Source organism: Lipophrys pholis (genome assembly GCF_963383615.2).
Source record: "Lipophrys pholis genome assembly, chromosome: 17".
NCBI classification, from domain to species: Eukaryota; Metazoa; Chordata; class Actinopteri; order Blenniiformes; family Blenniidae; genus Lipophrys; species Lipophrys pholis.
The window spans coordinates 9157073-9296256 of NC_137643.1; the positions used below are offsets into that span (position 1 = coordinate 9157073).

General features: G+C 42.6%; 16 protein-coding genes across 23 annotated transcripts in view; 4 read left to right on the forward strand and 12 right to left on the reverse strand.

Annotated features, from left to right (window-relative positions):
- The window catches only part of spire1a (spire-type actin nucleation factor 1a), a 25005-nt gene extending 20299 nt beyond the window's left edge, over positions 1–4706 (reverse strand). For 3 of the 4 annotated variants that reach the window (XM_080484934.1, XM_080484935.1, XM_080484932.1), the window contains exons 1-2: positions 4198–4693; positions 113–144 (exon numbers count right to left, since the gene is read on the reverse strand). In XM_080484934.1, the coding sequence (XP_080341060.1) occupies positions 113–144; positions 4198–4552 (387 nt within the window). In that variant the 5' untranslated portion in view covers positions 4553–4693. Of the gene's footprint in view, positions 1–112; positions 145–4197 lie in introns of all 4 variants that reach the window. The other variant, XM_080484933.1, reaches the window with a different exon arrangement.
- A 2515-nt stretch (positions 4707–7221) lies between these two features.
- Positions 7222–9641, reverse strand: LOC308123191 (uncharacterized protein; the record flags this gene model as incomplete). Its single annotated transcript, XM_080485535.1, is given in 4 exon segments — positions 7222–7347; positions 9214–9270; positions 9272–9339; positions 9503–9641. Coding segments are annotated over 4 exon segments (390 nt in total).
- A 1023-nt stretch (positions 9642–10664) lies between these two features.
- On the reverse strand, positions 10665–17253 carry atp6v1c1b (ATPase H+ transporting V1 subunit C1b). The gene is made up of 13 exons (XM_080484175.1): positions 17095–17253; positions 15631–15811; positions 15461–15528; positions 15227–15312; positions 15038–15132; positions 14813–14904; positions 14361–14459; positions 14123–14191; positions 12633–12725; positions 12160–12253; positions 11976–12073; positions 11708–11831; positions 10665–11591 (listed from the first exon to the last, which is right to left on the reverse strand). Exons 2-13 carry the CDS (start codon positions 15775–15777, stop codon positions 11493–11495), a joined length of 1164 nt encoding a protein of 387 aa, XP_080340301.1. The 5' UTR covers positions 15778–15811; positions 17095–17253; the 3' UTR covers positions 10665–11492.
- A 4071-nt stretch (positions 17254–21324) lies between these two features.
- azin1b (antizyme inhibitor 1b) lies at positions 21325–27534 on the forward strand. The gene is made up of 11 exons (XM_080484251.1): positions 21325–21512; positions 22738–22881; positions 23099–23296; positions 23430–23603; positions 23853–24025; positions 24134–24347; positions 24453–24527; positions 24636–24801; positions 24948–25057; positions 26164–26381; positions 26464–27534. Exons 3-11 carry the CDS (start codon positions 23195–23197, stop codon positions 26537–26539), a joined length of 1308 nt encoding a protein of 435 aa, XP_080340377.1. The 5' UTR covers positions 21325–21512; positions 22738–22881; positions 23099–23194; the 3' UTR covers positions 26540–27534.
- Positions 27535–31472: 3938 nt separating this feature from the next.
- On the forward strand, positions 31473–38162 carry adnp2b (ADNP homeobox 2b). The gene is made up of 3 exons (XM_080485443.1): positions 31473–31588; positions 33876–33980; positions 34098–38162. The coding sequence occupies exons 1-3, from the start codon at positions 31481–31483 to the stop codon at positions 36954–36956; spliced, it is 3072 nt and encodes a 1023-aa protein (XP_080341569.1). The 5' UTR covers positions 31473–31480; the 3' UTR covers positions 36957–38162.
- ggcta (gamma-glutamylcyclotransferase a) lies at positions 37965–41624 on the reverse strand. Of its 2 annotated transcripts, XM_080485445.1 has the most exons (5): positions 41372–41624; positions 40948–41171; positions 39512–39657; positions 39286–39418; positions 37970–39171 (listed from the first exon to the last, which is right to left on the reverse strand). In XM_080485445.1, exons 2-5 carry the CDS (start codon positions 41059–41061, stop codon positions 39046–39048), a joined length of 519 nt encoding a protein of 172 aa, XP_080341571.1. In that variant the 5' UTR covers positions 41062–41171; positions 41372–41624; the 3' UTR covers positions 37970–39045. The 2 variants fall into 2 exon arrangements, with proteins under 2 accessions (XP_080341570.1, XP_080341571.1); XM_080485444.1 differs by lacking the exon at positions 41372–41624 and having other exon boundaries at positions 37965–39171; positions 40948–41353.
- Positions 41625–43513: 1889 nt separating this feature from the next.
- Positions 43514–45342, reverse strand: snrpd1 (small nuclear ribonucleoprotein D1 polypeptide). The gene is made up of 4 exons (XM_080484205.1): positions 45228–45342; positions 44599–44675; positions 44275–44466; positions 43514–43760 (listed from the first exon to the last, which is right to left on the reverse strand). Exons 1-4 carry the CDS (start codon positions 45239–45241, stop codon positions 43684–43686), a joined length of 360 nt encoding a protein of 119 aa, XP_080340331.1. The 5' UTR covers positions 45242–45342; the 3' UTR covers positions 43514–43683.
- Positions 45343–46138: 796 nt separating this feature from the next.
- Positions 46139–64155, reverse strand: LOC308122555 (ankyrin repeat and IBR domain-containing protein 1-like). The gene is made up of 21 exons (XM_080484416.1): positions 63972–64155; positions 60674–61035; positions 57466–57637; positions 57211–57342; positions 56751–56942; positions 54563–54680; positions 54212–54432; positions 54001–54089; positions 53756–53900; positions 53371–53531; positions 52941–53029; positions 52576–52706; positions 52350–52484; positions 52107–52193; positions 51940–52006; positions 51452–51597; positions 51111–51289; positions 50853–50904; positions 50621–50677; positions 50340–50463; positions 46139–50047 (listed from the first exon to the last, which is right to left on the reverse strand). Exons 2-21 carry the CDS (start codon positions 60859–60861, stop codon positions 48591–48593), a joined length of 3942 nt encoding a protein of 1313 aa, XP_080340542.1. The 5' UTR covers positions 60862–61035; positions 63972–64155; the 3' UTR covers positions 46139–48590.
- Positions 64156–66351: 2196 nt separating this feature from the next.
- On the reverse strand, positions 66352–68943 carry LOC308122556 (receptor-transporting protein 3-like). The gene is made up of 3 exons (XM_080484417.1): positions 68723–68943; positions 67428–67599; positions 66352–67075 (listed from the first exon to the last, which is right to left on the reverse strand). The coding sequence occupies exons 1-3, from the start codon at positions 68736–68738 to the stop codon at positions 66736–66738; spliced, it is 528 nt and encodes a 175-aa protein (XP_080340543.1). The 5' UTR covers positions 68739–68943; the 3' UTR covers positions 66352–66735.
- Positions 68944–75490: 6547 nt separating this feature from the next.
- Positions 75491–87843, forward strand: fam83hb (family with sequence similarity 83 member Hb). The gene is made up of 8 exons (XM_080484225.1): positions 75491–75888; positions 80794–80977; positions 81083–81415; positions 82241–82405; positions 82557–82681; positions 82768–83304; positions 83420–85775; positions 86297–87843. Exons 2-8 carry the CDS (start codon positions 80855–80857, stop codon positions 86315–86317), a joined length of 3660 nt encoding a protein of 1219 aa, XP_080340351.1. The 5' UTR covers positions 75491–75888; positions 80794–80854; the 3' UTR covers positions 86318–87843.
- A 2-nt stretch (positions 87844–87845) lies between these two features.
- On the reverse strand, positions 87846–91004 carry LOC308122432 (synaptonemal complex central element protein 1-like). The gene is made up of 8 exons (XM_080484226.1): positions 90987–91004; positions 90096–90170; positions 89834–89881; positions 89639–89693; positions 88794–88883; positions 88645–88708; positions 88465–88531; positions 87846–88348 (listed from the first exon to the last, which is right to left on the reverse strand). Exons 2-8 carry the CDS (start codon positions 90109–90111, stop codon positions 88245–88247), a joined length of 444 nt encoding a protein of 147 aa, XP_080340352.1. The 5' UTR covers positions 90112–90170; positions 90987–91004; the 3' UTR covers positions 87846–88244.
- Positions 91005–93736: 2732 nt separating this feature from the next.
- Positions 93737–103885, reverse strand: grinaa (glutamate receptor, ionotropic, N-methyl D-aspartate-associated protein 1a (glutamate binding)). 2 transcript variants are annotated; one of them, XM_080484532.1, is made up of 7 exons: positions 103781–103885; positions 97223–97559; positions 96965–97083; positions 96677–96877; positions 96355–96483; positions 95975–96118; positions 93737–95582 (listed from the first exon to the last, which is right to left on the reverse strand). In XM_080484532.1, exons 2-7 carry the CDS (start codon positions 97524–97526, stop codon positions 95433–95435), a joined length of 1047 nt encoding a protein of 348 aa, XP_080340658.1. In that variant the 5' UTR covers positions 97527–97559; positions 103781–103885; the 3' UTR covers positions 93737–95432. The 2 variants fall into 2 exon arrangements, with proteins under 2 accessions (XP_080340658.1, XP_080340659.1); XM_080484533.1 differs by lacking the exon at positions 103781–103885 and adding an exon at positions 101404–101423.
- A 1654-nt stretch (positions 103886–105539) lies between these two features.
- mapk15 (mitogen-activated protein kinase 15) lies at positions 105540–113321 on the reverse strand. The gene is made up of 15 exons (XM_080484655.1): positions 113110–113321; positions 112870–112986; positions 111710–111808; positions 111373–111402; positions 110285–110375; positions 109771–109901; positions 109311–109474; positions 109008–109147; positions 108850–108907; positions 108329–108466; positions 107972–108077; positions 107532–107859; positions 107141–107268; positions 106833–106985; positions 105540–106685 (listed from the first exon to the last, which is right to left on the reverse strand). Exons 2-15 carry the CDS (start codon positions 112957–112959, stop codon positions 106491–106493), a joined length of 1851 nt encoding a protein of 616 aa, XP_080340781.1. The 5' UTR covers positions 112960–112986; positions 113110–113321; the 3' UTR covers positions 105540–106490.
- Positions 113322–113758: 437 nt separating this feature from the next.
- Positions 113759–118011, reverse strand: vps28 (VPS28 subunit of ESCRT-I). Of its 3 annotated transcripts, none has more exons than XM_080484525.1 (10): positions 117973–118011; positions 116832–116895; positions 116704–116732; positions 116478–116515; positions 116277–116366; positions 116071–116176; positions 115875–115976; positions 115474–115527; positions 115297–115388; positions 113759–114930 (listed from the first exon to the last, which is right to left on the reverse strand). In XM_080484525.1, exons 2-10 carry the CDS (start codon positions 116869–116871, stop codon positions 114810–114812), a joined length of 672 nt encoding a protein of 223 aa, XP_080340651.1. In that variant the 5' UTR covers positions 116872–116895; positions 117973–118011; the 3' UTR covers positions 113759–114809. The 3 variants fall into 3 exon arrangements, with proteins under 3 accessions (XP_080340651.1, XP_080340652.1, XP_080340653.1); XM_080484526.1 differs by having other exon boundaries at positions 116832–116912; positions 117973–118006; XM_080484527.1 differs by having other exon boundaries at positions 117570–117978.
- Positions 118012–118257: 246 nt separating this feature from the next.
- aunip (aurora kinase A and ninein interacting protein) lies at positions 118258–120737 on the forward strand. Its single transcript, XM_080484441.1, has 4 exons — positions 118258–118292; positions 118567–118681; positions 119228–119381; positions 119486–120737. The coding sequence occupies exons 2-4, from the start codon at positions 118589–118591 to the stop codon at positions 120433–120435; spliced, it is 1197 nt and encodes a 398-aa protein (XP_080340567.1). The 5' UTR covers positions 118258–118292; positions 118567–118588; the 3' UTR covers positions 120436–120737.
- Positions 120657–139184, reverse strand: part of cap2 (cyclase associated actin cytoskeleton regulatory protein 2) — an 18698-nt gene continuing 170 nt past the window's right edge. The window contains exons 1-13 of the mRNA XM_080484440.1: positions 138989–139184; positions 133708–133835; positions 133433–133533; positions 132034–132111; positions 126939–127082; positions 126371–126456; positions 125471–125576; positions 122797–122992; positions 122548–122711; positions 122258–122381; positions 122101–122183; positions 121799–121942; positions 120657–121590 (exon numbers count right to left, since the gene is read on the reverse strand). The exon at positions 138989–139184 is cut by the window's right edge and continues 170 nt beyond it. Coding sequence (XP_080340566.1) covers positions 121507–121590; positions 121799–121942; positions 122101–122183; positions 122258–122381; positions 122548–122711; positions 122797–122992; positions 125471–125576; positions 126371–126456; positions 126939–127082; positions 132034–132111; positions 133433–133533; positions 133708–133835; positions 138989–139184 — 1634 coding nt within the window. The 3' untranslated portion in view covers positions 120657–121506. The remainder of the gene's footprint in view (positions 121591–121798; positions 121943–122100; positions 122184–122257; positions 122382–122547; positions 122712–122796; positions 122993–125470; positions 125577–126370; positions 126457–126938; positions 127083–132033; positions 132112–133432; positions 133534–133707; positions 133836–138988) is intronic.

A 139184-nucleotide genomic window follows, 5' to 3' on the forward strand; every position in this document is an offset into this window, starting at 1 on the left:
GGAACATGGCTCATTTTAAAATCCTGCTCAACCGGCACTTTCCTGTAAAAAATTAACTAATTTCCCAAAATGGAAAACAGAATGACTAATGAGAAAGTGATGTGAAACTCACCTCTAATGACGTGGCTGCCGGCTGGTATTTATCTGGAATGACAGAGCAAAAAGGAGTTATTCACGCTCATAAACTGCGAGGACAGCCGTTCTGGAAGTGGTTGCTTGTCGCGATCAAGGCGAACACACCTTCAGAGTCATACCACGTGGACGTACAGCACTGATATACAAGACAATTTGTAACGCGAGCGGAGAGATCCCACATTCCAAACATTGACACGGGACATGAAAGATTAAAACAGAAAACGTGTTCGACAACGAGAATGGAGACTGAACGTCGACAAGCGGGGGAAGACACGGTTACTCTGCCGAACGCAGGACTGAATAAATCATTATGTTTTCTCCACAGTCGCTGCACATTGTCGGCACGCTGCCTTGAGGCAAACGGAGGTGTCAAAAGCAGAGACTGGTGGGGGCTTGTCACTGTGATACGTTTCTTAATTCATATTAAAAAGACATAGCTATTACTCTTCTCGAGAGGGAAACAAAAATGAACGAAGGCTGAAGTTGGACCCTGGCTGTGATCTTTGCATAAAAATAATCTGTCTAAAGTTTGGAACACTGCTGGACAAGAAGAAGAAACTCCTTATCTGACTGGTAATAACGTGACGATGCTGATTGGTACAAGAGAACTCACTTTCCCACACTTCAGTTAACCTTAATGAACAATCATGTCATTTCAGCAAGACTGCAGTCAACAATTACTTTATGGTTTCAATCACTGCTGCTGCTTATTGTTGAATAATTATTGGGTGCACTCCTGCCACGGGTGCCGCCTTCCCATGTTTTTGTTTTTCCTCACGAAATTTATCAAATTTGCTCCGACATGTGAAAAACAGCCAATTCTCAAAACCGAGAACGTTTGAAACGCGGTCCCTGATTAGGAATGGATTAACAAAAGCGACATATTTCCTGCCAGCGGACAAAGCCGCCAGTCATTGGAGCTTTAAATTCAACATTTTCACAGCTTGTCACTGGAGATCGCGATATCAACACATGAGGTCAGAGACTGAAGTACAGGCACATTGATAGAGCGGTAGAAGTTAACAAAGGTCCAAAGTGTAAAATAATGCCGCGACACAATAAAGAGGCCCATTTCAAAAAAAATGATGCCCAATCTGCCATCTTTCCAAATACTAAAATTATTTACTTAAAATGTAAAGTTTATAAGCTTATGGAAGGAATCAGTGGATGACCTATTCAAGGCCTCATTCTTGGAAAATACTCGTGTCACTGTGAACAACATTTTTTTTGTTCAGGTCAGTATAAATTGCAGTTAACAGACGGGAGAAAAACATTCATCCAACGGCCGTGTTCAGGGAAACACTGGAAGCTCTGTTTGTCCCTCCAAAGGAAAGGTGGCTTGAGCCAACAACCTCGTCTCTCCCAGAGCAAGTAAACCTCAGCGGACATATTTGGAGCAGCAAACAGCGTCACCCCGACTATCCTATTCAAAGAGACGCCCTCTGAGCTGCAGAGCGGCTTCCAATAGTGGCTGCGCTGCACGATGTGACCTCAGATTGAATTTGGAACGTTTTATTTTGTAATATATAAAGCAAGGTGCAACATCCTTTGCGAGTAGCTCTGGGGCGAATCGCTGAACGTGGTAAACAAGTGTCACGTCTTGACGTAGCGTCACAAGCTTGGTCCTCCTCTCAGTACCCCCCCCCCCCCCCCCCCATGTTTCATATGAACTGAACTGCATCTCCTGTCAATTCAACCAAACATGGCTTAACTCAGACTTCATGCTGCCTATTAGCCTAATTCTGTTTGCCTGAATCGAAAAACTCTAATCACCGGCGAGGTGAGCTCGGCAACAGTCACACATCTTTCAATTATGAGGGAGATTGTAGACCTCAGTGTCCAAGTGACGCCAGCTCGTTGGGGAATCATGTGCATGCGTGTTGCGTAAGCGGAGATTTTTCTGGTTGGGGTGCAAACATCTTCCTCCCACTGCCATGTCGCTGAAAGCTTAATGGTTCTCACATTTCTCTCATCGCCAAGCCTAATAGGAACCAGGACGGATCCATCGCGTCCCAAAATACCTGCACTACGAGCCAGACGCACACTAGAGGTGTCTCCGGTAGTCGTTAAAACTCGTGTGCGCCCACACTTCTAAAGCCTGTGCATTCACAGTAATCGTGACATCTGTTCTATTTTTGGCAGTGCAAAAGACGCCGAGCAACATTGACACAATCTGTTTTGGGTTTTTTTCCTGCAACTGCCAGCCACGCCATTACCGAACAGCTAAAGAGAGTGAGACGAAGCAAAAACCAGGACTGAGGGGTTAACTACATAGAGCTGAAGGGGAATAAATAAACAGGGGATGGGGGGTGGGAAGAAAGGCCACTAATATGTTCCCAAGAGAGTGGTAGGTAACCTCAGTGCCCGAGGCCGTGCAGAGACACGCCTCCTCCTCCACCTCTCACACCGAGCGTTACCTTTCACATATTAATGGAATGCAGTTAAAGAGCCACAAGGCTTAAAGACAGTGCGTACACACTTCTACAAAGCCGGCGAACTAGAAAAAGATTAGTCGAAAACGCTCCAAGAAAGAGAATAAGAAATTGGCAGCAGAGCTCTGTTAGATATTTAATATGGGATTAAATGTGAAGGTCGATTTGTCAGCAAGCATGAAGTGTACGCCAATCCCTCGCTGGGTCAAAAGAAAGAATAGTAGAAATAACTGTTGGATTCAGTGTTTACTATCGTCCATGTGTACAAACATGAAACTGAGCTGTAAAAAAAGAAAACTCTTCTCATGCAACTGATTGTCGTCCTTTAGATGTCAGAAAAACACTAGAGCACTTTTACAATGTCTGTTTCATCAGAGGATCCAAAGGTTCATTTAAAAAAAAAGGAAAAAAAGAATAAATATGAACGGCATAAAAATAATTAATTTCAAGAGACGTTTAATTCTATGTCAATAAAACTTCCTTTCAGTACAAATACTTTTTGTTGTCTGGAGTTTCACTGTTACTCATATTGCAAAGGCTGATGTAATAAATTGGGAAGGCTCACTACAAAGTATTAATTTTAAGCACTTGGCTGAATTTGTCAATGTAAAATTACTCAGACATATCACATTTTATGTCTTGTAAAGAAATCCATTACTTTTTGAATCATCTCGTTGAATCAATATTGAAACTGGTTGATTTGTGTTTTTGCAGCCGACAAGTTTATTATGTTAATCAGCTTCATATCTTAGATCTCATCATTGTTTACCATTTGGAAAATGCATTGAATGTTTCCTTTTTAATCATGCAATTGTGTTTAAATAACAACTAATATGTTGGCTATTTTTTGAATTTGTATTATTTTGAAGAGCAGTACCTTCACTTGTAATGGAGTTAAATGTAAACAATTGAATAGTAGTCGTGCTTGAGTTCAAATAGTCTGAACTCTTTCAAGTTCTGATAATTAGTCCTGTAGCCAAGACCAGGTTTCCATAAAGCTGGGACCAGAAATAACCAAATTCCTTATCAGGGCAGTCAGGTGTAAAATGCAGTTCTTTAATGTTCTAGTGTACTGTGTTGAACGTTTCTCCCTCAGGTGTTGCAACCCCTCACCCTGCACCTGCTCTGAACTGAAATCTGCCTCCTGTTCTCCAGGATTCACCTAAATTCACCCACACAGCTGATGGGGCTTTTAGTATGTGTGAGTCATCTGTTTTGAGGGGGGACTTTTCCCACTTTTCACCTTGACGTTAACGACATCAGGTTGGGCTGGGCCTGAAGGTGCAGACCCAACACACCACACATGGTTGATTGTTTACTGGAACTGCTGCAGGGGCTCAGTTTTATCCACATCTGTATCAAGGAACCAATAAAAACGAGCCTGTCCGTAAATAATTGATGCTACAGTGTTCTTTAGTGTGTGAGGCTGATCTGTGATGTTTCATTAAGAAGCGCCTGTAAACAGATCGACCACATGGCTGGAAGCAGCAGCCACAACAAGAAGGCCTCTTTGTGAGGATGCTCATGGCCTGTGATGGATAGAAACCCAGTTAGGAAAACACCCCTGCGGTGACACTGCGCAGTCAGTCAAACGAGACACAGTAAATGCGTCTGTCTGGGTTTGATTTACCTGTGCAATCGTCAAAGTGCAGCCTGACAGTCCCGTTACTGCCGATCCTCACATCCCCGGGTCCGCCGATCTTCCTCGGGAAGCCTCCGCCTCCCGCGGGGGCACCGCCGGACTTGGAGCTTTTCCTCCGGTGGTTCTGCGCTAAAGTCCGGCAGCACTGGTAGCACACCGCCCACGCCTGCTCCTCGTTGATCGGCTGGCTGTACAGAGTCAAGATCTCCTCCAGGGACACGTCCTCGGCTCCCTCGCAGCAGTCCATGTTCACGTCCCCGACGTTCAGATCCGCTGCGGAGAAACCCCGCAGAATCGTCGGCGAAGTCAACATCTCCTCGTCGTTCCCGTCTCGCCCTGCCATCGTCACACCGTCATAACCGCGTCTGAGGAGAGGAAATAAACCGAAAGCCCGCTGTGGAATGATATTTTGGACGAGGACAAAGCTACATAGTCCGCCGTTAGGTTTCCCGAGCAGTGAGAGTCCGAGGAGCACCAACGGCTCAGGAGTGACTGACAGCTCCGCCCGGTCCCTGGCCCCGCCCCCTGTTGCATAGGCCCGCCCCTCGTTTCAGCCCGGCCCCGCCCACTAGCGTCAGGTAGAACTCACACGTCTTCCGGGATGTCATTCAAAAGTCCAATAAGTTAATAAATGCATGCTGAATAGAAAAATAACGCCATAAATATTGGTGGGCCCATGAGGAAAAAACTAAATCTTCCCATTAGCCAAATGGGAACTTTCCATTGGGAAACTGGGGAGTTTCTAAAACAGCTTATCTCCATGAGAAATAGTATTTATTAATCATGATCTCTGTCAGTAATACATCTGATCCCAGCAAAGTTGGAAAGCTCTCATAATTTTAGCAAAAATAATTATGTGTGTTCTTCAATAACTGGGAAGGAGTAAATTCCCCACATCGCTTTGGGCAAAAATAAGTCTGAATGTTGTCCAAGTGGAAGCTTCCCATTAGGGAAGTGGGGACTTCCTATAAGCTCACAGAAGTTAATATGGCTTCACTCAGCAACGCTACATCTGTGCGTCTATAAGAAATCGTATTCGTTAATGGATGTATTAACAATTCTTGTCACAATTAAGATACAGTGGTGGTTGTGGTGTTGAAAGACTCACTTCCCTGTGAGTAAAATCTGTATGAAAGTAGTTGAACTGGGAACGTCCCACTGAGAATATGATCAACTTCTGAGCGGTCCCATAAAGGAATGGTACATCAATCACCCACATATTTACCCCTAGGGACAATTTTGAATCACAATTGAAGCAATTGAACAATCAATAGGATTGTGAGAAACAGCCAGAATACCTAGATATATATACCTCTCATGCACAGGCTACTGACAGATGAGTCTGACAATATTTTCTGAGACAGCAGTTACCAGTATGAAATATGGTTCCTTTAAACCTCTAGTATATAAATACTTAATGTTGATTAAATGGCCTTGTAGCCAGTAGAGAGGGACCCATCCATCCATAAATACATAAATACGTAAATACATCAACAGGTTCATCAACTAATGGATACTAGTGGATCTAATCAATCTACTGATATGTCCTGTTATCTGATGAGAAATGACAGCACAACTCAGCATTTTTTTTATTATTTTTTTTATAACTTAAGAAGCCAACAGGTTTAAATGTAAAGAAGCAAAAATGTGATAAATCCTGGTTGTTTGTAAATATGTACAGTTTTTTTTGTTTAGTTTTTTGTTTGTTTCACCATCACAAATAAGATTGGCCTTGTAGACAGTTCACACATTATCATCCGGGAGCATCAGTAAAAACTCTTCACAAGCAACAGTTATCACAAACATACAAACTTCAAGTCAGACTCTGAGTTTACTGGTGAGAAAAGACCCATAGATTGTCCTTCATTTACTCTCGTGCAGAGCTGACGTGAACAGCCCTTATTAGCGAGTAGTCCTCTTGGCCTCCCCGTCCACAAACCCTCAGCTGGTTAACAGCGCCACCTGCTGGTCGTGGATCAGATCTCCGTAATGCCACATCCTGAATTACCTCCTGAGTGTATTTCTACTTTTACGTGTGCTCGGTAGGCAAAATATTTCATATCTAATGGCTTAGTTTTGACCTTTTTTTGTTTTGTTTTGGGCAGAAACTCCTCCCACCAATGCAAAATCAATATGACATTGATTCACACATGCAGATCAGTGTAAGCCAGAATATGGCATGTAGGTCAAATACATGGTGGTAGTTAATGAAGTGTATCCACTACTCAACATAACTGAACGTATATAAAAGAGAACTGCAGAAAAGACGACACAGTAACAACAAAGTAATCCCAACGTCAACACAACAGCAGTTCAAATCCAGATGAATTGTAGGCACATGCGGGTGTGTTTGTTTCTTTATCTTGCGAAGGCTGGAAAAGTCAGTCGTTGCCTTTAAGCTTCAAACCTTCACATCTCAGCTCTGAAACAGCACTTCAGGTTCTTTTAAATGAAAATAACTTACAGCATTTACTGAGATTATACAGCATCATAACTGGGTCCCATACTATTATGTTTCATTCTCAAAAAAAAAAAAAAAAGAGGAAAAAAAAGGAGTATACTTGCACAAAGAACTGAAGCAAATCATTTAGGAAGGCCCCACACAGAACACGCTGAATGTGCAGATTGTGATTATCATGTGCATATGGGACAATTTCTTCTTTTTTTTTTTTTTTTTTTCTTTTCTTTTAAAAAACCAGCTTAACACAGTGGCACATTCCCTGACTGGCACCATAAGCATGGGAGAAAATCCCCCCCCCCCCCCCACCCTCCCCACTCCCTCTCTTCTTCACACATGCAATGGCACAACAAAGATGCAGCATCCAGAAATCTTTGGATGTAGACGTACGCGAGTGCTCATGTTGGAAGCCAGGATCGTGCTCAGTCACTCGCAGTAATCTTCCGCGCTCTCCTGCAAATCACCGTCCCATCTTTTTTTTTGGGGGGGGGGGGGGGGGGGGGGGGGGACTGACATACGGTGACCTTAGCTTTCACAGAGTCCCGGCTTTTTTTTCATCTTTCGTCACACACGTTTCCAGGTTCAGGATCTCCATCACTGTTGATATTGACGGGCTGCCCATCCTTAGACAGAGCACTGGCCTCCGTTGATGCCCTCCTCTTGGAGTCGCGGGTGGTTTGCTGTGGGAAAAAAAAACAAACCAAGAAATAATTGGGATTGTGAATGTCGTGGTGTTGAAGAGTCAACACAGCAGACAGAAAGAGAGTGGGCAAAGACAGCCAATAGAGACCTGAGTCACTGAAGCCCTGCTGGATGGGGAATGAGAAGTGAGCACTGAACAACAGCCAAAGTTTCTGAGAACGTGTAAGATCAGTTGGACACAGTTTCATTTATTAATTTTTTTATTATAAAAATACATGCAGCTCATAATAATAATAAAAAAAAAAAAACACAAATAAGTTTAAAACATGCAGTCCAAATGTCCATTTTTACTCTTCTATTTTAGTGCGTCCATTCAATTCTTACAGGTAAACATTGTACCTTGGACAAGACAATAGTCTTTGCAGAATTTTTAAAGACAATAGTCTTTGCAGAATTTTTATATCCAGTTAAATAGGTGTTGCATCTGATGCTAGATTATGCGAAACATTTGTGTAGAGTGTACTGCTCCAGACAAAATCTGTCTTTGATTGACAGGAGGTTAGATATTGAATATTCCTATTAGTATTGTATTCACAAAGCCTTTAGTTCTGATCAGAAAATAGTACATATAGTAGGGTATTGTTCTTAAAAAGGTCCAAAATCTAGAATTGTCATTTTTCCATAACGTGTTGAAAAGAATCATATTTTCACAAGAAATTCCATTTTTGCTACATCTGGTTAAAAAGTAAATGTCTTAATGTCTTCATATGGTGTGCTGTTGTGACTAAAATGTGGGTTCATGAGAACAGTTTCTCTTCATTTGTTGTCCCAATATTATTTGTCTGATTATATTAGTTTCCTCCTCGGTGGTTTTGCTCATTACTTGCAGATGTTTTCTGAATTTTTTTAGGGATTATCTCATGAAAATTACATTTTAATTACATGGTTATACAATGAATAAAATTGGGGGGGGGGGGGGGGGGGGGTTACTACAACTACAAGTCAAGGCATCCGTTTTTATTTTCTGTTTTTTTTTTTTTAACCAACATTTTTGAAATCCGGGTTGTATCTGCTTCCTGATTTCATTCCACGTTACACCTTAACTCTTTAGGCTCCTGGGTTGGTCATGCTGCTTTCTTGTTGAGGTTCGCAACAACATGGGGATTATGTGATGAATACAATTCAGCCATCTGCTGCTCTTTATATTATTCTACCTGTGGACTGACTGACAACTGTAAATTCAGTCTGCAGAGCACTGTTGGCGGAAAAGTCTGACATTGTCATAGAAATACTTCATCTCAATTGTAATCAATTTACCAGTAACAGCACAACTTGTTTGCGTCATCAAAAACGAGCTTTTGTTTCTACTTTGAGGTTCGATCAGATAATCAGTGAAGTATATACAATTACACTATAATGAACAACATTAGAGATGAAGATGGATTTTGCTCTGTTGAACAAAATAAACTTGTTGGCTGCAAAAATGCAAACGAGAAAGTTTGAATATTGATGACTTAGGACTCTGAAAACACAAAAAATACACAGAGCAAGACATTGATCACTTCCATCAGAAACTATATTATATAAATATTATATGTATTGGTGATCATGTGTGGAATAGTTGATGCATGTTGTGATATAATGTTTTTCATCTTGATTGAGTCACTTAAACATAGCAGTTATATGGTAGACATGGTAGTGTATTTGAGGAGGGGGTGGGGGTCCTTAAAGTATACATTTCCCCAGTAACAGAGTATTTGTACTGTGTTACTTCCACCTGTGGATTCACCAAATGGACAGCAGGCAGTGTGTCATGCAGCTGGACATGTGTGCACGGACAGAGGCTGAGGACGGTGCATGTGGAGGAGCCGGACTGGTCAGTACCTGCTACCAGGGACACCTACATCACTCAAGGAGCGTCTGGCTCTCCTCTGGTGGTTGGAGCCCGACGTGCTGAGGGGGCTGCTTCCCACACTGGGTGCCTGTGTTCACCATCCTCTTCTCCCTCAGACTGGCCTCCAGAGCTTTGTCTGAGGGCAACAGTTCATGATTACATGAAACACTGCAGATACTGTCAGATCATGGAGATGCTACAGGACTGCAGTGTGGAGATGGTTGACGGTGTTTTTGTTTTGGGGTTTTTTTTTTTTTTTTTTCATTTGGAGACAAACGAGGATGATGGATGATTCTTACTGTTTGCCACTGGCAGAGGAGTCTCTACGTCCGTGTTGGTGAGCCACGTCGATTCTGTTTCTCTGGTCCAGCTCTCATGGTACCTGGGCTCGATGATCGCGTCCGCCCGACTCCCTCCACAACCCATCGAGAAACGCATCCACGGAAGCTGCGTCTGGAGCTGTCGCCGGGCTAGACGCGGCTCGGTTTGACGCACGAAGCGCGCAGCACCATCCTTCCACCCGGATCTCTACTGCGGCTCCATCCGCCTTTCCAAAAGCCCCCGTCGGGTCGAGGGAGCTGCTGGTTGGTGGTGGACGCTGCTCTCCACAGCCAGACAAGCGGCGGAGCGGCGGCAGCACGCCGGAGAGACCTGCGTCATCCCGGGGAGGAGGAGGGAGCTGGAGCCGCACGCAGGCTGGGAGCTGATTGGCTGTGAGGATCATCAACTCCAGCTCTGACCATCATCATCATCTCTTCTTCTTCTTCGAACTACTGTTGCTGGCAAAAGACTGTAACATCATTACTTTTGCTGGTAAGGAAAGATATATTGTTACAGTGGATAGAAGCAACTAATGGTTGTTGTAAGTTCATATAAGAGTTGCTTTCTCCGGACAATCTTATGAACATTCTCCCAGCAGATCAGACCTTTTCTACCAAGTTTGGCAGATTTTCCTGGACTGTCTTGCACCCGAGCCTTCTTCCATTGCAGTTCAAGAAATCCCCTGAATATGAAATACAATTGAAGTGCAATTCCAAACCTAAAACGTCTGAAATCTTAAATCCTCTATCCCCCAGTTTGTCTCTAAAGCAACAGTCTTCAGTGTTCACAAACTCACCCCATACCTTAACGACAAAAATGTTATTATTGCTCTACCGAAAAGGTAACAGGTTTTCTAATTAACATTGCTGCCATCTGGTGTTCAGTTCTGGTTCTTCATGTTGTGTGTTGCCAGCCACAGAGAACAAATAGAGGCATTTTAATGGAAAACTTGTAGTTTCTCTTGTAAAGTCACTGCACGGGCCAAATTTCTTTGTAAATTTACAAACCTTCTAAAAATCTTGAGAAAATCATATTAGAAATGTTCCTCTCTGTAATAACCTCCCAGCTTTTATGCATATTTCTGTATTTATCTGTTTGAACCAACAGACTCAAATGTATTATGTACACACAAAACCAAGAATATTTCACAGAGTATTTATTTTGACATTTATGTTAAGTATATGGTTCCATTTCCAGTTATACTGACAATACAGTATTTGCACAAATACTTATTCATTTTTCTCAAACTGCATAATATACAGAAATCACAGGCGCATACAAGCAGCAAACGTATTGCTTCTTTGTACCGTAAAATGACCAGTCTCAGTGTTTCACAGGGTTATAGCTGGAGAAAGGGAAACAATGGTCAACATCTACTAGTAAACAGGCATTCCTTACATGGAGCTAAAAACACACCACCTTCAAAAACTGAACAGACAAATTCACCGATTTCAGAGGCGTAAAATAAATATATATTTAACATACATTTTATCTCATTTTGCTCCTCGCTTCCTAACATATGTCTCTGTCATGTTACTTTATATAAAGTAGGAAGAGGAGGAAATTGACAATAAAAACAAAGTATTTTACATGTTGTTTGATGCCATGAGTCAACCAGTCTGATGTGTGAAACCTGGTACAAACAGGGAATGACCAAATAAAAAGAAGAAAAAAAAAAAAGTACATGTTCAAGTATTTTAGAACAAGAGATGGTTGGAAACCATCCAACCACTCGAATCTTTCTAATCTTGCACAGAATCACTAAGCAGCACTCTTGAACTTTGAACAACTTTACAGTGAAGATCCAGGAATGTGTCAAGAACACAAGAATGAGACCAAAAAAAGAAGAAGATGAAAACACAACAAGTAATAAAAACAAGGAACAAACAGGTCCAGGGAGGAAATAAATTAAAGCTCAAGGATGTGAAAATATCACATCATAACACAAACATGATAAGAGTGATGGTTTTACACTTTGAAGTCCAGCAGGTTGCAATCAATCTTGTAGTAAACGTAGGGGTAGTACTCCTGTTGGCTCAGGTTCAACCCTGGGATGTCCATAGAGGCCTGAGGACAGATAAGAGAGTTGCGCTACAGTTAAAGCAGAAACTAGTTCACATGTTGCTCCACGTTTTGCCAATGAGATAGAGAGAAAAGACGTCCAGAGCGGTCTCGAGACTCACATCAATGATAGCAGCACTGCTGTCCAGGTGTTTGTACAAGTCGTACAGCACCTCCCGCAGCTTCTTCATGTTCTTCTTGTTCGGCTGGAGCAGCATGGCCTGGAAGTTGACCGGCAGCCCATATCTGCAAAATGCGAGAGGACCATGAACAGAGGTCAATATTCTAGACGTTGTCGTTTTCTTGCTTCTTCAATTCGTCACAAACGGTCCCAGTCCAGCGAGAAAAGTGCTCTAATGAGTCCGGTTGACGGGAGCTGGCAGGTCTCACCTCAACACCGACTCCACAAACACACGCAGGGCTTTAATGTGGATCCAGGCAATGAAGGCCTCACTGAAGTTCACCTTCAGCCACCGCACCAACGGGCCCTACATGGACAACAGGGGTTTCATCCAGCTCTCATCGCAGCGAACACATAAACTGTCATCTGGCGTAATCGTTAGTGTCGTCTTACAAACTGTTTCTTCTTGTCAGTGGATAAGCGTGTCATCTCCTCCTTGTCTGCCTTCATCTCCTCCTCGTTGTACTGGAAATCGCGCACCGTGAACCTGAGGCAGGATGCACAGCGGAGAGCAGGCAATTCACTTTTAGCAAACATGCAGATGTGCGCGGGCGTCCTGAAGCACCTACTACACACACACACACTTCCTGAAAGTATAGTAATTACAACATACACACAGAGATCCCACTGTTATGCTAATTGGAGGGGCTATCAAGAGCCCACAAAACAGGGTTTATTATAGAAGAGCAGCCTATTTGGATGATGGGATATTATAATATCTATTCATTCATCCGTTTCCCAAATTACACATAAATACCACCCAGTGAAAAAAGAAAAATATATCAAGAGGCTGCAGAGGGAACGATTAATGCCTGAAATTGAACAGAAATATCCCGCTGGAGCCGAGAACGTGGAGGGAGTTTTACTTGTTTTCTCTGGCCTTGTGCTTGAAGTCGTCGACAGCCTTCCTGAAGAGCGTGACACTGAACAGGCCGCTGTCGTTGTCCTCGAACAGCAACCTGAAGACGAGGCGGAGACAAGAGGACTGAGCAGGCCTGCAGCACATTCGGTGTGTGTGCTCACGCAAAGCAGCAGACAAATCCACACAGCATGAGACGGAGACGCCACGTCGCACACCAGCTGTTTTCATTTGTTCACAATCACACAAACAAACAGGAGATGTTGTTTGGCAGCCGTTGTGGTTGACTTCAAATTGCCATACTGGTTTGATCAGGAGCATCAGGAAGTGTCAACACGACTCAAATGATTATTAAATCCACAGCAGCTGCTGTGTTTTTGTGTGATTCTTGTCTACTTTCTATTGTGCCGTGGTCCCCGTCAACATTTTCACCCTCCTTTACTGCACCCCCACAACCCCGTGTGAGCTAAGCAGGCAAGAAGATGGATTGTAAAATCATCTTGTTTAGTTTCCAGCCAACAAATAACACACCTCTTCTTGTTGCAGTCCTGTTATTGTAGTAAATAGGTATTCACACCATGATACCCCTCGGTGGCTTCAAGTTCCATTCACAAACCCAAACCATCTGGACACTGAAGCTCCGTGTACACGATGTTTCACGTGACAACATCCAATCCGTTAAAAACATAAAGGAGTGTGTTTACAATGCAGCAGCAGACACACTGGCTGTCGTGGAAACGGGGCCCGAGAATGTCCAGATTAGTCGTAACACTGTTCAGTAGTCTGGGATTCAACAAGCCAAACCGAGACGCCACAAAAAGTTACAAACACCTAATGGTTCTATATGTCAGAGAATGTTGTTCCACATGAAACTCAATTTGATCAATTAGGTTTTTTTAAATTGGATTTCTCAGAGGCCAGTTTCAGTTGTTGATTATTCACGTTCACATTTATTGTTTGTGTGTCGCAAAAGAAGAGCAGAAGAGATTACGTCGACAGCCTTGTTTTTAAACAACGGCCATTTGGAAAAGGTTTTCCTGCTTTTTAGAATAACAACAATCTCTGAGCACATTTTTAAGAGTATAAAAAGAAAATCCGTTGAAATTGTACTTGCATTTTAAATGTTAAGTAAATTATTAAAAATTTCTTTTCAACTTCCTGTTAATACTGCTCAAGATTTCAGTTCCGGGTCAAAGGATGCTTTCTTATACAAGGGGGGCAGATCATGTTCTCTGTTCTTAACAAAAGTCGACCGCTTTCGAGAGATCAATCAGGAAAAGTTTTACATTTTGAAAGTCGACTAACAGAAGACACAATGTGTGATCAAGACGAAGTACCAACACAGAAATGTAATGCTGTTTTACTCTGAGGAATATAGCTTTTTTGTTGTTGTTCTAATAGATGGATAAATAAATCCTATACACGTGTTACGAATCATGAACACAAATTGTTCCTCCAGCTGATTCTGTCCATTGTTTCCTGGGGGGGGGGTCTTACTTGGTGGAGCGTGGCACAACCATCTCTGCCAGTGTTTCATACGTCTTCTGCCAGTCAGTGTAGCCTGTCCTAGAGAGAGCGGAAGTGTCAGGAATATTAGACCGATACCAAAATACAACATGAGATCTCAAGATTCTGCAAATTCAAAACCAAAGAACCGAAAGAAGTAATTGCAAAGACCAAACATCTATATGCCTGCGAGCTGACAACATGCACATGATGACGCCGCTCTACGTACTTTGGGACGACCACCAGCATGGTGATCAGGTACTCCGAGTCCAGTACGAAGTCCTCCTTCTTCACGATGTCAGCCAGACTTCTGGTCATCAAGCTTCCTCTGAATGGAGGCGACATGCGTACCGTTCAAAAGACAAGAAATAATGCTCCGAGAATATATTTACATTTAACGAATTAGTCACAAATGTCAAACACTGTTACGTGTTTTAGTGAGCAAAAAGACTAAACGGTTTGTTTTTAACATTCAATCTATATTGTGTATAATATTTAGTTTGAGCAATTCAACAACACGGCTGGATTAGAATCAATGATATGACCAGCTTTGGAATATACCGGGTTAAACAAAACGTCTGTATTCAAATCAAGGCAACATATTGGACTTTTGCTTTTCTTTCATCTTGCGAGCAAAAAAACCAAACGAATAAAAGTTTCTGTTTTCCCACAATTACTCACGCGTTCTTCCTCTCTAGATTCTGCAGGTTTCCCTTCAGATTGTTGTAGGCTGAAGCTCTGGCCTTCAGGTCGTTGTCTATCTGAGTCGCTTGCTAGAGGACAAGAAGGACAAAATGCATTTTATCATTACAAAATAGGAAAACCATGGAGATATATATATTTATATATAAATTTAAAAATGATATAATTGCAAATGTTTTGACTAAATCTGCTTTTCAAAGTTACCTTGGAGATGATTTCTGAGATGTTTTTCAGTGACTGTTTAATTGGATACTTCGCCATGTCCCACTGGAATCTGGTGATGTACGTGACCAGGTCAACTGTAACAAATACCCACAAGATAACCGTCATCACCATCAAGCCTCTCCATCGCCAAGGCTTCTGCTTTTCTTCACAGCTTCATAGTGATTTCACCTCCATTAGCCAGCAGATTCTCCTGCACTTTGTCTCGGCTGTCCTCCAGAACGTCGGCCATGTACTGAGCAACCTTCTTCACCACACTGAAGCCCAACAACATAAAAAGAAAACAAGTAAGAGCAAAGGAGGTCAAAGAAACACACAATACAAAACCAGTCGGGGTGGTGTTCTTTGAATATGGCATTAGAAAAAAGAACTCAAGTCTCATTGAGAAATGTTGGGATTGTTTACCTTTCCACAAATGTGTCCAGTTTAGCCAGCTCGTCCGACAAACCCACCAAAACATCTAGTGTACCGACCTGTTCCAGGCATAAAAAGGATCAGCGAGACAGTCGACAACGGCCCCTTTTTTCAACCCGTGAGTTCAGGATAGAAGCTCGATCGCCAGAGGATTTGCTCACCTTGAGGTCAGGGATGTTGAACTTGTTGTTAGCGGAGAGGTTGTTGGTGCGTGTGGTTGCCACCATCAGCTTGTCCCACGTCTGCTGGCACGTCTTCTCCCCCGGTGCCGAGATCAACCAGAATTCTGTCATGGCTGCTGCCTGCATGGTTGCGAACTTGGCCGATGATGTAGAAAATTAACTGGGGGTAAAAAATGAAGATTGTTAGTGAACAAAAAAAAGAGAAATGCCTAAAGGGGGGGGGGGGGGGGGGGGGGGGCATTTTTGTTCTCGTATTTAATATTTGATACTATTGCTATTTATGTAAAAAGCAGGGAAGCTGGATTTTGTTACCAGCTGATGAGTCCTTCAGTCCCTTTCAGGAGGAAGCGACCCTAAAGCAGCCATGAAATAAAAGAAAAAGTGGTGCATGGCAGAGTGTGTCTGGTTTCTATGTTCTCTACAGCACAGCATGGTGAGGTCGCTGAGGATATACTCTTTTTACATTAACTCATCATGAATAATAGACACTACTCAGTTCAAAAAGTAGCTTTTAGGTGAAATGCATGGACAACATAAAAAGTTGATGCTTCTGTGATTTTACATCATGAAAGTAGGACATTTAAGTAGACGATGGTCTCATGATGTCAACAAGTGAACAGCCTGATGAGGAGGACTGTTTGAATACAAATTCTAATTGAACCAGGGAATCTATTGGTCCATTCAAGGATCAAACACCTGTTGTGACTATTGCAGTTAAGCTCCTTGTTAGTGAAAAGCAAGGTGTGCCAAAAATACTGAAACATTGACCAGGTGGACATGTAAAGTTTAGAGAAGGCCACATTAAGTTCACCTGCAAAGGTTATAGTGCATTCTGGGTTCATCCTGAAATGTCAGGATATCCCTAACTTTTTGTGAGGAGTGTACTAAACCTCTGGTTCTGCAAATAGATGCCTTCACACATAGGACTTGTATGCTTCAGGTCTTTTCCACAAACTGACTTAATCAAATTGTCGATGACTTTTACAAGTAAGCGTGATTTTTCTTAATGAAAACAACTTTATGTAAGACAGGCGCACCAGTGTCATTATCCCTGCATGAATAAGAGTCATACCGCAGATGGCTTTGTTCCCTATTTGACTTCTGTTTTCCCTCTGACACACTGCACTTCCTCCCTGGTGAAACCTGGTCAGAGGACAGAGAGCAGCCTCCATGTCTGCTGATTGGCTGTCATATGATCGATCAGTAGGAGACTGCTTGATGGCTCCTCTTTGATTAAACGCTATAAACATCACGTGGCTACAGAAGCGTCGCTCTTTCACCTGTGGATCACCCTCGGGGTGAGGACAGTGGGTGACAGACAGGAAAACGCACACGGTGTGTGATTAGAGTCGGAGCTAGCTTGCAGCTGGCACGAGCTTGTTTATGGTCGCAGCGGCTTCACGCCGTCACGACTTCCGACACTCGAAGCGTTTCCCTACTCACCGACGAGTTTGAGGGCTTCGGTGTTCGTTCCGCGCGGCGTGGTTCAGTGGAGTGGTCGGAGCTCCTCGCACATAGCGCAGATAACAGCAGGTTTGGGGCTCAGAGGTCCTTCAGCAGAGCATCTCACTCACAGTCAGCTGATCAGGAGAGGACGTGTGCGCCTGCGCGCAGGCTGCTGCGCACTGCTGACGTCACGTGATCCAAAAGCTGGGAAGTAAACATTGCGTTTAAAACATGTACCAACGATACTGCAATCGGATCATATTTTACGCATGTTTTGTATTTAACAAATTAAACATTTGGCCGTTTTTTTAATGCTCATGATACTTCAAATATTAATTTGTGTGATTATTTTTTTTTTGTTAAAGTTGAATATAGTTCAAGGATCACTTTAATATTTTCCAGTGAACTAATATAGCTTAACCCAATATAGCCGATCCAGTCCAAGCTTTGCTGATCCAGTGGAATGAAAATGACATTGGGCTTAAATTGGACAAGAAGGGGGGAAAAGAATCTGCAGACAATCTTTGAAAAAATATGTAGAAATTGTGCACAAAGATTAAAAGTATAACAATATTTTTCATATGAGGCCATCTTTAGTGGAGGAGTTTAAATACTTTCATTAGATATAGTTAGTTACACTAATGATGAGATATGTTACTTCAATTATTTATGAATTGATTGATTCATTAATTGATTCATTCATCGGTTAGTGAGTTAGTTGGGCAAACCAGCATGAGATTCAACACCGACATCTTCTGGTAATGAGTCACTACATGTGTTACAGGTACCGCCTTTAGATGGCAGTGAAAGTCTAGAAACTTCCCAAAGGTTTCAGATCTCTCAGCTGTATTTGCACCCTGATAAATCCACACATCTCATCTTTACATCTACAAGGTATGTCTGTGTTATAAATTGAAATAAAATAACTGCATTGAAATTCAGTTTCTCCATCATGTTTAACTGTAATATTGAAGTCATTTTGCTTCCTGCCAGGTTTCACCGAGATTATGTCTGTTTCCAAGCTCATGATATACACTGGTGCTGAGTTCAGAAAAATATACATCTAAGAAATAACAATCCTCCAAGTATTGACTTATCTAATCCAACCCCTTCTCCAATATTCAATATTGAAAACATATGTTTCTGTACTTTATATTCCTAAGTACATACAGTAAGAATATCTAATATAGAAGACATTTTATATATATATGTGTGTGTGTGTGTGTGTGTGTGTGTGTGTGTGTGTGTGTGTGTGTGTGTGTGTGTGTGTGTGTGTGTGTGTGTGTCCTAAACAGGAATCAAACTAAGAATACACAACAATAACTATACGTCTTCTGTACCGCTTTCTAGCTGCAGCCATTTGCAGGCAACTGTGAGTCATGATAAACAGGTTGCCAGCCCATCACAGAGCAAACACAAAGAGCAGATAATCACACATTCACACCAATGGGCAATTTACATTTGCGAAATAGAAAAAAAAAGCCTGGACAAAATAAATAATTCAATGTTGTCCAATTGATTAGTACCTGTTCTTTGACAACAAATATCCTAAAATAATATATCAGACTTGTGGTAAACAAAAAAGAGAGCCAGTTTGCAATCATTTCAGTAATCACTCCTGAACAAAGAATAGAGTTGCTGTATCAGTGAACCTAATTAATCCTCAAATACACACATGACTAGTTATTGCGCCAACACCACTCTCCCATAATATCTTTTAATTCAGCTTTGTGAACTTTTGATGATCTGGAAAGTTTTTATTTTCCGTTTGTGGATGTTCTGGAAGAATGTAAAATTGATTATTCATGGATGTTTTGTTTATCTCTTCTACACTGCTTTGCAAATTGAATTTCCTTCTTGAAAACAGTGAAGCCATTGAACAAAATTCGTCAGTTCTGAAGCATAAAATCAAATTTATTCCTGTCCTCACTGATCCTAATGTGAACCTCAAATGACATATTTAAGTTTATTTTTTACATGACTAATTTGCCCTGAGTGATATAGAAGCTACATATAGACACACAGAAAATATTCCATTTTTCAGTACATGGCCCAATTTAATTAGCTATTTCTGTAAAATTACCTCAAGGCCACTCGCATGACTGTACAGCATGAATCTATACATTTGATTCAGCCTCTAAGTTACAGTCAAGAAAACCAATCAGATGAAAGCCTTTGAAATGTCATGGCTCCTGTAAATCAGGCCTGCCTTGTCATTGAGATTAGGGTATTTCTAGGCCATATTGTGTTCAACAAAGTATCATAAAGCACAGATAAGGGCTGCGTACACACTCAAACACACAGATAAAGTCAAGCAGCATGTTTGTCCAGTACAACACAACACAAGTCATATGACCAAGGTGGCTGCAGGCTGAGTCTTTGTGTTCATCTCACCAGTCATTTAGCACTGAGCTGAACTTCACGCTTGATGAAATAAATTTAGCTGAATTAATTTTTTGTTATCAAGCAGAATTGCAAATGGAATTGAATTGTCACAGCCGAAATAAGGCTGGAATCAAGTGTGACAGGGGCTTAACGACTACTCAACCAAAAATTCAATAAGCTCTTGAATCTTAATCTCCCACATTCCCCGGGACCTGGACAGGAATGCTGTGGATATCGGAATATTGAGAACTTCCACAAGGGTATTTTCTTATGTTTTGTCTTTTCGAATGAAAATTTGTCAGATTCACAACAAAAATATACCTTTAGAGGAAAGTGTACTTTAATTGTCTTACATTTCTGAAACAAAAGCCTGTGGGTGAATGCACTAATACAAAGATTTTGGCCCACTGACTCCCCCAGCCTGTGCTCATGACCTTACAAATGTCTTCAAGGCTCATGAACACAGTCTGCAAAAACATTTACAGAACAATTCTCAGATTTAGGTTAACGATGGGTGCTGGACTGTGCTGTATCGGCGGAAGTGATTTATCACCAGTGACCTTAAACATGAGCTGGTTATTGCAGTTCCAAGGTAATTTGTGTCAAAGCCAAAAGGTGCTAAAAAACAAGTTGAAAAGGTGATGCAAGTGTGCAAATATGTCATGATTTACTTATAGGTTTCATTTAATGTATGGTTCAGTGTATTTTCGTTTTGTTTTGTTTTTCTTTTGCACCTGGCATTTGGAAATACAACTCAGATTTTAGTATTCAAAACAACAATAAGCAATAAACTCAACATGAGAGAAAACCAGGACACAAAGTTGGCGCCACACTTTGATATACTGTTATTGTATTTGAACTTTGGAAATGTGACTAAACGTGTTATGGGTGGGGTGGTAATGTATACACGGGTGATTGTCTGGCTAAAATGTCTTTAACTGGTGTTGACATATCAAACAAAATACCCAATAAAGCACTCCATATAATTTTGGGCCTCTCTCTTTGAGATTTTTTTTTTTAGATAGATCTGACACCTCATGGGAAAGGTTTGTTTTGGGAGATGTTGAGATGAAGCCAACTGAGACGTGAACAATAAGATATTGAGGCTATCCATCCATATATCCATCTCCTCTAACACCTTATCAGGCTTGTGCGGTGCAGGCAGTGTACAGTACATAGACAGGTCACCACCTCATAGGGCAAACATAAAGACACAACTAATTACATCAACACTTATGGGTAATCTAGGGTCGCCAGTCCACCTTACAAGCATGTTTTTGGACTGTGGAACAACATGAAGAAAATCCACACACAGGAAGAACATGCAAACTGGCAGAGAAACTCAAACCCACAATAATGTAAGTATTAAGATTGCTCACCACTAAACATGGTCTTATACAGATTTTTTTTTTTTCAATCAGTCATTTTATTACATTTTGAAATATCCGTAATTTTGCATGAAGAAAAAAGTTACAACAATGTTATCAAAATTGGTCACAAAACTTTTTTTTTTTTTACCACAATAAAAACAGGTCTTGATTTTGAGTGCTTTATTTCAGTTTCAACACGCATTTTAGCAGCTGTACTCTTGCAACAAGTGGTGCAGGTCCCTGCGATCAAAACAGCAGCAGTGGTCTGGACTGATTAACTGAGAGTGGCCTTCTATGGAAAGTTTACGGTTACGTAACGTGAATAAACAGCGGAGCGCCGCCGTGGTCCGTCTAATGTTCGGAAATACATATTTGGTGCGCGCTGGAAGATGCCAAGCGTCCATTGGTGGAACTGAAGGCCTAAGCCCCGCCCCCTGGCCGTTGATTACCTTTTCCACTTCCCTCCCAGCGCGAGCTTCCAGTAGTCCTCCACCCACCCGCATAGAGAGAAGACTCCGTGGAAACCAACGCTCGACCCTCATCCAAACATATGGCCAAAACAGCCTTCTTCCTTTCTTTCATCGTTGTGCCCACTACTCTTTAAAAATTCCGCCGAAAAAGAGAAGACGATTTTCCAAAACCTTCTGGCCGTTATCTCACGTAAGTAAAGCGGAGCGAGTTCCTTGGCTTCAGCGGGCGGACGTAACATGGCGGGCTGCTCTTTCTGCCTTCTTGCCACACATGAAGACCGATTCATTTAATTCTGTCGCTCTCAGGCGGGTTTGTGGCAGATTTGAAGCCACCGTGAGATTGTGAAGCCAAACTACCACCGCGCCGTGGTGCTTATATGTGTCTGCTGTTAGTTTAAAGGGCGGTTTGAGGGGTATTAATGAAATGGAGAGCTAACGTAAGCGTCTTCCTCCGACGTGCCGCTGACAGTGTTAGCGGCTCCGGCTGCCATGCTGTTCTCAGCGGCGCCTTTCGCCCCATATAATGTTTATTTCCACTAATACAACCTCGCCTAACTATATTAAAACTCCCGTGTGATTAAGTTGAGTTTTTTGTGCTTTGGTGAGGCATTGTCATGACATCTCATTTATCAAGTTGACACTGTTTTTACTCTTACAACGCATGCGCGTGTTTTATGAAGCTGCTTATCGCAGTTTCTTGCGATGAAGCTGAAATAACATAAAAAAACAAGGTGTTTGTGAGTTACCGTGAACAAACTGTGTAAACTAATGCCGAGGTTATTTAATGTATCTATTGTGTTTGAAATTTTGGCAGTAAATAATCCGCCGATTATTCAATCTAAACAAAGTTGATGTAAATGACAGACTTGGATTGACTCACTATATTTATTGGGATTGGACGCACACAATGTTATACCACAATGAATGTAATGAAGTGAGCTGTTTATGTTCAATGTTGTGTTATATACATTATATACACTTGATGTATAAACATCTAAAGGGATCTGATTTGTAGAGTCTTCCCATAAATTTGACTACTACTACATGGTAGTAGGCTGATCATAGGTTTGTCCAGAGGCTTCAGTAAGAAGGAAAGTAAAAGTACAATCAGATCTTTTCAGAGCACTGTGGTAGTTTCACTGACCCTCAAACAAGCCCATGTTGTGATCTGCATTTTGGACGTTGTTGCCAAGTGTTGTTAATGATGAAAAGTACAAGTGCAGTCTAGAGGATAACAACCCATTCAATGAGGGTTTGTTGTGTTTCATATAAAGACGGCAAACATTTCTCCTTGACTTTTAAATTTCCACCACGTACCTTGGTCACTCGTGTATTGTATTTCGTAACATTTGGGATATCCCTGCTGTGAAACTTATAAAAGAACATCTGATCTGATATGTGTGTTTGTCCCACAGGGCTCCCCTGTCTCTGCACAGGTGTATGAGCGATATCCAGAGGACCTAGGGGCGGCTCTTTACCGGGAGCAGTTTGACTTCAACGCTGAGCCGCCTTGGGATCCTAGCTGATAGTGGGACAGGTCCATCTCCTGACTTGTCCATGTAAGTGCTTCCTTTTATGACACACTAATCAGGGGGGTTGGGGTGTCTAGGTGGTTTATGGTTACCAATTAATAGCGGCACAATTTGTCTAGTGTTAAAGATTTACCAGTTTCACAAATAATTTCAGTCCCTTTCATCCTTATCATTGATTTTCTGTTAAGAAAACTTCTTTTCACTGTGGTGTTAATCATGTTTTTCCTCTCAATTCTTTTTGCAGTTTGTTGCATACCGGCAGGACCCATTGGCTCAGTCGTGACCCCTTGACTCGTTTATCTATTCTTTATGATTGTCGGATTAGCGGAATACGGTTGAGATGAAAGGACTCGCTGACAAACCAAACTACATTATTGAACTCCTGGAGGGAGGAGTGACCCTGGAAGACGTTATTGACGGGCACATCTGTGAACAGACTCTGGTTAGTTTGGCCGTTGAAGTGGTTAATTGTAGCAGATTTCTACAGCACTTAAAAAAGCTGACAGGAATTGTTTGGGTCTTGCATGCGACCTGATCTGTTGAGCTGTTGGGTTTGACTCCTTTTGTGCTTTTAGGTGGAGAAAAATGCATTTGTGGTGGGTGACCTCGGCGCCCTGATGCGACAGCACGTGTGCTGGCAGAGCGTGGCGCCGCGGCTGCAGCCTTACTACCCAGTCAAGTGCAACAGCAGCCCTGCTGTCATCGAGGTGCTGGCTTCCCTGGGCCTGGGCTTTGTTTGTGCCAGCAAGGTGAGCTTTGAAACCAATTCAGGTAGCTCTGAGCCGTCGTATGATTCATTAAGCTGCACAGCGTTTCATCCTCTTATGAAAGCATTCAGTGTCTGGGACAAACATATTACAAGCACTCCGTTGATTACGTGACAGCTGTTTTTATATTCCAGTTATGCAACTCACTTGGTACGTTTTAACTGTTTTGTTGGGAATTTTTAGACTTAATTGCATAAATTCTTCTCAACGCCTGTTTCTTCCTGCCTTCAGGCTGAACTGAGCCTGGTACTGGAGCATGGCGTGCCACCAGAAAACATCATTCTGTTGGGTGTTTTTAAGCAGCTGACGCTCATCAAGCATGCTGCTAAAAACAACGTTCAACATCTGGTGTGTGAAAGTGAAGCCGAATTGTCAAAGATTGCCCGTCTGCACCCGAATGCAAAGTAAATGAGTGTTTTTGTTGTTGTTTTCTGACTTTAATCTTTGTTCCATTGTTTTTGACTGTTGTAACATTGACGTTGTGCTTACTTGTTGATGTTTCTCTGGATCAGGTTGCTGCTGCAGTTGGCCACCGAGGCCCACGCGGCTGAGACCAGCATGGCTTTTGGTTCTTCTCTGAAGAGCTGTCGGCACCTGCTGGAGGCGGCCAAGGAGCTCGGGCTTGATGTGGTGGGAGTCACCTTCCACGTCCCCAGCTCCTGTCAGGACGTGCAACAGGCCTACACACGCTCACTGTCGGATGCCCGCTGTGTGTTTGATATGGGGGTGAATACTTCAACTTTAATTTGATGATAGCCAATTTAAATTTTGGAGATAAATGTCAGTTCATTGTAGATTTTGTTAAATTTGTTCGTTGTTGGTTTCTCTCAGGTGGATCTGGGCTTTAATATGAACATCCTGGACATTGGTGGTGGTTTCACCGGCTCGGAGGGTCAGCTCACGCAGGTAAACAGCTTGGATGTTATTGAACACGCTGCAGTCAGATGTCGGAGTTGGAATTCTGATTTTCGTTGATATGAAAACCATCTGAAATCATTTCTGCTGATTTTGCAGGTTGAGTCTGCTGTCCAGCCGCTGCTTGACGCTTACTTCCCCCAACTGTCTGGTGTGCAAGTATTGGCCCAGCCAGGCAACTTCTATGTAGCTTCAGCTTTCAGCCTGGCCGTCAGTGTCGTCGGCAAGAAGGTGGTGACTCGCCACTTGGACAGCCTAGCCCCAGGTCAGACACTTGATTCTCTTAGATGCTTTCTCTCTGAGCTTTGTTGCATCATAATACTTCCTTGATATGCAAATATAAACCTTTCTGTTTGTAGATATCGCTCTGTTCCACATTCTTGACATTGTTGTATGTGTGTGTCTACGCAGGTGAGAACAATGAGGATACGGAGTTCCTGTACCACATGAATGAAGGTGTTTATGGTCCATTCAGCTGCCGGCTTCTGGGAAACTCCATCACCGCCCCATCAGTGCACAAGGTTAGTAGGCCTCTGCCCAAGAGAGTCATCCCCATTTAGGACTGATTAAAGCCTGCGATAGCAGACGAATGAGTGGGAAAAGGGGGTCATGTATCGTGTGCATTTTAGGAGCAAGAATCAAAATGACTGATTTGATCATGAACTCTACTGTCACTTTAAAAGACATTCTGTGTGAAGCCGTGACATTCAACCCTTGCCTGCACTACCTGCTGTCTTAATTTGCTTTTAACTTTGGTTATCTTACTGATGGACTGGTTTTGTGGAGATGTACAGTCACAATTAATTGCTGAAACTAAAATGGCATAAAGTCCTAATTACACATCAAGAATAACAAATGTCCCAAATACAAAAACGGTGCAAAGCTATAAAGTCCATTTAATGCATACGGTTGTTTGTTTGACTTCTCAGCTATAAATAATGACTTGCATCATCTCAGAGCTGGAATTTAGTTCTCCGGTCATGTGGCCCTTTGAGATTATTTGGGATTACACTCGGATAGTCATAATCAGGTCTGCACCTGGGGACTGTTTTCAACTGTTTCTGCTCTTTGTAACTAACAGAAGTACACAAAACAAGCTTATACAGAATGTTATAGTTAATATTGTTATTGGCAAATGTTGCAAGTCAGTGGGGGGAAAAAAGTGTGCTTCAACCTTAAAAAATGAATTCTTTAATCACTTGATATGATAAGATCATGTATCAGCCAAAATGCGAATTTCAGTTCTGGAGTCTTATTTCAGACTGGGCTTCTATAATGCTGCAGGACACATACTGAGTGCTTACTATAGCTTTAAGACCACGCAAATATGAGCCTCGTCCTCACTAAACATTAACCTAGTTTAGCTTCAGTGATGGGATTATATTGTGCTATCTCAGCTTGGTCAATTTAACAATCTTCTTAATCAGCAGCATTTGTTTTCGGTGATATCTTCTGTTGCAGTCTGATATTGTTATGAATTATTTTGTATTTCTGATCAGCTACTTTTATACTTGTGAAAATTATTGAATTAGAGAAACTCTAATAAATTGGCCATAATGGCTCGTGAAGTACTCCAGCAGTGTTGATAGTTACAGTTGACTGAGGGACCCTGTCCTTCTCTGTCCAGCATGCACTGTGTGGCGAGGAGGCGGTGTATCCCAGCAGCCTGTGGGGCCCGTCTCTGGACCAGCTGGACCAAGTGGTGGAGCGCTGCCTGCTGCCAGAGCTGAGTGTGGGAGACTGGCTGCTCTTCTCCAACATGGGAGTGTGCGGTCTGGACGAGTTCAGCTGCCTGTCCAGCTCCGCCCAGCTGCCCGTCTACTACACCGTCTCCACCCCTGACTGGTGAGTGCGGAGTGACTCAAAGCGAAGAGAAGTGGAGCTAGAAGTCGTTTGGAGAGGCTGATGGTTGTACTGTCGCCCTCAGGTACGAGATGCAGGAGGCCGGTGTGGCGCTGGACAGTGCCGTGAAGAATTTCTCCATGCTGCAGTACAGCGCGTAACCACCCTGGGCCCCTGCCTCGTTCTGTATCGCACGAATCCTCAGCGTGGTATTTGGGACAAGAGGCTAAATGTGGTCAACATTCCAGCCACCTCGAAAAAATGCAGAGTCCTGTTATTTCTTCCGCAATTTGACCTTTTTTTACCTCCAGAAACGGGGAAATAGTTGATTGTTTGATACCTCAAAATGTACCTGGAAGAATATCCCGGGTTCTCTCCTCCCTCTCTGTGAAGGACCTAAAAACCTGTCCGCTAAAAGAACTCTAGCCCAAGCTCTAATGACATTATGCAACAAAATGGACGACTCTCTGGAGATGGCAGCCCCCCGACGTCGGTCGGGAGGCTTGTTTCCTAAATAAAATTCAGTTTACAAATCCTACAATTGATTTAAATCAATGAAATCATGTTCTATCAATTACCTGTCAACAGTTGTGTAAATCCTGTGTCTGTTTAACAAACCACACCACCACAGTTTGTCTGTAGATGATTTTTGACGTGTTTAAAGGTTTGCTCTGTGTGGATTCTAGAATTCAGACCCCCTCACTTTGCATAGTTGAAATTCTGACAGTGATGTAACCTATTTCTTTACCACAGTTCACCTCAATGCATTTCTATTTATTGGATCAGCTATTACTGGGGCACATTCAAAGCTTCATTTTTTAGTGTGTTTCGCACAGATATTTTGCTGTGGCCCTTCCAGTGTTTTCCTCAAAATATATTGATGTTTGTTTTGAGTTTTTTTTTTTTTTTTTTTTTTTAAATCCTACATGGGTTACATGTACTATGTTTGCCATTTGTGACCACAGTGGTTTTTCTCTACTCAAATGGCATGAGGAATTGCTAGTAGAAGTGTCATACCAACTCATTACTCGCCTCTTAACAAGGAGAGGCTAAATCTGGTTAAAAATGCACAAAATCTTTTGTAGTTTCAAAAAAAAAAAAAAAAATCTGTGATACTCAACATTTCGGCCCTGAGTTTTCAGACCTTTACATTAGTGTGCCTCATTTAGAGACTTCTTGTTCCCACAGCCTGAAAATTGAGCTTTTTCTGAAGCAGAAATGATTTGTATTTGGAAGGTCTGTTAGTTGTACACAGACCTCTCTGGGGTCATGCATGGGTTTTTTTTTTATTTTTATTTTTTTTAATTGTAGACCTTTCCTCACATCTCTAATGTTTTGACAGACATAATTCAAGTCTCCTGTGTTGAAGGTGACCTGCCTTAACAGCAGTTTTTAAAGAATCCTGCCCTTGTGTGTTACAAGTGACTAATGTATTAATTACTCACTTGTCTAAGGCAACTATGGACCATAGCCTGTTTTTGACTGTAAATTGTGCTTGTTAAAGTAATGAAAGTGATTAATTTAATACATTTCTGACTGAAATCATTTCCTGTGCATGTGTGGTCTTTGATGGGGGATTGGGATTTCGAGGCGATGGTGTTCTCCACATGCTGTCAACATTCCCCTAGTTTTAAAACAATGTTGTTTCTGATCCTCTCCAGAAATACTATATTAAGTACATGGTAAGGTCGAGATGATTAACGTGTCATGACTCCAGTGCAACACTTGCCCAGTTTAAGTTACGAAGGAAACAAATGTTTAAAATTAAAAAAAAAACAAAAAAACATGGTAAGAATGTTCATATTCATTATGATATCCATAGATTGTGATAACTTTAATTGAACAGAGTAGTACCATACAATGTTAAAAGGTCTGGCAACAGTGATGAATGATGCCCATTATTATGAAAAGTAAACCGTTTTGTCTCCTCTCCAGGAGAGTTTAGGGATGGAGGGCTCGGGCAGTTGATTGCACTGTTTTGCACAATTAGCTGGAAAAGCAGCATTTCATCATGGAGATCAGCTGCTGCTGTGCTTGTGTAAGAAAAGCCAGCATGTGCCTGAATCCACAAAGACTGTGTTAAACACTTCTATTACAGTGTAATTACTTAGGTCCTCAGTCTTCGCTGAATTAACTAGAAGATTATCTCAAGAGTTGTAAGAGAGTTTGAAGAAATACAAATTTAGATGGTGGACTTCCCCCACTTGCTTAATGCAGTTTGGCTGCACAGCCATCAACTTCAAAAAGGTAAAAATTGAGCTCCAGAGGAGGCAAATAGTCTGAGTGATGTCCCATTACGGTGTTGAAAGTACCCAACATGTCGCTGTTGGCAAAGAAGACACGAAGCTGCCCACTGTGCACACACTCTAAGAAGCTCCGAGCATGATCCATCATTGATAGTCATACATTACCAAAGCTAAACAGCTGCTGACACTTCTGGCGTCGGCAAAGGTTCAACATGAGAGTCAAAGCAAGATGGACATTTATTTGTCTAAATGTCGACTTAATAATTTACATGTCGAGTTGACTAAAAGTCGAGCGCGTCAGCAGAGGGTGGACATGTGCCTGTCCATTGTTGTTACACCATGTAGTGAAGAAACTGTCATTGTGTGTGATAGTGGCGGCGCTGATAATCCAAAAACGCTGACTCGGCCTGGGGAAAGCACACACTCCTGCGCGGACAGTGAAGCAATGCAAAGTAGCGAACAACCAAGGCTGCTACTCGATTCCGAGATTTGACTTAGACTTTGATAACAACTCCTCCGAATTTACATCCCTGATTAACAGACTCTTCATTTGTTCCATTAAATAGTTTGTATTGTTCAGAGGAGACGACAGTGAAACACCACCTCAGCGACGATGTCGCTGGCTTGGTTGTCCCTCGTCAGCCTCACCTTTGAGGTCTGGCGGCTCTGCCTCGATAAGAAATGCTGCAGTGCAATCATCATTTGGTGGCTCTGTGGTTCCAGGTGATGTTTGCTCAGAAAATCAAATTGTAGTACTTTGCAGTGCTGGAGGTAAACGTGACCTCATCAGTCCATTGTCAAACCGAGACCTGTGATGACCGCTGAAGAAGGAATTAAGCCACATCTGAGTTGATAGTGTGAGTTAATCGCTGGCATACTGTAGGTTAAAGGTCAACAAGGGTGGAACACTGTGGCATTTTCAAGTTGATTATGATCAAGTTTGTTTCAAGTCACACTGATTATACCGATTCAAATACGAACTAATTTGGCACTTTGAAGTTAGTATGACTAACACGAAAAAACTGTTTGACATTTACAAACATATCTATTGCGTGAAATTCAATATTAATGTTCGCAAAGAGTGCAGGTTTCTCTGCAGTGGTAGCTAGCCATGTTTGTGCTTTGCACTCAAAAAGTGCTAACTCCAGGAACCAATTAACTACCTGACCAATCAGCTTCACTCCCTCCCAAAGAACTATGGGCTCACTATAATTGGTTGAAAAAAGTTGCATGATATGACGTCACAACAAGAGGACCACCCATTTAGCTCATTTTCTCGACAGCTCATTGGCTAGCCATAGCCATGTACCACGTGACAGCCAGTGGGGGGAGAGCATGGCCACGCCCCCTACCTAGCTATTTGCTGTGTATTTCAAAGTATTCACCTGACAGCCCAGGTGTTACATGAAACCCTCAAACTTGACCCTGACAGGTATCAGCTGGACAAGCTGGGGGGGACTTAGGCAGCGTTTTTGAGCGAATAAAAAGTTATTCAGGTTTAAGGAGGAGAAGTCCCCCATTGGTCAGTTTGAGAAGTATGCAAATTAGGCAAGCGACGTCACATCCTGGACTACAGCGCCATTTTTCTCCTCATCGGGGGGAAGAAAGGGACAAAAGCTTACCAAAAATTACTTATCCGCGGATTTGGGGGCTCCTTCACGCGGCGCCTTTCGCGTGTGTTTTGCTGTGTTGTGGCGGCGGTGCGCGAGGACGGAGGATGCTGGTCGGATGAGCGGCGCGGCGGCAGTGGCGGCGGACGCAGCTCACTGACACACACACACACACACACACATACACACATACACACGCACACACACACGGAGCTGCGGGCCGGTGGAAGTGGGAAGCTGTATCGGAGGTGGCACAGCGACAACTAACGTTAATCTGTGCTGAAATTTGGACGAGGTAAATATGAGCGCGGGGAGGAGACTGCGTGAAGATGCGCTGCGGGGCCGGCTCGTGCCCAGTGACCCGTGCTGCTGCTGCTGCTGCTGCTGCTACCTGGGGCTTCTCCATGACTTTAGTGTGTCTGTAGACTGTCTGCGGTGTGTGTGTGTGTGAGGAGGAGACAGATCAAATAAAATCACACACTCTGAACACACATCCAGCAGGAGGACGCGTGTATTCAGATACAAGTCAGCTGTTGCACCGCATTTATCAACACTGTGCTCGTCCACATGTAATATCCATGATCAGTGTATGTGAGGGTCTTTAAATCTCACACATTTCCTGCAAAGTGTTAATAAAGGCGCGTTTTCTGCGTGCTGCAGTTTACCACCCAGCCACACCAGCCACGTGCGTCATGACATGTATTAAAGTTCATATTGTTGATGCATATATTAGATTTTTCTCATTGATTCATTATTCTTGTGATAGCTTTCATTATCTGTGATGTCATGTTGGCATCTGCTAGGATTTGAGAAATGTCTACTTATTTAAATTCAAACACAAGACCAAAATTAGGTGTAATAACCCCTGAATGCCTTAGTACAGGGTTGCATTATGTGTATATTTTGGGTTCATTTGCAGTTCCATCTACAATCTGCTTAATTGTCAGTCAAAATCCGGTTTAATCTGTAATACAGATGTGTTGTCATGAAAAACAAACAGGTTCTGTAATTTATGCTTGTCTCTGACCTACTTCAATGAATTAGGCATCACTTAATCTGTAGTTTTAATCTGTATAAATATACACTTTTTGCTGAGGTTTTACTTTCATTGCCAACATATACATACAGATATTCTCAATATATGGACTCCCATGTTTTTTGTTGTTTTTTTAAGTTGATATAGCTCTGTGTCAAACAATGCCTCACAAATGAAACCTTTCTTCCTTCAAAAGGCCTTCGTGGAAACATGTATCAGCTTCCAGTTGGGAATATCGAGAAGATCCGGAAGGCCCGCAAGGCAGTCAAAAGTATCTTAAGTGAGATCGGCTTGGAAGACTGTCAAAGCCTGCTGAAGGTACATTTCATTCTTCTGAAGTGGTTCACAAGTAGAATAGAAATACTTTATTAAATACCTTTCAAATAGTAGATTGCTTTAACTGTTCATAATTTTGCAGGATATTTTAACATGGTCAATAAGTGATTGATGTCACGCGTCTGTCCTTTAGAGGAATATTAGTCCTAAGCTTGTTAGATAGTCGTTAGTTCAGCTTCTAAATACAATAAAATAGGAAAACCTGTAATCATATAAATGCCATATAAAATGAAGAGCTTTTGGACTCAAAGAGGTTACTTAAAATATTGTATATATTAATTAAATACAGTGAAATTAGGCATTGTTGACCGACTCGGATTGTTAACGTCAGCCATGTTGGGAGGTCTGTGTTTTGTGTTAACATCCATAATGCAGTTAACGGTGTTTCACATGAAAAGCCTGATAGTTTGTGAAAATATGATTCATGTTAATGTCTGATATGATCATTTTTAATCCATGGCCGATTTGTAGATAAAAGCTGTTCAGCGTTTTCTTCTCAGTTGTTATGGCAACAGGTGGGGTTGTTCAACATGTCACCCCACAATTCACTCGCAGTTTGTCATATTGTGCTCGCATGGACGATCAATTTATAAGCAGGGATGCATGGTTTCATTTAATAAAAGTCTTATCGGCCAAAATGTTCTGATTTAAAGAATCTTCCTCTGCGATTGACAAAGTATTTTCTATTTTCTATTCGCAAGTGTTTTGTTATAAGCACGTTAATTATTTAGATAGTCAATCAATCCTTGGCACCCTTACAACATGCTCTGAGCTTCTGATGTAATGTGGTAACTATTCAAGTGACTTGATAATGGAAAATGTATTTATTTATTTATTAATTGTTGCTTTACTGGTCGGTTACACCGAATAGATTTTGGCTTTAAACTTGAATCAAAGGAAAAGAAAGAAAGAAAGGTGTTGTTTTCCTTGTGGATGTGCTGTTCTTCCAGGAACAAGGGCTGTTGGCCTGCATATGAATTCTTAAAAGAAGCATGAGTCAGCAATAAATGTTATAGTCCTTGTTTCATTGTGGGCACTATCTTCCATCATTTATGTTCTACAATGTTGATGTGAAATCAATTATGTCGCAGAAGTAGATTCTTTTTGTGCTGAAAAGTAATTGACAACGTGACAATTCACAAACGGCCATTTCTGTCTCCCAAATGCATTCTGGGTAAAGAACATTTGCATGGTCGGGGGTGGGGCAGAGTGGAGAGGGTTTCAGACGTGGGCTCCGCCCCCGGCCTTGACTCATTCTGCTGCTTCCCTTCCTCTGATCTGTGTGTGGGAGGGCGGGGGGGGGTGGCGGCGAGTTCAGACCAGCGTACTGCCAGAAACACAACGTGGTGGTATTGTTTACTGTCACTTCACCTGCTCGTAGTGACGGGAGACGGTGGGCAGAATTGATCCTCTTCTGCTCTGAAGCTAATGCGAGCTTCGCAGCTACGCATCTGTTAAAAAGTTGTCTACACTTTTTCAAAGATTGGTTTATTGTTCCATTAATTCGCAATTTCGGTGAACTCCGCTCACTGATCCCTTGACTAACACTTTTGAAAGCGAATAGTTTCTACACTTATTTATCAGTATTTCTGAATGGGAACATTTTTATGTTTATTCTTTAAACAAAACTGAACTTCTGGTTGTGGGCTGATGTTCAGGCCCAAAAAAGATATTCGAGGAATTTTTCCAAGCTTCAGGAAACGTTGGTCAGCATTTTAACACTTCAAAGACCAAGCAACTAATTGATTAACTGAGAAAATGATCAACAGATAAATAAAAGATAATAAAAAAAAAGATGTTACAGTCAAACTGTAACTTTGCTCTGGTCCCCTATGGGAATAGAAGCCTCCTATTTATGTCTAGTTGACTATGAGGAATCCATTATAGATCACCCAAAGGGATTTAGATGGCTGTTTAACGCAGTAGGGTGTGAAATGAAGTACATTTTTGAGATCTTTTCATCGTGTTAGGAAATAAATTGTCACATTTTGAAGCTTTTATCGTTCCTGTCTAAAGTTCTACCATGACACATATTTCCCTTAAGTCAATTCCCAGCTTCATTCGGTGTGGTAAACAAACAGAAGATAAAGATCGGCACATTATGAAGTCTCTGAAACAGCCCTTGGTCTTTCTAAGATTCTTTTTTCCAACACAGCCCCTGTACAGAGGGCTCGTGGACAGTAGCTGTGTTGACTGTGTGTTAAAGATTTAAATATATCGCCACCAAACTTGAATGGGTTTCTTATAACGAAGGTTTGTCTCTGTGCAGGATCTCAATGAAAACTCTGAGAACAACTCTGACGATGAAGAAGCCTTTCAGGAGACTGAGTGGTATGACTTCACAGGGGGATTCAATGGCCGACTACAGAAGAAGGTGAATGTTTTACACAACTCTCCTCAATAAGTGAACATTTTAATCTCCGTTACACTTGTTGGTCAACATAAAAACAAAAATGAAGGATTAATATATTTTTTTTTTCTTTCCATTCAGTGGCCTTATCGCTCTCAATCTCTCTGCTGCAACGTGTGCAAGTATTCGTCACAGAACATCTACAACTTCAGGAGCCACGTGTCCCGTTGCCATGGTTACATCCAGGCGTACTGTGCGCTGGCTAACTGCTCTCAGTGCCTGTTCATCGGCAACCCCAAGGCCGTCAAGAAACACATGCTGATCTTCCACGCCAAACTCGGCTCCCACGTGCAGCCGCCGAGGGAAGGGCCCGCGGCCACCGTCCATCGCGGGAATGAAAGGTACCACTGTCGGAAGTGTGGATTTCCCGTGGCTTCCATCTTTGCGATGAAGAAACATATAATCCTCAAGCACCTGGACAATGTGGCGGAGCAGTACATCGGCTACAGGTTGCAGATGCAGGGAGCCTCGACTGTGAAGATCTACTGCTGCAAGGTGTGTAAGGTCAACACCGGATCGCTCGACCAAATGTTGCATCACTTGCTGGTGGAGCCGGCGCACTACTCGGTCAGCACGCAGGTGCAGGGTTTGATTTATGAGAACAAGGCCTTCACCATTAAACCGACTCCCAATGGAAATGGCATGTTCGTGGCTTTCCCCAGCATTGCTCCGAAACCACAGCAGCCTCCGCTCTTCAACAACAAGTCTCTGGTCCTACCGAGCAATGGCCAGCCCACCGGCACCGTCTTGGCTGTGCAGCAGCTTCAAGGAGCCACAAACAATACCACTCTGATCTGCGCCCCTGGAACGAACCAGGCGTTTCTGCCCCCTCAAGCGTCTGCGCTAGTGCAGCTAGCTAGCGCCGAGGCGAAAGGTCTGCTCCAGCCCGGGGCGACAATAGCCCTTCGAAGTGCTTTACCCCAAGGAACCTCTATGGTCCAGCTTCCATCGGTGTCTAACGTGTCTCTGAAACAAGCACCGGTGACGTTGAATCCTCAGCCACAGCCGAGTCACGCACAGGCGCAGCAGATCGTTTTCCCATCAGGAGTGCAGGCCAGTGTGACAGCCGGACATGGGACTGTACCTAAGCCCCCTGCCGTCCCACAAAACACAGCAACAAACCAAAGCGCACTGAAAGGCACAATGCTGACATCACAGTCTCTACTAAATCACTTGATCCCGACCGGCAACAGGGTGAACGGCATGCCCACGTACACTTTTGCTCCTCTGCAAGTAGCAATGCCCCAGAGCACAAACACCCTCCCCAAGACTGTTGAGCAGATGAGCAGCCCCAACCCACAAACTAAGAAATGGATCACCTGCCCGCTCTGCAACGAACTGTTCCCCTCCAATGTTTTTGACATGCACACGGAGGTCGCCCACCAGACTAAATCCAGCACAACCAAGTCGGAGAGCGTGGCAGCGCGCGCGGCGTTTCTGAAGAAGATGCCTGACAAAACCGTCAAATGTCTAACGTGCAAAATCCTCTTGTCGGAGAAGAGCGTCTTCCAGCACCTGCTGCACGGCCTGAATTGTCTGTACTGCTCGGCACTGTTCTTCTCAATCAAACAGCTTGTGGAGCACGTAAGGCAGCACAATCCCGCCAGCAAGGCTTACTGTGATTTCCTGAGGCAGAAGTACAGGGTCTACTCTAAAGGAGCTGGGGGGATCCTCTTCCCTTACTTCGATGTCCACACCACCGCACCCAAAGAGGTCCTGGGAGACACGGAGGTCAACCTCGCCCTTGTTACAAACTCCCTGGACTTGATCTTCTTTAAGCTGCAGCCCAGCAGCCAACCGGAAATCTGCGCGGCGCCTGCTAAAATCAACAGCTCATACTGTCCCTTCTGCGATGAGAAGTTCCACCACGAGCCCGATCACCTCCAGCATCTCAAGCAGAAGCACTTTGTCGCTCCCACCATTCATGCCATCCTCAAAACGGAGGCTTTCAAGTGCATCTACTGCAACGGCGTGTACACGGGAAAGGTTACGCAGCAGGCCGTGATGCTCCACATTCAGCGGTGCCGCTGCTCGCCAAAACAGCCACAACCCCCACAACCTCCACCCAAACCTACAGCCGTGCTGCAGCAGCAGCAGCAGCAGCATCAACAGCAGCAGCAGCAGCAGCAGCAGCAACAGCTGCAGCAGCATCAACAGCTGCAGCTGCTGCCCAAACAAGTCCAGCAGCTTAGTCAAGCTTCTGGACTCTACTTTCTCCAGATGCCACAGGGGCTGGCCATGAAACAGACGTTGACCCCGGCCCGCCCGGTCCCCGCCGCGCCCAAACCGCAACGTCAAGAAAGCGAAGCGGAGCTGCTCTCCAAGAAGAGGCTGGAGGCCGCGTGGAGGGAGGTCATGGAGACCAACAAGCGAGAGCGGGAGGAGCGGGCGGCCATGCGACGGAGGCAAGTGCAGGAGAAGCTGCTGCCCTTGCCGGAGCCCGAGGTTCCGAACGACCCAACAGTCAAGCTGGTGTTGGAGCCCACGCTGGTGGACCGCCGCTGCGGCGACGAGCGCAAACAATTCATATCCAAGTACTTCAACGTGAACCCGTACGCAAACAAAGCCGAGACCGAGGAGCTGTGCAAGAGGCTGTCCCTCACCAAGGCGGAGGTGGTGGCGCTATTCAGCAAGAAGCGCATTAAATGTATCAAGAGCCTGAAGAAGAGCACGTCGGCCATTCTGCTCGGCTTCAACATGGCCGCCCTGAGCAAAGTGAAGCATAACCTCCTCGTCCCGGTGCAGCAGCCCGTCGAGATCCCAGAGCCGCTGTCCGAGTCGCCGGCCGTCGATTCCTCACGGACGCCTGCGGCCGACACTCCGGACCAGCCTGCTGGCGGCGCCCTACCAGCGAGAGGAAACCGGGATGGACCAGAGCCAATGGACGAAAGCGGGAACGACAAAACCGCGGATGTGGAGCCGATGGAGGTGGAATCTTAAATCGACAAATAGCCTGAGTGACTTCAAACTGTTGGGTGATGATGGCCTTTTGTGTTGACGCTCATTAAATGATGTATTTCCTAACAACTTAAAGTAACTGAGGGCAGTTTGTTGATGTAGCCTTCTCTATTAGCATTTTGTTTGAACTGGGTATGTCGTTGGTGATCCATATCTCACGTCCTACAGTAACTCAAAGCCACGTTCTTGTTGCTCCTTTTGAAAGACGATGCAGAGGAAATAATGTGATGCAGACTGTATAACAGTATTTAACTAAACACAATCTATTCATCATATTACAAACATTACCTGCCACAATGTTTTGACCACATAGCTGCTTTTTGCACCTTTTATTTTTTAATTTAAACCTTTTTTGTACAAACTATCTTTCCAGTACAGACGTTCATTCGGATGATATTATAGCGAGCTTCCCTTTAGATTTAATCAAGTTTGTTTTGCGCACACATTCTCTACTTAGATGTTTTTTTTTTGGTTTGTTTGTTGTTGTTTTTTTTAATGTTTCAAGTAATCATTGAAACTATTTACCTTTCCCACTCAGTTCTGCAGGTAAAAGGGGATGTTTTCTTTCTTGCTTTACTCATCGAGATGAATGTTCATCTTCCACTTTCAAAGCCAAAATCTGAAGAATGTACAAACGTCTGGGTCGTCCGGTTGTTGAGTAGCCAGTTCTGGACCATGTTGCTTGCATGAGCCTTTGTTTCATTATCAGATGAAATTATAATTTGTGCCATGGTGACGTCAACATGTTTGCATAGACCTGTGGTTATTTAACATAGAGATTTAACAGATGTTGAAACATGTTTCTGGGTGTTCCCCATATAGCTTCTGCTCTCCTGACAGCTGGTTTTTTTGTACTGTACTTGTATTTTCTATAATTCCTAGAGTATAAAAGATGTTTGGGAGAGAGAGAGAGAGAGAGAGAGGGGGAAGAGAAACTTTGACCCTGTCACAAGGCCACTGTGTTGTATAAAAAATAAGTGGTGTCCTTTTACATAAATGATCCATTTTTATTTTTATTTTGTAATAAAAACTGTTAACTTTTAATGAAGTTACCTGGAAAAATTCTAATGTACATTAATTTCATCTGTAAGAGAAAACTTCAGCCCACCCTGTCTCTTCAGTCCCAGAGCACAACATTACTGGTCCAAGTCATAATAAAGGCAGTTCAATAAAAAGGCTGGCGAGTGTAATAATGTCTTGAGGGTGTTTAATATTCCCCGGAGAACTCCTGCACGTCAACATGCATCCACCTGCTGCAGACACTTTTTCTAAGTACAGTTTATTACAGAGCTGCGTGTTGCATGCATTATTAAGATGTGACCACAGAGAGGTGCCACTTCTACACATGAACACTGTCTTCATATGAGGCGGTCCAGTGTGCCAACTGATAGCGTGGAACAGCTTATTATTACATAACATTTCCATAAAACAGTTAAATAAGTTGATGCGTTACAAGCAGGAAAAATTGGCTAAAGTGAGGATTTAAGCCCAAAAATTATTCATTTTTGTTCATTTGTTTTTCAAGCTTTAAAGTCCGATCATTGGACCAGATAACGTATGTGCTGAAAATTCGTCAAATCTCAGAAAAATTCATTGTTTCTATTTCCTTCGTGCTCCATGGAAATGATCACTGTTTCCTACAACGTCACAGGGGAAGTTCCTAAAAACCTGAGCTCGAGGATCTCAGAGGGGTTTTATTTTTCTACCTGGTAATAAAGTCACAATAAAAAGGGTTATGCTATCCCAAAGTTCTTGGGAATTACGTCAAACTTCCCCGGGTTTGAAAATGCCTGATATCCAAACCAACTTCACACTGACATACCGTTTCACTCTTTGTTTGAGTCGTTTTCACATGTTAAAAGGTAAAAGTTACTGTAAAAGTCGCAACAAGCTGATCCTCTGAGTGCGATCGGCTCAGTGTGGAAGTTACGTTGCAGGATAGAGTTCGGAGGAGTGTTGAAGATGTTTTTGGTCCGATATTAAGTGAGCGGTTTTTTTGTTGTTTTTGTTTTTGGGAAAAACTTGTTTTGAAAGAGAAATCCCAGCATGGCCCTGAACATAGCGTTGCTCTCTACTGTTTGGCTGCTCTGATTTGGTCAAGCACCGAGGGGCCGCTGTAGTTGTTGGTTTGAACGGCCTCCAGGCTCTTCAGGTATTCCTCTGGGAGTCCGTTCTGCTCTGCACCCGAACACACCACCTTACGGAGAACATGACAAAAAAATAAATAGCAAAAAATAGTAGTTCGTGGGGTTTTTTCCCCCCCAGTTGAACCATCTCGTCTTAGGATCCGTGTGTGTTTGCATGTGCACACCTGTTTGTACTGAGGAGACGGAGGACAGGCGTGGAAATTGTTCATCTGATACGTCCTGCAGATCAACGGTCCTTCGTCTGTCTCCACCGAGACCTCCAGAGGAGAGTACTGCCCCATGTACACCCCCTCCTGGCTGCGCACACACACACACACACAATGCTGGTTAAAATGGCACGCATTAACTTCAGCGTGGATAAACATCAACGTGTGTGCGTGTGCGTCTCACTTGTCCAGACTTGGGAGGTTGTCGTTACTCATGGTCCAGATCACCCCCCACACCTCGGCACCTGGGGAGGGTTCAATAGTGGCCACTCCGCCGTGCCACGCATTGTCCACTTGTCTCTCCCAAAGTCCAAAGTTTAGCTTGTAGTCCTACACACACACACACACACACACACACACAGGTAGGGTAGTGATAGATTGACGGGACAAAAGAGTGTACAATAACAAGTCATTGTGAACGTTTAACAATAAACGAAATGCCTTCTCTTTCACAGTGACGAGCTGTTTGGGAGTTCTGTCGTGTCCCCAGTGAGACACATTTGCTGCTGCACAGTCGGACCGCTGTTACGCTCGGACCCTGTTGTTTCAGCTGGCTCAGCAAAATAGGCAGCTACAAGCGTATTTGTGTGAACAGATTAAAAGTATAATATTATTCAACTTAGCCAAATCAGGTACTTTCCTCATGTTTTTTCAAAGACCTGCGGTGCACTGGGACGCACAGCTGTACAATCTAATGTGGTTGCATGATATTAGGGGAACATGTGATAAGCAGTCATCATCTGTTCAGACAATTCTTGTGAATTGATTGCAATTATTGGCACTTTTCTTTGAATGCGCAGAGCATCAATGCACATTGCAAGAAAACTAAATTGTACATTCATTTTCAACAAGGACAAATTATGCTGGCCTTTGTACAGTACTACCATTACAGATCAGCCGAATGATATGCTTAATATTCCCTTTGCAAAGGCAGACTTGGTAGCATAGCTTCAGCTCTGCATCATATCCAATGATTTAATGATCGAAAACCTACATTCAAAGTTATCTTCATATACAGTAGTCGGTAGAGTCAAATCTTGAATAAATAACATTGCATGGGGAGTATTGTTCCTCCAACTACCTCTCAGTGAGCATCCTAGATTAGTTTGATGCCCTGACAATGACTAAAGTACATGTAATCCATTTCATGATCTAAGTATGAGTTTACATGTAACCTAATAATGTGGTATATGTGAATGAAATATTGAATTATGAAGGATTATCCTTGCTACAAACGACACGAGAAGCAGAATCCGAAGGGTCAAAGATGTAACACATAAATTGTGGGTAATAAAGAAACTGATAATCAACCTGATGGTTGCTACAGCAACCAGAATGATTAAAATCAAATAAAAAATCAATTCATATGAAGTCATTTAAACTCATCTATGAAAATGTATATACAGTATTTTATTACGAGCTTGTAACAAGTATTTCCCCCACAATCAGGCATTGACTGCACAAAGGTGGGGCAAATTTATTTTAATTGCAGTCAATTACTGTCACACGATGAAAGCTAAGAGTCTAATTCACTTAAAAATTACAATTATTAAAATACTTGATAACGGTCCATGGTTATTTCCGTGAGCAAGGTGCAGTGTGAATGGAGCGGATTCATACCTTGAGCCGGCCCGTCGTGCGGAACTCCGCTGAAGGGTTTGCAAGCTGCAGCCTCTCCTTCAGTAGGTTACTTCCAAAGGCGAAATACAAGAAGCAGCCGGCGGCCACCGACATGTTGGCGGGCTCCTGCGGGCTCCTGCGGGCTCCAGTGGGCTCCAGTGGGCTCCTGCGGGCAGGTAGACACGCGACTGGACCTGGCGGTGATCCGCTGCCGGAGGTCGACGCTTCGGAGGCGACGTCAGACGAGGCGCATTCAATGCGTAACAGATTATAAAACTAAATGTAGCCACTATGATGTTATATATTTTGAATCTGAGTAGCTATATTGTGACCTGAGAAAATAATGAAACCGTGACTCTGCTAATATAACCGTTTGTTTTCTTTTTTTTTCTCAGCATTTCGAATTAACTGGTTTCCGTGTTACCTGGTGACCGACTTCCTGTAGCATCCCTTGTTGCTGCTAGTCACAGTAGATGTTGAAACCTCGACGGGAATCCGCAGCTGTCCCGTCGAACGTCGTTTAACCGCACTCATTACACATTTTCTGAACGTTTTATCTTTTGTGAGTCTCTATCCTTGTTTGATGCTACAGAGATGCTAAAGGAAGTCGGTCACCAGTTAACGGGGAAACCAGTTAACCCGAAACACCGGTAAGCCACTCAACATCCGGGAATTTACAGGCTGAATAAACCAGTTTTACCGAGCAGGCAGAAATACTGTACACACGCACACACACACGTGTATCATTGTAAGGAAAACCACATAAGCAAACAATATTCATTCATTCAATTATTTTTTTTTTTTAAATAACAAAAAGCCTTCCAGTTATTTCTACATCCACAAAAAACGAAAAGAAAGTTGTATCTTTTAAAATAAAATGGATAAAATGACAGCTCTTAATGAAATATTCTGCCATTTCAGTGATAGATGTGAAATACAGAAGCATTTTATTGCTTTGAAATTCTACATTGTAATTTCTCGAGATGCAGCTGTAGTTTAAGTATTATTCTTCGTGGGAAATGTTTTTCACTTGTTCTGGTACTTTTTCACTGCTTCAGCAGTGTCAAACAATAGATTGTCAGAGTCACATACAGCGGTGGTGTCAGCTGCAACACGGGAGGACATTGTGAATAGAAAAATCATTTGCTTTACCAGCCGAGACAAATGCTAAAATAACTAGAACTGTTAAAAACATGGAATGTCTACATGGGACGAAATGTTCCAAATAAAAAAAAACCTGTCTGAATGCTTTGAACCCTTTCATTCTTTGATGTGGCTTTATGCAGCTCAGTGGTTCAGGCGCCGGAGCGGATCCCAGCTGACTGTGGGGAACGGCAGAGCACAACCTGAACAGGTCACCGTCCATCACAGGATTCTAACCTCTGAAAAAGGTTCATACTGATGCAACAGCTTATTTCAGTCTGCATCAGCAGGAGGTCGCCATCTCATATTTATAATATTTTTCATTTCCAGGTAAAAAAAATAAAAATATAAAATTTACTCATGCTTGCAGGTTTTTGTTTGGAAGATTCTGAACTTGTGGTGAGAAGTTGTCATTGCTTCTTGATGTAAATCTCAGCATTGTGACCAGTGACTGTTGGACTAAGACTATCTTGAAAGCAGGAAATTATGGAATTAAAACACCTCGAAACAAACCTCAAGACAGATGGAAGTGCAGCCAGTAAACAGAGAAACAGTGTGTGGACCCTGTGACAGTCACGTCTCCAGTCTCTGATGCCGAGTTCCCTCCACATTAATCAGATTTTGACGGTAAAACCGATAAATGAACATTCTGAGTTTTGAAAGTTACTTTACTCAGCCGTTCCAATAAACAGCCCTGCTCTCAGCCAAGTCAGTGTGAATGTGTACTTCTCAATAAATTTGAATATTGTGGAAAAAGTTCAATCTTGTTTGACTAATTTCAGAAAGTGAAACTGTTACTAGAACTTGAACTCTGACAAACACAGCACTCTGAACAACCAGCTTCTTTAGCAAAGTCTTTTTGTTGCTTACCCTACGTCCGAAGGCTGTCAATGACTTGTAGACATCTGTCGAGTCAGCAGTCTTCCCCATGATCGTGTCGCCTTCTGACCCAGCCTAAGACTATTTAGAGGCTCAGGAAACCTTTGCAGGTGTTTTGGGTTAATTCACTGATTAGGGTGTGACAACATCAGTTTCCAATATAGAATCTTTTTCACAATATTCAAATTTTTGAGACGCCGAATTTTGGGTTTTATCTGTAAGAAATAAAGGCTTGAAACATTTTACTCTTTGTAATTAATCTATAAGTTTTATTTTCTGAAATGACTGACAAAGAATATTGAATGTTTTCATAATATTCTAATTTTAAGATGTACCTGTAGTACAATTCTTCACACCATTTATGATGCAGTTGAACATTTGTAGACGTTCCATCAAATTAGAAGTAAAGCACGAGGCGATGTTGAAACAAGATAAATCAGTTTGAAAACAACTTCAACGCAAAGACTTTATTTAGGTTCGTATCAAACTAAGTGTAGAAAATCGACTAGTCGTGGAAACTAAATAACACGCAGGAGAAATGTCATCCTCTCAAGGAACATTTTAATGTACAAAATAAGAAAGAAAAAAAAAAAAAAAACTAAAGATACAGAACAAACACACTGAAATTCACAAGTTGTTTCCTCTCAGAAAATAGAAAAGAAAATCCTGTACAAACAGCGGGATGGTGAGAAGCAGTACGCGGCGGCCTGGAGATCATCTCCTGGGGCCGCCCCGGCCTCGCCCCCTCCCTCTGCCACGCCCACGTCCTCTACCCCGTCCTCGACCAGCCACTGGGGAGACACACCAGTCAGTCAGCACAGTTTGATGAAACATGACCAATAACAAACACCAATAGTCCCCCCACCACACACACACTTTCGATGTGTGTGTGTCAAACTATTTCCTTTGTCTTTTATGACGTCAGACACTAACATGTAGTTAAAATTAAAAACTCAAAGTCCAGTGAAGCCCACCTCAAATTAATAAAAGTTTCTTTTCTAAAGACAGACTTAGTCTGGACGCCATCGTCAGTGGTGATGAAAATGTGATTCTGGAAGCCCCGCTTATATCTTTCAAGTTTCAGTTTGAAATAAACAGATTCACAGTGAGCAATGTCACAATATGATGATACAAGAGACACACGGGGCCTGGAGATAATCCCAAACTTAGAATCATTCCAAATAATCCAAGTTTGGGCAGCGGGGAAACTAAACCATAGCTCATATTTAGGCTCAAATGGAATAAAATAAGCTTTGGTGATTTCAACAGGTGCAGCAAATGTATTGGTCTTTAAATATTTCTTACCGGCTTCCCTCTTCTTGGACTTGATCTTTGGCTCGATGTCGACGAGCAGCGTGTCCAGCGGGAGGCTGTCGGGCAGGATGAAGTATCGGATGTTGTTCCCACGGATACTCAGGGACTCCAGCTGAGTGGGCTCCCTGTTCTTCAGGGTCATTTTTACCGCTTTCAGGTGAGTGTTCATACTGACGTCCACACCTGCAGAGAGGAGAAACGATGATAAATGATAATAATGAGTCTCTGTTATCATTTAGTAGTTTAGAAGCCGACCAATGCGAGGCAGATCGTCCTGTTAACACTCGAATCACAGTAATATACCCTGGATCTTACCTGTGATGGTGCCGTGGACCTGGGTGCCATTTTTCAGTTCAATCGTGACTGTCTCGTGGCTGAGTTTCATCAAAAACCTGCAGGATGGATAGAATAGCAGTTTAGAAGGCGCGAGGCAACTCCAACACTAAACACAGCAGAGGCTAGCTTTGTTAGCCGCTTAGCTTCCTGGTCCAGCTCCGAACATTAAAGTGACCTCCTGCGGGAATAAACAACAAAACAAGACCGTTCGCATCAACTTTAACGCAAATGTCGTTTGCACGGAGAACAATCGGTCCGTTTGTGAAGCTGCATTTTGAACACGATGTTGAAAGTGTTGCAGGAGGCGGTGAGAGGCCGGCGGCCCGTGTGGACAATACGACTGACTGAAGCCTGTTTTCAAAGCGTTAAGACGCAGTGAACCGCGGCAGAGTGGTGAAATTATAACGCAACGAAACACCGAACGTGTAAAACAGTATGCAGCGTTTATGGAAGCCGGAGGCTCCGAGTCTGTGAACCCGGGACAGTGTCCATTCATTCCGGGCGGCTTCCCGCCTCGTCAATATCCACCTCCATCCGCCCGTTTCACACACATTCAACCATCCACCGTCGACACAGCCGGTACACCGGGACTTCCCGCAGCCACTTACCGGACTAGTTTCATGATGGTGACGGATTATAGTGTCAAATCCTTCACCGAGGAGAAAAAATTATAGCGACGGAGTGAACACTGTCGCAACGTAAAGAGCGCGTCCTTCTGACGTCATCAAGAGAGCGACGAGGCAGATGAAACTCCATGATGTGGCAACATCGCCTCCTGCAGGTGAAGGAGAAACATGTTTGTTTTTTTTAATCCCCCGCGATAAAGGATTTTTCTTTCTTTTTTAATAAAAATAAGAATTATAGTTATGTACTGTTTAATTAAAGAATTGCAGAATAAAAGCATTAAATGTACAATCTTGTTCTTTTTTGAAAAGTGATGTCCTTTTTGGACTGTTCAAATGTCGAGCACAACTTTAAGTGTATACGACAGGTGGACAGATTTCTCCTGTATGACTATTTGCCAGATTTACTGAATTTTTCAATTTCTCGATGTTATTCAGATCAGAGTAGAAGAGAGCAATCTTCTCAAAGAGGTAATTAATAAGCACAGAGATACATTTCCAAAGAGATTTTAGACCTTTAGTTTCCACTTCCTTTAAAAAAAAAAAAAAAAACACATTGTTGCTGTGATTTAGTTCAAAATCTCAGTTTATCATCATATGAAATAGTTCACTTTAGAAGAAAAACTAGAAACAAGTTGCTTTGTTAAATCAGTCTAGAGATCGTTTACGCATTTAGAGATTGTTCTGATCGAGGTGATAGAGTGTTTGTGTGTCATATGAACGACAGACTGGACGGTACATCAGCGGTGACAGTGAATCCTTATTATCCATCAGTTCATGATGCTCTGCAAGTGATATTGATCCGGCAAAGAAGGCAACAGCTGCTCCGTCTTCTCATTTCCTGAAAGAAGTTTTGGAATCGCAGCAATAAAAACAAACCTCACAGCGACGCACTTTCAGTTTGTTTTATTGAGAGTAAACTTTGCACTTTCATTTATAAGTTTGGCCACACATCAAACCTTTTCTTTTGACCAGCCGGGAATGTATCAAGTATAATCTATGAGAGTGCAAGTTCTCCTTTTATGAAATTCTGAAATTGTCGTTTGAGGGAGAAGTAAATTACAAACAATAAATGTTGAAGTAATAAAAAAAGCAAATTATTCAACACCATTAATCCAATCTTACAGAATACAAAGAGAAAGAAATTTTTTAATAAGAAATCAAAGTGTCCGTCCTTCATATCTCACAGCACTGGATCAGTGCAACACATGAACCACACCACGCTTGTGCAAAATAAAGACCGTCGATTCAGTGCAGGCCTGTGAATCAGCTTCAGGGAACAATTTCATGTTACGAGTGTCAGTTGGCTTCTTGAAATTCTTATGACTCGGCACATTCACAGTTGCTTGTTCAATGCGCAGATGGAAAGGTGTCGTCATTGTTTGAGTGTTTTTTTTTTTTTTTTTTTCTCCATCTCTCACATATTCTAAACTTATACAAGTTGCTTTTCCATGAAAACCCGCCATTTCTAATCATCTCAGGGCCCAAAGCACTGAATCACTTCTCATCACAGCAGGCAGTGTTCGATTTCCTTGTAAACATTATAGTCGGGCGATAAAGTTTTGAAGAAAAGAGCCTGAACAACAACCCAGAAGTCACATTTTGAAGGGTCTCATTTGAAATCTTAAGTCAGATAAAGTGAATAATTTCCTTCAGAGCCGTTTGAGTGAGTGAAGGGGCTGAAGCGTGGGCACTGCCTCTCGGGGGAGAACATGAAGTGAGGTACAGCTGAAGGATTCTACAAATGAAATTCAGTGTCAGAGTGTTGTGTTCCCCGTCGTCTCGCTATAGCATGTTTCAAAAGCAGTGACACAAATAAATACCAACAATAAACAGCAAATGAACAAAAAGGCACACAGACCCAACAGCTCCGGTCTCAACTGGAAGTAAAATCGTCTAGAATAAGCAATAAATGAATAAAAAGGATAAATTACGGTTACAAACACAACTCGAGTCCCTTCAATGACGGCACGCTGTTGGAGCTAGCAGTAGTGGAATAGGTTTGTTTAAATTTATTTTAATTTACAGCAATTTTAAAGAAATGTTTGCTTTGGCTCAGATTCAGCGCGCAACTCTCAAACAGCTCGCACACACTCAGGTCTCACCGCTCCTCACTGAATACACACAATCAGTTTAATACGCGTTTGCAAGTGTTCCCCCCCTCATTTTAAAGATTACAATATATCTAGTGTCTGCTACTTGAAGCTGTTTACAATATCTCCCTGTGGTTTAAAAACATGAAACGTGTTTCCAATAAAGACATAAATAAGTCCCTTAATCCACCTCTGTGAAGCGACCCTTAAATACAACGACATTAACATCTTGCACTTCACATATTTAGCAGATTTCTTTTGATTTGGTGATTGTTTAGCGTCGTGCGAGAATCATCAGTCTCAGTGCAAAGCATCCTCTCACTCGGAAGCTGTGTATATTTTGTGCATTCTGTGAGACATTTCTCCCAGACTGAGAGCGGAGCGTTTCCTGTGAGGAGCTTTGCAGACAGAATCGAACCGAGAGCCAAAGTAAATCACAGCACGACGACGAGAAGCTCGTCTCTGATAGCGAGAGAGTGTCTGAAAGCCGCTGGTTCAATCACCTGAAAACAAGCACATGGTGTAAAGAGCTGCTTTTGAGCAGGACACTCTGCCTCAACTGGTTTTAAAGGTGTGGTTCTGCACCTGCGACTGACCTTTGACCTTGATGTGCTGAGGGCCCGCGCTGATCGCTTTAAGTACATTACAGCAGGCCAGGGTTCGCGTCTCTCTTTGCTTCCTACCCGGAGGAAATATCAGTAGTGTGTTGGCACTAACAAAAACAGGCACAGTGTGCATGAAGGTCCAAACAATGTGAATTAGGCCCTCTGATTGTACAGCACGCTAAGACGGGCTCCAAGGTCCCTGTTCTCGTCGGATTTGGCTCTTGGAGGCGCAGACAGGCTTGTGGTTGGGTCCGTGTGGTAATCAAGTCTTGTTGTATGAGGCAAGTTTGGATTTCAGCATGAAAAGCACCAAAACTTCACCCTGAACAAACTAACAAGACAAATACAAGCTCCAGGGGAATAAATAACGTAGAGAAAAGAAAACCGTCAAGCTTTTCATGTGTCGTGTAATCAGTAGCTTTCCATTCGTCATTTCAAACTCCCGCTTGGTTCCGTCCGTTCTTAGAGCAGACCGAAAGCACTTTAAAAAAACAACCCAAAAATAAAAAAAAAACAACCTCTGAATGTGTATGACATCATCTTGAATGGACCAAGTCCGTAGAGCTGTATGAACTCTCTAAATACAGTATAATACACACAGTAAACACTCACCTGCCCTTTCTACTCTCACTGTTAAACTCTCGTCTCCGTCACACCAGGTGTTCCTGCTCTTCCCACTCCTCTGGTGACCGGTCCTCCTCTAACTGAAGGACCAGGTCCAAGTCTGTCTCTGCAGCCGAGGCAGTGTGTGCGGGACAGTTTTCATGTTGCGAGCTCGGGTGTGTGTGTGCTTCGTCCAGCGACAGGTCAGCCACACACCCGGCGTTCACACAGTCTCCTCCAGTGTCTCTGCTTTCCAGCTCCAGGGTGCAGGGTCGACAGGACTTGATGGCCTCCGGCCCTGCGGGACCCTGCGAGGGGCCGTCCGCCTCGGGCTCGCCCTCCAGGGGCTGCCAGACGGGGGCGGGGGTCACCTCCCGGGAGGCCTGGCTCTCGCTCTCGGTTTCAGTGTGTGTGTCGGGGGAGGAGTCCGTTTCGGTGGTGGGGGGCGAGGGGATGAGAGCCAGACTCTGGGGGTTGTTCTGGGGGTTGATGTTGTTGTTGAACCAGGCCATGATGTTGTCCAGCAGCTGAGCACTGGCCGTGGGGTCCAAGGCCTCCAGACTTTGAGGGTCGCTGGGGGTGAACGGGCCCCCTGGGGGGATCACCGGTGAAAGCAGCAGTTCGGGCTCCGGCTCTGGAGATGGGAGGCACAATTGGGCGGGGAGCTGGAGGTCTGCCTTCGGGGGGCGCTCAAGAGCGTAGGTGGTGGGACGCTCTGCAGTGTACGAGTTGCTGTGTTCTGGGTAGGGGGTGTAGGACGTGTCTGCTTTTGGGGAGTTGCTGTACGTGGCCGCCTGCTCCCGGGAGTACGAGGTGGAGTGAGCTGCAGGTTGAGTGTGCTCGGCTGTGCAGGAGGCACTGTGTTCAGCCTCGGCTAAATAAGCACCGGAGTGGCAATAACTCTGCTCTTTGCTGTCATAACCAGCGTTCGTGATGGTAATATGATCAAGCATGTACGGCGCTGTCAGCGAGCTCTGGTCTGGTCTATGGCTGTAAGCAGGTTCAGTGGTGAAAGGAGCGGCGTGGTTGCTGTGGCTGTACGTGTGGTGTGAACACAGCTGCTCCTGGGTGTGTGTGTCCAGGTCATAAGGAGTGGTTATGTTTCCCAGTTTCATAAGGCTGTCTCCCAGCTCCAGCAGCTCGGCACTGAGGGAGGGAGGCGGGGGAGGCAGAGGGAGGGAGTTAGATATGGATGGCTGCGAGGTGGAGTCTGTCCTGTTCGGAGGGCGAGGAGGATCTAAGAGGGAAGGAGGAAAAGATGAGCCTCTTGCTCCTGGCGGACCCTCTGTGCTCAGAGAGCGCAGTGCAGCATCAACCAGGTCCCCTGCAGAGCCGGGCCTCCTGTCCGGTCTGTCCGGCCCCCGGTCCAGCTCCAGGCCTCCCTCCAGGCTTCGTTCTCTGCGGGACTCCTGAAGCGACAGCTGGATGGCGAGAAGGATGTTAGGATCATCTTCATCCAGTGAGCCCAGTGCTCTTCTGCGACCTTCAGGCCGCTCGGTGCCCTCTGAAACACAAAATGTCACATTAAAACAAGGAGCGGTTTGTGTGGCTTGATTACAGATTGATCCCAGTGATCAATGCCTCAGTGGGCTTCGACCGGACTAGACTGATGGAGCAGTAAAGTCAAAATGCCATTCGCTGGCCGTCTACTGCGCTCTAATTTATGATTGAATAGAAATATCAGAGGCAGACGAAAACAGAGTTTGTGCAAGTATAAGAGCAGGATGTACCAATATACAGATAAAGCTTCAGGATGGATGAACAATAAAAGACTGTTGTTGAAGTGTTTTCCAGACCTGAGTTGTCACTCCTCCTGCTGGTTTCTGGCGTGTTGCTGCTGCTTCGGAGGTTGTGCAGACTCAGCATGTCTCCTCTGCGCCGTGGCCGGTGTCTGCGCCGGTACTGGATGTCAGCATAATCCTGCAACAAGACGTTGGAGGTAGGTCAGGACCGGCTAGACGCCAAGCAGCTTTCTTTTGCAACTCCACTGAATCGTGCAGCTTCACAATCTCAGGCAAATGAATCAGAAGTCAGCCCATGCTTGAGCGTCGTGTGCCAAGAAACGACGGTGCATTACCTGCGACTGTCTTTCTCTTTGCTCTCCTGCTCCCAGCACAGAGTGACGACTTCCCATCTTAACACACATAAGCAAACTGTCAGCTTCTGCTCATGCATTAATACGAGCTCATACACACGTAGGTCTGTGAGCACAGATTTAGAAAAGGAGCATCAACTACACACAAAAAAAAAAAAAAGAAAAGCTCAGCAGAGTAAGTGTTTCACTGCGTGATGTGATGAAATGAGTTTACCTCAGGGGATGCAAAGCCGAGGTATTCCCAATCCCATGATCCTCCAGGATAACTGAAATAAACAAAAGTATTTTATTACAGTGTCAAATAGGTTAAAAAACCCAAATATTCAATGATAGATTAGAGTTTACAACTCATTTGTGGTTTGTTCTCAGGGTTTCTAGCAAAGCATCTGTACAGAGGTTAACTTGGTGAAGAAAAGCAGAATTAAACCTTATTTTGCAAAGTGTGTGTGTGTGTGTGTAGGTTTGCATTTACTTCCGGCGGGGAAGCTCAGGTGAGTCATTTGGAGCGACGCCTCGGGCCACTGACGCCAGAAACTCCTGCCTCTTCTGCTGCACCAGGCGAGCTGCACTGATGATCTTGTGGCACGGCGTCCTCAGATACGGCCTGTTCACCTTCTGGGCCAAATCCTCCACCACCATCTCCAGATCAGTCTGAGAAGACACAAAGACAAAATAATGACGGCTGCCTGATCAGAATCACAGGACACTGTAGGGATTTCAATGACGGTTTGACCCAAACTCGAGATTAAAAGCAAGGGGAGTGGGCTTTATTGCTGTTAGACTCGCACACGTTGCAGAGAGGAAACGGCTTACCTGCATTAGCTCAAATATCTCTTTCTGTGTGCTGCCTTGCTGCAGAAAGAAGCCGTATGGGTAAGAGCACTTCAGCACGCGCCGCGTCTTCAGCAGCTCAGACACACCGTCCTCAATGAATCGTGTGTCTGGTGGGCTTCCTTCACCTGCAGCAAAGACAGTCAACAATACTTCCTCCTCTTACTTTTTGGGCATTTGGAAACACACATTGACAATATAATTGATCTTTTTTAGCTTCTTTGTGTTTTTATTAATTTTCTGGAAAGGTTTCTTATTTTCTTTAGTGTATACATGTTCAACTAATTAAACACTGATGTGGACAGGATTCAATCATAGAGACCAAAACAAACGACAGTTGAGGTTTGATGTTTAAAAGACATGTAGCTCTAAGTAGTAGTACTAAGTAGTAATTTGCAGCAGGGAAGCATATTGCTTCATTTCGATGAAATTTCTTCTTCTTTTTTTTTTTACTTGTGCGAGAAACTCACGGCAAATAAAAGCTCGGCACAGCTGCTCCATCTTCTCTTTAGCCGTTTTTAGCAGTCTCTGCTCCAACTAAGCACACAGGGACGACATCACACAAATAGGCGACAGGCTCGTATTCAGGACACTCGTCTAGCGGTTTCTAAAAATGTGTCATTGTTGGCTGTGTTACCTTGTAACTGTGTTCATGGTTCTTGAAGCGAGTGTAATAGTGCATGAAACGATCCAACTCCTGGAAACTTTTGTGCTTCTTTTCTGCCTGTAACAAAATCAAACTCTTTCATACAAATAATTCAGTGTGTGTGTGTGAGTACACCGGATGCTCTATCAATGTCTTATGTGACAGAGTAACCCATGCAGATAAACAATATTTCAGGTGATGAGTTGACTGAATACTCTGTGTCCAACTTTCTACCTCTACAGTCATCTCTTTGGATTGCTCCTCGAGCTGTTGGATGACCTCGTAGCGAGTACACCGATAGTAGCCTCCGGTTGACGAGCTGTGTTTCTTCCACTCTTCCAGACAGATCCAACAGAAGTCATACTTGCACTACAGAGGGAGAGAGGTGTTTTCAAATATCCTGCCCTTGTCCAATATTTTTATTCCAGATGACACAGCACACAGAGATGAATGCGAGTACCTTGGCACACTGCATGTGGTTGCAGCCCTCATTCTTTTGAATGGGAGACTTGCAGTTGGCACATGGTTTGGAGTTGGTCAGCAGCCATAAGCAGTTAGCAGCATCTTCATAAGCCTCGCTCACACCTGCCACTGTGGAGAGAACACGCAGACAGAGGCAAGTGCACACATGAGTAACAACCCTTCGTGCATCTGGTAAATAGCAATGCCCAAAACACCTGTCCATAAGGTTATAAATATATATTAGATATATCCTGGTGGGAAGTCCTGACAGCTGCCATCAACTGCCGGCTCACTGAAGTGCTGCTAAAATAATCCCCACATCTGAAAAACCCAAGAAATCCAAACGCAACAGGACAGGCTTACACTCCTCAGGCTTCATCTCTGTGACTTTCTGGAGCCAGTTCCTCCATATCTGACAATCACACGGCTCATGGGCCTCGCCAAGGCACTCCCTGCAGACCGAGAGGAGGATAAAAGAGGACTGGGTATAGTAAAATACTCACAAGGACACGAAAAGAGGACAACTGACATTCTTCCTGATAAAAAACAAGGAGAAAGTGTAGAAAATAAAAAAGTGTCCAGACACATTGATGACAAAGCTTCAGAAACAAATCATACTGTTGTTTTTGCAGAAAACAAGAAAGATAACCTTTTTTTTTTTTTTATTGACACTGCAAAACTCCAGCTGTGTTTGAGTACAATAGGTATATTTGAGTAGGGATATATTTGCTACTCTACATGTCACTATCAGTAAAACATTATTTAAATGTAAAAGGTAACAGATAAAGTGTACCAGCAGAACAGGTGGCCTTTGCCACAGTCGACGGCTGGGGACGGCAGCAGGGGGAAACTGTGCGGGTCATTGTCCCCGGGACCCGGCCGAGTGAGCCTCACTGCCCGCTCGCAACGCGCCGCAGGACACCAACGGATTGCTGGATTGTTCTCTACAAATGCCTGGAAGAGGACACACATAAATGTCAGGGAGCAGACTGAGCATGTCAATAGAAGAGGGGCAACCAAGAACAAAAGAAAAACAATGGAAAATAAAACCCAACAGAATATATGACACGGAGGAAAACAAAGAGCACAGACAAAGAAACAGAATGCAACTTTTTAGTATGATGTTCAGAGGAAAAACTGCAAACTACAACTTGCATAAAACCTAAATGTGGGTCTACCTTAATATCAAACTGTAGATATCGCTGGTCCATCTCTCTGGAAACCACACTCTCGATCACGTGCACGGGCACCAGCTGGTAGCACTCGTACGCTGGACAGAAGATGTTGTGAGCGTCGCCCTCCTGAATCTTTACATTTAGGAATCTAAGGAGAACACACACACACACACAAACAGGGAAACTGAAATGGATCTGCTCATCAACCACATATCGGAGTATCCACACTCACAAAGTGAAAGTCTCACCCCTCCCAGCAGGCTCTGCAGAACTCGTGGCCACAAGACATGTCCACGGGGTCTTCAAAAACCGAGATAGAGCAGAGACAGATTCCACACTGCAAGAGACAACAGACGTAAACCAACAATGTCCACAGCACAATACCAGTAAAACTGTCATGTTCTTTTTAATGGAGGCAAAATAACAGCAACAAGTTGCACTCCATCCACCACGGCTCACCGTAGCCAGGCCCTCCTCTCCCGGTGTGAGGCAGCTGTCGGTAGGGGAAGTGAGGGTGAGTGTCAGGGGCGAGCGTGGGGTTCTGGGAGTCCGGGGGGAGGGCAGCGTGTCCCAGGCATTGTAGCCACTAGGCGGCGGAGTGGGCATGGTGACACCAGAGCGTTGGCAGCAGCCTTCAGCATCTGACATCCAGGCTTCTAGGAGCTTTTCCCTGTCCCAGTCTGTAAGAGGCAAGTTGAACAATGATTCTAATTAAATCTAATTTCCCTAAAAATACTGGAGCCATGGTGCTGTAATTTTTGGTAAAGGTCATCAACAAAAGCCGGCTTTCTCTAACAGACAAACACGCACCGTGTGCTCGCAGCAGGGCCTCAGCAGTGAAGAGAGGAGCTTGCAGCATGTCTGCCGTCTCTACAATCAGCATGTCCTTCAGCCGACGCAGATCCTGAAGCTTCAAACCTTCATAAGGCTGAAAAGATAGAGGAAGAGCAACGTTAGGAAGAAATAATACATTTGAAAAGCGAGAAGGACAAGGGGGGGGCGTGGTCAGATTGAAAATGAAAACATGACATTAATGAAACGGGAGGAAAAACGAAGGCCGCATTAAGCAAAAACAAGAAGAAAGAGATAGAAATGCAATTGAGGAAGTTAAATGGATAATGTGACAAAAATGAAAAGAACTTGGATGTGGGGCAGTGATTGCGGGGGGTTGTGGTGGGAACGAGAGATTATGCATTAGCATGGATTTGGCTGCGGGAAGAAAGATCAAACTGCTATCAGCTGGCAGCAGCTGCTGATACACGGCTGGTCTGTGTCCTCTGTTTAACTTGATGTGAGGTGTGTGCATCTTTGTACACACACACACGCACGCACGCACGCACGCACGCACACACACACACGCACACACACACACACACACACAACTATACTTTAAGGCACCACAGTACAGTGTGATCCTGAAGACACAGAAGCAACTTTGATGAGACGATGAAACATCTGAAAGCCAGTCGTAGTGCTCCATCGTTTGTACTGCAAGTTCAATATTCACATAAAATATATGGCAGTCACTTTGTGGGCCGGTTAAACTCCGCGTCGTCGCAGTTTGCTCAAAGACAATAGGACACATATGGTAGATTATATGTCTTCAAATAGCTGCTACTTAAGAGAGCACGTCAGTAAACACCTAAACATTAGTGGTTGGCTGAACTCAGCAAACCTAAATCCTTTATTGGTCAACATGAGTGAGAGAATTTCAAATTACTGTGCAGTGCAGTTGATCCGTTTGTTATCATAAAGCCCTCGGTGTACGGGCAGCTCGCAGCCTGACCTCGTGATCTTGCGCCGTCATAAAAACTGAATTTATGGGCGTCTTGTGAAAGCATTACCATCTAACTTTCTTCCATGACTTGAAATGGTTGTGGACAACAGTGTGACTTTATCAGATTTTCGCACATCACTTGTCCATGAGAAGTTAAGCGGATTAACATCTTATAAGGCTGGATTGATTATTTTTATCCAAGATTAGCTCTAATCCGAGTTTACCAAAACTAGGTTTGAAGAGAACAAATGTAGATGTCAAATTAAGCAGGGCTTTGTTTCAAAATTAAAAATTACTCTGGGTATAATGAATTCAGGTTTGAGTAAATCAAAAAAGAATATAGTTTGACCAAAATGGATTTTTTTTTTCCTAATCCAAATCAAACCAAACACCTATTGAAATTAAACAACAAGTGAAAGAATTTGGCTGTTTCCATAAGGGGGAGTGACAAATACAGATTTCTAAATCAGTGTTTCTAAATATTTGAGCCAATTATCAGAAGAGTTAATAGAAAAGGTAGAGAGCACATTGACAAAAGCAGAGACTTCAAAGTATCAGTGGGAGTGATTAAAGAAAAATCAGTATGAAGTCCACCTTAAAGGAGACATCAATTGTAAGATAGAATTTCTTTGTTATCACAAGAAAACCTTCCCAAGAGAGGAATGGTGTACTGGCTGAAAAGGTAAACAAATTTGTCTTCCAGCAGATGGAGTTACTAAAAAAAAATCCTCTTAACGAGAACATTGCCCTGGAACAACCTGCTTCAGACTCACTGCACGGCATCTTCAGAGAAACAACAAATATCTAGGTTAGCTTTTTGTTTCGCTCAGACCACAACAAACAAAGAGACGTGAACCCTTACACTTAAGGTTATTCAACAATGGATCACGATTTATCGGGGAGTTTTGGTGCAGCAGAAAATGTATTCAATATTATGAATAAATAATTATGAAAATTTGCTAATTTTAAAATAATTTGTTGCTGCTCTAATCCACTTGACGTTAACAACCCAAAAAAAGTCCAAAAAACAAACAATTCCAAGTTGAACTGAAAAAGGCTGTATCCTGCAAACTGATTGACCAGGATTCATTTATTTGATGTGGTGGTGGTTTGGAGTGGAAGGTTTGAAGACAGAACAGCGACTACAAAGCTGAAAAATAACTCAAGCCAACAGGACCCCACTGCCCCGAACCCCCACAGACATGGTAACTGTGCTCACACCTCTTTGTATTGCAGCAGGTTGGTTTCCCCATGTGTGTCTGAGTTGGACTGCTGAGATGAGAAGGAGGAGAAAACCATCTGTGACTCCAGGCTGAGGGCCAGCTCGGTGTGGTGGTGCCTCTCGGCGTGGTCGCATGGTGTCAACTTGTCCTCGTCCTCCACAAAGAGGTCCGCCTCGCTCTGGATCAGCAGCTAGACGAAGGGAGGACAGAAAACACAACAATATGAACAGGGGGGGAAGCATAGAAGAACAGACAAAAGAAACTGAAGGCAAATGGAGGAGGGAGAGGAAAAAGTGTGGCAGATTGAATATATAGTACAAGTTTAGGTATGCTCCCTTGACCTGATGCAAAGCAGGTGTTCCTGTAAAGCTGTGTGAACATTTTACTGGCTGTAAACATGTCGTCTTTGACCAATCCATTCCACACAGTAGAGACAAGTCATACAGACTCTGCCTCACCTCTACGCAGCTCTTCATGCCCGCAGCAGCAGCGTAGTGCAGGCAGGCGCTGTGGTGGTTGTCGGTGGCGTTAACGTTGGCCTTCTCGTACTGGCCTCCCTCCAGCCTGGCTCCGGTCCAACTCAGGATCATCTGATGGGGGTGGGGGCATGCAAATATGAGCACACATATTGATTTGGATGTCAGTTTTGTGGAATGTAATCATTTCATTCAAATACACTTTTCTTTCCCCCAGTGTGAACACTGTGTTTGCACCTGCAGGCAGTCTGCCCGCCGCTGCTCGTCCCTCTGTGGGCGGGCCAGTCGAGGGGACAGCGCTCCCTCTGGCAGCAGCAGGATCTGGGGGCCTTGGCAGAGCACATGGAGGCATGTCTCGTTGTGCACGTTACGCTTGTTGGGGTTTCCCTCTTTGCTGAACAGGAAGGACCTATATAAATGCAAGAGAGAAAGACGAGATTAAATAAAAAGAAAATCTCAGTGGTGTTTAGACATTAAGTATAAGAAGCAGAAAAGTTTGACAGTTACAGAAATAAGACTTTAAAGAAATCTGGAAGGGGAAAGTGCAGATAAAAGTGAAGCAGACCTCAGAGGAAGAAGAAGAAAGTAAATAGGATGTGTTGAAAAGACAGAAGAATCTGTTATGGACATAAATAGGCAGCGCTTGGTAAGAGAGGAACTCGAAGCAAGATGGCAGAATATTGACTATTCCTGTTTAACATCTCGGAGATAATGGACATGCTGGCTGACAGGTGTGTGTGTACACACATACACACAGTGACTGATGGATGTACCAGTTGCTCTTAGTGCCCGGCTGTGGTGGCAGTCCTGTTTAGTAAATAGTTTTTACTCTGCCGTTTGTCAGTCAAATCCTCCATTTACTGATTACCATTGCACTCATTCATTTAGCACCACAAGCTGCGCTTGCCTGCCTTTTCAAGTGTCTTTGTACATTACCATTTCTTCAAAAACCACCACTGCTTCTTTTTTCCCTGCACACACTCCTACAGCAGCTGTATGATAAATATGACTCAGAAAGAAAACCCTGCTTCTTTTGGTTCAGCACTACAAGGCCAGGAGAGTTGCGTTTGAAATTACATTTTCTCTAATGCAAATTCAATAATAGAAGAAAATAATAGGATGTGAGAGGATTTCCAATGGTTAGCACAGTGGTTGAAATATTATGTAAAACCTCATCCTCTCTGGATTCAGCAGTAGCCACCATTGAATCAGTCTGAATGTTTCCTTAGTGTACAGCCTTTCAGCCTATTATCCCACTTTTGACCCTCTTATCCTGTCAGCTACGAGTCCCTGCAGCTCCCCTCTAATGACAGTGCACTGCCAATTCACCCGCACAGCAATAATCACTAATTATTCCCTCTCAACTCCAACCCTGTGCCCCCACCCTTACACACATATGCACGCACAAAGGCCCATGTTCAGGATGAATGGCCCTAATATCAGTCTATGAGAAACAACGGGGTGGGGGTGGTCACATGTTTAGCTGCTTGCGGTGGAGCACCAAAGCAGTGCAGAAAACCTCGGGGGAGAGTTAAAACTGGACTGTTGACACTGAAATTCTCAATTAGCATGTTATATGTGACCCAGAAGGAAATTAGCTTGAAGACAAGCAAGAGTCCAAAAGAAAACAAGAAGGAAGAGCTTGACAAGTTCTTGGAGGGGGATGGGGGGGGGGGGGGGGGGGGGGGGGGGCAAAAAGAAATGTTCCTTCAATTACTTTTTTAAACCAGAGAAAATAAATTGTTCCTGATAAGTAACCCAGTCAGAGCTGTTGTGTACATATCTCTAAGACAATCTGCAAAGTTACTGTGGAGGAAAGGTTCCACTTCCTGGACTACTACGCCCATTTTTTTTTCTCTAATGGATTCTCCTTGTGATCTTAAAGTTTCACCAGCCCATCCGACCAACAGAAACGACTGGAGGAGAACAAATACACACATATTAGATTCCATGTTAAAAATAATCTGAAGCAGACTCTGCATGCACCATCCCACGCCTGTCCTCTCAGAGTCTCTATTTTGTCTGAGACTTCTCGGCCGTCTCTCTGCTCGCTTCTGTCCGACAAAACTGCTGGAACAAAGAAGCATTTCCTCTGATAGTTATCAGCGGCAGAGCGCTGCGTTCAGCACGCCTCGATGGCCCATTATAGGTTAGCAGGAATGAACACAAATAGCACACCGATTGATTCACTGTGTTATATTCTCAGACTCAGACACATTAAGCAGTGGTGGAGTCACAGTTTTCCCTTCTTGAAATACACATGCCCGTGTGCACACATGCAGATGCACAGATAATTGACTGGCCTTTTCAAACAGCTTCCTCTGACCCCACCTTCCACCCCCCCCCCCCCCCTGTAATCATGGAAAGAAAGGGTAAGAGAGAGGAAGAGTGTGAGGAGGAGGAGATGAGGACAGCTATTGAGTCACGGAATCAGCTATCTTGGTCATCATGACCAGTAGCCTGATTATCTCTGCAGGAGGGTTTAAAAAAAAAAAAAAAAAAACAGACATAGTGGTGTCTGGCTCAGCATATGTTTTATGCTTTGACCCCTTTCTTCACAGTTCTGAGGGACTAAAGTCACTCGTCTTTGTAGCTTTCCTTCATTACAGCCCAAAGCATGTGTCCCTGTGCGTCTGCTTGTCTGTCTCAGCGCACCTGTTTCAAGGTTGTGGGCATGTTGTAAATCACAGAGAGCTCGATAATCACATTTGCACCATCCAGCAATTTAGAGGCACCGATCGGCCTGAAATGACTGGACAGCGGGAGGAAAACATGATGCAGACTTGCAACTCAAACCGGGGACATTCTCCCTTTGGGCTCCATGTTATTGGTCACTTTTGGCTTGCAGTTTCAAATCCTACGAAATCACTGTTGTCAAAGGTTTAATTGCATTTCATTTCCACGGCTCCTCATAGGTGACGGCCGATTCTCAACCCTTGTAACATCATTTGCATAATAAGCCAGGATGTCTGCGGTGTAACAAATCACAAACGTCACGGATCATTTTACAGATCAGCACCAAGCTGGCTCACTGGACTGTGTATCAAAGTCCTTTTATTGTGGAAACAGACACAGAAATTCAATATCTTTGGCAAACAATTGACGCAACTTTTATCGCTTGCTTACTCAAAGACGTTATCACCTTCAGTGGCTGAGACTGATGGTGTCAGCTGCTTTTTAAACATGTGCTGTTTGGAAATCTTTCCCTTTTATCTCTTTGCACTGCAATTCTGCGTCAAACAAACGTGCTATTAACAGCATCTTTACTCAACTTTGAAATTAATGATGTTGAACAGGTGCACATCAAGCTACCTGAACTCCTTGTGCAAACGTTTTTAGTTTCACTGTGCTTCCATATATGCCTTTAAAATGTAACTGGAAAACATTTCAATACTATATACAGCAGATTTTGAAAAGTTGTCAAACTGTACAACAGGAGGTTTACCTGAGCAGACGTGTCATGGCGTAGCGACAGACATAGTGCAGGGGTGTGTTGTGCTGGTACTGCTCTCCATATGAAGCGTTGGGATCCAGGCCGTCCCTGAACTGAGGGTTTCCCTCATACAGCTGCCAAGCCAGGGCCTCGTCACCGCTCACCAGGGCCTTGCGGAACTTGGTGGCCGTGTTTCCCATCGCGGCGGGTTAGTAATGGGCCACCTGAAGGGTGCTGAGACAGACTCCTGTCTGCCTGCCTGCCTGCCTGCCTACACGTCTCGCTTCCTCCTCTTCCTCCTCCTCCTCCTCGTCCTCCTCCCCCGTTCACCACTGGTCACAACTTACACCAACATGTTTCAGTGTTTTCCTGCCCTGTAAAGAGCAGAAAGAGAGAAAAACAGGTTGAAGGAAAAATAGCAAGACAGAAACCAGGAGAAGGAAAGAAGTATGTAGAAAGACTGTGGGGCAGAGACTCTATCAATGGCTCCATCCATCGATCAGCTGATGTGCTGCTGTGAGGATGTTATCTTACCGGAAATAGAAAACAGAGCTGCTCAAAACAAAGATAAGTATAAAGAGGGCGGACAAATGAGGAAGGTTAATGATAACCAAACAATTGATTTGATTGTCAGTTGTTGAAAGGCACAGTCAATATGTCCACAGCCGGCCACCGTGAGCTCAGTTTGGTTGAGCTTGTGAAGAATTTGCATGTATTACGCCACTTATAGGCCTTTCTAGCTACTATGAGTCTGAAGAGTGTGCGCCATTAATTCTGGTAAAAAACTGTTTTTCCTTTAAGGCGCTAAGCTAAAGAATCACAGCTGTGGCTGCTGCAGCAAAGTTGGTTCTCTGGGCAAAAACAGATTCCCAACTTATCAAAATCATGATCTTACTATCCTTTACAATTGAAGTTGTTTTTACTGGCAGAAGAAGCATTTCTAACACCACCAATAATAACATTTCAAGCAAAGCAAAAGTAGAAAAAGTAATAACGTGTGGTGGAAAGGCACAAATATAGGAAACAAACACAGTGTTTCTTGTCACATATTGTACATAATCACTATCTTTATCAATGCTTTCTGCCTCATTTCCTTTCTCGTCTTCCCAATCTCTCCCTCCCCGCTCAGTCTTATTGCTCACAAACACAGATATAGTTTGGTCTGTCTTTAACGCACACACTATTTCATCCTATAATGAGTGGAGTGTGTAATGAGCGCATGTGTCTGTGTATTGGGCTGGTGAGGGTATCATTACAGTCTTCATTCTATGGCCATCTGTCTGGCCCTCACAAAGGGCCTCTTTTAGCCCGGCTACAGTTGGCCGCTGGCTGGCCGGGCTCCGGAACATTTGAATAACGCTGCTGGCGGCCTCCCCTCTTCTGCCTCCTTTTTCTATGAGGTGACAGACAGCGACACAGACAGGGAAAATACCCACTGACAGACTGAGCCATAAGGGCTGCACACAAAGCTGCGACCACCGACAAACAATAGCCCACAACTTGCAAGCCGTGCTCTTGCCAGGCATGCAGAAGCCCGGATGGTGAGCGAGTACGTTTGTATATATCTGGAGGCAAAGTGGAGATGGTTTTGTGTGTGTGTGTGTATGTGGAGGGGTACTATAGTTAATAGGTCAGTCTGTCTGCTTGGCTCTGTTTTGTGCACACTGGTTTACTTCCAGTTCACTTCACTCCTCTGTATATCTCTGTCTCTTCTATACTAAATATGGACAGGGAGTCCAAACATGAAGGAACGGTGGAATCCCAGGGATCACAAATCCTCTTGTTTGCACTCTGCAGTGACACTGCAATTATCCACGATTACAAAATCCCAGAGCGTACTCGTCATTCAGCGGCCAGGCGGAATTGAGGCATAGGAAGTATTTCACCGCTTGTTAACCGGACGCTCATCCTGTTAAGTCTCACAATCCAGCCAGGAATGCTGGGACGTTCATGAATTGTGTTTGGAAATCAACTCGATTAGGTTACACTCGTAGCTCAGGGCACATACCATATGGCCCCTCTCCATTTCAGGCAATGTGATAATTGTGAGTTAATGACTCATGAGCTCAATAATCCCAAACACATGAATCTTGTCTGATGATTCCTGCTGCCAGGAACTCAAGACACTGTTGCTTCTCAAATACAGCACGCGCACTTGCACAACAAGAAAAACTTGTTTAACACACAATATTATGATGTATGGTGGAATAGTTTTTGTTTGAATAACAATTAAATGATTGACATATAATTGTTTTTAGAAAAACACCCAAACATCTCCTAAACTAGTAAAAAAAACAAAAAAAACACACCATGATACTTTTTTATAGCCTGTACATAAAACAGTTCAATACAGGCTAATTACATATTTCCTGATATTGATGACGTGCCAGTGTCTCAATAAGTGTGTAAAAAAGGCTGCTAAAGTCACTGAATAGCTCAAAATCATTAATAAGACTGAAAGAGGAAATAACACTGCATTGTGCAGTGTTTTCTTGACAACTTTACCTCACAGATGAACACATTGGGCACATTTGTGCTACTTGTGACAACTTTACACATGTCTTGGTATGTGTTAAGTGATACTGTTGAACCTGGTTATTGATTTAAAGACAAAGAATGCTAGAACCAAGCACTTACGACTACCTTCTACTTTCACAATGGCACGCAAAGCAATATTGACACATCCACCCCTGGATCCATCTATCAGGTCCATAAATGTTCTCTACACATGTTGCCTCAGGGGCTGGAGACCATCTCCTCCTGCACACAGTAAAAAGCAGCTGTCAGTCTATCACAGAGCGTGATTTAATTTAAAAACTTTATCACCCAAAGACAATTTCACCTTTGGGAACTTTAGAGTAAGCTATTGATCAAACAAGTAGGTCAAGTAGGACAAAAAAAACAAACCCTCAGGCACAGAGAGATCATGCATTCTCACAGTAAGAAAACAAAACAAAACAAAAAAATCTGGCTTATCTTGCAGTGTTGCCAGTCTACGCACTACCATTTAAAGTTATGTTTGACAACCTAAATAATGGACTGTCACACCTCAGCGACATCAGGGTGCTTGTAGACTTGAGTAAAAGTACAAAATGGGTTGAAGCTGGCAGCACCTAAAGGGGAAATCTTCAGTGAGGACGCTGTTAGTGTAAACATGTTGTCAAAACAGGAAAAACTCGCAGTGGAGAGAGGCTGCACTTATCAAAACTTGCCGTCAGCTGACGGGAAGACCTCCGTCGAGACTGTGGCTCCTGTACAAAACTGCAGCAGGACCAAAGTCTTCTGGTCAAGAACAAAACATGAAACTTACATGAGTCCACTGCTCCAGGCGCTGACAAGCAGCGACTCTCGCTTCCACAGCACGTTCACCGAAATTAGCTCGGTCACCGTGTATCAGCGAGATATCCAGGTCAGACCTCGTGTGGTTCCCCGTGATGTGTGTCAGCATGAAATGGAGCACAGAAACAAACAGCCAGCGACTTCTGCCTGCGTGTTTTGTGTCCATGCGGCCCCTCGGTTACAGCTCCTTTGTTCCAGTACACTGACACGGTCCGTGTGAATTACTGCCCCGACCGAGAAGCGGGCTGCGAGGCGGAGGGAGGCTGCCGTTAAAAAAAAAACAAAAAAAAAATGCCGTTACCACCTCCCGGGTCTTAACGTCGGTGCCGACTGCGCCGCCGACGGGAGAAGAAAAGAACAAGAGGGAAAAAAAAAAAAAAACGTTACCACCCCAAAGCAGCCTGCCGCCGCTGCCGTTACCGAAGCTAGCCAGCCGTCTCCGGCTGTCTCGGGTTAACGTTAGCGAGCCGCTAGCTTCAACTCCCGGACTCCGTCCAACCCGCCGCCGCTCTACTTACACGGGCGTCTCACTTGGTCGTACGCTGGCCAACTCGCGCGCATCGAGGGGCATTATCGTGTGACTGTCACGGGCATCTCCGGCTGCCGCTCCGCTGGACCATCCTCCTTGTGTGCCACGGGACCCGGCGGGGTGATGATGCTGCTGACAGCTGAGGGAGAGTCAGACTGCTATTGCTGCTGCTGCTGCTGCTCCGCGGCGCCGTGTTGTTGTTTCTGCCAGGGAGAGCGGCGCACCACGCATGCGCACAGCCACCTGTCACACTGAAAGCTCCGCTCTGATTGGTCGACTGCTCCGACTCAGTAGTCGGATGCGAATGGTGATTTATTTTTTTTTCATTATTAACTTTGCTCATACTTAAAATTGACTTCATGTAATACACTCCGTTGCGGAAATCACGAGGCACCACCGAGTACTTTCACCATTTGAATAAATATCCAAGCCATCATATTGAATTATGGGAAAATTCTGTCAAAGGTCAGCTGCTGATCTCCTTGTTCTTTTTGCTCCAGTGAGCGTGTCTGTCAACTGGCTTTTCATGTCACTCATTATGAGAGACACAATGATTTCTTTGAACATTGAAGGAGTGTTATTGAAGCATTTTTCAACTTTTTTTTTTATTAATTGTCAAATATGGTCAAAACAACAGAGATTGTACAGAGAAAAATATAATGTATAAAGATAATGTTCATCTTCCTCATCATACTCCCAAATACCTACACAACAATCTCCTCATGCATGGACACAATATAATGACAATCTGCCATAAGGCATGGAACAAAAATGTAAGATAGATATTTTAGTACAAGTTTTTAAAGTCAGTGGCCTATAAATCCACAGATGCGATATATATGTAATAAAAGCTCTTGAAAAGCGTCAGTGATTAAATGCACGTCTCTAAATGGGATACATTTCTTATTGGGTGTCTGTAAGAGCTTCTACAATACGCAATGACTTTACACTTTTAAATGTTGACATTTTTGAGAAAATATGTTCAGGTTAAAAACATAGATCAGGCGCACGAACGAGTTGTTATGATATTATTTTAAGGGAATTTATTTTTGACAAGGACTCCCACATTAAACAGTTCTGCACGCTTTCTGTCACCATAGAATTTCAAATCTTTCTATTAGTCTCTAAAGCTCTTAACAACCAGACTCCAACTTGTCTCAAAGAGTTGTTCATTCTATATTACCTCAGCAGAACACTTCAGAATGCTGGTTTATTCTGTCCAGGTTTTCTAAAAGTAGAGAAGGAGGCAGAGCTTTCAGCTGTCAGGCTCCTCTCATGTGGAACCAGCTCCTAGTTTCAGTTAGGGAGGCTGACACAGTCTCTACTTTCAAGGTTAAGCTTTAAACTTTCCTGTTTCAGGAAGCTTACAGTTTATGCTGATTCAGACCAATCTACAGTGCTGGGAGATCTTTACTGTACTGAGCTTATTTACCTTCTCACTCTACATACGGTAACATTTCACAATTATAATTTTTTTGTCTCACTGTCACCTGAGTCCTTCTCTGTGAACGAGCTTTGAGAAGACTATGTTGTTATTGATGGTATATATGAATTAAATTGCAATGAAATGAAAAAGTTGAAAAGTTGAATAATAGGTTTAGTCCGGGGGGGGGTGTTTTTTTTCATGCTGTGAAATTATTTTTGACAAATAATCAAGTACGAGTTTCATACAAATGTCAAAAAAAATCTAAAGAATAAATAAAAGGTATTGATAAGTCAATGTATAATATGTGAATAAATTTATTTTTTCACTCAATTGATTGCCTGCCTCTCTCTCAAACATAAATCTAATAAATAATAATAATCTCCAAAATAAACTTGGTCAAAGTTAAAACTTTATTCGGAATCATGAAATGCAATACAAATATATATATTTTACAATATTAAAGAAAATATGCAGAACAGGAATGTCCAGGTTACCCCATCAGGAACCTGTGCACAACATGGAGGCAGACACACAATGGGACAACAGAGGCATGGCAGCATGGAAATATGTGTTTTGGGAACAATCGTTTCTTTTTTGATCAAAACTCAACTATTCCTAACCTTGTGGTGACCTAGAATTGTAATGGTTTCCCTTAATGGGACCTCTGTGTTGGTCCCCACATTAACATGAAGCCTCAGGAAACCGCTGTGATCAAACAGAGGAATCCTCCAACCACGGCCTAAGAAAATGGCCACGCTGTGTCCATCCGCACGGACACCCCTAGTCATCCTGACAGCAAATGCCCATTTGGCATCCTTCACACAGCTCTTTCACGTGAGGTTTGGTCTTCACGTCAGGGGCACAGTTTGGTGAGTCATCGTCATCTTCATCTTCATCATTGTAGCAATTCTTGCGGATTTTGGAACACAGCTTGAGCAAAGTTGCTTCCACAATGTCCTCGGAAAAGCCCGGCCGGTCAAACTGGCCATCCTGGCACCGACGACAGGACTGGCCAAAAGGCCGCATGATCACCGTCCCCCTGTTGCTTTGCAGCCGGTAACGGAACAGTATGACCACACGAGCCGAAGACCAGGTCTTCTGACAGTTTCCACACTGAAACCTGAGAGAATGAGAGAGATGACGAGTAAGACACTTCCATTTTCAGGTCAGTCGTCCTTCCCGTAACCTGCGAATACTCGGAAAAGGATGACTTGCAAATGCAATTTGTTGTAAAGTGTCACACATTGTTGTTGGTTAAATGACTTTGACGTCTCTTACACAACAAGCAGCCGCTGCTTTGGCAACTTTTGTATTTACGCTTCTCGGTGGAAGCAGTATTTTCAATCCAATGCCATTGTTGCATGACTGTAGGTAACTTGATTCCAATCACATGTCATATGAATTGCACGGTCACCTAGTAACATTGGCTCATTTAGCTGCAGGATATTGTGACAACACAAAACAACACGTACTTTCCAAAGGTGCAGGGACTGTAGACCTTCCAGCCTCTCTTCCTCTCCTGATTGGTGACTGTGTCTGTCTGGCTGTAGCTGAAGTTGAGATTCCACTCGTCTCCATAGTCCAGCTCATCGTCTTCGTTCACAAGGTCGTTAAAGGTTTCCACCCACAGGGAAGGAGTCCAAACTGTGTTGACCAAGGGGGAGATACATAATAATTTGAGTGGAAATATTCAGTCGGTCACAATTTTAGACAAATACAAGGTGCTTAATCAGCCAATTTCTTTATAACCATTTACCATTAAGAGTGCTACTGGTAAAAAAAAGAAAAAAGAAAAAAAGAAAGAAAGTAAGTAGAAAACAGCGACCTGACGTAAGAGTTTGCAAACCTAAAATCCAACTAATAAAATATGATTTGAGTCTATATGATAAATCTTAAGGCACAAAAGATTTGAATCAGGTTGTATCTTGCTGCACTATTGTACCATATCATTATAACATGTTTATATGTGTATAGAGGAGGGCAAACAATATATCCAGGAAAGATAAAATGCCACTTTCACAAATCCTTAAGATAGCAAAAGTGTGACAATCAGGAAGTTTGAACTTTATAGGCACAAATCCTTAACTATGTGAGACCCACTGTTTTAGTAGTTAAAAAAAACAACAGCAATTGTTTGTTTTTTTGTGTGTTTTTTTTCCAAAATACAATATTTACATGGTCATTTGGTTCTATAGCTTAACTGCGCAATGCTATTGACTGGTCAGTATGTTTACTGATCTAGCCTTCATACCAGGAACTCGAAATATCTTTTCTCGTGACTCCTCTTTGTCTTGTCCGACTGCATTTCTCAATATAGCTGGGAGGAGCTATTGAGCAAAGAAAAAAGACCTCTCATCTAGACTGTGCCAACTTTATGCAAGTTCCAATCTCCTGTTTGGATTCATATTCATTAGTTTGTTTGTTTTCTTCCTGTCTAAAGAAGTGTTCTTTAGGTTGTTCAGTCAAGATGACGCCAAATGTGAATTTGGTAGAAGGTTTAGAAGCCTCAGGAAGTAAAATACGGAGATGAAATAACATACGACATAGAATTGTAAGAACTTCAAATAAAAACATGTTGTGGTTGTAGTAAAAGCCCACTGTTATTAATTATTTAAGAAATAAAAAAAAATTATTATTTTAACGTGGCAGTGCAATAAATGCTGTAAACAACAGCAACTATGAGGAAAACAAACAAACCTCATTTGGCTTTTATATAGAAAGATACAAAAAGCATGCAAAACACAAGTACTGTGTGGTATTTATTTACCTGTAGATGTGCTCATGGTTCCGAGTGGCGTGAGCTCGTGCAGCAGATGAGTTGACACGAAACTGCGTGATCCGACTGACTCAGCTGCGCTTTTTATCCTCGAGCGACCAGCTGATCAGCCGGAGATCTGGAAAACGAAACTTAAGCGTAGTTTTCGTTTTCCTCCTCAACCGGCCTGTCAACACTGACGCAAGGCTGGTGCAACTGCGCAATTAAAGCATGAAACACCCGCAACACCGTCTGACCTTCACCACAGAGTATTAAAGTGTAGAAAAACCGAAACACAGCTTTGTGATTAAAATTATTATACATACATATATATTTACTTGGCAAACTTCACCAGCTTCTTGACAGTGACTTGATTCCTCCAAACCAATGCACAATTATTATAATTATAATTATTATTACATTTCCAATTTCCCCACTAGGTATTTGACTAAAACGGCCTTGGCCATGTATGTCTATGGCTGCTGATTGGTTTGAGGACAAGTTGAGCTTCAGTTCAGCAGAGGGCGGCATCACACAGCTGCTGGACCAAACGACTCTCAACACCAGGGGGAGGGCATCCTCTGGTCCACACGGGAAACAAGCTGTTTCAGGAGCTTTTAGGAATTCCCACGCGTCACTGTGTTGAGTCTTTATCTGCAGTATGTAAACATTGTCTTCCTTCTGAGAAGAGGAAAGTGAAAGGCCAACGCACGGTCATGTCTGATAGGGGTGGATCAATTAATTCAACTGTGGAGTTTTATTGAATCCTGCCTAACATTATAACATATATGTTATTAGAAAGCGGTGTGTAATTTAAAAAGCTATTTCTGCTCATCATCGGCCAAGTTCTTGTTCTTATGTGCATGTGTTGACTGAAAATGGTGATGAATCTCTCAATGAATGGAACGATCAACGACGGCCTGTGACCCGGCAAAGATTTAAGTAACAAGATTATATTCAAAAGAGCACACCAATTGTATCACACTTTGAATAAAAATAAAAATAAATCACCTGAAATACACTCCCAGCACATGTTAGTGGGAGTTTTCACCACGCCGGTGATATGTTGTTAAAGGTCACCTGCACACCAGTAAATTTCGGAGCCCTTTGTTGTTTTAGTTCCACCGGGCTCAGAAAAACAAGCTTGAATCTCACAGGTTTTTCCTGTAGTCCAGCATAAACAGTATTAGGGCACACAATGGCAATCCTTACATATTAAAGTAAATATGATGCTGTTGAAGGTTATTTCAAACGTTCCCATTTCAGCTGAAGGCTCTTGTAACTTTTTTGAAGTCAGCATAAATCATTGTTTGTGATTTTTCTTCTGTAAAATAATAATAAAAAAAAACTCATGTCCAGGGAGAACATGGAAACTCAATTTACAAAGGCCACATTTGCCTGATAAAAGTTTCAAATAACAGAGATGTCTTTTAAATATAATGTAATGGCATGAGACAAGTTTGAACTTAAGACATTTATCAGTCTTTCTTTGTCCAATATTTAATCCACTACGTATTAAACATGGAAAATGTTACTTTGAATATCAAGGTCGCTACACTCTAATAGTTTCCTTCAGTTTTTCTCGAGAGTTTCTCGATGCAGCCTTCTTGTAGCAGCCTCCATTATTGCTCTATGTCTAAGAGATGCATCTACTGCAACGTCCTTTAAGCTGTTTTCACCAAAACAATTTCAACCTCCCACAAGTCATTAACATGTGCACTTCCTGTAGGAGTGGAGCACGCCACTGGAGGTCCTCTTGCGCAGGTGTCCAGTCTGATGATGAGTTTTATACAAAGTCCAAAGGTAAAGACCAAACCCTCAGCAGGGCAATCATTGTTTGCCGTACTGAACACGTGAACTGTTGTTTAAAAGGAAGATTTTCAATTATTCCATATAATTACACCCCAATTCAAAATATCCATTTGACAAGAGTTTTCAGTTTTGATGCTTATAAATGTCAAGCATCAATATGAAAATGTTGTCAGACATTTTATTCAGTCTGTGATGTTACGCATTACCGTTCTGCAAATGATCATTATTACCTTTTGATGACAACGATGATTATGGCATCAGAATGAATACACCTGTTAAAGGTATGCAGTAACGCTGGTCTGTCATCCTCTTGGACACACACACACACACACACACACACACACACACACACACACACACACACACACACACACACACACACACACACACACACACACACACACACATGCCCAAGCACAAACACGCACGGTGCTAAATGGAAAACATTGAACAAACTGCAGAGACTTTCCTTTTAAACGAGCTGTTTACTGTTCAAGATCTCATTCCTGATTAAGCACACACAGACACACAGACACACACAGACACACGGTGACACACCAGGCTTATCAGGTTGATTAAAGTCATGTGGACATACCTGACGGCGATTATTAGACGTGAACTGTTGTAACTTATTAGTATTTATGTAATCACCTCTCAAGTGTACATCTTGGAAGAGTTAGTTTAGTGTTCGAGGATCAAATTTTACTCCGCTGCCTTGACAGCCGGTGAAACTAATTATCTGGTTCTGTTGAAAAAAAAAAAAAAAAAGAGAACCTGTACAGGCACAGGCTGTGCGGACCAACTTGTATCATTATCTGGTAGGTGGTAATGGGTCTGCAGCGTCGTGTCACTGGTGCACACGCATATACACTCAACAGAAACAGGGATCAACACTCCCACCCCCTCCCTTATACAACCGTCTGTACTGTACGGTGCTGGAGTGGACGAGTGTGTGCACCTTTCCCCCGGCACGCTGGTGCAAAGATGACCTCAAAGCCTCAGGCTCCAGAGAGTCACCTTATACTCAGGTGTGACATTACAGCGTGAGAAAAGCATGCTGGGAAAGCTCACAGGGCCACAGGCATGCAGGGCAGTAAGACAAAGAACGAGGCGCAGAGTACCCTCTCTGTACGGCTTATCTGCATTACAAAAGACACATTGGAATTGATCTTTTGAAAAAAAAAAAAAAGAAAAGACGATTAAATGTGACTTGGAACAAAAGCCACATGAATCCTGGAAATGGACCAAGTGGAATCAAAAGGAGCTTTGAAATAAAAATGAAGTGCATCCAGTGTGTCCTTTCTGAGTCCGTGTCTACTGAGCGACTGTCCAGTCCTCAAATAATCTGCTCTTGTCTAATCTGTTGCCCACACTACCTTCCTTTAAGATGAAATAGTCTACACCAGACTTGTCCATACACAAAAAGAGAAAGCGCAGTAAATCTGCAGTTAATTTGACTTGTAATGTGTTCACTCAGCAATAAATCTTCCGTTTTCTCCAGATGGCAGCTTAAAGACACGAGTTATTAACACTTAACCACACACACTTGTATCACTATTAATTCATTGTGTATCATACTAAAAGAACATTTAAAAACATGCTCTCTCTAACCTGCAATGAAATGACAGAGGTATAGTTCTTCGAAGAACACCTCCACGAGTCTTTCTGGTATTTAGCCGACAGACATTTCTGCTAAATGAGGCGAAGGAGGGGAATTTACTACTGAGTTCTGGCGACTGTCGTCCCTCTCACATACATCACAGTTTGAGCGCCTTTCTGTGGTGAAGTCTTTTTCTCTCGTCTGCTCCATTTTTTTATTCAATTTTTTTTAACAAATCATGATAAAAACTGAACATATCAAGTTTAAAACAGCTGTCTTTTATTGGAACTTTACTTTTTTTTTTTTACTGAGAATAACAGATACAAGTTGTAAAGGTAGTTGGAGTCCTTTAGCTGTGTCTCTCTTTCTACAGTCACATTTTCATTTGTGTTCTCGATGTATCCGAGCAGCCATTTGCAAAATTGCTCATCATGAAAACATTCAGGAAGAAAAACATGTCCTGATTCATTTTCTTTTTTTGCGTTCTGTTGAAGTTGCCTTATAAAGAGTAAAATAAATGAAAGATGAATGTGGTGGATAGCCATTCACCTCACCCAACATATTTGCACCCTCATCATCTTGTCTGTATAGTATGTTGTGGACTCTCTGGGGGAAAACTATACGGCCACGCAAAAGACTCCATAATCACTCTTGTAAAGTCAAGCTACACAAAAAAAAGAAAAGAGAATAAAAGTCATTCACAGTTTGTTTTCTTCTCTTTTCTAAACATTTGTTCTGATAGAGGATTTATCGATCTTGAGAATGTGTTTGGGCGGCATGTATAAAGTACTCATTTGCCTCTGGTGCTGTATGGTGACTTAGTGGTGATTACGCTTGCATCAGACCATGAATGTTCCTGGATTGAGTCCAGGTTGCCCTTGCAGACCGTTCTATGTTTACGCTGCACGTTCTCCCTGTGCATGCACGGTTTTCCTCGCCGTATCCCAGTTTCCTTTGGCCTTGATCTTTATTCTAATTTAGGACCTCTCTGACTGGGTACACGCTGAAATCCAGCAGTTTTGTCAATAAAGTTTATTTGAATTCAAACAGGCCTCAGCCAGGAAGGTGAGATGCATGCTGGGATTGTGCTCCTGCCCGGGCCTGCAAACCTGTTTAAAGGTCACCAGGTGACTCAGGGAGGGAGGAGAGCAGGGGCGAGAGAGAGAGAGAGAGAGAGAGAGAGAGAGAGAGAGAGAGAGAGAGAGAGAGAGAGAGAGAGAGAGGGTGAGAGAGGAAGGTAGAAGGTCAATGTGTGAGCAAGAGATAGAGAAAGAGAGCGAGAGGAGGGAGAAATACTCTGGGTGTGGTGAGATGCCTTGAGCACATTCCTCCAAGTGGCCGCGCCCTGCGTTTCAGCGTCTCTTCACCTGCCGGTGTTTGTTATCGGAGCACGTCCACGAAAGCACACTCCTATTCGTCTCTCAGCACAGCAGCCATCACTTTCACACATTTTCACTGTGCGTTGCCGACGCGCTCCGTCGCCGCAAGCCCGTGACACGCCAGTCTCATGTCACATCTCTGAGAGTTGCAGGTTTGCATAAAGTGGGCGAGGGTGAGCAGGCAGAGCGGACTGAGGCTCGGATGCTGGGGTAGACTGTGGACTGTGCAGGCGCACCCTCGGGAGCAGGACTGAACACAGTCGAGCTCATAAATGTGCGCTATCAAACAAGGTGTGTTCTGCATGTGGACACGTCCCAGGACAAAGGACAGCTATTATAGAGCACACACACACCCACACACAGTAGAGTATACCTTATACTAGTATTGCACGTGTTTTTAGGGCTTTAATGCTGTTGTGTTTGGGTGAAGTGGTGAGAAGTAGAGAACGTCACAAAACAACAGAGTTTTAAGTTTTAAGGTAATCGTTGATGCAAGGGGAAACCTGCAGAATCCAGCCCAGGAATGATTTCCTATAGAGTTGCATCAAGTCAAACAAAAGATTTAAACTGAAAGTAATTAGTAATTATACTCAGGGAGGAGAAACTGAGCATTGCAGCCTGCAGCACATTTCACTGGAGGTTCGTATAGAAATGAGAGCTGCGGGAGTTTGCTGATTCAGCATGAAGGTTTTACAGTGGAGGAAAAACAACAGGTGACTCATTTGCACAATGTTGTGGATACAAACTTGATCTCAGTGAGCAAATGTTGAAAAAAAAAACCCCTTTACCGTCTGCATCGGTGCTGCATTTCTGGAGGTCACATGATCTTTCTTTGTTGGAAAGTGTGAAGACTCGTTGTTAAGTTAGTCGTACGTGCAAACATCACTGCTATATGTGCAAAACAATACCAAAATTGTATGTATATAAACGACACATTAAACAAAAATCCATCCAACACAAATAAAACAGTGGCACTAGAATCCTTGCGCTGTTTTCTTTATGTGAGTGACACTGTTATTAATTGGTGCCAGACACTTGGTAATCGTCCAAAGACTCATGACTGCAAACAACTTTATTGCCAGTCGAGTTCACAGCATGAGTGGAATTCATTTTCTCTGGAGCCACCGGGGACCATTAAACATTCACCCAACAATTCTTTTATAGAAGCATGTAGCTTTATACTTAACAGACAGGGGCGGAGCTCCAAAGGTGGCACAAGGGCGGAGATGATCTAATCATGACACGTCCATTTTGTAAAGTTGCCACCCAAAATTTTATCGTTGGAAAAATAAATCGAATTTCAAAGTTGTTGTTTTTTTGCCACCAAATTAAAATTTGTTTGGAGCTTCAAAAGATATCTAAAATGACAACACAGCTCATAAAGTTGTGAACACAATGAACATCTTACTTAGTACGTTTAAAGCAATATTCGTGTTTTTTGTGGTTTTACCTTTTTTTTTTTTTAAATGGAAATAGTTGCTTTGATTTTCTTACATGTTTTGAGTGTTTTTATATTTTAGAATTGTTTTCTCCTCCTGTTCGTTTTTACCCTTTTGAGTTGTTTAGGCTGTTTTAAATGTTGACCATTCAATTTTTGGGCATTTTGACTCTTGTCATTTTCTTTTCTTTTCAGCTGTTTGTCGCCATTACAAATGATTGGGTGTGTTTTCTTCTTACTCTTTTTACACATTCTAGTGGTAAGAATTTGTAGCTGATTTACTTAAAAAAATAATAATGTTTTTTTAAGTGATTTAAGCTGTTTCACATTTACTCAAACTGAATGAACTATTTTAGAATACAGTCTATAGGTTTATGTTTGCCAATAAAACTAAATGAGAAAAGCAATTATGCTATGTGTAATTCTGCCTGCTGGGAATAAATGGCGCATACCAAAAAAAATCTAAAAGTTTGGACAAACTTTGTCTGTTTCTTGAAAAAAAAGAAGAAAAAGAAAAAACAACCTTAATGAGCAGGTTGGACATAAAGGCCACTCTTGAATGGTGAATGTGAGAGAAGAAGCTTCTGCTCCCGGTGATCAACTGGTCTGGGAGGAGTCTCCCCGGTGGGAAAGCCCTGCCTCACAGGAGCAGGAGTCGCCCTGCTCCTTCCTCCTTTACAGTAGCGGCCGGTGGCGGCTCCGGAGTTTTACGCATCGCCGAAAGCAGCGCACTGCTCGGGGCCTGCAGCGCGCAGCGCGGACCGGAGCCTGGCGTTGCCTCGTCTCCGTTTCGCTGGTCGGTCGCGGAGGGCGCACTCGTCGCGGGGTGGGTGGGGGGTAATCTGGGTGTTGATCTTGTCCGGTTTGAGGAATGTGACGGACGCACGGAGAGGAGGCGCGCACCGAGGAGAGCGACGGTACAAAGGAGAGGACGCAGGGAAGCGCAGAGGTACGGCATGGAAATAGAGAGCAACTGTGCAAATACCAACCGGGACAAAAGGAGCCGCCGTACAGAGGCTCTATTCACTCCCCATCTCTTCCATTGTAACACTACCTCTCTAACTTTCCAATCTTTTAACCAAACCCTGCTGCGAAACAACTTTGAATATAATCCAACCTATATCTATTCTTTATGTCAGTGCCTGTAAAAGTGAAACGAGGGCTACTTTCTTCGGTTTAATAGGGATCAAGTCACCCAGGTCGCTACTGTACACTGCAAAACCGACACAGTATTGTCATTACATGGTGAACACACAGGCTGCATATTAAAACCACACTGCTCTCTACAGCCGCCTTGTGTGTGTGTGTGTGTGTGTGTGTGTGTGTGTGTGTGTGTGTGTGTGTGTGTGTGTGTGTGTGTGTGTGTGCGTACTGAAGTCAAGTACAGGTAAAGAAAATAACTCCTGAAAAAAGAGAGAGACTTTTACAAACATGTCCAGTACTTTTGTTGCACAATTTAAAGCAGCTTTTTTCCATCTAATTATGAAGCCATGTTTGTTGAGAAAGTTAAACCGCAACGTGCCACCTCAGAAACATGTCAGCGCATATGGACACAAAGAGTTGATTTAATATGTAAACGTGAAGAATTTATTTGCGGCCCAAGCTGAGCTAAAATTCCACCTTTCCAAGCGCTGGCTTGATTCATTCAGAGTGAGTCACTACTTCGGAATAATCCTCCATGTGGTTATAATTTGAGAGGAACATTTGAAATGCCAGTGTGTTTGCTGTGTCTCTCTTATTATAGAGTCAACCGTGTTCCCTATACCATTCATTTGTTGGTTTGCCTTGAGCGAGATATGCAATGTGAGAGCGTGAAGGTGTTGTAACACATACATACGTGAGCTATGTGTGGCTGAGAGAAAGACTTCGTTTATTTTTTTACGACTGTATGGCTGGATTTCCAGTGAAGTTTACTGCAGGCCGTGTGGCAGTTGGAACAGATGACAGAGACCTCAGCAGACCAGTTTTTCTGGCAGCGCTGCTGCTGTGTGAAATGCACCTCGCAAAAAAAGAAAAAAGAAAAAGAAGGGAGGATACGTGCTGCCTCGTGTACAGTACGCATCCATCTGACCTTTGGCCATCTTTTCTCAGGCTCTGAACAGTCGCGCTGAGGTGTGACGATACGCAGAGAGACAATCTCACTGTGTGCAATCTGACAACAAAGTGGCGCTGGAAACGTCCTGACAGGAGCGTTTGCCGGCGACCTGCTCGTCCCTCCAAACCTGTTTGCTGGTATTCCTCTGCGACTCCATTCACGCCGATTTACTGTTCACGGGAAATGTATTGACCGGGGAGGAATGCAGGATCAATTCTGCTGTTTGTTTAGTGAGGTGTGTTCAGGTGTGTGTGTGCGTGTGTGTGTGTGTGTGTGTGTGTGTGTGTGTGTGTGTGTGTGTGTGTGTGTGTGTGTGTGTGTGTGTGTGTGTGTGTGTGTGAAAGAGAGAGAGAGGCAGAAAACAGTATGTGAGTGCAGATATTGTTTTTTGACTTTGATAGTCATTTCTCTTTAGGCTTTTTTTTTTTTTATGATTCACAAGTCAGGGCAGATAGAAATGTTTTCCCCCTTCGGCTCTTTGCTTTCCATCCCGTCTCATGTCGGCGTCGGCGTTCACAGAGGAATGCTGAGAATGGGACATTTGCACGCTTGGTGAGCAAACGTTGTCCACATCAGAATATTGGGCTCTTCAGCAGTGTGAGAAGCTGCAGCCTGCTGCCGCCCGCCTGTCCACCGCTGGTTTAGTGTTTCAGACCGGCTTTTGTTTATGGTAGATTTAGGGCGGCCTCGCTCTTGTGTGGGCAACAGAAGACTGTGGAGCAAAGGGAGGAACACGCTTAGATCTCAGACATTGTCTGTCGTTTTGTCCAGCTTGATGCTTGCTGCTGTTGCTATAACAACAAACAGAGAGATGGTGTTTGTTTGAACATCCGTCCAGGTCAGGCACAGCGGGGGGGGGGGGCTGTCCTGTTTCTTTCCTTCTTCAGACGTGAGGAGGGTTAATGCTCACTCTGCCAATGCCAATGTCACTGGTTTCACTTTCAGCACAAGTTCCATCAAGTTTGTTTGGTTGTTGTCCTCAAAATGTGCCTGAGCACATTTTGAGGACTTGAGGACTTCACTTGTGCTGAAAGTGAAACCAATGACATTGGTTTCACTTTCAGCACAAGTTCCATCAAGTTTGTTTGGTTGTTGTCCTCAAAATGTGCCTGAGCAGTTTGTCCATATTTTTGAACAATTTTATTATCGCAGATTTCAGCACCAAAATGTTGTGTCACTCCGATGACCCTTCAACAAGCAACTCACATGTATCTGGGAAAGCAAACGGCCAAGACTTCTTGTAATTTCAGGAGGAAAACTTCATTTTCCCACAAACAAAGATCGTAGTTTGTAATAAATTGATGCCCTGGGCCACGTGGCTCTGCAGTGGTTTAGCCTGCCTTGTTGTCCAGCGGTGTTGATTCCTGGTCCTGAAGAAATGAGCGTTTATCACTTTTACTGCTCCAACAAGCAGTGGTGTGACGAGTGGCTCGTTTAACAGGCTTTCTGACACCTGCATGAGATTTAGGTGAATTAAAGACCACGGCCACATGAATGAGCGCCTCTGATTGTGTCCGTCTTGTCTCTTGTGCTGTTGAAATCAGTGGGGATTCTTTTTGCAGATGAGCAAATTAAACGTTGGGATCTTTGCGTTACAAGTAAGCTGTCAATGACTAAATGCCAAAGCAAAGTCTAGATGCACAAACTGTTCCTACTACTCGTCTCAGCTCACCGAGGTTTACTCGTTCTGACGAGCACAGACAGGTGTACTTCCTCCCTCAGTTTGTGACGAGCCTTCAGGTATGCATGTTTTTTTTTTTTTTTTTGCAATCTTAGCATAATTCACCTGTACACACATGAAACCCCTTGTTGCTGACGCAGACTACAGAAAAAGAAAAGGGCGCAAACGCTAAACAGATCAAAGATTTTCCTATTTTAGAAACCGGGCAGGAGGAGAATAATTCCCGACGTGCTTTCCAGCCCACGGTGGAAACAGTTCAGGGGAACAGTACACCACAAAGCCCTAATTTCTAACTGCTCAGAAACGGGTGAGGAAACAGGATGTCGGCCATTTTGCCATCGCATGAGTCACAACGCGGCAGCCTGTTGCAAGCTTTCCGCAGGCTACGCCAGGCCAGGCTACTCCATGACTCACCAGCTCCCTGAGCAGCCCGGGTTCCCCCTGTGGCCGCCGGGCTGAGCTCTCACCACACCAGCAGTGTGTGTGTGTGTGTGTGTGTGTGTGTGTGTGTGTGTGTGTGTGTGTGTGGACGTTTACAGAAAACAAGTTGCACACACTCGCATCATCACAAAACACCTTCAGATCGCCACCAGAACTCCATCACATATCAAATGAGGGACTGAACTGTCATGCTCCATCAAAGGATCACTAGAACAACACTTGTGGGTTGGACTCAAGCCAGAGATGTTTGCCAGATATGCTTCCTCTTTTATCCTCCCACGCCATTCCTTCATTGAATGCCAAACTACATCTTGTAAGTCGTTTCATTTATCTCTTGGTAGCAGGTAAGCCATCGAGTAATTAATCAATCTACTGATTATTGACATTGACAAAAAAGTTTTCTTGAAAATTATATACTTTTACTTTTCTTACTTTTTTTTTGTAATTAAATGCTACTTGAGGGTTTCCTTGATGATCGTGGAAAAACTTTGTGGGCCGAACCTCATACTGATAGAATGTTTTGGTCATTTGTTGTTTTAATTTGTTTGTCTGGTTAGGCTGTTGGTCTGCGGCTTATCGACTCTGTATTGTCTCTCAGTTCACTGACAAGGGAACCTTGCACAACCCTCTATTAAAAAAAAAAAAAAAAAAAAAAAAAAAAAATGTCTTTCACCGTTTGATCACGTCAGGAAGTTAAACTACCTTCTGAGTCGTTGATCTTTCACGAGGATGTTTTGTTTGTTTGTTTTGTTTGAAAGATCATGAGACAAGTTGACGATGAGTCAAAGTTGTTTGCTTTGTTTTACCCGTTGCCTGGTTGTGTGGTTGTTTGTGTCTTTTTGGAGTATTCATCAGCAAGTGTATCCCAAACGTCACCAACCATTTCAATTTAAAAACCAAATGAAATAAAGTAATGAGGCCTAAATACATAAATCACACCAGTCGAGGGTGTATTTCCAACAAAAAAAGGCAAAACTACAGTATTTGTTAGTGCTTGTGAAGAAATATGTGCATATCTTACATACAGTATCTTTGAACTTCAAACCTCATGACATTCATCATCAACTTGTTTCTGGCGTTTGTCGTTTTTGTTTGCTTGTTTGCAGTGTTGCTGTTTCTTTTTGACCTTTTTCTAGTTCTTAACCTTAATTAAAAAAAAAAAAAAAAAGAGAGCGTTGATCCTCTCGCTACCTTGAATTGAGTCTGTTCAAGTCCTGACATTAACTGGCAGCATACTCAGCGTGTGCCTCGAAATCAAGTTGTTCTTCACGGTGGAGTCTTGAGTGTGAGCATGACGCGTGACGCACCAGCATGACGAGTAGAGCAGAGCTATGAAAACCTGTCGATACACCTCCTCGTGCCTCTCCCACCTCTCCCTGTTGGACTTTCTTCCCTCTCCTCCTGCCATTGTGCTTCTCGTTGCCTGTTGTTTCTTGTTAGTCCTTACCTTTATGTACAGTTGAATGTCTGTTAATCATTAGCGGCATTACAAGCAGGACACTTCATTGCTGAATAAATGTTGATTGTCCCGTCAAATACGGAGTTAACTAGAGTGACGACTCGGTCGTAGTTTACTTTTACACTATAAGACGTTGTACAAACCTTACTCGACTCCTCACGATCTCTTTTTATCACAGGTTCAGATTCATCGTTTCCCACCTCTTCTCACCTTGACCTTTAACCCACACACCTTCAACCATGCCAAACCGGTCTCAGAGTTCATCGATTGGTGAAAACCCTCTCGACCCAAACTACCTGCCCCCACATTACCGCGAGGAGTACCGTCTCGCTATTGACGCTCTGATAGAAACTGACGTACAGGTAATATCTTTATAAGTTGATCATTAGCAATAATAAATCTAATACTCCTGTCTAAAGAAGTAGCGTTGTCATTGACTAAGCTTGAGCCCCTTCCCGTCACAACAGGGCTACCATGAATTCCTCAAGGGTGCAGACGTCGTCAACTTCCTGGCACAGCCGGAAATTGATTACATCAAGTCCACAACCCAGACACCCAACCAGGCCTCCAACCTCCCAGAGCTGACGTACCATGAAGGGGCTCTGGACGCAGACGGCTCCTCCGACACCTACTGGCCCATGCAGTCGGACGTGGCGGCCCCGGGTCTGGACCTGGGCTGGCCGATAGCCCAGCACAGCTTTGTTGGGCCCACAGAGGTCACGACTCTGGTCAACCCGTCTGATCCCGACATGCCCAGCATCAAGGAGCAAGCCAGGAGGCTCATCAAGAACGCACGTCAAGTAAGTGAAGAAGAAGAAAAGGAAGCAGTTTTTGAACGTGCTCTCTGGTTTGTTTTAAGTTGATTTTTGATTTTGATTTTTTTCACTACCTTGTCTGTGGTAAATGTTAAAGTGTGGGAGCACTTTTCATGTCATAAATTAACTCACATGGGGAACCTTACTGCCTTATCAAAATGTGCTAGAACAAACAAAAAAAGTCAAGGGAAGATAAAGAGTGAAAGAGATTAATGTGTGTGTTTACGGCTTTATCTCGATGTTTGATCTCACTTTCCAGCTGCCTCTGCAGAATTTGCTACCACTCCCTTTCAGACATATCTCCCTAGCAGGGCAGGTCGAAGGCTAAATTAGAAGTATAATCAACAGAACCGAAGGTGCCAAACTTAGCAAGCAGTCAAACCTGTTTGTGTGTCTTTGTCTGTCCTGCGCTCCTACCGAGTGCGTGTCTCTTGTAGTCTATTTATCTCGCTCCTGTTCTCCTGCACATTCAAAGACGCATGGGACATAAATGTTTCGATATTGATGCAATTGTTCCGAGGTTTTTTTTGCAGATAGACTATAATTGAACATATTTAGAAAACATTTTGTGGTCTTGCATCAAATTTGTGCTTTGCTGGGCAAAAAACACATTTTAGGTTCCACTTCCGTTTATTTTTCACAGTATATACTGAACAGAGTAACGGCCTAATTCCTTAATTCCTTCTGGAGCAACCTCTACACAGTTCTAACAAAGGCAGCCAACGCAACTGAAGCGGCAACACTGTCACAAGAAATATTACAAAGATGATACTGAACACTAACTTTCTTGTGCTTGCTATTCATCTCCAGGTTATTGCCTTGGTGATGGACATATTCACAGACGTGGATATTTTTGCCGACCTGTTGGATGCAGCCGCACGCCACATTCCCGTTTACATTCTGCTGGACGAGAAGGAAGCTCATCACTTTGTCTCGATGGTCATCAACTGTAAAGTCAACTTGGACTTAGTTCAAGTGAGTTTAACTCTTAGTTACTTTTTCCTAAAAAGGCCGCATTAACTGTTGGCTCCTACAAAGCAGTTTTCATAGTTTTTACTAAATGTTTAACAATACTCACTAAGGCTTGTATCAACCTGTAACACAGTCCAAATTTTTGGTTTTGTAGATGATGCGTGTGAGGACTGTGGCCGGAATAACTTATTACACGCGGACCGGGAAATCATTCAAGGGGCAAGTTAAAGATCGTTTCCTATTGGCTGACTGCAGAGCCGTACTCAGCGGGAACTACAGGTGAGACACTCGGCGATAACTGAAACTGCACTTCCTGCCACAAAAAGAAAAATTAGTTTGTCTTCATTTCTCTTTTTGTCTTCTAGCTTCATGTGGTCCTATGAGAAGATCCACCGCTGCATCGCCCACCTCTTCCTCGGGGAGCTGGTTGCCACCTTTGATGAGGAGTTTCGCATACTTTTTGCTCAGTCGGAGCCTTTAGTCATCGATCCATCCACAGCACTCGTTGGCTCTGACAACAGCAGCTACTTGAGCAGCCAGTTTGGCTTGAAGAGGACTCAGTCTTTGCGAAACCCCATAGGTTTCAGGAGGCCAGAGATTACATCTGCTTTCCCCTTCGGGGACCCCGAACGCAACTCTGCGCTTCCCTTCCGGAGGACTGACCCATTTCGTCACACCATTGAACCTGGAACAGGGATTACAATTGGGAAGTATTCACAGCAACAGTTTCGTTTACAGCAGTCGTTCTTTGATCAGGGGAGATCCATAGTATCCAGGCAGATGGAGATGAGCGCCTTCAAGCGGCACAGCTACACAGAGGGGACGCAGGAAAACTACTCATCCTCAAGGCAATACATGAAACACAGAGTCATGAACAATCTGGACGAGACAGACTTTCACAGGTAGGTTGAGTTTTAATACCTGCTGGTATCAAGGAGACTCGTTCAGAATGTTAAATATCTAAATGAATTACGTTTAACTCTGGTAATCTATGTATCTATGACTGTCTCTTTACAGGGAACAAATTCAAAGTAGCCATTTCTACAGTGAGGGGCCTGGACCAGGCTCTGGCCATGGACACTACGACAGACTTCGGGGGCGTCAACACCTTGCCCTTGACCAGTATTCAGAGTCGAGCTTTCGCTCAGATCAGGACGCTCCTGGAAGCTTTACCAGAGACTACTTCTCGTCTGAAGACCTGAGAGGATCTGAAGGGCAGCACGGACCTCCATTAGCTGGAAGGTATGGAGGCGGAACATCAAACAAGAGGCCAACCATAGGCCAGGCATACACCTGCCAGAACTCACCCACGCAACCTCACCCACCAGAGAAGAAGCCTTTCCACCAACAGCCCGATCAAGAAAACGAAGAAGACCCAAGTGTAAAGCAAGGCTTACGGAACTGGAGAATCCACTCGTATCTCAGCACTTATGAGGACGGTGCAGAAGAAGGCCTGAATCAACCTTTAGGGCCTGACACATTTGAAGATTCTTCAACATCTCAGCAACCAACTGCAACTGACAGTTCAGTCCCACGTTTTGGAGGAAAGGAGCCACCGAATGTTTCCTCCAAACCCAGGCCAGATATTATGAAACCGCGTTTTGGGAAACCCCAGTTACCCGAAACCAGCAATAAAGATTCTGGCCTGCCGACAGCCAAGGGTCTGCTGCCCTCACTCAGTGATTTGAGGCCGTCTGCACTGGACAAAAGGGAAAGGGAACAGGAAAAGGAGAAAGAGAAAGAGACAGAAAAGGGTGCAACAGAGGAAGAGGGCGGGGAGACGAAGGACACCGCTGATCGCTTTCTGACCAAACATGAATCGTTTCGCTCACGCGTCAACCCACTCCTTCAACGGAGCTCGCGTTTACGATCGTCTCTAATATTCTCGTCCTCCAAGGAGATACATAGCGGCAGCATAGGTCTGAAACTGGCCACAGAGGAGGATGATGAGTTAAGCAAAGTACGCACCTCCTCCATTGTGAGTCAGATCCTTGAAAAGCGGAGGGCAAAGACTCGTGAAGCTTTTGACTGGCGAAAGAAAGATGAGGGAAAAGACAAGGATGATGAGAAAGAAACAGAGAAAGAAGAAACGGAAAGCCAACCTAAGGAAGAGGTGCAGCAACAAGAGAAAACAGTGAAAGAAATACAACTTAAATATGAGATCAAAGAAAAAGCTCATCAAAAAACGAATGAAGAAGTAAATCCAAAGCCCGGTGCGGAGAACTCTGAAGTCACCAACTCGTCTCTGAATATGAATGATCCAGCAAGTCGACTGCAGTATTTTAAAGACCTAGCTGAAAAAAGAAAGGCCTCAAGAATGGAGACGGCGTTATCGACAAAAGCCCCAGAGCCAGCCGAAAAAAAGCCTGAGCTTTCTCTAAAGCCCCCTATCGACACTTCTACCGCTCGAAAGACCAGTACCGTAAGTTCAGAAGAGCCGGCACCAAAAAAGTCAGAAATCTCCACCAAGCTGGCAGAGCTCACTCGTAAACCTTCATTTACTTCCTCAAAGCCATCAATAATCACTGCCAAGCCATTCCTGACCGCCACAAAGTCTTCAGACGCATCGCAGCTTCAAAAAGAGGAGAGCACATCAGAGAGTCAAAAGAAAGAGCTATTCAAGTCTTTTAAGCCGATTCCTTCACCTAAGATCTTCAGACGAGACCCACTGAAACTGAAGGCGCTGAACCCTCGTCGTATCTCCTGTGGTGAAGAGTTTCTGACCACAGACGCCACAGACGCGGAGAAGAGTGAACTGAAAAAGAGTCGGTCGTACAGCTCGTCGACTTTGTCGCATGACGAGGGCAGAGAGGGATTCCGAAAGGTGACGGGGTCTAACACATCCATCAACACCATTGGTGAAGGGAAGGGTGAAGGGAAGACTCTTGAGTTCCTGAAGAAGCAGACCCAGAGGCTGAAGGGACTCTTAGGGCCCAAAGACAAGGACAAGAAGACGTCTGGAGACGATCGAGGCATGAGCACAGTCATGGAGGTCTCTGCCGATTCAGGCAGAAGACCCAGCTCATCGGCTAGAGATGTGGGAGCCACCGCTACCGATCAGACCACGACCAACCATAAAACATCTGTCACGACCCGGTATCAACCCCAAGGCAGCTCCGTTCTGTTCAGCAGCAACTTACGAGACGACACCAAAGTCATTCTGGAGCAAATCTCCGCAAACAGCCAGAAGAACCGTCAGGAGCGAGAGGAAATGGGAGGTGACCGAGAAGGCATGGCTGCAAGTCTGGAGCGACAGAACTCCTTGAAAAGGAATCGACTCCTCCGACCAACCGGCAATCTCCAGGAGCGGGAGGGATTACTGAAGAGGATAGAGAGCCTGAGGAAGGAGAAGAAGGTCTACAGTCGTTTTGAGGTAGTCCATCACGGCAAAGATGTGTGCATTGTTGATGAAAAAACCAAATAACTTCACATTTATCCAATTTAGTAAAAAATGTGAAAACCCTCAGATTAAGAATTTAGTAATATAAAGAACATAACACCTCTTTGCATTTCAAGGAATCATACTTATATAACTGAGTTATCCTCAGAAATTAGATTTTAATTTGATATGAAATGGATTCATTTCAATGGAGATGTCTTTGAAATAATGTTTGAATTAGACTTTCTTTTATCATGATGGTTTTTAAACCAGAAGCATCAGAGCTGCAGAAAACATCAGGTTTACTTCACTGAATGTTTAAGTTGCCAAACAGCAGATGAATGTTTAACTCAGTGTCTGTGCTCATGTGTATAGAACACTAGATTTTGCAGCAGCCACGGTGCATCAATACAGTATTTCTAAAAAGGAAAACTCTAATCAATTAAATTATTGATACTGGTAGCAGAATGACACTTGATGATTTATCCCTGTTATGCCCGTTGTTCTGTTAACAGATGGGGAATAACCTGGGATAAAGAAGGATGGAGGAGCGGCCTTTTATTTTGGAAACTTTCATTGCAAGATGATCAAACACACCCACTGCCCACAAGTGCCAACGACGTCATCGGAGTGCCTCCGGGGCCCAACATGGTAGTGGTTTCTTGATTTTTGCAAGAAGTGATGAAACTTGAAAAGACAATATATATATATATGTATAATACTGAAAATAAACTAAAGCGAGTGAGTTTGGAATGTGCCTGTTTGCCAAGGCCTGGCACGACTTTGGTTTTTCCTTTTATGGTGCAACTCCACTCGCATGCTGGCTTCACCAACGGCAGGGCAATTGACCTAAAATCAAGCTTGGACCAATGAGACTGAGGGACTTGAAGAAGAGAAAGACGAGAGGGAAGAGAAATAGATGCTGATTACAAAACTTGGCAGTATAGTGCACGTGTGCTGTACAAAGGTAGAATGTTTCTGTACATGTTGATTTAGCTGGGAAACTGAAAAAAAGTGTCATTTGGGATTTTTTTTTTTTTTTTTTTAATGTGCCATTGATATTGGGTAATGACTTAAGTGAAAGGGTTATATCTATCCTAGACTAAAAGGCAAATAAGAGAGTATTATGGGGAGTACGGCGAGATAAAGGGCTAATGAAAGGTGAATAATTAAGTCTGTGAGATTATGATGAAGAGCTGAAATTAGAAAGTTGGGAGATGTGTTGTCTGATCTCCGATGTTGACGTTAAAGCGAGGAGAATACAGACGCAGGTTTGAACCAATTTCTCGAAAAGAACGACGTGTACCTTTCCCCCGAGCTGTGGACCGACTTGTTAGTGTTGAGCTGTACGCGTGCTCGTCCGTGTTTTATGCAAAGTCAATTAAAATAAAACATTTTTTTTAAAAAGCGTTTAGAGTTGTCCCGAGTTGCAGTTGAATCCGGGGAAGTTGAACTTTTCCTTCCCAAACTGTAATTACATATGACCTCTTAAAGAAGGATGGATATATTAAGCAGTACTGGAGCGGCGCCGCGACTCCTTACATAATCGCCTCACTTCGAAGAACTGCTCCCTGTGCGGGACTCTTTTGTCGGTGGATCAGCATTGGAAGACCAAAGACTTTTTATACACTACAGATCCCGCACTGCTCGACGGCTTCGCTTCAAACTGTACTGTGTTTATTCGTAGAGCGAGTACGTCAGAAGAAAATGGGTGCTCTATTTGTTGACACTTCAGGGGTTGCATTGTTTTTCTGTGCAGGATGATATTGTACATATTTATATAAAAAACAGGGGCTTGTTGATATTTTCATTAACAAATTAGATTGTGATTTCCCTCATGGCTCTTTACAGGTGTCTTTTTTTTTTTTTTTTTTTAAAGCGCCCTTTCTTTGTGATTAATGTGTGAGTTTGAAATATTGGCTATAAAATCTAAACGGCATTAATTAGGACCGATCAGACTCACGGGGTCATTGTTGTTAAAAGTCATAGTATTCCGTTGTATTTGAGATACTGAAGAAAAAGAAAAAAACGAAAACACTTTTATTAAATCTCTTTCAAGCTGAACTGGGTTGTGACTGTTTCACTGGTTTTATTCCCGAACTTGTGTCACATTTCATAAAGGGGACGACAATCTAACGACATCTTTTAAATGTATAAACTCCACCAAGTCAATGAACTGTACTATTAGAATCGGAGGAAAAAGCACATTAATAGAACTATTTCCAGTTTGATACATGCATCAATATAACAGAGAAATCCTTCATATAACAAGTAGCCACAATAACAGGACTAAAGGTTGGTAATAATAACACTTCAGAGTAAAACGTACTACCTCCTGACTCTGTTAAGCGAATCTAACCCAGACGCCACGTTAAAGTAAAATATTTTTCACCTGAGAAGAGAAAACAGGAATCGACATGCTTTCAGCCGGAGGTGCGTCGTGACGACGACTGAGCGGTGGACTCACTCCTCCTGAGTCTCCGCAGCGCCGGCCTCCGACATCTTCTGTTTCTTCAGCTCCTCCAGTTCCTGGCCCAGTTTGCGCAGCTGAGTCAGCTTCAGTTGTTCTGCCAGGGTCACAGAACCGACATCAGATCACGCGAGTGTTAGAAAGGAGGAAATCTCGAATTTGTGCATCTCCAGGAACAATCTGAGGGCCTTCAGAAGAATTTCAAACACTCACCAGTGGACAGCAGTTGCATGTTTTTGTTCTCAGCACTCGCTAATCCTTCTGGGAGTCGTTCTGGGGACTGAGTGACAACGTCAAAGACAGACGTCAGGATCAGAATCCAAGATGGTCAATGAGTCTATTTGCTTTTGGTTTAATAATAATAATAATAATAATAATAATAAAAAACCTCACAAAGACTGAGTACAGATTCTTGTGTTGCTCTATAAGTTGATGCAGCTGGTTTTCAAACCTCATCCTGCAAAACAAAAGAGAGATTTTTGTAACTGTCATGTTAATAAATCTCTCTGAAAGTAATGAACCACTGCATTTTGAATCAATACCGCTGCTTCCGCTGCTTTAGCTTGTATTCCTGGGTTTCACATCTGTGTTGCTCCAGAACTTCCTCACTCTTCTTGTTCTGATTCAACTGCCTGTGAAACACACAGGACTTATCACACAGGACAGGACAGAAACGTTGCTTCACAGCAGATTTGTCATTTAGCTTTAACTTCCATTTGTTGTTGGTCATCGAAATATTAAAAACGTTTGCTTAAGATCAACTCCAGATCGAAGTCTATCAAAGAAGCTCATTGGTTCAATCAAATACAGATTTTTTTGTTAATGAACTGTATGAAAAATGGTTTATGAGAGAATATATAACAAAACCTCATAATGTAAACACCTTGTGAAAGTGACAGACAAGATAAAGAAAAGGTTACAGAGGGGATCGAATCTATTTTCGGTGATTATTGATACAAAGACATTCATTTTACAGTAACTGTGATGATAGAACAGTTAAATTCTATTCGTTAGCCAATTCTATTAAAGTCGTACTGGTGAGGCTCAATCAAGTGATCCCATGATGCTCGGAATCAGTGTAATTATTCAACAGCAGCATTGAGGGATGTTTTCATTTAGATGAAACAGAAGTAAATTGTTGTGAAAGCTCTGAACTTATTGTAAAAAAACAACATTATAGTGAAAAGTGAAAGTTATCACCAGCAACAGGGCTTCTGGGAAACAAAAAACCCCCGAGTATGCCACAATAATTAAGACGTGCCATCAGACTGTTATGACAATCTGCTGCCACCTAGTGTTACAATCACAAACAGGCACTACGAGTCACGTGATATTAGAGTCGCGCTCTCCACTGTCAGCTCGGCCATCAGTGATGCTCTGCAGTTACCTGGCAGACTCGCGCTCAGACTGCTCACACTGGAACTGCAGCATCCTGCAAAGCTCTGAAGAAAACTCTCAGTCATTTATCAGGGTACTCGCACTTACTGCGAGTACACAATATCATCAAACGTCAATCAGAACTTCAACACTGCATCTGTGTCCTCCTCCAAAACAGGACGTCCCGTTACCAGCATGTGTGTACCTTCTTTTTCTTTATGGCTTTCTTCAACTTGGTAAGCTTCAGACTGCACTGCGAAAACAAACAGGAAGGAGGTATAGCAGGGGAACAGACCAAGTCTGATCACAACACAAGTTTCATATCGAGCTGGTATAGTAATTATTTCACTGCGACGGGGAAATGGATTGAAAATATGGCGACAGAACACAAACATGGTTCATCAAACTTACATTGAAAATGAATGTACCACATCATAATACATGATGAATGAATCAACGTGACTTACAGGAGGAAAGTGTCATCTGCAGAGACTCGTTGGAGGAGCTCAGCTCTTTAATTTCTTGCACCAGACACTTTTTACCTTAAATACAAACATTAGATACACTGTAAATTACTAGAAACTCATTTTTTTTTAACAATTCATAAAAAGAAGGATCAGAATGGGTCATGAGGGGTGTTGCGTTTCCTCTCAAGCCAGAGATATTAATCATATCTCATAAAGCTCCATTCATCATGTTCTGATACTCTCCTTAGAGAGTAACAGGTAAGGATGTACCTCACTGAAGATGACTTCTACTTACTCTCTCAAACGGTATGACTTTAACACACAGCGGTCTGACTCACGGTTTTAAGATCCGCTTACAGGACATAGACGGCGTGCGACACAAAACTGTAGTGTCAACACGAAGATGTACTATTTAACTTTATTAAATTAGTTGTTTTAATGTATTTTTGTGTTAAAGTCCGGCGAAGCACGTCCTCATTAGCATACATCGACACCCCCGCGCTTCCTATTGGTCCCCAACCACGAGCATTGTTTTCAATCAACCGGATGCTCTGCGCTGAAGTATTTTCAGTTTTTGTTGGTGCTTCGACCTTTTTAAACACGAGGATTATGCAACACATGATTGCGTTTAAGAACCTGCAGCAACAATCACATAATAGGTGACAGAGACAAACGCGGAAATGGAAAGTGCAGCGGTGCAAAGACGAACACAACGCGTCAAGAGAAGTGCTGCCCAAACTGATTTATTTACACTTAGACGTAAAATATCCGCTGTCCCTTATTAAACGGATAATACGGGGTTAGGAGGGGGTTAGTTATCTTCAACGATAACACGAAAAATCGCTTGTTCTGACGGATAAATAACACGCGAGATGTTGATGTTGTCCCCACCATATAGTGGATCTACACGCATGCGCAGAAGCAGCCGAAGACGATGCCGGAAATTAAGCTCACGGAGTTATCTTGATACACTTTTTAGGCTTTGTTGAGACAAACTGAATACTATCATCAATATCCAACAAATGTGTTAGAATACATTGTCAAGCACATTTTTGTTCAGGGGACACATTATGGTCTGGTTTCATGTTGAGTGGGCTGGACCGGTAAAATAGTGCCATAGAAACCTTTAAACTTTTAAAGCTTTTCTTTGTTGTGGCACGGAGTATAAGTGATGAAAATGTGTATATTATCACAAAATCAAACAATTACTATGGAATATTACTACATAAACTCAGCATAAAACTAATCTTAATGATGCCTTGTGGTGCAAAATACAGTGAAATGTCCAAAAAAAAAGCCTATTGTAACTATATTATGCATGTTTTAAATAATCATAACAGTATGGGTTTGAAGCTAATATTTGTTTGCCTTTTTGCAACCATGATATCTCAAATTGAGTCTCAGTGTTTGTTGTGTTAAGAAATGGGTTGAACTATTAATATTTCTTGAGAAATTTGATTTGGCAGGCCAGATTGGGGCGACTTGCAGGCTGATTTTGGCCAACAGGCCTTATAGTAGTCACCCCTGCAATTAAATCAGAACAGGTGAAAACAGCTTCACATGTCAATATTTTTCAGACCCAACACAAATGTGGCAGCAGTTGTTTTAATAATCCTGTCAAACCTTACCTTGTTGTAGTTTCATTAGTTTGCCCATCAGCTGGTCCAGCTTGGGTTCAGGCATCTCACTCCCTGGCAGAGCTGTGTATAAAACATAACAGCCATTAAAGTAGAAAATAAATACTTTTATCAATATGTTGTGCATTAAATACTATCTTACCTCCTTTCAGTGCTGTGACATTAATCATGTCTCCAATGAGAAATCCTGAAATAAATTAAAATAGTTTTATTATTGGATTATGTTCAATCTAATTATACTTATGGACTGTCAAAGCAAACTAAAACAATATAAAACCATATTAAGATTAAAATATGCTTTATCAGTAGTCCAAATACAGATGTGGTTTAAAGTTGTTTTTTTTTTAATTAAGACTGACTTAATGAAGCTCAGAACAGAAAGTCCAGTTTTCTTTGGCTAGCTTAAATGTTATGTAAACACTGGTTTTTAAGGTTAAACATCTTTAAATCAAGGAAATAAGTTCAATAGTAATGAAAAAAAAATGTTTAAGGGAGTTGGAAAAAGAGAACATGAACATTTACAACCTAGCTGAAGTTAAAAAGCTGCTAACAGTTAGCTAGACGCTAATCCTCCGTATAGAATGCTAATTGTAAGTTACTTTTGAATCCATGTACATGAATGTCTTGATTTTAAGATAAATATATGACGTCTTACCTCCAAGTTGGCTCAATTTTATCCAGCCGGCGCAGTATTTTCAGTATTTTCTTGAATTATTTAATATAGCCGCTGTTTCCGCTCCTCTCCTCTGTACTCACGAGAAGTTCAAGACGAAAGAAACGGCGCATGCGCACACCCGCTGCTGCTATTTGTAACGTTTTATTTCATATTATTTCTTAAAAGTTATAGTTACATTAATTAGTTTTACAGTTGCGGCTAAATGTATGAAATAAGAAAACTGATATGTTAAGAGTTAAGTACTACTTGTGTACAAACACTTGTTGGGTGTAAGATAAGCAGATACTGTGTGTTGTATGTTGTGTTGAATGTGATCACTTTCAGTAGTGAAGGAAACAAAACTCTACTGATATATATATAGATATATATTTAATACATATATTATATCAGCACTTCAAATGTGATAATCATTCAATGTTTATTTCAGATATATGCTGTTGGTAGACAACACAACGTTAAGAATGAAGTTATGCAAAGTATTTTTGTACCAACATCTCATTTCATACGACCCGATCAATATATTTGTCTCTGTGAAATGAAACACAAATATTGGACAAATTAGACAAACACTAGAAGTTACGACTCGGACAACTAGGATCATCTGGTTTCAGGAAAGAAGTAATAAAATGTCAAAGCACGAGTTTCAGTAACCGATTTAACCAACTAACTAAACAGACACTGAAGTGACTGAATGTAGAAGCAAGACATTGCACAATTAAGGATCTCAGCTTTGAACACATTCTCTTTTCATACTTGTTCATCGGGACATTTTTATCTTATCTGTTTTTATCTGAATGGTTGGCTGCGTGCCAAGCAGCAGTAGGATCAGCGTGTCCCACGATAACCTGAATGTAGAGGAAGATGTTGGTGACGTCAGTGTAGAGGTTGAGGGCAGAAAATATGCTTTCCGCTGGACTCAGGAAGCTGAGTGTCACAAGCCAAGAATTGCACAGAGTTACTATTTAATATCAGTGGATCAGGAAACTTTCCTCCCTTCAAACAGCCTTAAAAGTCACATATATATAAGGTCTTGGTGATCGATTCTTTAGTCTGTTATTTGTTGCTTTTCTTTTTAATGCTGAGCACTTTGTAACCACTGTAATAACCAAGTTATTATCATCCATGTATCCTGAAGTAGATAGACAGCCTTGGTTTTATATATATATAATTATTTAATATTTAATTATTATGCAGCAAGACGCTGCACATATTTATTGAAACTTATACAACCAATCAATGTTTCTTAAGTGTTAGATTTCTTTAATACCATGTCACATTCCTGTTGTGGTCAAAGCATGGAAATGTAATTAAACACACATAACATGGTTACAGGTTATCCTTTTTAATGAAAAGCGAACAGCTGTGTTGAGAAACTCAGGTCAACTTTGAATTGATGCAAATGTACAATGCGAACAGACCTACAGCGCTCAAAACAAACTTTATTTATACACATTAAACCACTGAGGAGTTCTATATACACTTACATATTTAAATACCACAATAATAAAAAAAAAAAATTAACAGGGCCGCCACTCGACACTGTGTCTCCTCAAAACAAGCTGTACCGTGTGCGTCGTCAGCACATGCAACCAATGAGAGGCTCATGCAGGAGCTGAAAAATCAAAGCTACAGAATAAAAATATTCATGTTAAATATATCATTCACCTTTTTGTATACGCGTTTGCATGTAGGAGTGTTTCGGCTTCCAGTGCATGTCGACTCCTGTGTCTTTGACTTTGTTAAATAAAAGTGTAACCAGTGCGTACGGGTTACAGCATCACAGCAAATTCAGCAAAACCCGGTCATCGACATCAAACTCTGTAAACAGAGAGGCTGTAGGAGAGAAATCCTTCATGTGTTCGGGTGTCCGTCTACTTCATATTAGTTGGGAAAAAGCTCAACCTTTCATAAACATGCCCAGCTCCAGTACCTAAATGTTAGTTTTAATAATGAGGGAAAACAAAACAAAAAATATTTACGTCACATTAATGACCAGACAAGAGGGGTTTAGTGAAGACTGAAGAAAAAAGAAAAAAAAAAAAAACACATTCTAAGTGAGAACATTTTAGTTTTGGAGGTACACAAAGTAATAAAAAAACGGCGGAGGAAAATCTTTCTTTTGAAAAGGTATTGTGTAAAACACAGTATCCATAAATAAACCTCTCTGCTTGTGTCTGCCACATACATCCAACGCCAATCTTCATTCTTTTGCCATCAAAAGATTTTAGTAGGTGGAGAGTGCATTTTAAAACAAATTGTTGTCCCAAAATGCAGCACATCCATATGAGTCGCTCCAGCATGCCATCAGAGGTGTGGGGGGTGGGGGGGTGGTGGTACCGGAATCATATACAGTCATACACAGAACTATTTACAGCTGTGACAAGCAATCTAGTGGTTTTCCTCTGGTAGTTTCACAAAGCCATACTACATCCTTTGTTGTGTTTCCAGTTTTTGCCATGCAGACACGGTGGAGGGTAGCAGACACGTCGGAAGGAGTCGGAGGAAGTTGTGTCTAACACTAACCTCTCTTCAGGGAAAGCTGGTTTGCATTAATATCAAGTGTCGTCGTCCCCAATCTTATCTTGTTTAACCTCTGCTCGGCCGAGTGCCAAAATGTAGAGTAGATAATGTAGTCATAGCCATCTGTGTTAGTAGAAGCTCTGGAAAGTTAGAGCGAGCATAGTGGCCAGAACGGAGAACGGGCCGTTAAAGTCTGTTTGTGATGGCAGAACATAGAATAAATAAATAGTTGAAATGTGAACTTCATGGCAGGGTGCATTTCCTCCAAAATACTGCTACCTGTTTAAAAGAAACACGTGTGTGTGTGTGTGTGTGTGTGTGTGTGTGTGTGTGTGTGTGTGTGTGTGTGTGTGTGTGTGTGTGTGTGTGTGTGTGTGTGTGAGACAGGAGAAAAAACAAACTGCTTCAATGGGAGGACATCAGGAAAAAGTTAAACATGTCAGCAACATTTCACGATAAGGGAGGCATTCTCTATCTCGCTGCTGTGGAGCCGAGGGTGCGGCCTCATTCACGGGAGCGTCCCACGATGGCCAGGATGTAGAGGAAGATGTTGATGATGTCAGTGTAGAGGTTGAGGGCAGCAAATATGTATTCCTCCGGACTCAGGGCCAGCTTCTTGTTTCCCAGCAGAAGCTGCGTGTCAACAGCCAAGAACTGCGCAGAGTCAAAGAGTCAGAAGTTAATATCGCTGGATCTAGAGAACCAAATATATCAGCTAGATCTTCAGTGAACAAATATATAGTAACAGCTTAAGGTAAAACTTTAAGGTTTTGTTTCATGTGATTCTTTCACACACATTTATATCATTAAGTGTTTTATTGCTCCTTTCACATGGAGAGCCAAAGCAAACCATTTCAGTTTACACTGTAAATTTGTCTAGTTTTTATGCAGGAGATCCTGTCTGCGGTAACTCGGATTAAAACCTGGGTCCTCGATGATCCTTCACGATGCCAAGACAGAAATTTCCACACAGTGAAAATGGATGACAAGAAGGAGCCCTGAAATGACTTAAAAAAAAATAATTTTTCCCTCTGTGTCAAACTCACGCAGGTGAAGAGCAGCGCCCCCAGTGAGGCGTAGACGATGTGCAGGATCTTGTGGCGGATGAAGATGCAGAGGAAGGAGAAGAGCAACAGCACGATCAGGCACACAAAGAGCACGCCCCGGCATGAGGTGAAGTCATATTTGCTCTGTGGGTCAAGAACAAAGTGATAAAACAGACTTTATTAGGAAATACTTCAGGTCATCAGTGATCTGTTCCCTTTTAATATTAACATGTTTTAATGTGTTTAATCGAAACAGCTGTTGGTGTTTTGGATTGACTTTGGACCATCTGATCAGTAAGGCTGCAAAGTGATTTTTATATAGTTAAATGAGGCTCCATATGTATGTAACTACTCCAACGTAAGTCTAAATGTTTGCGAACCTGTAGTGAGAAGAGGACCACGGTGAAGCAGACCACCGCAGTGATGCCCACGGCCATGATGACAGTCTCTGTGTCATAGAAGCTGGCGATCATGCCCACCATGTAGGACAGGCTCAAGGTCAAGATGGACTGCAAGGCAGGAACGAAGGTGTACAAGTCAGAAGCCAATACTTCATTCATTCATTCATTCATTCATTCATTCATTCATTCATTCATTCATTCATTCATTCATTCATTCATTCATTCATACCGTTAAACTTTCACAACAGGTTTTTGGTGCTTTGGTAAATTTATTTTAGATTTAGTGAGAATGGTTTCTCACCAGAGCAACCAAATTCCAGGGGTGCTTGCGGCGGAAGTCTCCACAGCAACTCAGGACAATCAGAGACACAAAGAATACGGCGTAGGACACGTAGTACGTCCATGGATTCTTCCGCACAAACAGCTTGGCGTCGTCGACAAAGGTGAAGACCGCAACAAAGGAGAACGTGACCAGCAGCTGCACTGTGAGAACCATGAAGACCTGAAGGGAATGACGAGATGAGGAATCAGGTTTTAGTAAACGTTACGTGTCCTTAATTCATTATTTACGGGGCACCGAGAGACCTACTTTTCTAATGAAGGCCTGGCGGATGGACTTGTCCTCAAAGCCAGAGTTTGTGAAGTCTTCATTGTCATAGTAAGATGGAGGCACATCGCCATGGTAACCAGGGCTACCTGCAGGCCCACCTGAAAGATGATTTCGGGATAAAATAAAAAAATAAAAAGACACGCATAGTGTCAAAATCCACAAATGGAAAGTTCCGTCCATCTCAGCCTGTAAAGCCCAGAATTATTTTAGAGGATTCACAGATTTATGTTCACTCACCAGAAGAGTCTCCAGGAAAGTCTGGCTGTCCAGGTCCATGCTGGTAAGGCCCTTGAGGGTAGGGGCCTTGTGGATAGGGCATCTGAGGGTAAGGCATCTGAGGGTAAGGGCCCGGGGCAAAGCCTGGGCCAGCCTGGGGGAAGCCCGGCTGTCCATATCCTCCTGCTGGTGGGTACGGCCCCCCGGGGGCTTGGTTATAGTTGGGAGGGGGCATTCCGAAGCCTGGCTGAGGGGGCCCGTAGACATTGTTATGAAGTGGGTTGTTCTCACCCATGATGGGGTATCCACTCTTGTCCTGGGACATGGTGTGGAGGTTTGATCACACTGCTACAACAATCTATGAAAACAGGAGAAACACAGATTTACGTTGAGAACTTAGAAATTCAGTCCAAGCATACATCAAATTCTAAAAACTCATGTTTGCATTGGGAATGTTTCTACATTTCCAACACCACTCTGTGCTCAAGTGATGCAGACCGAGGTGGGAAAAGAATAATGGCATTGGATAACCCGAGCCAAACTGGCAAAGGAGCGAGGCCTGCATCTCACGGATTATAAAAGTGACAGGACATCACATCTTGCAGCAGCAGCAGGGAAGGACAGAGGAACTGACCAGAGCGACACAACGTTTCTGTTTCACACGCAAATATAGAACCCGGATGTCTCTTTAAGCCGCTTTTGGGAAAAAAACAACAAAAAAAACATCTCGCCTTAGAAATAAGGTACGAGAATTAAAACGCAGGTTTAATCAGTTTCTCTTTGCGATGACGGAGACTAATTCACTCAGTTCTGAATAAACAAGGTCACATGGTCAGTTAATGTTGGACTTTTCAATCTTGCTGTGATCACAGTCACGTGGAAGAGGCACCCTGTTGCCTAATAGAACAAATGATAAGAAACAATGACAAACAAAAGAAAATAGATTTAGTAGATTTAACTGTTAAATTTAAGAGATCATTCAAATGACAGTGGCTGCTGGAAACTGTGTGTGACAAAGTCCTTGAAATGTTACAGAGCTCAGCAAAAAAAAGAAAAAACTAATTAATAATCACACACCCAGAAAATGCTTCATGTTTAGTGATCTTATATCAGTAAATGTGCTATTTGCTCAAAAGCCTGTGAACAAAAGACAATAATTCCCTCAGAAACACATTTAGGGAGGAGTCTGCTTGTGACTTCTGACTAAATTAAGTCCTGCAAAGATTCAAGTCATGGAGAAAAAAAAAAAATCTGGTTATGTCAGTCTAACTGTAGATATCTAAACTTTGTAATGTAATTGTATTTTCACTTAATCCCTATTCTGCTATTCAAAGACGAGGACAGTAAACACTGCTCATGGCTGTGCTGATGGTGTTACCACGGACCCTGGTAAGCCCTTAGTAACCAAATGTTATTATTAATCTACTTTGCCTCAGGATGAGACCTGACATATTGGCAACCCCTGCAGTGACCATCCCCCCCCCATGAGGCCTCAGCACAACTCAGGTCAACAGGTTTCTGTGCCATTTGCATTGTGATCTATAATGCCACCAGGGCGGCACACAGGGAGACACAGATCACTCTGCATGAGAGGCCAGATTCACAAGGCTGATTAGTGCTCCAAATGTGTGATGCAGGTTTCATATAAAGGCGCACAATCTCCAGAGGAAAACTGCTGCTGAGCAGGAAGGGAGCCAAAAAGCCACGGAGCCAATTGCTGACTTCGATAGGAACAGCAGGAGTGGTGAGTACAGTGCTGCATAAGGCCTGTGCAGTTCAAAACTACACCATCTATATGTGCACGTAACGGCATACATATGGAACCACACTTTCTGCGACAGCTTCTCTCACAAAGCACCACACATGCTCAACAAAAACATTCATTCACCAGCAGAACCGACCGCTAAAGACCCTGTTTACGGCTGCATCTACAGCGTGCATCCCTCTTCTTCCCCCCTTCCAGGCCACACTAAATTAACAGGGGAACATTACGCAACGCCGCTTTAGTTCACCGCTGCAAAGACATCCGGACTCTAATGTGTGTCCTCATGATCCCTGTCCGTCCACGACAGCACATGGAGATGCCACAGACATGCTGGCAATGCTTCATACTGACAAACTCCATTAGGATCATAACTGATTATTCTCATTATCAGAGGAGCCAAATCCCTCCTGGGACAACAGTGGGTTTATAATGGATGAATACGTTACACTTAATGCAACAACTTCGTTGTGTATTTCTTGAAGAACAAGAAGATTATGGTCTCAAACAAATGTTAACCACAATATCTTTTAAACAAGGTTTTGTTTGTGTAACACGAGACAAAATATCTGATAACTGAACAAAAACTGGAATGCAACTGAATAATAGAAGTAACTAAATAGTCATGTGACGTGACATGCGATTACCCAAAGCATGCGGTTCTCCTCCCAGTTCAAAATCCATGGACACTTTGCAACCAAAGAAGTGAAATACGTAACCTGCTGTCCATGACAGGAACTCAAAATGAGGGTGAAATCATATCTCACTTAAAGATATCAGTGTAAAAGGTGTTGAACTGCGTCATTGGGTGGAGAAGAAAAACAGCTAAAGTTCAAGATGATGTAACGTCACAGCTCGTCTCATGTTAGAGACCCAATAAAGTCAAGAAAAGGCAACAAAACTCCTACATTTACATGGTTAATACACAATCTCGGAAACAAGGACAATACTGTACCTTTGGGAGTGAAGTGAGTGCAACAAGTTATGAGAAATGACAATTCTGAATTCAGAAAATAGAAATAAAACAAATCATACTCATGGATGGCTTGAACAAAGGTCCTAAAAAAAGTTTAAGTTCATTCAAACAAATTTAGATACCGTCCCCTCACATACAGAGAAAACCGTTATCATTCCAATAATTATCCATGTGGACTACGATAATGTAGAGTTTGCCTCAAACAGACAGAAATAGACTAGTGAATGTTTTCAGCTTTTAAAAAGGCTGCTGAGGATTGTGAGGTTGTGAACCACGTGAGAGTGAACTCTCCAACAAGTGATAAACCAGAACTGGAGTAGCAACCTTTGTTAACAGCTTTGCAATGAGTCATTTGTTTGGACAACTAGTAGAAAGATAATCACAGCAAGCTGTGTGACTTTCCACAAGTTAGTCAAACAACAAAAACAGCCCAAAGTCACATTACCAAACAGTAGCAAAAGACTTGTGTTCAAGGCTATTCCATTCATATCTGTTCAACGCCCCTGATGTCATTGAATCGAAATAACAAGCAAAATATATAAAAGGTGGGAAACTTCATCTTACAAGTTCATTCAGAAAACCACAACAGTTTCACTTCCATATCTGTGAGGAGACGTCAGAGTCGGTGCAGGTTTTTTTGTTTTGTTTTTTTTAACAGTAGGGATTCAGTTTGAGTCCACGTCCGTACAGCTTTACAAGCATTACGTAGATTTTTAAATCCTCTTAGGAGAGACGCCCCAATGCTGTGGATAAAGACAGTGCAACCATCCCTGCCGTCTGCTGATAGCTATCACTGGGGGGGTGGGGGGTTAAAGCGAGGGATCGGGGGGGCGAGCCAGAGAGCCAACTTAACACAATTATGCTCGAACAATACCTCGACACTCGTACATGACACACTGCGTGCATGTGTGAGCGACGGCAGGAAACAAGGTGACCCGACAGGAATGGCCACACAAAGCAGTGAGGCCAACCCGAGGGCAGCTCGTCACAGTGGGCACAAATTGTACAACTTTTCAACAACAGTCTCTAAAACTAACATCAAACGCATTGCAGACGGATACAATCGAAATGCTGTTTCACCGTCATGTGATTAGAAACTTAACTTTCTCGCGACACTGTTTTGCATCCTGAGAGAAAAAAAAAAAAGCAGCTTCACGTGTTTGTTTCACAAGCTGTACCGACCACAAAAGCGCCGTGTCAAACCTGCAGACATCTCGCCCCGTGACAGATGGCTGCACTTTAGGTTGGTCAACAAACTGCCCCCACTATAGAACAACAATCTCTTTTTATAATGAATGTTATTAATCTTAAATGAGCAACTAAAGCACAACTGCAGTAACTTCAGTGCATTTCATTATTCGATATAAAGGACAGAAAGACCCAGATACGACACAACCGGCAGCTTGAACAAAGTTATTTATCGCCAGTTCAGAGCTCGAAGAAGATGAAACATTCGCCCCTCACCGTGAGTGAGCAGCTGCCAGTTTCAGGAGGTGGAGTTGGCAAACATAGATGAGCTTTATTGGTCTTGTGTCCACATCTTATGCAACAAATCTGAAGAAGGAGCCACACAGACTGATCGAAAGTTGAAATGAGTACATCAAGGCCGTGAGTGGGAGGACGCTCTGCAACTCAACGTACGCTACATTTAAAGACTGACGACGACTTTGCATCACGATCATCATCTGACGCCATCTGGAGCAATCAGCTCTGCTGCAGGTTCATGAAGATATTCAACCACAGAAACTGTCAAACTGTCACTGAAGATAATGTGCTGGCGACTTTACCGTGGCAGAGTAGGATCTAGAGGGTAAAGAGCATGAAATGTGTGTGGATAGTTCGTGCAGAAGGAAATTACATTTTTGCTGCTTATCGTTGAGGTGACACCGTTATGACTTTATGAACAGGTCAGACTAAAGTGCACCGGAAGGCTGATCTTGTGATGCCATCAGACAAGGAGCAGACTTACGCTCTGTTTCATGTTATCTATCGAATGCATGCTATTGCTGGCTGTATTGACGCAAATAAAGAGGGATCCGGACTGCTTTATGGTAATTACAAATAACACTGTGCCTGTAAAATGTTCCTAAAATGATTTTTCATCAATATTTCCAAATATATTGAATTAACAATGTTATAAAAACACAATTGCAGAGTAAGAAGTAATGGACTTGTTGAGTAATCCAATATTTATGTTTCATTGTGATTGATGAAGTCAAAAAGGAAATAAAGCAACATTGATCCCCTAAAATAACTAAATTTACATATTTGTGCTTTCTTACAATTGTTCTTAAGGTTAATGATTGTCTGTATAAATAATATTATTGAAGCTATATCAATTATTCAGATGACAAACACTGATTTCTACCAAGAAAAGAACTGGAAAAGGCTACAAGATTATCTTATACAAAACTACAGAAAATGTCTCCTGGGGTAAATAATCATAATTTACAGTGCAGAGAAATGTATTGATTTAATGTAATTTTACATCATATGAAGTGACTTGAAACTCTGCTGTCAGCCTGCATGTGCTAAAGTGGATTTATTTTCATTTATTTCACATACTGAGCGTATTTCAGCCTTTATGATTCTACTTTGTATCTTTCTGTGTTAAACACTTCAGCTCAATGTTCTTTTTTTAAGCTCCACTTCTGTTAACACTATTATTTGTCTTAATGCCTTTATTATTCTTTTCTTGTAACATGTTGCATGTTTTAAGACTACACAGAGTAATGTTACAAGTCTAACTGATATGAAGAATTTTATCTTGTCTAAGGGAAACCATGTTTAATATTAAAAGCTTATTCACACTACCTCTTGCTGCTGCTGCTGCTTTCATAATGTGCCTTATCCTTATTTATTGTATTCTTTGTAATCTTTATTTAGTAGCTATTTATCTGTACATACTCCTTTGTCTTATCATTTAGTTAATTATTGGTTGGGGGATCAGCAAAGTAATCTTTTCATTGCACAGTGTAAATGTCTATCTGTATATATGACAAATAAATATCTTGAGTCTGAACATAGCTTCACTAATATGACTCTTTCACCATCAAGTCATTGTGAAAACAAACTGCATCTGCAGTGTTTAATTATGGTGATGCATGAATGAATCTAACAAATTTCATGCTGTTTTTAGGTGAGACTCTATTGAGCACTGTCCTGGTGAATTCACAAAGGGGAAACTAGAATTAAATCGAAGTTTGAGTCCGAAAAGGATGTGTTTAGGTATGTTTACAGAGTGTGGTCCTGGGCTGGAATCCAAAACAGTAACCTGAATCTCGCGCGAGCGCGCGCGCGCACAAGAACATACACACGCGCGCGCGCAGTGGTTTGCACTGTGCACCTGCAGAAGGCGCATCTCTCACGGTGTAGGCCTCAGCGTCGCAGATAAATGCGACACTCACAAACATCTCCCCCGGACAGTGGGAAACGCCGTCATACCGTCACATCGGGACGAAGTGTTTATTTAGGCCACGTAGTTTCCTAAATAAAAAAACACGGCCGACACCCCCCCCGTAACCGCCACCCGCCATCATGAGTCCAGGTTATTATTATTTTGTGACCACACGCAGCGCCCCCACGTTTAAAGAGCCGTGCTGCTGCTCGTTTTCTACACGTACACGTTAATTAAAGCGACTGTTTTCTGCTGGGAGCTGCTTTCCATCGTGACAGTTGGCGACAGGCTGGACGGACACTGATGATGCGCGCAAACAAACAAAAGCGGCGCTCGCTTGTCCGCGCGACGCTCTCGTGTTTGATAATAATAAATACATTTAGCGACACACTTAAAACAAACAAACACGTATGATATATAATGAAGAGAAGCCGGCGGCGGTACCTTCAGCGTGGCCGCAGACGGACGTTAACACCCGCTCCTCCTCCTCGAGCTCCGGACTGAACAACTGGGTCGAGGCCCGCTGACGACAGCACGCGGAGCGGTCACGTGACGCGTAGGAATCTCCGGTCATTACAAGAAGCGACACATTTTTACCTCGAGACCCCCCTGTCTCAATGACCAAGTGTTTTCCACCGTCTAGTTTTACACGAAATTATTATTATTATTATTATTATTATTTTGTTATTTGAAAGGGGCTTCTGCTGGCTACTGTGTTGAGGCTGTTTTGATCACGTTGCGATGGAAAGATCTCGATAGACCTGGAGAGGCACTACTCATCACCACTCATTACTCATGTGCTGCATCAGCTGTCCAAATAGATGAACTAACTTACACATACACATTGCTTTGGTTGTGCTCAATTACAAGTGAAATGTTGAAAATCACCCAAGTAAACCTCTTCTTAAAAACACTCTTCTTTTTGACTCCATTCTATTAAAAAACAACAACATAATAAAGCAGTGTGTAGTAATACAAACAAGGAATATGCTTTGTTGCGATGCAGATATAAAGAGGTACCCACACCTCACAGTCAGTGTTTCAATGACGCCTTCCTGTGCATTCTGCATGTTCTCCCTCTGTGCGCCAGTATGTGGGTTTTCTCCCACTGTCCTGAAAATCTGTTTGAGGCTGATCAGTCACTTTGACTTGCTAGATGGAGGTGTGGGTGTCCACCCTGTGATGGACTGCTACCTGTCCGGAGTTGTAACCTGGGTCCAGTGACTTGATGGATGAAAGTAGATATAAATCAGGATTTTTTTTCTTCGGTGAAAAGAATAAACCTATTGGATTAAAAGGTTTGAATTACAAATAAAAGTATTAAGATATTCAATCGTGACGTCTGTCTATCCAGAAAAGTTGTACACTTTATAAAACCTGATCTCAAACCAGGGTTCATTTCATTGTGAGGTGAGAACGTTGAACATCATACCAGTGCAGGAACTAGCAGGCCTTTTGATATGAAAAGTAGCAAAGCAGATGACTTGTAAATTAAATGTATTGCGGTTTGTGCAATTTCATTCTTGAATAAACTCTTAAATGCACAAAAACCCACTTGCAGTAATGTGATTACTTTGACTCTTAATTGTCTCCAGTTAGATTGATTTTACTCCAAATTCACTATATGTCTAAGGGAACAATTCATACATTGCTGCATTCATTTGACAGCTGGAATGATTACTTTGTAAATACCTTGTTAAAGAACAAACATTTTTCTTTTGGGTTTAACGCCAGTTTTCATCCATGAAGTTGCTTGACTGCGGTTTTGGTTTTATTTTTTTGGGTTTTGTTATGCCATTACATGAGGTGCCTCTCCCATCTGCACCACCTTTTTGCAGTTATTTGGAAACGGTTAGCCAAATCGTTAACAAAAGTAAAAGCAAATTATTCCTGAATTTTCCGCACGTTTTGATGTGCTTTATGTGTCTGTGCTCCCAAACGGTGCTGGATTAATCACGTGCCAGAAAACCCTTCAATTTGAGTAAGGGCTTTTGAGTAATGATTTTTTCAGTTCTACTGATGGCTGCAATGTTTTTTTAAGTGTTCCCTGAAATAGCAGTCATGGAAAGAATGGTAATCATTGACAGAAAGGCGATTACGGCCGGCAGCTCGGGGTCTGTAGTCCTCCACCATAAGTAGTACTATCAGCAGAAGCCACTTACACACTGTTTTGACAATGTTAATAGAGTTACCAGTGGCTGTACACATTTTAAATCATGTTTAATGTTGGTTGTTCCATTGTTGTATTCATACTAGTACATGGACACATGATCAGTGTATTTACATGTCAAGTCCTTTTTTATTATTTATTGTGGTGAGCGGTATAAATTATTTTTCAACTGTTACAATCTATACACACCAGAAAATAAGTAGGCATATTGCTTCTGTGTTCAAATAAAAAATAACATCACTCACAACGCTTAAAAAACTTTCCACTTTGCATATTTCACATGTATTTTATCTGTGCGTTTTTTTTTTTAATCCAATGGTTTATTCCACCTGATGTAACTGCAGTAATGTTAAACTAAAAAGCCGAGTGTGCAGTAACTTCAGAAATAAACCATGGCATAATAGCACGATGGTGGCATTTAGTCCTGTTGAGAGCCTGTTTGTGACATTTATTTAACCACAAATGCATTTGGGAAGATTTATCATTTGGATGTTAAGACAGAGACACAAGCAGACAAGACAACATGTTGGCTGATGTTGCACTACAGTGGTGCATATCCTGAAAGAAACACACGTCGACTGAATTACCAAAAAACACGGGACACATACAGTGTGTCACAGTGAAAAAAGGCCCTCAGTCCCTGTGTCATATTTGGTAATGCCATGTTGTCATTTGATGTCAATTTTTATGCAAAAACTACACACATTTCCATATTTCTATGAACTGCTGGAACAGCTGAATGTGATGAACCACACTAGATTTGACTGGCACAGGCAGTAAATGTAGATCCATGTCTCCATGGGTAGGACCTTAACCGCGTATACAAGGCCTTCGCTCTGATATTCTTAATAATTTATTTTTCCGGCAACATTTTCTGTTTGCCACGAACATCACATCATATCACAAGACAATCAAGGCAAAGTCTGTTGTGTGTTCAAACGTTGGAGCCACTCTGCCCGTACTGATCCACTGATATGACAGCAGTCACTGGTTTTGCGGGCGCCGCTGAAGCAGGTCGTCGAGTCCTGCCTTGCTGATGGTGCCATAGGCCTGAGAGTAGCTTCCTAGTTTTGCTCGAGGGTCTCCGGCAGCAGACACGTTGCAGTTCGTCTGAAATACTTTCTTGCTGAACCGTGGCGGTGGACGAGCTTCTCGACCGTGAAAATCTGACCGTTGATTCTGTGTAAGAATGAATGAGTGACAGTTCAAGAAATATTAAATATCATATGTGCATCCAAAGTAAAATTGTTTTTATCATAAACATAAACTGTCTTAATTGCACGTGTCGTTGAATGCCACAAATATTCTCAGGGGCAGTTCACTGACCAAGCATGCAGATGCGACATATAGCCCGGCAAACAAAGAAGGCTCATCCTTGCGGACCAGCGGGTTATTCTGTGTGTGGTTCAGGTTCAAGGAGAAGGAGCGATTATGAGTGACTGGTGCTGATCGGCCACGCTGCAGAATCTGGTCCATGGACTGGTGCAGGCAGGGCGAAGAGACAGATTCACCCGCAGGAAGCGCACGAGTGAGAGGAAAGGCAAGAAAGCCAACATTAGAATGAAAGACACAGATGACATCACATCAAGAGAAAACAAAACTGAATAGTGAGAGGACTCAGGTGTTTGTCTCACTATAGTAGCGCTGGCGCTCTCTGTTGGTGTTATAGTCGCATTTCCATTGCTGGCCTCTCTCACTGGTTTCCTGCTGCTGACTGTAGAGTGGCAGTAATGAACAGGAGCAGGATTCCGAACAAAAGTATCTGCAGAGAGAAAGGAAGTGCTTGTACTTTTCTTCCTGAGGCGGAATGTGTAGATATACTGTATAGTCAAGCAGTTTCCATATAATAAACACAGAACTATTGTTGTTGTGTTGAAACAAAAAATCTGACTTTTAATATTAGGACTTGTTTTTATCTGTGAAAGTTTGAGAAACTCTTACAAAGTCAATGTCTCCACAAACACTTCATTTTTTTGGAAATGACACAAGTACATTTTGATCTGGAGCAAAAAAAAAAGATCATACTTGGGGTGTGAGTGATGGGGTTATATGTGAGCTTTCCTAATCCAGGGATTTCTACTGGACCCTTCTTCTCCACAGCAGGTGAGGCGGGTGCATTAACAGCGCCATGTTTGGTGACTCCCAGGTGTGAAGGCACGGGGTTTGTCTCGTCTGTTTTTTCATGTTGCGGTTTTCCCTCGTGGTTACCGTCTCTTTCGTAATTCACCTCCACTGGGCTCTTCTCTGCTTTATTACTTGTTGCCATGGGCTTTTCCCCGCTGCTCACACAACCTCCATCCTTTGGCTGGATTAGCCGTAGCATCCCTTGGCTCGTCTTCCTCTCCAGCATCATCTGCAGGTGAAGAGGACTATTAAGTGGGTTATATTTGTAGCTATCAACCAACTTGGCAGGGAGAAATTAAACATTAATACAGTGTTTCTCTCTTCTATAACTCAGTCTGTACCTCATATAGTTTATTGCGATATTGAACCACGGATAATTGCACGTGATCGTCCACCGGCAGCACTACATCATAGTTGAGAGCTGATTCTTTGGCTGGATTGTGAAACCTCCAGGGAACATAAAACACAGGGACACACACATGTGCAAATGTGAAAACAGCAACACAAAAATCACATAATGGAATCGGTATTGATATATCTAACTAACATGCAGCATACAGACCCCCTCATTCACACTACCTGTTCTACTATGTGAAGACAAAAGAGAAGCAAATCAGGAGTCTGTGCAGTCATTTAGCTGAGAGAAAAACTTCCCAAAAGTTAGTCGTCCGTGAAAGTGACATCCTGAACTTTAATACCTGGCTACATATGCATGTTGGAGGGCTTGGTCTGCTGTCAGCCGCTTGTCTGGGTTAAATACCAGTAAGCCCCTCAGCAGGTCGAGAGCATCAGGAGGCACAGACGGCTGGAGAAGATCCTCCAAAGGCACCTGTGGTCTGGTGATGGAAGCACAAAGAGGAATCGAAACAGAAACAAAATTATATTTATCTGTATCCACAGCAAAATAATCACTGCACTTCTGCCCAATGAGTGTTTAATTTAATCAGCCTCACAAAACAAATACTAGAGCTCCCAGTGGAGTGAAAGAAATGTGTAATGATCACTCCCTATGCAAGCTGTCGACAGGAACTGAGGAGGTCAAAGAGAAGCCAAGCATACACTGTTTACATGTGAACACAAAGTTTACACAAAGTCAAATGTGAGTGAAATGCAACAGGTGCATTACGGAATACTCAGATTAATAGATTTGCATGTATATTCAAAACAAGAGAAGCGTGCTTTGTTGACATGTTATGTCTCATTCCCTAAAAGATCTTACTTTAGAAGCATTCTCTGAATGACAGAGGATCCATACTCTGACTTGATTGCGAGAATATCTGGAAAGTCGAGACAAGAAGATATCTGATCAGTCTAAATCAAAATTAATGTTGGGTTTTATGGAAAAAACAACAACAAATGATTGCATGTTTTCATCACCTTCAGTGCTGGGGTGTGGTATGGCGCTCATGATCTTCTCGACTTGGTTGATGGTGGATGTCCCGGGAAACAGGGCCTTTCCGAGCAGCATCTCTCCCAGGATACAGCCGAGGCTCCACATGTCCACGCCCTTAGTGTACCTTTGGGCAACACGTGATCGTTTTACAGGCTGAGTCACTCACAGGCACTAACATAATTCGTCTGAGTTGTAAAAAAAATTCAATCAACACCAAAAAAAAACAACCCAAAACATGAGGATGATATAGTTCAGATCAAGGCAACAGACTCCATCTCAGTTGATACCTTGCAGATCCCAGCAAGATTTCAGGAGCGCGATACCACCGCGTTGCAACGTACTCCGTCAGCGCAGGATTCCCACCGTCCTCTTGGATCTGGTTGAGCGACCTGGCCAAGCCGAAATCACACAGCTTGACAACGCAGTCAGCATCCAAGAGCACGTTGGACGGCTGTGGGAACACAGACAAGAGAAACATTCCTCGCAAAGACAATAATAGTTTGATTTGCACTTTAGTTCCCGGAGCTTGGCCCAGCTATGAAAACAAAAACAAGACAAGCAGTGAAATCTCGTTTTCAAGGTGAAGAGCCATTTGCGTTGGTCATGACTGAAAATCTTTTGTAAAATAATCATTGTATACAAACTAAATTGGATTCATCTGTCATTAAACATGTAGTGCGTCTATCTGAAGAGTTCGATGTTTAAAGGTATTCTTCCTTCACTCTCCTCATAAATTCACTGGCGTACCTTTTGGTCTCGGTGGATGACGTTCCCTGAATGGAGGTATTTGATGGCTTTAAGGAGCTGATACATCACGTAACGTTTATGGATGTCCTTCAGGAGAGTGCCTTTCTTAATCACTGCATGCAGGTCAGTGTCTGGCACAAAGAAGAGGGGGGAGAAATAGTCCGTATGTGACTGTGGCAGTAATTCTAAATGATGACATGGTCACAAACAGACAATGATTTCTCGTCAAATCCCAAAAGGAAAGGAAAACCCAGAGAGAAATGCTGCAGTAGAGTCAGGGATTAGGCTGCACACAGAGGGAGGGTGCTCTGTGGACTCAGCAGTAACAACGTGCAGCCAGCCAAAGGAAGCACAAGCCTGTCCACACACAGTTACACATCAACCTCCACTTCACTGCCAAGTTAAGCTGCAGGAGGCCAATGCAGTCTCCTCCATGTTGATGTGTTGCAATCTTAAAAGACAATTGTTTGCTTGAGTGATGTTTAAGGTCGGTGCGATGGTCTTGAACACTTACCCATATATTCAAAGATAAGATAAATGTCTTTATCGTTTTGTGCCCTGATGACATTTAGAAGTTTGACGATATTCGGGTGATCTCCAAACTCCTGCAACGAGAATAAAAATATTGAGCAACAGTAAAGGAAAAACACCCCAGGCAAACAGAGAAAGCAAACTTCAGGTACTGCCCGGCCTGGATGATGAGATGTGAAGGTTGTGTAAACAGCTGGGAAACATTCAACACAGGTTGCATAATGGTCACTACAAATCCCCTGACTACGGAACTGGAGTTTTACTGGGAGACGACAACAGCTGATTATGGCTCAGCATGGATGTGGGTCAAAACATAAAGAGTAAAACAAAGACACATTACATAATGTGTGGCGAACAGATGTTCAGTTTACATTTTTGCGTCTCATAATACCAGAAAAATAATTTGGTTCATCTATTTTCTTAAGTAAAAGCATCTATTTCTCCCAGTATGAACACCTATGCACCATGTTGTTGTATTTAATTCCAAATACACCTAATTTTCTGACGGTGGATCCTGTTTTTAAAAGGGTTCAAGTGACGTCCACCAAGTAAACTGACATAGGAAAGACTGACCAAGACTGACTGAAGATTTCCTATTAAAAGTAATTTTGGTATTCCGACGCTGATGCGATGGTATTTATAATGAGTATAGATCAAGAGCAACATCCTGCACCACATGCATGCAACATTACCCGCACCCATTTTCACTGGGCATGAGTTATAGTGTTTCCACATCACTGCATAGTGTTCAACAAGCATTTTAAGAAGCCAATGAGTGAGGCCATTGTTATATTTTTTATTATTCTCACAATATTATACAGTAGCAATGCAGCTCTTTGAAGAAGTGGTTTAAAGCCTTACCAGTGAGCTCCTGCCATCAGAGCATAAATGTGAGGGACAAACTTGTGTACTAAAACAGGTGGTGTACGGTATAACCGAATCAGTGGCGTTATAGCATGCATTACACCGACTGGCTGCAGTCCTGAGGGTAAAAGTGAGGCTAAAGCGCAAACTATGATGTTCTAACTAAAATCATATATATTATTCCACACAAACAATTCTTATAGTTACCTGAAGGAACATGATTTCTCTGAATGTCCTCTGTAAGAGGGAAAAAAAAAAAGAAACCTCATTACAATCAGGCACACACAAGCCTCGTGTTCTTTTCAATCATTAGCCAAAGTCATCATTCACTTGAAACAGGAGAGGGACAAAATGTATACAGAGTGGTGAGATTAGTGGTTAGTGATTGAGAGTGATTAGTGTTTGAGGGAAAGCCTGGCTTCATTTTTATATAACCAGGAAATAAAAAAATAAAAAAACAAGACGACTGATGGTGAACCATGAGACCGGACATTTGGTCGCTGGTAACAAATTACAACCATAGCTTTTGTTTAACCCTCCATACCTGGGCATCTGTCCTGTTTCTGAAGGCATCAAAGATCTTTTTCACCGCCACAATCTCGCCCGTCTGTCGGTCAACCGCTTTCCAGACGATGCCGTATGCCTGAGATAGATACGAAATTCAGACAAGAGGTCATGTTTTATCCCTGCAGGGGGAGACGGACAGTGCTTTGGTCAACAAGTTAATAAACGCAGGATGTTGAACAGTCTCTGAAAACATAAAGGGAGGAAACACTGATATTGGCTCAGATGTTCAGAGAATTACATTTTCTTATTGATTGAAATGGATTTTTCAACTCAAACATGTTAATGCTGATTGTGTACTTAAGATATTTCTTCAAACTAAGGACGATGTGACCCCTGCGACTTTGGTGATGACTTAAGGTCTGCGGTGAAAGGCAAAACCTCAGAGTGTGCTGTCATTGTGGCGACACAAGGACTGACACAGCCTTCGGAGGCATCAGATTATATTCACACAAAACTGAAGCCTCATTGTATCAGGAAAAGTGAACCTCGAGTGCTGCAGGTAAAGAAGTGAAACCTACCTGGAGATATTTACCAAAGTGACTTTTAAAATAAAACACTGTTTATTCAGGGTAGATAAAGCAATGCTCCAAAAACAAAACAACTCTGCTTAAGTAAGTCTAATTATAGAGCCAGTTTGTCCAGCACTTGGTTCTTTTTAAGAGCATCAATGTACACAGTCTGTGAACAGGTTAAACACCTGTGTAACCCGAGTGTGTGTCCAGGTGACAACTGTGAGTTGCTCAACTGCATCACAGTGATCAGCTGGCCATTTATAAGCAGAGCAGCGATCTGTGAATCTCTGAGGACTGAAAGTGGAAAGAAAGCGAAGCTGTTTTTCGTCCTGTGTGGCAGCCTCAGCGGTGGAGAGAAAAACAAAAAGGTCTGAAAAGAACAAATGTCCTCATACATGAGCTAATCTGCCAGTAAAGAGTTTATACTGCCAAAGTAAGTAAACCCCCCCTTTGCTTGCAACATTGGTATTCACTTAGCACTCTAAATCAGGGGAATTTCAGGAATTCTAAGCACAGAGGTAAAAAAAGAGTAAACAACAAGTAGAATCTGAAGCTATTTGTGCAACATCTGTCGAAATGACCTGATTTAATTTGAATTAACAAAAAAAAAAAAAAAAACACTCACCCCTTTTCCAAGTCTCTTCTTGATTTCATACTTGAGAGAAATATGCCCCTCCACCTCGGAGACGTTTGCTGACTCATACTTTTTGCTCATTTTTACCTCAAGTTCATCGATCACTCCCTGAAAGTCATGAAGAAATGTTGACGGAGATCAACGTGCGTGTGTCGTGAAAAGAAAAGCATTCAGCTCAATAATCAATATTGAATAATTAACGATGATAACAATGCAACAGCTGCATCTTACCTGCAGGCAACCGTCCGGTCAGACGCGGTGCTGCTCGGTCAAAGTCGGTCGGGGTCGGTTAAAAAGCAGGTTAGTTTTCATCTCCATGTGTTGACAGTATTTTACGTTCTCGGTCAATAACCTTTTGCTGTACGGAAGCCGCAGCAGTTGGTTTATAGCGGAAAACCTCTCCGGTTCAGTTTCTCACTGGCATTACAAGCAGACCCGCTCCCGAGTTTTGTCATTTCTTTGTCGTCATGGTAACGGATACGCTGCCGCCTGCTTCTTAAAGGAGCCGCAGCATGTGAATTCGTGACGTAGCGTGCGTGTTGCCACGTTGCCGTGGAGATGGTGCCGTGGTCGACGTGAGGCCAGGATGCGGAAGTGCGGACGGAAATGTGTTATTATGATTAATAAGTAGTAATTACGTTTGACATAAAAAAAAAAAATAAAAAAAAAAATTATATATATATATATATATATATATAAATAACTATACTAAAGAATGGTTAGTCTGAAAGCTTTCTGACCTTCAAACAAGCCCAAATCCAATTAACTGTTATAGTTTAAAAAGTAATTGCATATGTAAACACATTATTCAAAACATTGTTAAAAAGGCACCACAAAATGAATATGTCATTATATTCACAATAATGTGGTACTATAATTTACAAATCTGATGAAACATTTTATTTCCCAATTCCAAAACAACACACAGACAAAACATACATTTTTTATTAGTTTATTTCTAAAAAGGTGTTACATGCTTTTATTTAAAAACCAGAACTATTATTTACAATGAGAAATCTGAATAAATATGTTCTCCCTAAAGGTGTTTAGGGGGGATGGAAACATATTCAGTGAGCAAAATAACTAGGTATGTCAACCTCCATTTTGCTCACTTACAATGTAGTGAAAAATGAACTTAAATATGGCGTAGGTATGTTAACAAACAGGTACAGAAAAATAAGCACAAAACATAGTTCTTTCCACCCTAATATTCTTACAATAATAGATTTTAAGAGTTCTCTAATCATCTTCAATCCCAAATGGTTCCTATATCAGCTTCTTTCCCTTTGCTGACAGATAAGGCAGATGAACTACAGCCTATTTCACCCTTTTTTGCTTTATTTAACACACACCTTCATTTTATGATACAATAAAAACCCAAGTGATAGAAAACAAAAATGGTTAACAGAATAAGAGGTGACAAGTAAGGACGTACATTTATGTTATCAAAAGAAAAATATGATCTATGAATTCTTCATTTTGATAAAACACACCACACTTCTCTGTTGGTGTGGTGCAAAACATAGCTATAAAATTAGACCTTGCTTTGATGTTACAATATGAAGTTAAACATAAACTCTCAGACTAAAACAGCCAATGTTTCAGGATTTTTCTGTCAAACAACTTTTTGGTACAAAATGCCAGTGGAGCAGCTGACGGTGCAGGTTAAGCCTGGTAAACTCAGCTGTGGCCCAGAAACTTTGGGCACAGAAGCTGGAGGAGTTTGAACTGGGTACTCCTTGTTTAAAGGTCACAGGAACCACAAGTACAGAAAGAAAATGAAAAAAAAAAAAAAAACAGGTGGATATGAGACACAAAATTTGTCCAAACAAAATCAACTTCCTCCCACAAAAGTGGGGGAAAAGTTGCTCGTTTCTTCTTTCATTTCTTTCAGATATTCCAGGCAGATCGATCTGTGACAGGCAGATGGTTTAAGAGGAGTGGAGGAAGCGGTTGAAGGCGTTGTAGGCCGACTCAAGATCAAACAGCATCTGGCGTACCTGGTTGTCATCCAGCTCATCTGAGGCTGACATGCTGCTGAGGGTGGTCAACCTGCAGTCAAAACATCACAGAAGCAGTTTGGTGAAGTAGCACTGGTAAAGTTTAAGAGGAACATACTGTCAGACACTGAAGTAAGAGCCCATTAAGGCTGCAGCTCAGGGAGAATGCATGTTTCGCGGGATGCTTACAGATCATTTAAGGCTTCATTCTACATGAACATGATGGTGATGACAAATTTCTGTCGCCATGTAATAAAGAAAAATCTAGAGAACAGACTGCTAATAATCCATCAGTCATGTCCTGAATGATAGCCACTACTGTACCCAAACAAACGTGTCAAATTCTGCCTTTAGTACATTGCATCCTTCACTGAGCCTAATATGAAAAACATAAACCGAGTGGACCTGTGTAACTCACCAGAGGCTGACTTTGTCCTTGGCCTCCGAGTCTGGAGGCATGTTGCTCATTCTGTTCATAGTTTCCATCAGCTCTCTCAGGTCTGGTTGGATCTGGATCAATAAAGTGAGTCCAGTCAGTCCAATGCCCATTTATGTAACAAAATTACGAAAACGTACAACGTATCTATAAATATACCTCGTCCATGGCCCTGATTTCCAGTCTCAACTTGTCCATCACAGTGATGAAGAGCTGAAGGTTGGAGACAAATAACACAATATTCAACAAATGGTCACAGTCAGCCATGAGAAATATGTTTCTTCTAATGTTTGTAACACAAGCACAGCAAAGAGTCCTTTCCTGGATGTCACTTTCTGACTACTGATTTTATTAATAGGTTTGATTTTATGAGCTGTAGTTGGCAGTGGACACAGTTGGCATCGTACGCTGACATTTTTCAAAGTCTGACCAGAGGATGAGCCAAATTAAGTGAAACCACTTCAGCCTCCTCGCTCATGCTAAATTAAATCATGACAAAGAGCCTTTTCCAATCTGGCACAAGGCCCAAAAATTAATGTTAGGATGAAGAGAGGACATACAGAAACTATATCTGCAATGCAGCGGTTCAAGTTGCCCTTGTCATCCTTGATGGTGATCGGTCGATCCTCCTTGATTCTTTCCATCGCTAGTGGGCAGTCCAGCTGGGAGACAAAATGATGACACAGATCCATAGTACGCAACAGATAACATGACCCAAAGACATGTGAACAGGGTTCTAATATAATGTGAACTCACTCTGTATTTCCGGCAAAAGTCATCGATGGAGCCCACATCGGAACCCTGCACCTGTTTGAAAGCAGCCTTATACTGAACCAAGAGCCTGGAACAGGACGCAGTGTACCTAAAACCAATACACATTAATGAAGACAGGCCCCTTAAGATAGAGATGGTGTTTTTCTTTCGGTTTTCAAGCATGAAATCAAAATTGGTTTATTACTTACTCATTGGGTGTTACACAGTCTTTGATGTACGCCTTCTCTAAGGCCTGCAGAGTCTTTACCACAGCAAACAGCTCGGCCATGTTATCATACCTGCCAAAACAGGATAAAAATAAAGATGGTCCAATAGTAGAAAAATAGAGAATATTTTCTTCATTATTTGTTTAAATTACACTTATCATTAATAATTAATTCAGCACTCACTTTTCTCGTTCCCGTGCATTTTTGTATAATTTCACTTCCTGAAATAAAAACAATTGTGATTGCTTAGATGCAAAGCTAAAATATCAAATATTATTTATACCATTAAAACAGCATTGCAGAACCATGTGTCATAGTTACTATTGGAATATTTATAGGTTATAGTGGACAATTTGTAAAAGGTCACGAATAAACTGTATCAATATAGTTGCTCTATACTTATATTTACCTCGTATAACTCAGGTTTGTTGGCTGGAGCTGTAAAGGATGAAAAAATAAAGGTTAAATTGACAAATAACATGATTTCTGCAGAGTCAAAACACAATTAAACATACTGGAAAATATTGAAAGGGTTACCTCCTCCGACTCCTCCTGTGACTGATATCCCATGGAACATAATGATAATGAATCAGGAGTTGACCTGAAAAAGATTAGTGCCTCATGACGGAGGGAAAACAAATCAAAACAGTGCACTTTTTACAAGTAAATTATCCACGATTGAAAAAGGAAATCAAGCCTGATAATACTATTATATGTCAAATTTTCTTTCTTGTAGTGCTGGTATGAAGAGTTAAATAACAGCAAAAAAAAGGAAAGGATAAAATGTATCTATTCCCTATCATTTTATATTAAATACATTTTTGATAGGCAAGTTTAGTCAAAAAGTCATTGATTATCTAAAAAAGATGACATCAACATTAATTAATAGTAGTAGCTTGAAGTTTTGATCGATGGAGTGTGGCCATATAAAAACTAATGAACATTGTAAAGACTTCCGTAAATACATAACTAAAACAATAGAAAGTTGTGTCTTGCATAAAACCTCTATCGTTGTGACAATTGCATTAGATTCTTAGATTTTTCAGATGGTAGATTCTTGTTTTGACAGTCAGACAATATAATTTAAAGCTGGTAAACTCAATGTTTGAATAGTGTATATCTCTTAAAACGACTGTAATAATCAAAATACAGTGTGTCAATTTACAGCAAAACACATTTTCCAAATCTGCCAATTTTTTTTTTTTCATGCGCAGCCTTTTTTCTGGCACATGACAGGTCTTTGCTTTGATCACTGAGGAAGTGCGCGATCATTACCTGTGAAATGTGAGACTTTGTTCGCTGATGGCCCGATCACTGCTACCAATTATTACCAGTTCATGACATTATAACGTCACCAGTGAGAGGTTTAAAGACGCTTTCACTCAGCCCTCACATTTAATCGAAAAACTTACCCCTTAACTAAAAACTGAACCATAATATCAAAATAACAGTCATCGGAGTTAATTATTTTGCTGAACTAGCTCCAAGTTAGCTTCCGAAGCTACCACAAAAGCCCTTCCTGTATTATTATAACTCCACCGCAAAAGCGTTTATTTTCCACCTAAAGCCCTTCGCTGATACGATTTACGACGATAACGACGAGTACATCGTCGTTTATTCAAGTCACAACGGTTAAAGTGGTGAAATTAACGAATAATAATAAAAACATTTCACTCACCTTCTCGTCTGACGGCTGTGACGTCAATGTAAACACACCCTCGCGCAAGGACCAGCTGACGTCATGATGTGTGTGTCCATTGTGCCTGAATGTAAACTTCGCATTTTAATGATTTCTCCTTACATCTTGAGGATGAAATTAAAATAGAGCAATTAAGATTTTGCATGATCTTTATTCGTAGAAATTATATTCTCTCTCGTATTCAAAGACAGGGTCTCGAAACTATAACAAATTTTCATATTTTCATACAGTCAAACGGGAAGGACCGCTCATCGTCAAGGCGCCAGACTCAAATAAAGAGGACGCGAATCACAAGAAAGGTACTTTTGTCCTAATTACTAAAGTTTACAAGTGACAATATATCTGTGTACTTTTTTGGGATAATTTTATGCTTGGTAGGATTTTTAGTACCACATGAAGCTGTTGTGATGCTGAACACAAAAATTACTAAATAGCATTCAGCTAATGTTGGTAACGAGTCTGCAATGGAAAGCAGCAATATATTAATGCTGGTCATAGATTTAACACTTCCATTGAATTCAAATACAAGTCTAGTGTTGTACCTGAAAATATCTTTTATTCAATGTGTTGCAGGTTATTTCCTCCTGTTTGCGCCATGAAGTATTCTAAAGCTGCATCGAAGACCTCGGCTCAAGAGGAATGTGGCATCTGGCTGGACACTGTGCAGCTGAAGGAAAAAACTAAAAAGGTTATTGTCCAAACTAGTTATACACATCTACTAAATGACTACCCCAATAACTCAGCAAAGCAGTTAATTATTACTTGTTAAGAACTATCGTTGAATATGAATACTTAAACAAACCAAATCTCAACTCAACTTTTCATACCGTGTATGTTGGCTATTTCCCACTCAGAAATTATAAATATTGCCAAACACCTCATGGTTATTTATCTGGCATGAGCGGAAACATTCTTCAACTAAAATGTGGATTTCTTAAGCTGGATCTAAATAACAGTTTGGATAGGGTAGTGGAAATGAACTGGATGATGACGTTCGCATTCCTTGTTAAACTTGAACCTGACAGACATCCGAGTTTAGAGTTATAAAAATATTGAAATAACAATCCCAATTATTATTATTATTTTTTTTTAATTGTTCAATGGTAATGTATTGGCTCTGGAAATACGTCACTATGGTAACGAAGAAATGTCAATAACTGTGGCAAAAAATAAATGATTTAAAATTATGTATTTTTTTTAATTAATTTTTTTGTCTGCATGTCATATTTTTCAGAAATACACACGGCCCATTTCCAAGTTGCTCAATCCCTTCACTGAAGGTTCTGGATATAGTTTGGCTGTGGCACTCAACTTCACTCAGACCAAAACTGAAATGCCAAAGACCAAGCAGAGCACTATTTCAGCCTTCTTCACTACACATCGAAGAGGTGAGTATTTGAATAGCTGTAATATCAATTTGCATGGTATAGTATTGAACCAGTTTCTCTTCATTTTTGCTGATTGTTGTTTTTTTCCCCTTCTCCCACAAAAGCCCTCAATAAAAATTCCACTTCTGAAGAACCAAACACGGATCCTGTGCGGCCTTCTTTGTCCTCTACATCAGCTGCACTCACAGCTCTGTCGTCTGGGAGAAAGCGAGGCCGTGATATTGATCATGAAGAACTTGTCGCCGAGGCCGACCTGGTTGAAGAGTTGAAAAGTGAAAGTGTCAGTGAGAGTAAAGAAACACTCTGGCATTCATCCTCACCACATATGCACAGTGAATGTGAAGACGGAAAGTCTGAGGAGTGTGAGCCACCGCAGAGTAAGAAGAGGCATCCCGACTCCTGTTTGGTCAGTGACAGTCAGCCTCTTCCTCAGGCGTGGAGTCAGGACCCCCTGCTCACCTTCAGTCAGTATTCTGACAGCGAGTTGTACCTCCCTGACCAGAGATTCAACACAGCAAAGAACTTAAACAGCTCTGGGGAAACCCTCCCAGACAGTCTGCGGAGTGAGGAGGCTTTTGAAAATGTGATGAATGGCGAGAGGAGAACATCAACCCAGAAATCTTTGAATCGCTGTCATTCTCCAGAGAACGATGACGACCAAGAAAACAGCTTGCCAAGTCTGAACTCTTTTGTTTTGAGTCATCACTGTGCGGAACCAAATCCTGCATCGTCACAGGAACAATTAGACCGGCTGAGGAAAAAGACCGAAGACGAAAAGCTTGAGTGGATAAAACCAAAGTCTCCTCTTAGAAAACGAGCGCGGCAGTCACAACGCGGCGGAGGCGAGGACAGTTTGGCGGCACTGTTTACTCAGGACTCTCAAGGTGTCAGGGTGATAGCACATCGTGGCCTACAAGCCAGGAGTCCACTCAAAGACCACAGTAACGTGAGCGCCAGGACTGTGAAGACGTACCGACCTCTGGTGTGGGATGAAGAGGAGGATGATAATCTCTTTACTCAGGACTCACAGGGGAATCTGGTGATCAAACACTAAAAATAATCCAGACATTCTTGGGGCTTTCTTCTGAGAGCTGCAGTTTTTCTGAATATGAATTTTTGGAGACGTGTTTTAGTGAAAATCTTCAGGCTTTCTCACGACTGTAAATCCTTTGTGTGTTGCTGCAGGTGGTAATCTTCCTCTCCGCCTCGTCTGCTGGAGTTTCTTTTGTGCTGTACGATGTTCATGCATCATGCGACACAAAACTCTCCGACAAGCAAGATTTGAAGGCTTTTGACTTTATTTGAAAAACGATACACTATTACATCAAATTGCTTTCCTGTAAAATAAAGTTTTTGAAAAATAAAACCGTTTTAGATTATCTGTTCTACCTTGGTGCGAGTAATACAGAAACGGGAAGTGCCCAAGTGTGAACGATACCACGACAGCTGACGTTATATAACATACAGAGACGGTCAACAGGTACGTCAGTTGATTTAATGTCTGCTGCGTCACATCTGATCGTTTTACATCCATCAGCAACGTCACTCCAACACAGATCCACGACTACATGACTGCCATGCACTATACGTATATAAGGCTCACTATAGACACTTCAACAGAAATAGTCACCATAGACTTGGATATTTACGTTCCATATTTGTTTTTTGATAACGTTTAAAACTTTGTCTCTAATATTGAAATTTGAATGAGTAAAGTTTATGAAATGGAACCATGACATTGTTTAAAAAGTACGTTGCCGATAAATTACAACAGACAAAGTTCACCTATTTTTAAACAATTATATTCGTACATAAATGCCAAAACAATGAGCTAGTTTGTGGTAGTTTAGACCTGAGATATTTTTAATTCCCGATGACTTAGTGAATTTGCTGTGGGTTTGTACTATAACTTGACAGATCATGTATCTAATGAAGTGAAAATAAGCTTAGAAATGCTCCAGAGACGGCTAATGAATTAAAAGGAGTGGACCTGAAATGATTCAGACACAGCTCCTCTTAATAAAATACCATTTGTTTATCTGGCATCAGGTGGACGGATATACTGTATTTACTGTGGCATTTTTTGTTTATTGCTGGGTCGCTGGTGAGGAAGACGAGGTGGCAATCAGCCTGCCATCTCCGTGGGTTCTGTCACCAGCTTGGATCCATCCCAGACGGTCTTGAACTGCTCGGGGACCGGGAACTCTTTCTGTGAAACAAACCAGCAAACACTGTGTAGCTCCAGAAAACAAAGTTCCTCTGTAGTTCTATATTTACTCCACAAGAACAGAGATATTCTAAAGTCAGTTGCGACATTTCAGACTTGCAAATAATAAACCGAACTCAGTTGCACATTTGCTTTTCCACATCAACCCCGGGGTTATCGGATTCCGCGCCTTTGAAAATGCGACACTCACATAATCGTCTTCCCCCTGTGGTACGAGGATGTTCATCTCAGAGCTCTTGGCGCTGACGATGTCGCAGTTGACGGAGTCCTTGCTCAGGTAGACCTGGCAGCCCTCCGTCTTGTTGATGGAAATAGTGGGAACTTTGCCCAACACCTGCAGAGAGACGCGTCACAGTCACTGGCAGGTATCTGCGGCATAGTTCCGCGAAATATACCCTTACCTTTCACTCTCAAGACACACATTTGAAACATTTGTCCACCTCTTTAATTTGTTATACGGCATCTAGATCGCCTCTGCAAAGGTTCACTCACCTGCAGCTGGATGGATTTGGAGTTGATGATCTCCACAATCCCAACTACGTTCTCAAAGACGAGACCCAGCTTCTTGCAGTTGTCTGGCAAAAGAGTCAAAACAAGGAGAATTAATGATCAGAAGTGAGGAATTTAAATCCGATTGTAGCTGACTCACCGAGGATGATGGAGTTAATTTTTCCCTTGACCTGCAGGGTGGAGTTGTTGCAGTTGAAGGCGTAAACCACCTGTTTCAGTTCCGTCTCATCGATCACCAGGTCGTGTTTCTGCTCAAAGTTTTCCTGCAACAAACAAGAAAACGGAATCAAAAATAATCTGGAGCGTAAAGCCACGATCAACTGACCTGGAGGAAAACTTTGACCTTCTAAACTAATAAAAGTCACTGAGGAACAATCCACAGAATGTAGACAATATGTCTTTTTTTTCAAGCGCGATTATTTGACCTACCACCCTCCACTTCTTCCCTTCGAGCTCCAGCAAAGGAGGCTTTTTCTGGGCCGCTGCTTTTGGTGAGCTGGCAGGTTTGGGGTTCTTGTTTTTGGTCTTTGTCTTATTGGAGCGTGTATTTGGGTTCTTGTGGGTCTTCTGGTCATCCGAGACATGCTTCAGACCTGCAGACGGAGAAAAAAAAAGAAGAGCATGATAGAAAATGCCACGAGTATTTCAAAAGGCTGCCGGACGCCACAGTAAATCCACCTTTTGTGATGTCCATGCCCTGGTTGAGCTGGGCAAACAGGGCAGAGTGCTGAGCTGCTGCGATGTCTGCCTGCGGCTTGGGGTCGTCATCGGAGAAGACCGGTGGGGGGCCTGGGGGAGGCGGAGGTGGAGGAGGTGGACAGGGAGCACTCTGGGCTGGAGGGGAGTTGAGGAGAGAAGCAGGAGCGATGGGGCCCTGGGAGGTGAAGGCATTTAAACAATTAGAGAAAAGGAACATTGCATTTTGGGTTTGTGATCTTATGAGACGAAACACTGATGCAACAGGTGTTTTGGGGATAACAGCTGTAGTAACAAAGGCCTCCAGTAGGAGGAGTATTGTCAAAGAAATGTCGTTTTTTTTGTGTTGACTCTATATGACGTGACAGAGCAGGTGAGTGGTTACGTTCAGCAAACAGACATATCTATGGTTGCTTTCAAGAAGTATTTCCTATATTTTGCCTGCCAAAATATTTTGCTTATTGTTTTTCTCAACTTCAGTATGATATTGTTGGAAAAAAGTAGTTCAGAATTTTTCTTTATTTATTTTTTGTCATAGCAATATGTGGCAGTACATTATGAGTTTGTACTGTAACCATCCCTGACAAATCAGCATTAATCAGCAGAAATGGACACACACACACACACACACACACACACACACACACACACACACACACACACACACACACACACACACACACACACACACACACACACACACACTGAAGACCTCAAACAGCTGCCATAGACAGATGTAGCACGGACCACATGTGTTCAGAGGACTGAGGTGGTAATTAATGTGCTTCTTAGTGCTGAGACATGACCTCTGACACAAGGCACACATGTTGTGCATATCACTGCGGAGCAATGCAGACCTGTTACACAAAACAGCTCAGCGCATAGCGCTGGATTAGAACCAGCATGTATGTGTGTATGTGTGTTAATGTATGGCTGTTAAACACTCTGACTACCTCTTAGTGTTTCCAAACATGTGTCGTCTTGCATTAATACTTAAGTGAAGTTATAAAATACCCAAACACATGTTTTGAAAACCATTTGTTCCCCTTTGCCCATTTTTGGGCAAAAAAAACCCCAAGACAATCATTCATCTTTATTCAAAGCAGAAATGACAAATGAAAGTGAGAACTTGTTGATACAGTACTGTATGTCATATAGTGATCAGACAACTCAAGGAATCTGAAGGCCGCAACACATATTTTAGGAGGCTGTGATAGATTTTATTCTTGATTGTTCTCTGATTTAAAAACACATCAAACAATAAAATGATATCAAAAAGTAATTGCTGAAACAATAAAAAAAGCTAATTACTTATATTAAGCCTTACTTATCAATTAGCCTACAGAAGGAAGACATATTTGGCAGAGTACCAGATCAAAACCATTCACATTTTAATAATTCTAATTGGTGGTGGCTGCTTACTCCCATGTTTTTATTTCCTGAGCTGCTCTGTGCAATTTTACATTAAAATTAAAAAAAATGGGTGGATTTTAAAACACAGGAACTAATGTGGGCTAGTCAATCGGTGTCAGCGTGGTTCCATATGTCGGCCCGTGTGTGTCAGAGTGAAAGCTTGTCACTGAGCTGGTATCTGAGCAGCAGATGATGGCTGCGTCCGAGAGGGACCAGCCCTGCAGTTTGGGTTACGACGCGGACTGTGTGTGTACACAGGCCCTTTGTCGGGGATCCCCTGTAAAGAAAACCTCCATTCAAGTAAACCCTGAGGACCACCTGTTAGCGCGACACACTCCGGTCCTTGTACGCACACACACGCCAAGTCTTTCAAACACACATCAAACTCTGTCGTCTGACAGCAGGGGCAACAGCTGACACACACGGCCACTGCGGGGCTCTCAGGTTTCTGCATCCAGGAAAGACACATGTGCACACAGTTGTTGAGTATTACTGAGGTGGTTATCTGATCGTGTCACATTAAAGGAACGACTGAACGTTTTCAGCCATGTGTTTCTTCACATTTGTGCTCAAGACAGATAAAAGATTGATGCCACTGTCATGTCAGGCTGGAAAAGTATGAATCAGTCAGTTAGGTTCACTCGAAATAAAGACTAAAGAAGAACACACAGCTGCCTTGGATGTGCTCCCCCTAAATGTGTAAGTGTAAGGTGTGAAAACAAAGTTATGTGACTTGAACTGATTAACTCTTCTAATGAATTTCACAGCTACCATAGGTTCTCTTATAGAGTTTTCCTGAGTTTTCTGTGGATACTCCAGCCCCCCCCCCGCCACAATCCACCGACTGGTGTGGAGGAGTCCCTGAGCAGACGCTCATAAACAGAAGTTTGTCTGCCGGAGTGACGGAGGCATTTCTATTCTCCGTAGAGAACTGTGGTGTGCAGCCACTCGTTCATTCATGCTCTCTGCCGTGGTTTACGTAACCGAGAGCTCCATAACTAAAAATGGAAGTGTACTCAAAAAGTAGAAATCTGGGCTGATTTAAAAATATCAGGGCCTGCGAACACAAGCTCAATGGAAACACAGCTACAATAATAAACCTGCTATTTCAAGAGTGACCTCTTGTCATAATGCACATATATTCTAACACAATGCTAAAAAACAAACAAACAAAAAATTAGACAACGACAACTTTTTTTTAAATAAGGTGAATTTAATGGAGTAGCAACATTTGTGTACTCACACTCTTGCTCCACTCCAGCCCCGTTGTGTGGTGTTGTTTGATGAACGACTGCATCTCAGTCCAGACTGACAGGTACGAGCGGACCCAGTCCACGTGGCGTCTGTCCCTGAGACAGCATGCAAGCAGCGAGAGAGGGAGGCATGGTGATACAATGGTCAGATTAAAAACAAAGAACAAAACAGGAGGCGGGATGAGATTTTTGTTTTCAGGTGTTCTGGAATGGTTTGTCACTAAAGCATGCAGATCAGGGGCCTAAAGGACTGAGGCAGAATATTAATTGTGCTCCTTCAGAAAACCTCTTTTAACCACTCACATCCACTTTCATCAAAACCAAACAATTCAAGTTAGAGGCGTGTCCCAAAAAGTTCATTTTTCCTAGAATCAGCAAAAAAACTCAAATATTTCAAACCCTTTTTGTTTGATTTCTAAAATTAAATTAAAAATATTGAATTTTTAAATGCTTAAAAGAGGCCATAATTACTACAATTAGAATGTTGAAAAATGCTTGTAACTCTTTAGTTTTGATGTTAGAAATAATAGACAAAAACAATTAACGTGTCAAAAGTATTCTAATTTTCTGCACCTGCAGCTCCACTCAATGTGAACGACTAATTCCTGAAATGTTGGGACAATGCGTAAATAGAGACCTTTGGCTTTTAGATGTACATTCCTCCAAATCTCTTATACAGGAGTTTGATGGCAGTGAGCACTATCGCTGGTGGTTCTTCAAGGTTTTTGCATTTATATGTTTTCATTTCCAGCAATTTCTGATGTCTCATGCAGATCTTCATTTCTGCAACTTAGAGGTTTCTCAAGAAACCTCCTGAGGGCATTCTGGGGAACAACAACAATGTGAACACAGTTTCACTTTATTGTGAAGAAGCTATGAGGCGTATTTACGTTTCCTTGTAGTCCTTCAGCACTCTGTTGGTGTAGAAGGTAGCAGCGTCATTCATCTCCTTCACATACGGGCCTGGCTTCTGACTCTGAGAGAGGGAAAGGGGTCATTTCCTGAGAATCACTTCCCTCACTTTCACAGCGGTGTAAGCAGAGGTATAAACTTTCTGTCAAAACTGCAAATGTGTCTTCATTTGAGAGTACATTGCCGATATGCTCATAATTGCAACTACAAAGTTTGGTGTAAAGGTAATAGAGGAGACGAGCCGCCCTGACAGAAACTTACACAGACCAGAACCGACTTCAGTGAATTCTCATTCAAGACCTGAAGAGGAGGAGCTCTGATGTTATTCTAAATGGTATTCACCTCAAATCTTTGTACTGATGAGAAACAGAAATGTTTTATGTAAGTGGGAGAAAAACAGGCTCGTCTGAGGCTGTTTATGAGTGAACCTAATCTGATTTCATGAGTTTATCTATTAATTTTGTGCCCACTTTAGTGTACGGGGTTAACAGGCCAATCATTACACAAATGATCTGTTTCACACGCATGTGTTTTATGCTTTCTCACCACAGCCACCCAGCCCAGCGCGGGGATGCTCTCGCTCACGGCTGAGAGGTGGTTGAAGAGCGGACTCCCGCGGTTTCGTTCCCTGAAGTTCTGAATGTCCTGGATGTGATCTGAAATTGGCTTCAGCAGGTCGTGGAGCTCCGTCTGCAGGAGCAGAGAGAGAGAGAGAGGTTAAAATGAAGAGAGGATGAGAGGGTGAAGTTGATTGTAGTTTATTGCCTGTAAGCAAGCAATTATAAGTATCACCTTTGGCAAAATATGACAACCCTATACAAAAGACTGTACAGATTTGACATCCCAGGCTCTTTCCCCTGCCGACCAGGACTCATCCTGCTTTTTGTGTCACTCAGTATTTCCCAAACTGACCTGCTGGGCAGCATCTAATTTTACTTGCCAGAGCCTTTTTCCACTGCCACTTCCAGATCTCAGCCACGGTATAGCTCGTCTCCCCGGCTCACAGCTCCCCTCCCCTGAGCTCTGGTGCTACAAAACATTCCTAAGTTCACGGGGAGATCCCTCCGGCCTTGTAAGGCATGCCGCTCCTCCACTGTTTACAGTTTACCAATCACACATAAGTCGGCTCTCGCATGAAACGCGGCACTTCACTGGTGAGCTGCTGCCACAGCATTCTTGTTGAGATCTTCCCTGAACTGGATGCGATGAGAAACATTTGCTTTCGATAATCAGCAGCAAATGTGTGCTTTCTATTTAGCTGAGGGGCTGATTAACAAACAGAAGGTAAACAATGCATCACTTGCTAAACATTTACAGTATATCTCTGTGTTGGTTGAAGCAATCTTCAACATAAATATATTCTTGTATCAGTTTCAATAATTATATCCTTGCATGCAAAAGCCAAATAAAAACAGAGTAAACATTTTTTTTCCTACAAATTCAAACTGAAGGTCAATGGTGACTCTGTGATGCTTAATTCTGCACAGATTCAAATTGCAGCTTTGTTCAATTACTGTCCATCTCAGACCTGTATATTTTATTTAACCCTTTGACGTTACAGTAACTGAAATGTTTCTGCTACATGATATCTCTTTAGTACAATTAAAGAAAACTGTGCTGATATATAGAATTAACACGAGTGCTATATGCCTGAGAGTAGAACATGTACTCGGATCACTGCAGAGCAACACCGTCGACATCATGGCTCCTACTGAAACTATGACTCCTGTGATTCACAGCCGGGGTCAGATTGTAGACTCCCCTTCATTAAATCACAGTGCAGTGAGGCAGAAGACAGAAATATGAGAAAGAATGACTGGCAGGTGCAGAGAGGACTTCAGCCATATTCCCACATATGTTGTAAGTTAAACAATCCTTTAAAACTTCTGCGGTGGAATTTTATCAAAAAGGGAGGCAGGGTTGCTTTTTTTTTATGGAAAACCCTTCAGCTGCTACCAGGCTATGGAACTACCTTTTTTTTAGGATACATACCATTTGTGGTAAAGAGCCATAAACTATAATACAGATGCATAACGCAGATCTCCATAGACAACAAACTGATACCCGGTGTATTCTGACAGCGTTCTGTCAGAACAAGCAATAAATTCTTCCCCAGTTTGAAGCTGCAGTAGTGCGGCTTTAGTATCAGACCACACAGCCACCCGCACACCTGTCAGATTAGCTTTTCCTTCTTTAGGCCACTTTTGATTGATACTGACGATGGCAGATTGGAAACACCCCACAAGTTCACGTTTATTGTCATGTGCATATTTCCTTGCACAATGAAATCATTTCTCTGCAGTCCACATCAACACAAATCATTACGCTTGGCAGTTTTTCCCACTTTTACCAGGGCAAAATGTTTACCTGCGGCCTTATACAAAGAGATCCATCTTCTTTAACACTAAAATCAACTTAGGTTCACAGGGAACCCATCCCAGCTGACTCTGAAACATCCTGGACAGCCTCATTCTCACCTCACCGATTTCTAAATACAGAGTAAACGTAGAAAGGGTCTGAAGTCGGTACTTCAACCGGAGACTTTCTTCCTACGAGGTGAGAGAGCGAACGGCAATATCTGCACTTGATAAAAAGATCATCTGTGTACTTCACTTCCTCTGTTCCATCTGTTCTGCTGAGAAGCGTCTCTGTCAGATTAAATGCAGAAAAGACACAACGGCTGAATGCATTTAAACACCTACAAGCTGGTGGTTATTCACCACATAAACAAATGCGTGTTTTTACACCGAAGACTCAATTATGCATTATGAGCTCAGCATCAAGACTGTGGGAAACAGCTCTGACCAAAGGTTGGAAAGTGTGTGTGACTTTCTCTCTAAAGACAACCTCGGATTTCAGACTGTAACAGTTGTGGGTACAGACAGAGAGAGAGAGAGAGAGAGAGAGAGAGAGAGAGAGAGAGAGAGAGAGAGAGAGAGAGAGAGAGAGAGAGAGAACATGAGCCAACAAAAAGGATCAAAAACGTCGGCTCACATTATTTGATGGAGCGAGCTCGGCATGTGATAACAGCACAGGCTCTGACTTCCTATACAAGCACAACATCAAAGGTGGACAACGAGCCGGGACGACAAGGGGAGAACAGCTGTAGGAGGGTTTTTAACGCCGTGGAAGTCCACTGTGAGCGTGTGTGTGTGTGTGCGTGTGCGTGTGCGTGTGCGTGTGCGTGTGCGTGTGCGTGTGCGTGTGTGTGTGCGTGTGTGTGTGTGTGTGTGTGTGTGTGTGTGTGTGTGTGTGTGTGTGTGTGTGTGTGTGTGTGTGTGTGTGAGTTGCCAGAACCAGTAAAACAGACAATCACAACACATTGAGTTAACAGGCCAACCTGAGGTCACATGAGGGAGAGACTGACTCTCTCTCTCTCTCTCTCTCTCTCTCTCTCTCTCTCTCTCTCTCTCTCTCTCTCTCTCTCTCTCTCTCTCTCTCTCTCTCTCTCTCCCTACACACTCACTAACAACAGGCTCAAATATAGAACATGCCCATAAAAAGTCAGGGAGCACAACAGCGTTGCACTGGAGAGAAGTAGAGATAGGCTAGAAGTTTGTGTGTGAGCTGTTTGTGACTACAGATATAGACATGAATGAAGGAGGTTGATTGTGTTTGTGTGGAGTTTAGTTTTTTTCTTTTTCTTTGGAGAGGGCCTTGTACGCTTGCTCTCTGTGTGTGTTCTCAGTCTTTCAGCTCCCGTTGACCGTGTATAGAAACAACCTATGTCTCAACCTGTTGAAGCTGACTTCAACTCGTGTCAGATGCTGTTCCATCTGGGCTGTTTTCAGGTGCGACACGTTGTCCAGAGAGGACGACTCACCGCTTGTGCTTAAAAACACAGTTCAGGACTTCTGTGGTAATTCTATTCAGCAGATTACGACTGAGGAAGCATCGTTTGCAGCTGACTTTGCCTCCATCACGATTTCTAGTTGTATTGTGTTCGATGATTGTAGGAATTGTTTAAAAAGTTCCCAGCCATGAAAGAAGAAAGACTTTCCTCTGTTGGGGATATTTGTAGCATGATTTTTTTTTTGTTGATGCGTCTTTCTCGGGGGATTTGCCGGAATAACTCTATTAGAGAGGTCAAGTCTTCAACTGCCTTTAACGCTTGCCATGCAGGGGTTGATATCGACTCACCAACATTCTGCTTATATGGTCATGATCTCTAGGAAAAGCAGCAGCCGGCACGAAAATGAAGCTGGCGTCAAATTACAAGCAATTTGAAATGTTTGCATTATGAGGAGAGCTTTTCGACTCCAGAAAGATGGCACTTCAGTAACATTTTGGATTTGGCTCATACTGAGTTTCATCTCCTACTCCCTCATGTCACCGCTCCGCTGGGTCCCACACTCTTTTTCAACTGTTTGCATTTCTGACCAACGCTGAACGCTCTTTTCACCGCCTCTCAGCCAATGACCTGAAAGACTGGTAGTAATCACTTCCTGGTGGGCTCTGCACTGTAGACACACACACACACACACACACACACACACACACACACACACACACACACACACACACACACACACACACACACACACACACACACACACACACACACACACACACACACACACACAGAGAAGGCCAATGGGATGATATCATATCAATTCACTCTCACACACACACACATACAGCTTGCAACCCCCCCACCCCCCCTGTTTTCTCTATACGTGAACATGCAGGGAATGTGTTGTATTAGCGTTTTCTTGGTCAAAAGAGCAGAGTAATCCCTCTGTGAACGGCCCGGCCTGCTGGGGAACACAGGAGGGGAGGACACAGACGGACATATGGGGCCGAGATACAGTTTATGTGTCTGTTTGGTTGCCGTGAAACATTTAATGCAATTTGCATCTGAATGTCATGAGAACGGCACTGTGGTTCCCCCTCTGAAAGTTACTGAAAAAGTTTTGTGCGCCCAAGCAGCGACAGTCAATGATTACTAGTGAAGTCCCGCTCATATGATTAAAGAAACAAAACCAAAGAACGAGCGGGAATAAATTTACGTTAACCACACAAGAGCCTGTCCAATATTTACATTTGTTATAAACAGGAAATCCAGAAATGACTATGTTGTCTTCAATGTGTCAACATTATTATTTACCAAGTTTAATCAGTTAGTAGTAATCCTGAGGTCACGCTAAAGGTCTATAAATACTCTGCAAAACAAAGAAATTAGTTCTCTCTCTCTCTCATGGCCGCAAGAAAATGACAAATTATTCTCGCCATGTCATTTAGGCAGAACCTTTTTTTTTCTTGTGTGGTGTCCAACAATTCTGTTGTGAACAGTCATAAATTCAAAGGTGTGTTTACTGCCACCTGCAGCCACTCTGTTTGTTCTATCACCTCCCAGGAGTATGAAATATCTTCCAGAGTGAACTTTGATGTTGAACTTGCTACATTGAGGAAATGAACAAATTTTGGTTTATGGAGGATTTACCCACCACAAGACCAAAGACGTTTCATGGAAGTAGCAAACAAGCAAAATTGAATAGAAAAGAATTAGTTAATTAATCCATCTTTAGCTAAGCCTGCAGAAGTCTCTGTTCCTGATGGCAAACTGAAGAGTCAGTGTGATAATTCTTGCTTCTGTTGTAACTGGTGACCACAGTGACACTGGAATGCGGTGCTGTTATACCTTTGCAGGTTCCTGGTGCGTGGCAGCCATCTTGAGGAAAGTCCTCTGAGTCTGCAGGGCCTTGTTCACCATCTCAGCCTGTGCACAGCAAAGTCAGGCAGGTCAAAGTCAGAATTTATGTAGTATGACACATTGCACATCGCTCTAGTGTGTACTCTGAATACAGACAATGTCGAGTGCTCTGAAAAGAAAAAATGATTTGACCTTCACAGGTTGTTTACAGTGGCTACTGGAGCAGTGGATTCGTGTGAGTGTGAGTGTGTGTGTGTCCACCCCCCACCCCCCCCCCCCCCCCCCCCCCCCCCACACACACACACACACACACCCTTCAGGAGAGTCCCAGCCATCCGTGTCCCGTGCGTGTTGAGACCTTCAGTTCAGGCCAAAGGAACCACCAGGCAGTCTTTCTCCATAAAAGGAGCTCTGCAAACCTAAAGAAATCACCTCTGCTTTCCCTTTTACCCCCCACCCCACACACACACACGCCCACCCCCCCTCCACCCAGTCCAGTGATGGGACACAGAGATAGAAACCATCTTTCAAGACACACAGTAAAAGAAATAAAAACATGAATTCATATCTTTTTTTTCAGGATCGGTTCTTTTATTTTTTGCACTCACGATTTGTTTTTGAAGTCCTTCCTCTTATCTGTTATCTTTATTCCAAGGACAAAGCACAGCCATTATTGCCAACTGGCGCGCCATTAAACACACAGAGTCGTGGTGGGAGAGCAGGTCATAACCGAATAGGAAACTATGATCCACTAGCAGTGTGATGAATGAATACATGGCCATAGTTCAGTCATACTCCCGTCCTTGGCTTTGTACAGGACAGGAAACCTTTTCATCATACACACACAACAATACCTGCCACAGCCCTTCCAAATTAACCTTTGTCCTCCAGAACTATACCTATATCTAAGTGAAATCTAGAGTGAGGAAATCCTGTTTATTTATAAATTTGATCCAAGTTGGCATAGAAAGAAAGTCTGCACTCCGAACCTGGGAATATGAAAGGGCTACCGTGCTTGAATTCATTAAACAAAGAGATTATAATGTGGACGTTTAAGTTGAAGCTCTTTATGATTTTGGAGTCAGGGCACATTTATAGAAACACGACCAAACTGATGCATTTACAGGAAGAGTGATGCTTCTTCTGAAGAGTGAAGTGTGTAAAATTGGCGCGGCCCCTCTTTCAGAGCATCAACAGGTGCTTTGGCAGACAATAGACTGACAAACCTGTTATACTGTAACTGAAGATCACTGCAGCAGCAGCAGCAGCTGTGCCAACATCTGTCCACGACAGCTGAGGGACGGACAGCTCGCACAAGGGGCTCACTATTCACACAGTGACGTTTGTGCGGCGTAGAAGAGCTTTCCGAGGATCCCGTCTCACTTACGTGTTTCTCCACCTCGCTCCCTATAGCTCGGCTGTGGTTGAGGTACTCAGACACCGGACCTCTCAGCAGCACACTGAAGGCCTCCACGCTCTGAGACAGGCCTGGAAACAGAGACATCCTTGCTCACTTGAGAGGATTGACTTGATTTTTTTTATGTAGGAAGCCGCAGAACTGAAAAAGTTAGACCAGTTTGTTAGTCTCCGTACTGTGCTTACAGGCTTTGTTCACCTCCCAAAAGCTCAGGCTCAAAAAGCCCTTTTTAAGACCACACTTGCCTCCATCAATGCCGTTGACGCAGTCCCCATTCTCCATGCCGCTGGACGCCTGCATGGTGATGGACATTTGCTCCAGGCGAGTTACAGCTCGCTCCAGTCGCTGCATCAATCCTTCCATGGTGGTAAACCTGAAAACAAAAGCAGGAATTAGAGTGGGCTTCTATTTTGAAGTTGTGGCAATACAAACAGCTGAACTATGTCTGATACATTTATGTCCTCGGTATTACTTGGTTTATTATGTTCCTCTCGGTTTGTATCGTTCTGCTGAGTTGACTAGCCTCAGAGTCATCCTCCAACAGAATTGATCGTTTCATAGTTGAGCAGATCAGTTCCTCCATGGATTAGAATGACAAAGAACAACAGAATGAAAGAAGGAGAATGAAGCTCAGCTGGTAAAAATGAAGCTCTGAGGATCACAGCATCCCTTTACCTTCCTCACATTGCATCTCACTGCAAAAAGCCCCATGTTATCTGGAGCAGCAGCCATTTGGCACTTACTCTGGCTATGAAGCTATAAAGTCAACCAAATCATCTAACTTTATGAAAGAAGATCACTTTGTGTTTGACTGTGGGCATTTGGAAAGAAATTCTAATCACATTTACATGTTTTTGCAACTTACTTTGATCAACAGCAGCTCAAACTGCCGTAACTGTTTCCCTAAACTTCTAATCGACGACAAATGATTTGTGCCGCCACCTCATCTTGAAAAGACGTGCCGTACTGATTTTCCTTTACATACATGTTTTTTTTTCTCTAGGTACTCCAAGTTTATTACATTGTTCGCTCAATCTAAATTGCCCTTAGATGTTAGATTGCATGTTAAAGTTTGTCTATAGCCCAATGAGGAGATTTTTGGACTAATTTGCTCAAACAAAAAAAACGAATAAAAAAATTCTTCATTTATAAACAAAAGAAAAAGATGTTGATCCGATTTATAAATCAAGATTGGCACCCTGCTGTTCATATGTGTCACCATGAGGTCACGCAGGCCTGGTTATAATATTTATGAGTCAACAGAGGAGGAATTCAATCTTGGGACCCGCTGCATGTTTACACAAACTACTGCCCGGTAACACACACTTCCTAAGCTGACACCTGCTGTATACCTGCCAGTCCAACACACAATCCAGTGGTGTGACTCACAGACAGTTTGTTTTTTTCATTCTTTTCAAAATGATCCATATAAAACCCACACAGTTCTGTATTCATATGACAGCTATGCAGACTGACTGGGGTTCACTCTCTGTAACCTTTGTAAAGTATGTCTAGTAATTACATGCTATGAGCAGCTCTGATAGAGCCACCTCTCTGGAGACATCTCAGAGCAGTGCCACATGCCTGCTGCAGGACTCACATGTTATTTCTGCTCTGTGGGTCACAACGGCTCTTAAGCAAGAGCAGAAACCCAGAGAGCTGCGCGTCAAAGTTGGTTAAAAACAGGAGAACAAAAAACAAACTCCTAAACAAGAGACTAGAGAGTGTTTTTTGAGACATTTAGCATGTGTATGGCTCATTGTAAGTATTTTGACTGAAGAATGTACACAAAACAACATGAGAAACTCCAAAACATCAAATTCTCAGTCAATAAGGATGTGTAACAAAAGCAACTGCAATAATGAAAATCCAGGGCAAAAAAGTGTTAACTACCTACAGATTGTTTACTTCAGCGATGGAAGCAGGAATGGAGTGGTTTCTAAAGAGTTTGGGGTCAGAAATCCTTTGCCAAGAGATAATAAGCTGGAACTCACAGGGTAAAGTCTGGGAGCTCATAATTTAAGTTAAAAAAAAGAGATTTTAGACAAAGTTGCATTCAACCTGATAAATCATTTGGTATCAGGTATTTTCTATTATTCTATTCTATATTGACAAATTTTGATGTCCAGTTTAGTTTTCACTGAAAAGAAACAAGTATGTGGTTAATGGCAAAACCTAAACATCAAGTTCTTATTTGCTGACCAGTGGTTGCAGGATTAAATCAGATGAATAGCAACAATTCATCTTCTGTGTTTGCTCAAGTCCAAAATATTTCACTTAATCGCCGTCTGGCTCAATAACAACCTCAGACTTTGTTTATAGTGCGTGATGCAGAAAGAGTCACAGTCAGTCGGCCAAAATCTCCCTGGCCAATCAAGCACATGGCCAGTGAAGCTCTTCTAGCTTTTCATTACAAATTAATTCACTCAGCCCATCACAATAATCTAATGGAAAACCAGTCAGAGTTGCCATGATGCCAAGAAGGGGCCGTCCCAAGTCTCGAGGACTGCCCACGTGGGGAGGCAAGTGGAGTTGACACACATTGACACTCATTAATGTGGCAAAAAAACTAAAGAAAAACAATCAATGTGAAGTTGCTAAGAAGATGTGTTTTCATCTGGAACTTTGAGCCGTTATAACCGTCTGCTACATGAGTACATTAGATGCTGGTGGGCCACACTGTCTGCAAGATAAAGACAAAAACCAACAGCTGAGAAAGCACACATGCTCCTGCAGTGAAGAGATATTACTGACTGCATGTGTCTCCTGAACCCTCCGGCCTGGTATCTGATCTTTGCTGGGCTATAATCAGCCTGCGCTGCTGTTTATGCCGTACTCTAAGACATTAGGATGGAAGAGTCTGTGTGCTCTCAAACAATGAGGGAATGAAGGGAAAAAAATATCTCAGAGCTGTTGGTCAAAAGAGTGTTTACAATACATCTACTTCAGCTGCTTGTGTGGCCATTAAAGCAGGAAACCGTGATATCACAGTAAGAGAAGTGAAGGAAACTTTCACTGCTTGTCTCCTTAACTGCTCCTGCACTTTGGCTCTGATTAGAAGTGGAGTGTTTTATGAGTGTAGTAATTGTCTGATTATAGACGATCCACTAAATATACTCTGGATAATGCAGATATAATGGGTCTATGTAAAATAGGGGCCGTGGTTAAAATAGACGTTTGAGCCTCGTGCAGCAGGTGGGAAAGCAGCTGTTCAATTCAGAAACTCCAGTGTGACGAAACCTCATGAAACTTTTGATCATATTACAGGATATTCGTTACATTTTCACCACTTTTACGTTTCAGTGAAAATAATACAACATCCTGACTGATTGGTCCTGAAGGTTTCCATGCAGATACTGATATATGGGGTTTGATTCAAACTGTTTTAAAACAAGACTGCTTTAAAATATTGAGTTAGCCAATGTGAGAAATTTAACTAGTCTCAGTTTCTGTATTTAATTTTAATGTTACAATGTGACAAAGATGAACTTCTGAAAAGTAGTGCTACAATCTACACTTTAGGTTCAGTCAACTACTTTAATCTTTAATGATACCAAACTTATATTTCAACTTGGGTTACACTTTCAACAGTTTACCTTAATATTTGTACACAAATTTAACTTGCTTCTCTCCAATAATATATTTTTTTTCCTTTTGACCTTATAGGGCACAGTGCCAAGACAGTAAATATTTGCATGTGAATAATTTAAGTGCCATTTATATGTAATAAAATATGTTGAACGTCATGAAACTCAAAGATCACATGTTTAACCATTTGTGTGTTTTTAAATCACGAAATTGAATGAATAACTCACCACAGTTGTATCATTTAATGTATTATAAAGTGCAAAATTACAAAAAATATGACTTTCTATTGGGCCTAAATAGCTATTTGAAATCTAAACTTTGGAAAAACTGTAAGAAGTGAACATAAACAAATATAGTCACTTTCCCAAGAAATGGCTTAAAATAACTGTAACCTAAAGGGAATTGAGGTAAAACCTTGGATTGTTTAAGCTTTGTATCGTGTCACTAATGTAAAATGAGCTGAATTATCTAACCTCTAGCAAAATATAAGGAAAGGTTCATTCAGTGTCTCCTGTTTTCTTTTTGATCGGGCTCGACTTGATTTGACGAAGGCCGAACAACTCCAATGGCTTTCCTCTGCTTTTATTTACAACAGTGTGAGTGATTCACGAAAGAGTTTACGTTGGATCCAATACTGTTTATTAAGTATAAACAACCAGAAATTTCAAAGGCGAAATAAGGGAAATTAAGTCCTAAAACCATGTCCTCCATTTGTATTTTCCTTCTGACGTGACTTAAATGTAAATGTTAGTAAAAGCCAGATCAGGGCTTTGGACTCCTGCAGCCTTCAGTAAACATCTTTTCACAAATTCACCCTCACAGTTTAGCTTTGATACCTTCATCAGTCAGTGTCAGGTTCAGTGTTGTCTGTCCACTACTCTCACTAAAACACTATAATCTAAGTCCATTTATAAAGCAGTGCAGTTACTTTTATTGAAACACTAAAGGTACAGTTGTCCCATCGAACAGGACTACTGATGGGAAACGAAAAGCGGTTCTTATTGAGAACCGGTTCCCACTATTTCAATTCCAAACGATTCCCCTGTCGATTCCAGTGGGAACGAATGACGTCATACGCCAGTGCAGCCAGCAGTAAATATGGCGCCTAATCAACACAAGTGAAAAGATGACAACAGGGCAACTAGCAAATCTTGTAATGGGAAGATTTCATCAAAGGGAGGAAATACTACCATATGCATAAACATTTGCACACACAGTATGCGATAACTTTGAATGAATATCTCGTCTTCGATCCGCGATGGAGTGAATCTCAACCCAGCAGCGGCAGCAATGTTAGCACATCGTCTGCTGTTAATACTGCAAGTTTCATTTTCAAATGAGAATTGAAAAGGGAATCCCAATTGTGAAAATCTTATCAAATCCCATTCCTAGACCCAAATGGATCCTCTGGAGGAGTCGGTTTTGGTCTGCGGGCCATCTGTTTGACACCCCTGCTGTGGAATGAAATTACACTAAAAAGATTGAAAATAAAAAGATCAGTTAACAACCTAGAAATGAATCCATTGACATTGACAATATGATAAGTTAATATTATCAATCACACAATCAGTCATGTATTTTATGGATGGGCTTTATTGAAAGTGCTCATCTGGCCTTCTCATAGCGGAAGACCCCCCCTCATCATAATAAAACCCGACATGGCTCTGGCACGCTGACAGGACTTTCACCGCCCCTAAAAATCTGATGCTCAGCGCCACAATATCACTCCAACAGACACACGGAACACATCGAGGGAAAACAATCACAGAGCTGCAAAATCATCAGCGTAGAGTCGAGTTGTGCCTCTTGATGGAGATGGCATTTTGGACAGTCGTGCGTAAAGACGCGCACGCCAAGAGACGCATTGATCCCTGCGCCCAGAGAAATCAACCAAACATTAAAATCCAGCAGAATGATACTCCTACAGAAGAGTCTTACCTGCCTCCCCCTGTGTTGCAGTAAATATCCACCGGGATGTGTAGTTGTGTTTGCGGGTACGCCGTGGTGTCTGTGCGCTGTTTGCCCCGCGCTCCCCTCCTGCCTCCGTGCGCCGTCACTCCGCTGCGCGCGGCACCGGGGCTCTTCCGGGATGTCCTAATTAAGCCACACGGCGAACCAGAGAGGCGAGCACCGT

Coding starts and splice junctions, on each gene's coding strand:
- LOC308122432 (XM_080484226.1), bottom strand. Junction 88,709..88,793: donor CTAAAGCAGCGGAAGCAGCG/GTATTGATTCAA, acceptor TTTGTTTTGCAG/GATGAGGTTTGAAAACCAGC. Junction 88,532..88,644: donor AGAATCTGTACTCAGTCTTT/GTGAGGTTTTTT, acceptor GTTGTCACTCAG/TCCCCAGAACGACTCCCAGA.
- adnp2b (XM_080485443.1), top strand. CDS start 31,481: ATGTATCAGCTTCCAGTTGGGAATATCGAGAAGATCCGGAAGGCCCGC. Junction 31,589..33,875: donor ACTGTCAAAGCCTGCTGAAG/GTACATTTCATT, acceptor GTCTCTGTGCAG/GATCTCAATGAAAACTCTGA. Junction 33,981..34,097: donor ATGGCCGACTACAGAAGAAG/GTGAATGTTTTA, acceptor CTTTCCATTCAG/TGGCCTTATCGCTCTCAATC.
- snrpd1 (XM_080484205.1), bottom strand. Junction 44,467..44,598: donor GGTCCACGGCACCATCACAG/GTAAGATCCAGG, acceptor TCCTCTCTGCAG/GTGTGGACGTCAGTATGAAC. Junction 43,761..44,274: donor GTCCAAGAAGAGGGAAGCCG/GTAAGAAATATT, acceptor GTGTCTCCCCAG/TGGCTGGTCGAGGACGGGGT.
- LOC308122556 (XM_080484417.1), bottom strand. Junction 67,076..67,427: donor AGTCCCTGCACCTTTGGAAA/GTACGTGTTGTT, acceptor TCATTCTCTCAG/GTTTCAGTGTGGAAACTGTC.
- atp6v1c1b (XM_080484175.1), bottom strand. CDS start 15,777: ATGCAGGCAGCAGCCATGACAGAATTCTGGTTGATCTCGGCACCGGGG. Junction 15,313..15,460: donor CTGGACACATTTGTGGAAAG/GTAAACAATCCC, acceptor GTTGGGCTTCAG/TGTGGTGAAGAAGGTTGCTC. Junction 14,460..14,812: donor AATCTAGAGAGGAAGAACGC/GTGAGTAATTGT, acceptor GCCTCCATTCAG/AGGAAGCTTGATGACCAGAA.
- ggcta (XM_080485444.1), bottom strand. CDS start 41,061: ATGTCGGTGGCCGCCGGCTGCTTCTTGTATTTCGCCTTTGGAAGTAAC. Junction 39,658..40,947: donor GCACGACGGGCCGGCTCAAG/GTATGAATCCGC, acceptor GTGTGTGTGTAG/GACTACAAGCTAAACTTTGG. Junction 39,419..39,511: donor AACCTCCCAAGTCTGGACAA/GTGAGACGCACA, acceptor GTGTGTGCGCAG/CCAGGAGGGGGTGTACATGG.
- azin1b (XM_080484251.1), top strand. CDS start 23,195: ATGAAAGGACTCGCTGACAAACCAAACTACATTATTGAACTCCTGGAG. Junction 24,802..24,947: donor CTTGGACAGCCTAGCCCCAG/GTCAGACACTTG, acceptor GTGTCTACGCAG/GTGAGAACAATGAGGATACG. Junction 26,382..26,463: donor ACCGTCTCCACCCCTGACTG/GTGAGTGCGGAG, acceptor TGTCGCCCTCAG/GTACGAGATGCAGGAGGCCG.
- vps28 (XM_080484525.1), bottom strand. CDS start 116,871: ATGTTCCATGGGATATCAGTCACAGGAGGAGTCGGAGGAG. Junction 116,177..116,276: donor GACTGTGTAACACCCAATGA/GTAAGTAATAAA, acceptor TATTGGTTTTAG/GTACACTGCGTCCTGTTCCA. Junction 115,389..115,473: donor AAATCAGGGCCATGGACGAG/GTATATTTATAG, acceptor TTATTGATCCAG/ATCCAACCAGACCTGAGAGA.
- aunip (XM_080484441.1), top strand. CDS start 118,589: ATGAAGTATTCTAAAGCTGCATCGAAGACCTCGGCTCAAGAGGAATGT. Junction 118,682..119,227: donor TGAAGGAAAAAACTAAAAAG/GTTATTGTCCAA, acceptor CATATTTTTCAG/AAATACACACGGCCCATTTC. Junction 119,382..119,485: donor CTTCACTACACATCGAAGAG/GTGAGTATTTGA, acceptor CTCCCACAAAAG/CCCTCAATAAAAATTCCACT.
- fam83hb (XM_080484225.1), top strand. CDS start 80,855: ATGCCAAACCGGTCTCAGAGTTCATCGATTGGTGAAAACCCTCTCGAC. Junction 81,416..82,240: donor TCATCAAGAACGCACGTCAA/GTAAGTGAAGAA, acceptor ATTCATCTCCAG/GTTATTGCCTTGGTGATGGA. Junction 82,682..82,767: donor GTACTCAGCGGGAACTACAG/GTGAGACACTCG, acceptor TTTGTCTTCTAG/CTTCATGTGGTCCTATGAGA.
- LOC308122555 (XM_080484416.1), bottom strand. CDS start 60,861: ATGGGAAACACGGCCACCAAGTTCCGCAAGGCCCTGGTGAGCGGTGAC. Junction 54,681..56,750: donor ACCTGCTGCAATACAAAGAG/GTGTGAGCACAG, acceptor CTATCTTTTCAG/CCTTATGAAGGTTTGAAGCT. Junction 52,194..52,349: donor CCAAAGAGATGACTGTAGAG/GTAGAAAGTTGG, acceptor ATTTTGTTACAG/GCAGAAAAGAAGCACAAAAG.
- mapk15 (XM_080484655.1), bottom strand. CDS start 112,959: ATGAGCAAAAAGTATGAGTCAGCAAACGTCTCCGAGGTGGAGGGGCAT. Junction 110,376..111,372: donor GAGAAATCATGTTCCTTCAG/GTAACTATAAGA, acceptor TTCTCGTTGCAG/GAGTTTGGAGATCACCCGAA. Junction 106,686..106,832: donor ATGTCGCATCTGCATGCTTG/GTCAGTGAACTG, acceptor ATTCTTACACAG/AATCAACGGTCAGATTTTCA.
- grinaa (XM_080484532.1), bottom strand. CDS start 97,526: ATGTCCCAGGACAAGAGTGGATACCCCATCATGGGTGAGAACAACCCA. Junction 96,484..96,676: donor CCTGGAATTTGGTTGCTCTG/GTGAGAAACCAT, acceptor CCTGCCTTGCAG/TCCATCTTGACCTTGAGCCT. Junction 95,583..95,974: donor GGGCGCTGCTCTTCACCTGC/GTGAGTTTGACA, acceptor GACTCTGCGCAG/TTCTTGGCTGTTGACACGCA.